Raw genomic sequence first — 144179 nt, forward strand, 5'->3', positions numbered from 1 at the left:
TCAATACATGGTTAAAAGTGAACAACACTAAACAACAACCCCGGCCCAGGCACATTCTGTAAATATAACAACACATGGTTAAAAGTGAACAACACTAAACAACAAAACCACAGCCAAGGCACATTCTGTAAACATAACAATACATGGTTCAAAGTAAACAACACACATAACAATACATGGTTAAAAGTAAACAACACTAAACAACAAAAACCCAGCCGAGGCACATTCTGTAAACATAACAATACATGATTAAAAGTAAACAACACTAAACAACAAAACCCTGGCCCAGGCACATTCTGTAAACATAACAATACATGGTTAAAAGTAAACAACACTAAACGACAAAACCCTAGCCCAGACACATTCTATAAACATAACAATACATGGGTAAAAGTGAACAACACTAAACAACAAAACCCCGGCCCAGGCACATTCTGTAAACATAAACACAATCATAAACAACACCCTTCACCAATAAGACATGATTATAAATAAACAACAGTTAGAAAACAAAAGATTGTGTTCTTGTTTACATAATAACCCAAGCATATTATGTAAACAAAAACACAATCATAAACAACATCCACCACCAACAAGACATGATTATAAATAAACAACAGTTAGAAAACAAAAGATTGTGTTTTTGTTTACATAATAACCCAAGCATATTTTGTACACAAAAACACAACCATAAACAACATCCACCAACCAACAAGACATGATTATAAATAAACAACAGTTAAAAAACAAAAGATTGTGTTTTTGTTTACATAATAACCCAAGAATATTATGTAAACAAAAACACAACCAAACACATATAATGTAAATGAAAACAAGACATGGTTAAAAGTGAACAACACTAAGCAACAACACACCAACACTAGGCACATTCTGTAAATATAACAATACATGGTAATAAGTGAAGGGAACATAATAATAAAAGGTTAAAGGTGAACAACATTAAACAACAAAACCTCGGCCCAGGCACATTCTGTCAATATAACAATACCTGGTTAAAAGTGAACAACCCTAAACAACAAAACCCAAGCCCAGGCACATTCTGTAAACATAACAATACATCGTTAAGAGCAAACAACACTACAGGACAAAACCCTGGCCCAGGCACATTCTGTCAACATAACAATACATGGTTAAAAGTGAACAACACTAAACAACAAAACCCAAGCCCAGGCACATTCTGTAAACCTAACAATACATCGTTAAGAGCAAACAACACTAAACAACAAAACCCTGGCCCAGGCACATTCTGTAAACATAACAATACATGGTTAAAAGTGAACAACACTAAACAACAAATCCCCAGCCCAGGCACATTCTATAAACATAACAATACATGGTTAAAGGTGAACAACACTAAACAACAAAACCCTGGCCCAGGCACATTCTGTCAACATAACAACACATGGTTAAAAGTGAACAACACTAAACAACAAAACCCCAGCCAAGGCACATTCTGTAAACATAACAATACATGGTTAAAAGTGAACAACACAAAACAACAAAACCCAAGCCCAGGCACATTCTATAAACATAACAATACATCGTTAAGAGCAAACAACACTAAACAAAAACCCTGGCCCAGGCACATTCTGTAAACATAACAATACATGGTTAAAAGTGAACAACACTAAACAACAAATCCCCAGCCCAGGCACATTCTATAAACATAACAATACATGATTAAAAGTGAACAAAACTAAACAACAAAACCCTGGCCCAGGCACATTCTGTCAACATATCAATACATGGTTAAAAGTGAACAACACTAAACAACAACCCCGGCCCAGGCACATTCTGTAAATATAACAACACATGGTTAAAAGTGAACAATACTAAACAACAAAACCACAGCCAAGGCACATTCTGTAAACATAACAATACATGGTTAAAAGTGAACAGCACTAAACAACAAAACCCCAGCCAAGGCACATTCTGTAAACATAACAATACATGATTAAAAGTGAACAACACTAAACAACAAAACCCTGGCCCAGGCATATTCTGTAAACATAACAATACATGGTTAAAAGTAAACAACACTAAACAACAAATACCCAGCCCAGGATCATTCTGTAAACATAACAATACATGATTAAAAGTGAACAATACTAAACGAAAAAACCCCGACCCAGGCACATTCTGTAAACATAACAATACATGGTTAAAAGAGAACAATACTATACAACAAAACCCAGGCCCAGGCACATTCTTTAAACATAACAATACATGGTTAAAAGTGAACAACACTAAACAGCAAAAGCACGATACACGCACATTCTGTAAACATAACAATACATTGTTGAAAGTGAACAACACTAAACGACAAAACCCAGGCCCAGGCACTTTCTGTAAACATAAAAACACATGGTTATAAACGAACAACACTAAACAACAAAACCCCAGCTAAGGCATATTCTGCAAACATAACAATACATGGATATAAGGGAATAACATTAAACAACAAAATCCCGGCCCAGGCACATTCTGTAAACATAACAATACATGATTAAAAGTAAACAACAAAACAATACATGGTTAAAAGTTAACAACACTAAACACCAACACCCCAGCCCAGGCACATTCTGTAAAAATAACAATACATGGTTAAAAGTGAACAACACACATAACAATACATGGTTAAAAGTAAACAACACTAAACAACAAATCCCCAGCCCAGGCACATTCTATAAACATAACAATACATGGTTAAAAGTGAACAACACTAAACAACAAAACCCTGGCCCAGGCCCATTCTGTCAACATAACAATACATGGTTAAAAGTGAACAACACTAAACAACAACCCCGGCCCAGGCACATTCTGTTAACATAACAACACATGGTTAAAAGTGAACAACACTAAACAACAAAACCCCAGCCAAGGCACATTCTGTAAACATAACAATACATGGTTAAAAGTGAACAACACTAAACAACAAAACCCAAGCCCAGGCACATTCTATAAACATAACAATACATCGTTAAGAGCAAACAACACTAAACAAAAAACCCTGGCCCAGGCACATTCTGTAAACATAACAATACATGGTTAAAAGTGAACAACACTAAACAACAAATCCCCAGCCCAGGCACATTCTATAAACATAACAATACATGATTAAAAGTGAATAAAACTAAACAACAAAACCCTGGCCCAGGCACATTCTGTCAACATAACAATACATGGTTAAAAGTGAACAACACTAAACAACAAACCCAAGCCCAGGCACATTCTGTCAACATAACAATGCATGATTAAAAGTAAACAACAATAAACGAAAAAACCCCGACCCAGGCACATTCTGTAAACATAACAATACATGGTTAAAAGAGAACAATACTATACAACAAAACCCAGGCCCAGGCACATTCTTTAAACATAACAATACATGGTTAAAAGTGAACAACACCAAACAGCAAAAGCACGAAACACGCACATTCTGTAAACATAACAATACATTGTTAAAAGTGAACAACAATAAACGACAAAACCCAGGCCCAGGCACTTTCTGTAAACATAAAAACACATGGTTATAAACGAACAACACTAAACAACAAAACCCCAGCTAAGGCATATTCTGCAAACATAACAATACATGGATATAAGGGAATAACATTAAACAACAAAATCCCGGCCCAGGCACATTCTGTAAACATAACAATAAATGATTAAAAGTAAACAACAAAACAATACATGGTTAAAAGTTAACAACACTAAACACCAACACCCCAGCCCAGGCACATTCTGTAAACATAACAATACATGGTTAAAAGTAAACAACACACATAACAATACATGGTTAAAAGTAAACAACACTAAACAACAAAAACCCAGCCGAGGCACATTCTGTAAACATAACAATACATGATTAAAAGTAAACAACACTAAACAACAAAACCCTGGCCCAGACACATTCTGTAAACATAACAATACATGGTTAAAAGTAAACAACACTAAACGACAAAACCCTAGCCCAGGCACATTCTATAAACATAACAATACATGGGTAAAAGTGAACAACACTAAACAACAAAACCCCGGCCCAGGCACATTCTGTAAACATAAACACAATCATAAACAACACCCTTCACCAATAAGACATGATTATAAACAAGCAACAGTTAGAAAACAAATGGTTGTGTTCTTGTTTACATAATAACCAAAGCATATTATGTAAACAAAAACACAATCATAAACAACATCCACCACCAACAAGACATGATTATAAATAAACAACAGTTAGAAAACAAAAGATTGTGTTTTTGTTTACATAATAACCCAAGCATATTTTGTACACAAAAACACAACCATAAACAACATCCACCAACCAACAAGACATGATTATAAATAAACAACAGTTAAAAAACAAAAGATTGTGTTTTTGTTTACATAATAACCCAAGAATATTATGTAAACAAAAACACAACCAAACACATATAATGTAAATGAAAACAAGACATGGTTAAAAGTGAACAACACTAAGCAACAACACACCAACACTAGGCACATTCTGTAAATATAACAATACATGGTAATAAGTGAAGGGAACATAATAATAAAAGGATAAAGGTGAACAACATTAAACAACAAAACCTCGGCCCAGGCACATTCTGTCAATATAACAATACCTGGTTAAAAGTGAACAACCCTAAACAACAAAACCCAAGCCCAGGCACATTCTGTAAACATAACAATACATCGTTAAGAGCAAACAACACTACAGGACAAAACCCTGGCCCAGGCACATTCTGTCAACATAACAATACATGGTTAAAAGTGAACAACACTAAACAACAAAACCCAAGCCCAGGCACATTCTGTAAACCTAACAATACATCGTTAAGAGCAAACAACACTAAACAACAAAACCCTGGCACAGGCACATTCTGTAAACATAACAATACATGGTTAAAAGTGAACAACACTAAACAACAAATCCCCAGCCCAGGCACATTCTATAAACATAACAATACATGGTTAAAAGTGAACAACACTAAACAACAAAACCCTGGCCCAGGCACATTCTGTCAACATAACAATACATGGTTAAAAGTGAACAACACTAAACAACAACCCCGGCCCAGGCACATTCTGTAAACATAACAACACATGGTTAAAAGTGAACAACACTAAACAACAAAACCCCAGCCAAGGCACATTCTGTAAACATAACAATACATGGTTAAAAGTGAACAACACTAAACAACAAATCCCCAGCCCAGGCACATTCTATAAACATAACAATACATGGTTAAAAGTGAACAACACTAAACAACAAAACCCTGGCCCAGGAACATTCTGTCAACATAACAATACATGGTTAAAAGTGAACAACACTAAACAATAACTCCGGCCCAGGCACATTCTGTAAACATAACAACACATGGTTGAAAGTGAACATCACTAAACAACAAAACCCCAGCCAAGGCACATTCTGTAAAATAACAATACATGGTTAAAAGTGAACAACACTAAACAACAAAACCCTGGCCCAGGCACATTCTGTAAACATAACAATACATGGTTAAAAGTGAACAACACTAAACAACAAATCCACAGCCCAGGCACATTCTATAAACATAACAATACATGGTTAAAAGTGAACAACACTAAACAACAACCCCGGCCCAGGCACATTCTGTAAACATAATAACACATGGTTAAAAGTGAACAACACTAAACAATAACTCCGGCCCAGGCACATTCTGTAAACATAACAATACATGGTTATAAGGGAACAACACTAAGCAACAACACCCCAGCCAAGGCACATTTTGTAAACATAACAATACATGGATAAATGTGAACAACACTAAACAATAAAACCCCAGCTCAGGCTCATTCTGTAAACATAATAATACATGGCTAAAAGAGAACAACACTCAACAACAACAACACTACCAAGGCACCTTCTGTAAACATAACAATACATGGCTAAAAGGGAACAACACTTAACAACAACACCCTGGCCCAGGCACATTCTGTAAACATAACAATACATGGTTAAAAGAGAACAATACTAAACAACAAAACCCTGGCCCAGGCACATTCTGTAAACATAACAATACATGGTTAAAAGTGAACAAAACTAAACAAAAACCCTGGCCCAGGCACATTCTGTAAACATAACAATACATGGTTAAAAGTCAACAACACTAAACAGCAAAACCCTGGCCCATGCACATTTTGTAAACATAACAATACATGGTTAAAAGTCAACAACACTACAAGACAAAACAGGCTGGCCCAGGCACATTCTGTAAATATAACAATACCTGGTTAAAAACCAAAACACTACACAAAAAAACCCAGGCCTTAAGGCACAATCTCTAAACATAACAATACATGGATAAAAGAGAACAACACTAAAGAAGAAAACCCAGGCCCAGGCACATTCTGTAAACATAACAATACATTATTAAAAGTAAACAACACTAAACAACAACAACCTGGCCCAGGCACATTCTGTAAACATAACAGTACATGGTTAAAAGTAAACAGCACTTAACAACAAAACCCCGGCCCAGGCACATTCTGTAAACATAACAATATGGGGTGAAAAATGAACAACACTACAAGACAAAACCCTGGCCCAGGCACATTCTGTTAACATAACAATATAATTATTGGTTAAAACGGAGCAAAGAAAACCCAGGCACAGGCACATTCTGTAAACATAACAATACATGGTTAAAATTGAACAACACTAAACAACAAAACCCAGCCAAGACACTTTCTGTAAACATAACAATACATTATTAAAAGTAAACATCACTAAATGACAAAACCCCGGCCCAGGCACATTCTGTAAACATAATAATATATGGTTATAAGCGAACAACAAAACAACAAAACCAAGGTCTAGGCACATTCTGTAAACATAACAATACATGGTTTAAAGTGAACAACACTAAACAACAAAACCCCGGCCCAGTTACAATCTGTAAACATAACAATACATGGCTAAAAGCGAACATCACAAAACATGAAAACCCTGGCCCAGGCACATTCTGTAAACATAACAATACATGGTTAAAAGTGAACAACACTAAACAACAAAACCCGGCCCCGGCACTTTCTGTGAACATAACAATACAATGGTTGTAAGCGAACAAAACTAAACAACAAAACCCTGGCCAAGGCACACTCTATAAACATAACTATACATGGTTAAATGTGAACAACACTAAACATCAAAACTGCGGCCCAGGCACATTCTGTAAACATTATAATACATGGTTAAAAGCGCTCACTAATCACTATGTAAATTTCAAACCTCTTATACATCAAGTTGTTTATCAGTATAAGTACCAAAATTCAATTAATAATACACATAACACAAGTATTATGTTCCAATTTGTACTCAATAATGGGGTTTTAACTCAATTAGCTGTAACAATATTTTCAAACTTCCAACTCCCAATATAAGCAGAAACTATTTAAAAACTGCCGTCCACAATCACTAAATCACTATGTTAATTCCAAACCTCTTATATATGATGTAGTTTGTCAGTCTTAGTACCACAATTCAATTTATAATACACATAAAACCAGTATTATGTTCCTATTTGTTCACAATAATGAGGTTTTAACTCAGTTAACAAAAACAAATCAACAACTTCCACTTCATTGATACAGAACAGTTTTTTTTCAACCTTCCAACTTCCAACATCATAAGCAGAAACTATTAAAATTGCCGGCTGCAATCACTTTAAATCACTAAGTAAATTGCAAACCTGACTTATACATCAAGTTGTTTGTCAGTATAAGTATCACAATACAATTTATAATCCAGATAACACAAGTATTGTGTTCCAATTCATACACACTAGTGGGTTTTTAACTCAATTAGCAAAAATATCAACAACTTCCTCTTCATTGATATATAATAGTATTTTTCAAACTTCCAACTCCCAATATAAGCAGAAACTATTAAAACTGCCGTCTGCAATCACTAAATCACTATGTAATTCCAAACCTCTTATACATCATTAGTTGTTTGTCAGTATAAGAACCACAATTCAATTTATAACTCACATACACAATTATTATGTTCCTATTCGTACACACTAATGGAGTTTTACCTCAATAAGCAAAAATATCAACAACTTCCACTTCATTGATACACAACATTTTAAACTTCCAATTCTCAATATAAGCAGAAACTATTAAAACTGCCGCCCGCAATCACTAAATCACTATGTAAATTCCAAACCTCTTATACATCAAGTTGTTTGTCAGTATAAGTACCACAATAAAATTCATAATACGATAACACACGTATTATGTGCCTTTTTGTACACACTAATGGGGTTTGAATTCAGTTAGCAAAAGTAATCAACAACTTCCACTTCATTGATACAGAACAGTTTTTTCATTCTTCCAGTTACTCCCAATATAAGCAGAAACTGTTAAAACTGCCATCTGCAACCACTTAATCACTATGTAAATTCCAAACCTCTTATACATCAAGTTTTCTGTCGGTATAAGTACCACAATTCAATTTATAACTCACATAACACAATTATTATGTTCCTATCCGTACACACTAATGGAGTTTTAACTCAATAAGCAAAATTATCAACAACTTCCACTTTATTGATACAGAACAGTTTTTTTTAAACTTCCAACTCCAAATATAAGCAGAAACTATTAAAACTGCCATCCGCAATCACTAATCACTAATCACTATGTAATTCCAAACCTCTTATACATCAAGTTGTTTGTAGGTATAAGTACCACAAGTCAATTTATAATACACATAACACAAGTATTATATTTCTATTTGTACGCACTTATGGAGTTTTAACTCAATTAGCAAAAGTAATCAACAACTTCCACTTTATTGATACAGAACAGTTTTTTCGGACTTCCAACTCCAAATATAAGCAGAAACTATTAAAACTGCCATTCGCAATCACTAAATCACTAGGTTAATTCCAAACCTCTTATACATCAAGTTGTTTGTCAGTATAAGTACCACAATTCAACTTATATTACACATAACACAAGTATAATGTTCCTTTTTGCACTCAATAATCGGGTTTTAACTCAATTAGCAAAAGTAATCAACAACTTCCACTTCATTGATACAGAACACTTTTTTCAAACTTCCAACTCCCAATATAAGCAGAAACTATTAAAACTGCCGCCCGCAATCACTAAATCGCTATGTAAATTCCAAATCTCTTATATATCATGTTGATTGTAGGTATAAGTACCACAATTCAATTTATGATACACATAACACAAGTATTATGTTTCTATTTTTACGCGCTAATGGGGTTTGAATTCAGTTAGCAAAAGTAATCAACAACTTCCACTTTATTGATACAGAACAGTTTTTTCATTCTTCCAGTTACTCCCAATATAAGCAGAAACTGTTAAAACTGCCGTCTGCAACCACTTAATCACTATGTAAATTCCAAACCTCTTATACATCAAGTTTTCTGTCGGTATAAGTACCACAATTCAATTTATAACTCACATAACACAATTATTATGTTCCTATCCGTACACACTAATGGAGTTTTAACTCAATTAGCAAAAATATCAACAACTTCCACTTCATTGATACAGAACAGTTTTTTTAAACTTCCAACTCCCAATATAAGCAGAAACTATTAAAACTGCCATCTGCAATCACTAATCGCTATGTAAATTCCAAACCTCTTATACATCAAGTTGTTTGTCAGTATAAGTACCACAATTCAATTTATAATACACATTACAAAAGTATAATGTTCCTGTTTGTTCACACTAATGGTGTTTTAACTAAATTAGCAAAAATATCAACAACTTCCACTTCATTGATATATAACAGTTTTTTTAAACTTCCAACTCCCAATATAAGCGGAAACTGTTAAAACTGCCATCTGCAACCACTTAATCACTATGTAATTCCAAACCTCTTATACATCAAGTTTTCTGTTGGTATAAGTACCACAATTCAATTTTTAACTCACATACACAATTATTATGTTCCTATTCGTACGCACTTATGGAGTTTTAACTCAATAAGCAAACATATCAACAACTTCCACTTCATTGATATATAACAGTTTTTTTTCAAACTTTCAACTCCCAATATAAGCAGAAACTATTAAAACTGCCATCCGCAATCACTAAATCACTATGTTAATTCCAAACCACTTATACATCAAGTTGTTTGTCAGTATAAGTACCACAATTCAACTTATATTACACATATCACAAGTATAATGTTCCTTTTTGCACTCAATAATCGGGTTTTAACTCAATTAGCAAAAGTAATCAACAACTTTCACTTCCTTGATACAGAACAGTTTTTTCAGACTTCCAACTCCCAATATAAGCAGAAACTATTAAAACTGCCGTCTGCAACCACTAAATCACTATGTAAATTCCAAACCTGACTTATACATCAAGTTGTTTGTAGGTATAAGTACCACAATTCAATTTATGATACACATAACACAAGTATTATGTTTCTATTTTCACGCACTAATGGGGTTTTAACTCAATTAGCAAAAGTAATCAACAACTTCCACTTTATTGATTGATACAGAACAGTTTTTTCATACTTCCAGTTACTCCCAATATAATCAGAAACTGTTAAAACTGCCGTCTGCAACCACTTAATCACTATGTAAATTCCAAACCTCTTATACATCAAGTTTTCTGTCAGTATAAGTACCACAATTCAATTTATAACTCACATAACACAAGTATTATTTTCCTTTTTGTAGGTGGGTACACTAATGGGGTTTTAACTCAATTAGCAAAAGTAATCAACAACTTCCTCTTCATTGATACAGAACAGTATTTTCAAACTTCCAACTCCCAATATCAGCAGAAACTATTAAAACTGCCGTCTGCAACCACTAAATCACTATGAAAATTCCAAACCTCTTATACAAGGTACATCAAGTTGTTTGTCAGTACCTCAATACAATTTATAATACAGATAACACATGCATTTTGTTCCTATCCATACACACTAATGGGGTTTTAACTCAATTAACAAAAGTAATTAACAACTTCCACTTCACTGATACAGAACAGTTTTTTCCAAACTCAGTATAAGAACCACAATTCAATTTATGATACAAATTAGCAAAAATATCAACAACTTCCACTTCATTGATATATTACAGTTTTTTCAAACTTCCAACTCCCAATATAAGCAGAAACTATTAAAACTGCCTCTCGCAATCACTAACCACTATGTAAAATCGCCTGCAAATGTTATACACTATTTCGTTGCCCCTTCATTAAAGATATCTCTTATATATAATTAAAAAGCTTCCAGTTGATGTTCCAGTGTGTATGTCCCTTGTAGTCATTTGCACCCCACCCCCAACCCCTCACCCCAGATACACACACTGCATCCCTTATAATCAACTGCCCGCTGTAATATGACTTCACCTTTTAGAAGAAGATATATAAAAATGGATCTTTTATACATTGTAGAAGTGTACTTCCAAGAAAAAGCAAGTTAAACAAACGCTGGATCTCTTTAAGTCAACTCTCTGATATTATGACTTATATTTTGGAGACCATGTTTCTTATACTATTGTACGATATATTTTTACCAGAAAATTATTTTAACCAAAATTGAATCCCTGAAATTGAACTGTATATTTCAAGGCATATATATGTCATATGATTCACTTGCGTAAAAAAATATATTGTGAATTCCGGGGGACCAGGAGATGGATAAAAATCCAGGGAATTTTTCTCCCCACCAGGGGATATGGCATGTATGAGTCATAAAATATGGCTCCTATAATTGTTGTGTTCTTTCAAGCAATTAACAAAATTGTATTTCTTAAAATCAACTGGCTGATGTAATAAGACTATATATTTTTTGAGTTATAAAAATTGGTTCCATTTTAATAAATGGAAAATGATATTTTTATCCCGATTGGATCACTTTAAAGGCCTATAGTTAAAAGAATGTTTGGCATGATATCACCTGCTGTGCATCTCCTGCTAGTTGCACTGGTGTCACAGTAGGGGCCAATTTCCTGTGTATTATTTTATTGGCATTGGGCCATTTTTATAACAAGAGGCCCAAAAGGGCCTATGCTCTACTGGCATGGCTTTTGTGGTCATATCAATCCAGAGCATGTATGTATGGGTAAAAGGCAACAGACATATAGTTTATGTTTTGTGTTTGGGTTACCTGAAAACGTAGCACGTTCAACATCTGAGCCCAGAAAGTATTGTAAGCAGATTAGTTGTATGAACTATTTTAATATGTGCCAAGTAAAAGTCATCTGACAAAAAAATGCTTTCAAAACTGTACTCATAGTAAAATTTTCTGTAGTTTTAAAAGTTAAAAAAAGTTGGTCAAAAGGTCAAAGTCAAGGGCATCCTAGGACAACATTGATCAATTTGAACAAACATTCACAATCAATTGTGCTGAGATGGATGCACGAACACACAAAAAGATTCTCAAACCTTTCCAGATTTATGTTTACCAAACCTGTGAACCCTGGGTGTGGCCAGTAATGACACCAGGTGCATAACTTAAACATTTACAATCAATTTTGTTAAGATGAATGCGCAAACTACAGAACTTAAAGCTAAAAAATGGCCTTTGGGCTTTCAACAAGAACAAGGCAGAGTAATTCACAAAATCAACTGCAGAAGCAAAAAGCAAATTGTCTCTCAAAATCCTAGACTTGCAAATTGTCTCCCTTAACTCTAGACTTGAATTAACATATACATGTAAACTTGGCTAAAAATAGAATTCGCTCATGCAGACCTGGCTAAAAATAGAAAGCATTTCTTTAAAACTTTCATGGCCCATAATCTAGGCGGATCTGGCTGGTTTTCGAAAGGAACCAAGCTCTAATGGATATCTAGATACTGTACAAGTTTCATCGAGATATAATCAAAACTGAAGACTGTATCGTGTTAACAACCAATTGTTTACACAATAGCATTTTTTTATACTATCAAGGGCCATAATCTAGGCATGCATGGGCGGATCTGGCTGGTTTTCGAAAGGAACCGAGCTCTAATGGATATCTAGATACTGTACAAGTTTCATCGAGATACAATCAAAACTGAAGACTGTATCGTGTTCACAAGCAATTGTTTACAGACGCACGACCGCACGGATGCACGACCGCACGGACGCACGGATGCACATACTACGTACACATTACCATCGCATAAGCTCTTCTGGCCTTTGGCCAGTAGAGCTAAAAACCCCATTGAAAACTGCACAGAAGGATACGCAGATTGGAGATCTGATAAGCCAATTAGGAAATAAGATTAAAATCAATTAACTGAGGTTGTGGCCAAATACACGTTTTTTTTTGTTGGGGGAGGGGGGGGGGGGTCACTTATAGAAGGCTTAAACTAGGCAATTATTCATTTCAATATGTGCTCACGGCTTTAAGAGATATCAAAACTCGATCCCATATAGAAATGCTTATAGTAATGCTTATAGCCAGTATTTAACAAATTAGTCATTTTCCACATGATCTGATTTTGAATCCCCTCCATCATTTGATAAAGAATAAATATTCCCTTTTAACCTCCAACATGTTCTTAACAGAGTGGTCGGAGCATTTTTGATCGATCAGTAAGTAACTGTAATTCATTGCCTAATTCAAATGGGGCTGTCACGGTGCAAGGACTCTATATTAGGGTCAGTTGTGACCAAAACTAGGTCAAGACCCAAAAACATGTGACCCCCCTTATTATAAGACCCCTTTGGCCTAATTATTATTTTTGGTTAACAACAAAAACAACACCATAAAATATGTTAAAAAGACCACTCTGATAATGGTCCTTTATGTTTGTTTACCAAAATATAATTTTCTATGTGAACTTACCAGTTTATCTTTGTGTTTTGTTTATTATTTTTACACACGTGTCCTTTTTTCCCCAGCCTGATTACAACTTATTAGCTAAGGGGCATAACTGTAAAAGGCTACAGTACACTAAACTCGTGAAATCCATATGACTTAACTGGCGTTGATTACCCGCCATGATCAATGTTCATAAGGTTGACTTAAATGCACAAATGTGTGAAGATATCTACGTGACAAAACTGTATACATACATCTTACATGTATTTAAAAAGAAATTGTGTTTTTACTCACATATCTGTTGAGTACCGTACTGTACAAAAGAAGGAAACTACAGTTTCTTAATAAGTAACAAACAAAGGGTATTTCTACTCACATATCTGTTGAAAATGTACCGTCGTTCTTGTATCTCTTCGGCATGGTTACCATGGTAATGCGTCTTTCGAACATCCGCACAACGAGCCCGGATTCGAATCTGGTGACCACTTTAATTGTGATATGCCCAAACTGGCAGTCTCTGTATTATAGCATAACCAACAGAATGGTTAAAACGAAAGGAATTTATCACCACCTTAAAATCCATTGTCATTTGCCAAGTCCTTACACAATATGTCACTGTGTTTTCTCTGTTTCTGTCACAAATGCATATAAACCCAAAGTCTTGCGAGTGAGTCTCTAATGGAATCCACTTTGGCATCGACACCATGACTACACAAGGTGCATACGTTCGTGCAACGATCCCGAGTGCGAACTGGTTAAAGCAAATAAAATGACCCACATCTTCGAAACTAAACGAAAACTAATGTAGGTATATCAGAGTACCTACACAAGTACGAAACACATACATAATTTCATGTGAATATAGGTCTTCCTGAAATGTATATTACGTGTATTATTAAATAAATAGTCGTATTCGTCTTTCTGAAAAAAGGCCGCCATTTCTCAAATAAGATCAACATCCATGTACAAAAGTGATAAAACAAAACTGCAGGTTCTTCAAGAACAAAATTGACACAAGAAAAAATGAAAGTTGACTGCTGAATCGCGATCAATTACAATAGGCGGTTTTACTCACATATATCTGTTGAAAACTGTATATCTAACACGCAAGAACATTTCACTGGACGCCAGACGTCATTGTGTTTACACTGCTACCGACAACGCGCCCCTTGTGCAGAAATTAACCCAGCTCTTCTGAAAAACATAAAGAATGACAATACTACGAAGTAATTTAAACCAGACCTTCAACATTACAATAAATCACTGATTATACTAATGAACATGTATGTTTAAAATTTGCTAGTAAAACCGTATATCCAATACAGTTAATAAATATATATATATCAACTTTATACAATGTATAAGAGGATAATTTACATACCAGTTTATGGAACTATGTTGCTCCCTTAAAGCATCTCTCGTCCTTCGTATTCCCACTTGTGTCTTGCAGTTCCTATGTCAGACAGTAAAACTCAGTTATTAAAGAAACAATTGCTATTTCATTACTTCAAATCATGGAAAATACACTGAAAAATGTTAAATGCACATCAAATATACATCAATGCGATTAAAAATGATGGCATAAATGATTTAAAAAACCCACTGACTTTCCGAAGATTGAATATAGCAAGTAAGATATTCTTCAATCTGAACATTTGACTTTAAATTTTCCCTCTGAAAATGACCAAACACTTTCAAACACGTGACTGATTTAAAGCTCGCGAAAGCAATTATAAGATTACCAGGTTAACTTTACCAAAAGAAACATATTAGGCAGGCAAAATTAACACCCTTCTACACAAAAATATATACAAATCCGTCGCCAGCGTATGGCCATTTGATTGACTAAGTTAAATAGTGAATATAACCCTTGATTGATAAACTTTGAAAAGGTCATTTTTCACGCAACGAAGGGACATTAATCAACGTCCGTGGGGGGGGGGACTTATTCACCCTCGCCATCGGGTTATACCCATTCGGCGAGCACGTTACGTTTTACAATAATTCTACAGATTAAAAAAAATCTGCTTCCTTGATCGTAGCGTGGGTGCTATGGACTATATGTACATGCTAAATTCTATACAATAAGTAAAAATCTACGGTTAGAAATTCAATATTCAAATAATTCTTAAGATTCTATCACATACATACTAAAATCGAACGCTTCAAATACATAAATAGAAATTCTACTACAGTCAAACCCTGTTGGCTCGAGTTCATCGTTGGCTCGAACTAGATCAAAGTGCCGATTGCTTTATATTAGCATTACCCGCTTGGCTCGAATTTTCTGAGGTTCGAGGTATTTTCACCGGTCACTGGAAGTTCGAGCCAAGGGGGTTCGACTGTAGAAAGAATTATTTTCTGCGAATATTAAAAAATACAAACATTTTAGGCTCAGCTTACATTTACATAAAGATGAGGTCTAAATAATAAAATTATTTATAAGAATAAATGTTTCATAGATAGTTTTAGATCCAACGAATCCTTGGCATTATCAGCTAGTTTGAAACTTTTAAAATGACGGATTTCTTACCAGCTAGTTTCCTAAACCTCCCATTTCAATGATAGGGGCGGCGGTGTGTGCTGGTTTGCACTGAGGACTATGCCTAGGTGCGTTTGCCTGGATTTTATTATAATATTTTTTTTTAATTGATAATTTCTTTTGTTATTAACGGCCGAGGTCAGTTCTATTCGTTAATACTGATCCGTCAACACGTTGAACAGAAAAAAATGATCTGTGGTCAATCTTCGACGCTGTCAAAAATTGAATGTTACACCGGTGTTAACATAAACACACACTTTATAGTTATCATGCATTGCGAAATGTGTTTGATGCTTCTCTTTCTGTTGACGTTTTGACAAATCAATTTCATATGAGTTGCACTAATTATAAATGAAAACATTGAATCATTTCAATAATCTCATATGTCAAGGCTCGTTATAGTTCACACACACGCACACGCGCACACACACATGAACGTACGTTTACGCTCAAACACACGTACGCACATACGCACAAGTACGCATTCACATTAAGATAAATATATATTTCAAATGGTTAGAATGATGATATAAAAGTTTATGATATTAGTGCAGAAAAATGCTGTTTAATTTTGTTTATCAACAACGCATTGTCTTTTGCCCACTGTGTGTATACCACGTGATAAATTGCGTCATAAATGCTACGTCCGAAGGCAATATTTTGCTTCGAATGAAGACCTAAAACAAAGATAACTTCACTATTTGGTCACCATTTTAACTGAAACATAGCGCAGTCTACGCCTCTTACAGAGCCCCGCCTTCGGTATTTTACCAGAGTTTGACTGAGAGTTTAGTTTCTTAAAACACTTCGACAAACATTTTCACGATACGGCCGTCTGACGGAGCACTGTCAAAACATTAATTTGGAAACAAGATTGTCGCAGTGTTTGATGAAACTAATCAAAAAGTAACGAAGGGTACCAGTCTACTAAATGTCGCAACCAACGCTAAATGTCGCAAAATCGACTGACGTTTTATGTCGCACCTGTAACGCTAAATGTCGCAAAAAAACATGCTGCCGCTTATGTGTATGTTGAGGGTATGATGATGTGTTTTGTTGAGGGTATGCCTATGGCATGGGCAGAACTTTATAAACTCAAATTCATTAACAACCAAAACAACAACATCAACAACAACAATGTAAACAGCACTTCAGGCAATACAATACAATGGATGGTCGTTGTTTGCACCAAACGAACGTTGGCGTTCGTTCAGTGGTGCCAATGTTTCTACATGGATTTTAAACTTTTCCCGATATCTTATACGTACATACCTCGTACATTATTTACTGTATATATATATATATGTACATGTCTTAAAGACGCACAACACAGGTTGATGCATTTTTTTCATTTTAATGCATTATCGTTTTTAACTTATTTGACTTTAATGATACAAAATGCATATGATTTAGGAAAAGATAAAAATAATATTAAAAAAATGTTTAGTCGCTTCTTTATCTTGGGAATTCGTGGCCACGTAGCTAATAATTAAAAGAACGTATTTTATCTGTACCTTAATCATAATTATGCTTTTGTTTGCTTGTATTATTTAAGTCAAATGAGTTAAAGATGATACTGCATTAAATTAAAGAGAACTAGTTTTACGTCAGTCTGTATTGTGGGCCTTTAAGATGTAATGTCAAGTTGGCACGTTTGTAAGGTACTAGTATCGAGTATCGTCTATTCGATCTGGTTCATTTCCCCTTTAATAGTTGAAGTTTTAAGTACATAACTATACATTTAAAATAGATTAAAGAAAAGCGGTCGACGTTTTATTACGAACGTGTTATTTCCATCGTTTGAAGTTAATATATTTGCTTTTATCATCATTTTTTCTGCTTGGTAAGTCGAAAAATAAAAGGTCGGTCTTTGGTGTAACATTTTATGCTGCGTTTATATGATGATATTTGACCCAGGGGTAAATTTGCATCCAGGAGCATTAAAATGCATATTAATTCAAATACTTAAGAGGAAAAATTTATACAATTTATTTTTTCTTATATGACTGTTTCACCGTTGAATATGTGTTCATACTCATTTTTAATGCATAAAGGACCGAAAACATGGGTTTCTAGACGAACAACGAACACGATTGTTACAACTATACACGAATAAAGACCCTAGTTTAACATGTTTAATTAAGTAAACAAAATAATAAAAGGCAGCGGAAACAAGAGGGCTCGGGGATGAAAATCTAGCAATCAGTTTAGTCGACCAATGTTTTCTTTTTTTTTCTTTATGCATTGTAAATGTCTGCTTATATTTTAAAACCTTTCTATGACCAATGACCCACTTACAGATGATATGGTTTATTAATTTGCATTCTTATTATAACAGTGTCGTTGTAAATTTAATATTTTTCATGGACACGTTTAATTTAATATAGTGTGCAGGCTCATGTCTCCGTCAATGGGATCGCCGGACAGATTCACATTTGATAATGTAGAGGAGCTCTGTCAACTATTAATCCATAATTAGATTTAAACCGTCGAATTTCCATTTAGTAACAAAACAACCACCAAATTTCCATTAAGTCATTATTCGGTTTTATTCGGTGATTTATCTAGAAGATCGCGCATGCGCTCTGGCTAATATAAAGGCATTGGCGGGGCATTTCCCGTTAAACACTAAGAAAGTTAGCACTTATTTTTGGTCTTGTAATTAAGCTTAGGAGACCAAAAAGAAACACTAACTGAATCATAATAAATAAGAACACTGCAGATATATCACAATTACTCTTTAAAGCAAAAAACACAAGTGTTCATACAAGTATTTTTCTATACAAACTATGGAAAATGTTGTCTCATTTATTTTTTGACATACAAAGGAAACTTATTTGTTTTGGTGTAAGATCGCAATTGAAAAAGCACCTACATTTCGGTAAAAAAGTTCATAAGAACACAAGAAAATATTTTTTTATAAATGCCTCGTGAAGCTAAGATAATAAAAAATCCGAATTATAAAGCAAAGCAACATTTACTGGAAACATTCTTATAGTGATAGTGGTAGTAATAAATAGAAAGAGGTTGAATATTCTGTAAGGGATTTTTAAGGGGTCCTTCCATTCAGGTAGTGCTACATCAGAATAAGAAGGATTTTTTTCCTAAGGGACTCTTTCACTCAGGTAGTAATGAATCGAAAAAGGTGGAGGACTATTTTCGTAAGGGACTCTTTCACTCAGGTAGTAATAAATCGAAAAAGGTAGAGGACTATTTTCGTAAGGGACTCTTTCACTCTGGTCGTAATGAGTCGAAAAAGGTAGAGGACTATTTTCGTAAGGGACGCTTTCACTCTGGTCGTAATGAATCGAAAAAGGTAGAGGACTATTTTCGTAAGGGACTCTTTCACTCAGGTAGTAATGAATCGAAAAAGGTAGAGGACTATTTTCGTAAGGGACTCTTTCACTCTGGTCGTAATGAGTCGAAAAAGGTAGAGGACTATTTTCGTAAGGGACGCTTTCACTCTGGTCGTAATGAATCGAAAAAGGTACAGGACTATTTTCGTAAGGGACTCTTTCACTCAGGTAGTAATGAATCGAAAAAGGTAGAGGACTATTTTCGTAAGGGACTCTTTCACTCTGGTCGTAATGAATTAAAAAAGGTAGGGTTTTATTTGGAACTGTTCTGTAAGGGACTCGTTCAGCCAGGTAGTAATTAATAAAAAGAGGTACGGGACGTATTTTATGAGAGGAACCTTTCACCTAGGGACATGTAGTAATAAATAAAAAAAAGATAGGTGACTATTTTGTAAGGGACCCTTTCATTCAGGCAATTATAAATAAACATAGAAAGGGACAGTTTTAAAGGTACCATTCCACTCAGGAGATGATATTATTTATTAAAATCAAAAGAAGTAGGGGACTGTTTTGTAAAGGACCCTTTGATTCAGGGAGTAATACATCAAGAGATAGGGGATCCTTTCACCCAGGTGGTTATAAATTAAAAGAAGTACGAGTTTTCATTAAAGTAGTTATAAATGAAAAGAAGTAGGGGACTTTTTAATTAGAGACTCTTTCACTGAAGTTGTAATAAAATCAAAATATAAACGGTACAATTTTGTAAGGAACCTTTTCACAATATTCCTGCCAATAGCGTCCATACTTCCGGCGGCATTTATTCTCGTCACGAAAGCTCCTGTGCACGAGAAGAATGATAAGATAAATGACATAGCTATACGGAAGAAGATTCACGAAACCCACGGGCGCCGTCCAGGAAAATGAGAGCAGGATTTCCGGCATATAGTGGAAATGGCGGGAAACTCCCCACCAGCCGGAAGCCAGTAGAATACTCTCATTTTCTTGGCCTCCGTCATTCATATATTTCGCACGGATGATTTCCGGTTTCAAACCCCATACGAGGCACTGGCCGTCGGCGCTTCGCACCTGCTGCCTCTGAAGGTCCGCTTGGTAGTTTATCAGGATGAATGCTAAGCCTAATACGAGAATGGTGAATGCCAGCGGCCACCCCAGGCGGACGGGATTGGCCTTGAGGTACTGACTGACCAGCGGATAGATTTCCGGAAGCCAGGATAGACAACCCCAGCAAATATACCAGCCGGCCCTGTCAACGATGATATCCATTGTGTGCATGTAACCGGCTTCCCATGAGAAAAACTTCGTGATATAAATCAGCTGCAGTACTGTGGTAACAAACATGCTGTCGACAAATCCATGTAGCTCGTAACTTTTCAGTGCATATGTACAGACTAACAGGGGCCATATGGTCATTCCAAAACGACAGTTTGTCAGTACTTTTATGTCGATGCCCAAGATGCGAGGATAAAGTTCGGTACCCCAGTAATAGTCAAATATAAAACCATGCCCGGTTTTGCCGCTGTCGCTTGACGACGGAAAGTAGAGTCCTTTCAAACAGAGAAACAATACAAACACGAGGGCAAAGACGTTTATAAATACAAGCAATTCACCAAATCTGTCGTAGACAATTGTAGGTGACAATCCGTACTGTTTAAGCACTAAGGTAAGAATCGCGAACCCCACCATGGTAACGCCGTAGTGCAAGAACCCGTTGTTTTTATACACTGGTATGTTTCCCATTGCCGTCATTGGTCCGTTCACAGTTTTCCCTGGAAGAACTTTCATCCAAAATAATGCCCATGCGAAGTAACCGAACACAACAGAGCATGTAAACTTGTTGAAGATGCTCATGTTTCCAAGTATCTGCGCAAGAAGTCCAAAGCTCGAGCCGTCCTGGACACGAGAGTAGAGAATTTTAAAACTTCCCTCACAATGGGTGTTCGTGTACCACAAGAAAATGGAGATTATAGGTAGGAAAATTATCATACATATTGGAAGCACAAACTTGTTTAGAAGAAAATCTATCATATGGACGATTCCTGTTGTTTCATCAGTCTTGGTGGCTTCTTTGTTGTTGTCATGGAAACCGTTGCTAAGTAATGAAGTGTCATTCGCTTTTTGCGCATGCGCGTCACCGTTGTTGTCATAGAAACCATTGCTATGTGATAAAGCGCCATTCGCTTGTTGCACATGCGCAATATCGTTTCTCTGCTTCCGTAACCTTGACATTGTGACGACCTGATGATAAAGTCAAAATATGAAATAGTAATACAGCCTGCCAATTTAATACCATGTTTAGCGTCAACTGGCTGCTCGGTTTTGGGTCTTCGAAACCGGAAGAAGTTGGAAATTCGAATATTTAACTACCTGCTATTTGCTAGTTAGGAATTCGAATAATCAACTAAAATGTAGTTAGATTGTTTTTAAATCACCATCTCTTGACTGAATCTGCCACCCCTTTAATTATATGACCCGATATATCGTACGTACTACATTCCTGTACTGTAACTTTTATGTCAACAAATAATAAATATTACAATGTATGTACAGAACTTCAGAATCTTGAGTAGATCACCTGTTAGTCGCATCAAAAAAGAAATAAAAATATAACTGGGTGTTTTTGTGAGTTTTCATTCCGAGTGATATTAGATAAATATCAAAAACAATATTACCCTTTGTAGTCCGAATATTGTCACAATTTATCTAAGCATTGCATATTGAAGACAATATATGAGATGAAAAAAATACGAAAACGTAGTATTTATATAACCTCCATCTTTTATAAAATACGTGCTTAAACCATATGGACCAATGCACATGTACGTATTTGAACCGTGAATAGTGAGCGAGTCATTCATTTAGGCTAAATAAATGTTACGTTTACATGCCGAATAGTTGCCCATGTGGTGTTTTTGGACGCGTGTATATGGCCAGTGAGAAAATTAAATATTTTTTTTATAAAATGCCACTATATTTGTTTCTGCAATATTTACATCCGAAAGAGTTTTGTGACATCAAAAAGGAATTTATCTTTATCATGATAATCACAATTAACGTTTTAGTAAAAGCTTGTTATGCTAAAGTGTGGCCCCGATTGCTCTTTATAGTCACTAATTTAAAATGACATTTTTGGGGTCCTTCAAGGCCAAAATAATCACTGGTGTCTTTGATATTTTAAATTATTTTTGTTTTATACATCTAACCTGTATATTATAAATCTTCCTCAAGAAGTAAAATACGTTCAAATGATTCAATTTTAGATAAGGTTTTGGATCAGGCAATTTACCGTAATGGATATGGAATACCTTAAAACTAATGCTCCTTCCCTCTTGTGGTATGAAAAATATGTATGTTTTCAAATCAAAACGTTACAAATTTCATAGTTTATTAAAATAAATGCTTTAATAAGTACATTTCAAAGTAGATTTTATTTCCATTGTTTAATTAATGCATTTTTCAACAAAGAATTCTTATATCAATTATTCAATAAATGCATTTTTTAACAAACAATTCTTATATTTCCATTATTTAATAAATGCATTTTCAACAAGCATTTTTTACATGTAATATATAACTCTTTTTTTTTATTCCGTGTAACAAGTATGACTCATTGACTGACAAAAAACAGGTGCCCAGGGGGACCTTCAGGGGTTCGTTCATATGCCATAAAGTAAAAATTACAGTGTCATGGAGTCCAAAACATATTCAGTTTTTGTCATCCTTGCTAACCAGGAGGCCCTTTGGGGGTTCTAATTTCATTTCCATAAAGTCCAAAACATATTCAGTATGTCATCCCTTGCTGCCCAGGAGGCCCTTTGGGGGTTCTAATTTCATTTCCATAAAGTCCAAAACATATTCAGTTTTTGTCATCCTTGCTGCCCAGGAGGCCCTTTGGGGGTTCTAATTCCATTTCCATAAAGTCCAAAACATATTCAGTATGTCATCCCTTGCTGCCCAGGAGGCCCTTTGGGGGTTCAAATGTCATTGTCATAAAGTCCAAAACATACTCAGTTTATCATCCTTCGCACACAAAGGCCCTTCGGGGGTTAAAATTAGTCTGTAATAAAGTCCAAAACATATTCAGTTCGTCATCCTTGTTGCCCAGGAGGCCCTTCAGAGTTCCAAATTTCATTGTCATAAAGTCCAAAACATATTCAGTTTGTCATCCTTGCCACCGAGGAGGCCCTTGGGGGGTTCAAATGTAACTGCTACAGTCTTTTGTTTCTTCTGAACTTCTTTCTCAAACAGCTGAAAAAAAAGGTACAATAAAAATTTACATTCAAAGCCATGACTTGGGAGGTTAGATGTAGTAACTAAATCAAAACACACCAGTTAATAATTCCTTTCATATCTGCTAAATTAAGGATTCTATCAAATTCTTCCAGCTTTTATTAGTGATTGAAAATCAGACTCTATTTGCTATCGATTATCAAATCAAATCAGACCAAGCATTTCGATTTACTATCAGACAATAATCGAAAGTTCATAATATAATAACCTAATAAAATCTTTATACACAGTATCATCATGATCATCTAAATGGTTAAACCTGGAATTAGTACGTGTGATGCTATATATTCATGCTTTTAGCAACAGTAAGTATATTTTCATTCTTTTTTTTTTGGTGTCGCTAGTTATTAACAAATTTACTGTTTTTGTGAAAGTTTTATGAAGTTAAGATAATTAAATGGAATCTTAAATATTACAGGCTATTGAATGTTAAGCTGGTTAACATATGTTTAAATTTTCTTTTACGTGGATAAAATGCTAAGTTAACTTACTTGATGAGGTGTTCATCATTTTGCAATTGATGACTGTGCAATTTTTAGTATGTGTTTTATTGTTTTTATGTTTTTTTCAATGTTAAGTCATTGAAGACTGAAAAAGGTTATAGAATTTTACTTACTGTTTCAAAAAGCATAACTATTGCATCAAACATTCGGATCCCAGGTTAAACCATTTAAATGATCATGATGATACTATGTATAAAGAATGTATTCCTTAATGAAATGTTATTATGGCCTTTCTATTATTGTCCGATAGTAATTCGAAATGCTTGGCACGATTCGATTCGATTATCGACAGCAAATGGAGTCAGATTTTCAAACACTAACAGGAAGTAACATTAGCGACATCGATTTTGGACAAGTACTATCAATTGTTGCCAACATAGCATTGTCAGCGACGATTTATCGATTGTACTCGATAATCGTTTCATCACTAGCTTTTATACAGTATAAACACTTAGGCACAATTTTCAAATTCACTCTCCTTAGAAAATTTGAAAAAAAATCCTTCAAGCATACTGCATGTTTGCACCATATATATAAATCAATCCTAATATTTTGATTTTTAAAATCAAAAACTTTATTATTCGGGTCAAATCAAGGGGAAAAAAAAAATCCAAATATTACAGGCATTAAACGTCTGTGAAAAGGAATGGCTGATATTTGACACGTCATTAACCATTGGTCAAATGGCATCATGCTTGTCCAATCAGAGTGCAGTAATGAAATAAACTGATGTTATAATGCTGAGAGGTTCATGAGTATAGATTGAGATTTTGTTAAGTGGTTTTGTGATATAGAGGCCAAGGCTATGACCATCGCTCCACCTTTTTTTCAGAAAAACAGGAAAGTCTACAATCATAGCTACTCACATCATTTGCAGTGAGGTCAAATTTCTCTGCAAGGTCAATCTCCATGTCGGGAATACCCACGTCCATTTTCTTAGCAATCTTGAACACGTCAGGATGGTAGTGGTATTGTAAAGACTGGAATGAGAAATTTGTAAATCATACAATATGATACAAGTTTGATGCCTTTGGATGTCAAATGGTCAAGTTTGAGAGCAGAAAAGGTCAGTTTGTTGAAATGGTTATATAAAGAGCTATATTTTAAGTGTTACAAGTTTTTGAAATAATCTGGCTAGCTGGTTATCAAATTTGTCTGAGATATCATACCCATAAACATTTTGACCAAATTTGGTAGAGATTGGTCGAAAAATGGTTATGTTTGGAAGCAGACATCTTCAGTCAATGTCTTACAATCTGTATACCCACCCACACTAACTACCAGGGATAATCCCTTAATACATTTTTCTAATGGGTTTGGAAAAACTTCACCTCAAAATTTAAATAAATTTCCAAAATAATTCTGCTCTACCGCAGTTGTGCAATATTACAATGCAATTGTGATCGTTGATGCTCCACACCCATTATATATCTACAGTGTAGATGTAATAATAAATCAGGGCCCGTATTCATAAAACATCCTAACTCTTTTCATAACTTAGGTTATTTTCTCAAGTTAAGTATATCACTGCTCATTCCATATAAACACTTAATACTGTCTGAAATACATTATTTTCATTGATGTTATAAAATTTCCATATTTTTGTTCAAAAACCACCTTTAATAAACTTTTCTTTTTTTTTGGCTTTGAAAATTTTAAGAAATCAACTTAAGGTTTAAAGAATACAGGCTCAGACATTAACTAACCTTGAGTTCCCAGAGACAGGAGTTCATGGCCCCACATTTCTCTGGATCCTCCTCTTCAGGATCATATGGGTCTGTATCAAAACCTGAAAGAAAAGCGATGACATGAACTGAAGGTTAAACGTAATTTTGGCATTCTACAGAAAATGGAATGAGTTTGCTTGGCTGGCCACGATTTGTTCCATGTTCTGTAAAGCGCCAACCTAGGTGAAAGTTTCTCTGATTTTGTGCCCGATGAAACAGTTAGTTGGTAAAACCAGTATTTATTTTGATAATATAATAAGTTCAAAATACATGTAATAGCAAGAAGACAGATACTCACAAAGTAATATTTACACCTCAACTTCCATTCCTTAAATGAACTGCCTTTCGGCAATTGCGTTCATCAATCGATGAACGCAACATCTTCGGATATATTCGGATCGTAACTTATTACATGACAATATACATGAAAACTATTGATCTTGTTATTGTTTGTATTGTGTTTGCAGGTCCCTTAAAACATAAAAAAACATTTTTAAAAGTGTTAATTTATTATATTTTAAATGTATTGTTGCCATAAGTGTTTCAATTTTACGTTTTCAAGTCATTTCAAGTGGTTGATCTTTTCCCGCGTTATTGTGACGTCATTTGAAAAAATGTTTCCGGTTACAGTCGGGTCGTCTATTTACAGAATGGGTAAGAACGGATTACTGAAAGGTTTTCCTAAAATGAAATATAGTATTTAAAAAAAAAAATTGATTGAAATAATGAACTTTTGGTGTAAATATAAGGAATGAATTGCGGGGTTGATGTCATTATCGGGGATATGAACGCAATTGGGTTGGTCAAAGTACGCGTGGAGTCCTTCGGACTCCACACACATTGACCAACCCAATTGCGTTCATACCCCGATAATGACATCAACCCCGCAATTCATTCCTTAAATAAAGTACACATTCGCAGAATTGAGAAGTAAGCATGAATGCTTTTTCTAAGTCTCCCTTCTGAGCTAGTTGTCATGCATTACTTAAATCTTAGGCTTTGTGCCTTAAGTTTAATAGAAAGCAATTGTTTTATCCTACCATGTGCCATTACCTATGCACAAATCAAGGTTTTTTATTTTAGCCATCGGTACATTTAAATTAAGACACAACAATATTCCGTAATTCAACAAATTGGAAAACCATCATGGAACTATCTTGTTTATCATGCGTTGTACACTAGTATCAAGTACATGTGTAGATACAACCATATTAAAGGTTAAATTCATAGAAAGGAATATACATACTCATGTCAGAGTCCGGTCTGTGAATGAGCTTTTTGCATGCTGGGTGTCGAATAATCATGTTGTATATGAATGGTACAGCAACCAGGAGGCCAGCAGGGGGTGCTGACAATGATATTCTTGCAAGACGCTTGGCAAACGCTGCTACCAGGTGGGCAGGTAGATGTCTGAAATAAGAGATTTTAAATATGTTTGGAAAATATAAATGCTATAAATCTTCAAGCAGAACAAAGTGATTACTTTAATTTGTACCTGACAATGCGCATGACAAGAGCATGAAATAAAGAGGCCTACATTTGTTCATATTTCTCTCTTTATCAGTAGGTGGCATTACTCCTGATCCCCATCTTTTTGTTCAATATACAGTAGAAACCTGTTGGTTAGGTATCCCAGGGACCGGCAATAAACTCTGAGCCTTGCAAATATTGAGCCAAGCAGAAATGCTTACAAAGAAAAAAGAAATCGGTCCTTTACATCATGTTTGAGCCTATAAGGAAATTGAGCCAAGATATATATTAAATCCATCCAACAATCATGTAAAGCTTTTGTGAATTTTATGGATGAGTATGATACAACTACTGCCGATGAGCCACCACTGTGGAGACATCATTTATGTGGATGAGGTATGACTTACATGGATAACAAACAACTTACATGGATGACACACTACTTACTCGAATGATGTATTACTTACGTGGATGAGGCAAACCTACATGTATGAGGCCTTACTTACGTGGATGAGAGGAAGAGATCACAGAGGTGGAAGAATCGGGCCTTGTACTTGACGTGGAAGATAGATGGCTCAAACAGACTGTATAACTTCTTGTAGAAGTCTGGATAGTGGCTGCAATAGGGAGAATACAAAGGTTATTCAGAGGAAAAAACAACATACTTTTTGGCAAATATCCCTCAGATGGGTTTTCTTTTATGTATAATGAAAACAGTGTATACATGGTTTTCACTGTTAGTTGCAAAAGTTCCATAATCAAATTGTAGAACACCTCGTGAGGCCCTGAAAATTATATTTATTTGAATGTCATTGGCAATAAGATATTCATTGATCGATAAAAAAACCTATCTAGATAAATCAATTATGAAGGCCTCAAATATTTGTATCAATAAAATATTGCCAGGTAAAATACCGGTACAGCTAATCCACGAGGCTGTCCTAATTCTTTTGTAACAAGACAGATATTTGTCTTTAAACAACATAGGTTGGTCTTGTAAACTATTTTTTGAACACTTTGCTTTTTATAACAGATGATATTAAATACATGTAATGACCTAACACATGAAATATATTTTTTTCTTTATTACTATTCATCTTCACTAGTACCCAATATGTAGGTTTTCAGCTGAACAGTTAAGAGAGGGTGCATGCATATTGTCATCATGGGTTAGATGGTTACTTAAATCATCATGACCACTAAGACCATTCATAAATCTAAAACAAATCTTACAGGTTGTATTTTGTGATGAGTATAAAAAGTCCATTGGAGGCTAGCAGACTAATAACTCCACCTGAAAGAGAAAAAAATATTTTTAACAAGGATTTCACAAATGTCTTTCAAAAATCAAAACTGAAGAGTAATATTCAAATACACATGTATTTCATAATAACGCCATCAAACTCTACTGACACTTGTCATGTTATGATGTGCAAATACTACTTATTAAAATATATATCTGAAATACTCAAGCATTGGAGAAATACATAGTCACATACAGTTTTAATATGCAAATTCTACATGTACTTTAAAATCTGTGTACATGACAAGAATTTATTTGGATCAATCACTTTTTTGACAAGAACCTTCATGTACACTGTAAAGTGTCTCACTTACTAACATTGAAAGCCTGTGAGAGGAAGTCACACAGTGACAGTGGGGAAGTCATATTGGCCATAACTTTGCCTGGGAGAATTACTAGAACCTTCCAGTACCCTGGAAACATTCCTCACTTACCAACATTGAAAGCCTGTGAGAGGAAGTCACACAGTGACAGAGGGGAAGTCATATTGGACATAACTTTGTCTGGGAGAATAACCAGGACTTTCCTGTAGAGGGTTGCAGACAACTGGAAAAAAAGAGGTCAAAGGCATATATTTTACTAGTAAACTAATTTGTCTGTGACTCCTGAGTAATGTATTGTACTTAGTATCAGAGCTTTGTCTTTCAAATGTGTCACTGGCAAATCAATCAATTAAATAAGATTTTATTATACAGTCAAGCCCCGTTAGCTTGAATTCCCAGGGACCGGCTAAATACCTCAAGCTTCGGGGTGTTCGAACCAAGCAGGAATGCTTACATTCAGTATAACAAGAGCTGTCACAGAGACAGCGCACTCCCCTATTCTGCCACTTTTCAGTGTAAGGATTGAAAAGTTTTGGCAAAACATGCATGGATCACTGTTAGATTAGATTTCAATGCAATAAATGATGTGCGGAGATATTAACATTAATGTGGTTACATGCAAAATTTTAACCAGAATTTTTAAGTGTTATAATAAAGGGCCATTATTTGCAAAACACAGTTATCTAACTTGATTATTCAATTAGGTTGGGTGGTTGACTATCATTGTATAAAGTCTCAATGCAATACATCAAGTAGTTGCTGAGATATTATCCTATGTGTGCTAACATGCAAGACCTTAACCAGAATTTCTAAGTCGCATAATAAAGGAGCAAAAATTATGTAATATGAAAGATAGAGTTATCTTACTTGATTAAATAAGAAGGTTAAATGGTTGGGCGCCTGTGTGTAAAGTTTCAATGCAATACATGATGTATTTGCTGAAGCATTGACTTAAAAGTGGTTACATGCAAAACCTTAACCAGAATTTCTATGTTGAATAAAAAAGGGGTCATTATTTGAATATAATGCAAACTAGAGTTATCTTACTTGGTTATTAAAGTAGATTGGATGGTTGAGTACCATTTTTTAAAGTCTCAATGCAATTCATCCAGTAGTTGCTGAGATATTAACCAATGTGTGCTTACATGCAAAACCTTAACCAGAATTTCTGAGTCGAATAATAAAGGGCAATTATATGCATTAAAAGCAAACTAGAGTTATCAAACTTGGTAAATTAAGTAGGTTGGATGGTTGAGTACCATTGTATCAAGTCTCAATGCAATACCTTAAGCAGTTGCTGAGATATTAACTTATGTGTGCTTGCACGCAAAACCTTAACCAGAATTTCTAAGTCAAATAATAAAGGGCAATTATTTGCATTAAATACAAACTAGAGTTATCTCACTTGGTTAATTAAGTAGATTGGATGGTTGAGTACCATTGTATCAAGTCTCAATGCAATTCCTCAAGTAGTTGCTGAGATATTAACCTATGTGTGCTTGCACGCAAAACCTTAACCAGAATTTCTAAGTCAAATAATAAAGGCCTATTATTGGCATTAAATGCAAAGTAGAGTTATCAAACTTGGTTAATTAAGTAGGTTTGATGGTTGAGTACCATTGTATCAAGTCTCAATGCAATACCTCAAGTAGTTGCTGAGATATTAACCTATGTGTGCTTGCACGCAAAACCTTAACCAGAATTTCGAAGTCAAATAATAAAGGCCTATTATTGGCATTAAATGCAAAGTAGAGTTATCAAACTTGGTTAATTAAGTAGGTTGTATGGTTGAGTACCATTGTATAACGTCTCAATGCAATACCTCAAGTAGTTGCTGAGATATTAACCTATGTGTGCTTGCACGCAAAACCTTAACCAAGGGTTGACGCCGACGCCGACACTTGGGTGAGTAGTATAGCTCTCCTTATTCTTCGAATAGTCGAGCTAAAAAATCGGTCCTTTATATCCACTTTGAGCCAACGAAAAAATTGAGCCAAGCAAGTTCGAGCCATTGGGGTTCGACTGTACTTCTCTAAAAGCTTTCTCTGATCTGCACAAGTCCTAACAGTGGATAATTATCAATCCTGTAAAATAGCCCAGGTCTGTTTGAGTATGAAGGATTCATACCCAAAGCAGACTTAGACCCCTTCAGGAATGGTCTTCAAAGTCATTGAATTCATTTCAAGGTACTTTTCTGTTTTTTGTTTGTCTAATCTTTTTCAAACAGACTGCACAAAAGTCTGAAGTTCAAAGCCCTTATTTCTAATTGCAGGATTAATCTTCAAATTTAGAAAACCCCTGTTGAGGAGATATAAATAAGCACTGACAATAACCAGCCCACTGCGGAGACTACGCCAATGATCATCTGTCTTATTCCACTTCCACAATGAGCATAACTGTACATTCATTAAAGCCATGGCAAAACACCTTACCCTACATGTGCATATGTATTACAAGTCTCCTTGGAATATCTTGAATATTTTTTTAAAATGATGTCTTAGGTAAACGTTTCTGCATGTCAACAAAGATGCCAAAAAGACAATGCTATCAAAATACTCAAATATTTCTTTGACCAAAAACAGACTTGCTAAAAAAGTTTCCAATTAACAGCATCTGACATATTCCTACCTTCATTTTGAGAAAGTGTATCCATGCACTGCTGTAGAGATGGCGGTGCCGCTGGAGGGTTCGAATATCTTTCTCCGCATCTGGGGTCAAATAGATGTTAGCATGAAGATTTTAATACTGATGTCATACTGTACATGTTAAGTTTTATTTTTGCAGGGTTACAAAACATAGTTTTATAACTACCCTTTTTTACACTCTGCTAATAATGTACACTTGTAAGTAAATGTTGACAACATCTTAACAATATATGAACTGACATGCAATTTATGTGTATTCAATTTTTAATCACACTCTTAAATTCAGTTGAGGATTTATATCCTTATTGTCATACAACAAGTGTTTTTGTAAGCCCAGCCAATCTATAAATATGCTGTATTAAGCTTTTTTCATTTTTCAATGATTCTGACATTATTTCATACTCAAGAACATCTATTTATAAGCGTTCTCATGGTTGATAAGTGTTCTCAAAGACTTTTAGCATTCTCATGAAAATATATGAGATAAGACTCATGTTCATACCTCCGATTGAGCAGAGGAAGTTTGAGAGGGTGTTATCCTGCCCTTTAGGGGGTAGTGAAATATTCTCCAGTACAGTATAAAGGTTTCCCTGAAGGGTCTCCTGCAATACAAGTCATTGAATAGCAGTTAATACAAGTATACTTCAAAGCTTAAGCTCAATTTGATTAACATATGGTGGTTTTATCATTTTAACTTACAAACTACAATAGAATCTATCACCATAATTCATATTCTTCTTTTAGGTATCTCAAACAGCACTTTTTGTTTGTCAGCAAAACCTTAAGCGACCACACCGCGGAAAAAGAAAAAGTAGTCTCTTAAGACAAGTGGCCTCTTAAGACAGGTATAAGCATTAAAGATATGGTGATATAAAGACAAATGTGAAACATGATTTTTCTTCCAGCCCTTACCTGTGCATGGGTGTTTCTGCATGCGGAGAACACATTTCTCAGGGTGTAATATCGTACATCATCATAGGCCAGATACTCCTCAAACCTACCCAGAAGGGCTGTGTTGTTCACCGTGTCCGACAGCAATGTTTCCATTATCCTCTGTTAAAAAAAAACAAAACATTCTGAGGCAAATACATAAGCTTTAAGTATAATCATCTATTCTTAAGGTTCAAATGATCCACAATGGAGAAGAATAGTATTAGTTTTTGTGTACAATGAACCATTCAAGAACATAGTTTTATATACGCTGCGAAAAACAGCTAAAATAAACTGGTTTGATTCCAGGCCTGGGCGGATGTGAGTTTGGCTGGTGGTCCATTTTAAAGAAGGTGCCATGAGATGGTACCCCTGGTGGGGATCCGACGAACAACCTCTTGGGTGAGAGGGGGACACCTTTACCACTAGACCACTCTCACCATCCCTGAAAAACTACTGTCAGATCACAAATATGCAAAATAAAGGAACGGAAATAAAAATTTATCACAGTTTGTATTGTTATTTTTGTATTTCAACTAATATTGTTATTGCGTCTAGGCTAGTTAGAAAATACCATACGATCAGAAAAACAATTAACAATATTTTTGTCTAGAAACCTTCAAATCATGGCCGAAATGTTTGATTACACTGCAAATATGAATGAACCTTTGGGTCTATGAAAATAAATTATTTTTGAAAATAATTATGAATGTCACAATGATAAGTGACCAAACTATTTTTTGTTTTTTGGTGTATGTGTACATAGGATACCTTAAATTATCCTCAATGAAAAAAACACTTTCAGTCTTCATCTTCTTTCCAGAAATATACATCTTTGAAGACATTGACAACTACGGTAACCCAATGAACCAGTCCAGTATAAAACAATTAAAAACATTACATCATTTCGTGACAAGAAACACATTCGGGCACTCTGGAGAGCGTAAAAGCTGCTGAGGTGGACAATGTTATTATATTATGTTAAATTCTTCTTCAGTATTCGGAAATCAAAAGCCCATTAAAGACATGTAAACATATTTGTTAACAAAGTGAAATCTTACCTTGAACAACTTAGCAGGGAAGGTGGTCGGAGAATCATCTGACATTTCTATTGGACATTTTGATTCCTTCACAACCAGTTTCATTAACACTGACAGGGACATCTCCTGCAAATGCAAATACTTACATAGTAATATTTATCACCTTAGTCAGCCCCATCATTTGCACGCTCAGTACACATTCCATTAACACTAACCAAGTACAAAATGTAGTATAATTGACAGCCAATGTTTTGGTTTGAAATATATTTATGTTGATGATTTTGACAAGGGTTTTAGAGTTTTGTGAGACTTCAACCTACAATGCAACGATCTTTTTTTAACCAACAGTAAGGTACACACATTCTCAACATTATTTTTTTAAAGTTTAATAAACCCCTTAAGCTAAAATCTCTGTGAGAACTGCCTGTGGTTTCAAACAAGATTTTAAATGTCCCAAGGTACACTTATGAGATAAAGGACAAAGCATATAATAATATCTCAGGCATATTCCAAGATGTGGAAAGGTTGTTTTCATTCTGAGGGCTATTCCAGTTAAACATATAACCCCCGGGGGGAAGGCACTTTTCAAATATACCACCCCCCTACAAATGCAAATTTACACTTTCAGGGTCTAAATTAGTGAAAAAAGACACCCAACTATATACTATTTAAATAATTGCCTTCCCCCCGTGGGTTGTATGTTTTACTGGAATAGCCCTGATACTCTCCATTGATTGTTTGCTAAAAATACTGTAAACTATAATTTGAGAATTAATTTTAAGTTAGCATCCATGTATAAACAAATTTTTAATTGCTATTTACATGGTTGAAGTGTACTATTTAGTGAAGGCTTTCACATAAATTTACTTCAAGTAAAACTGTCTTCAAGTAGTCTTATAATATTTTTTATTTTCTACTTAATATAAGTACTGTGCAAATGGCTGGCACTGAATTAAATACTTATACACAGAAAAAAATGTCCATCCTTCTATAGAATGAAATGTTGTCAATCAAACTTAAAAAACCCTGGGTTTAGTAGCATTGAACCCACTGTTTGTTACTTGAAGTCTTTACCTGTATATCTGTTGAAGAATGGATTAGACATTCCGTGAGGCCATCGACTGCATCCTTGTAGCGCTCCCTTAACCACACACGATATTTCCCCTCTCCACTCTCCTCTGTAAGAGAACATTTCTATATCAAACTGCATGTGTTAATGTTTAGTTACTAATTTAATAGTAGTTGTTATTGTATGGATGGGCCCATGCCCTTGCCAGTGGGATTCTGATTAAATCACTTCAAGACTCATCCGAAAACAACCCAAAGAGTTCAATTTAGTCATTAAGAGGTTTTATAACATTGGTTATTTTGCAGTTTATGCATGTGCACTGGCTACTCTAGAGACATTAACACTTTACTGAGAAAAAAATTATAAAATGACTTTTTTAAAGGGCGTAGACTAAATGCAGCAAAGTTATATTCAGCAAATCAAACCTTGTGCTACTATACTGGATCATAGTATTTGGCTGCTCAGTTTGTCTTTGTAGTTTTCAATGCATCATCAGCTACCATTGCCAATTTAAGTCCGTGATATGATAAAAAGCTACATTGTATTTAAACATCTTCTTTTCGTTCGCTTTGGGAAGTCACACTTTCATTAATAAATTTATGTACCTGTAGTTGACCAGATTAAAAGTGCAATAAATAATACTTTTTAAATTTTCATACCAACAACGTTTTTAAGGGAGAGTTCCTCAACATCTATGAAGTGAGTGAAGAGCTTGTGGACACTGCGTATACACTGCAGCACAGTGCCTTCATCATCATCCTGCAATAGAAGTGGGTTTGTCATCATTTCCGACTGTCAATTGAAACACGGGTTTACACATGACAGGTACATGTAGTATGCCATTAATCCAGAGTGGTCAGCACCTGGGATCTGCTTCATTAAAGATTAATTAAAACGTGCTCCTGTCTTTCAATAACATAGGATCCCTTCACAGGAGACAAAAGTGTAAAAAATACTGCTTCAGTCCTCTGTGGATCCCTTGGTTGATCCAAATACTGAGTGCAATATATTGACTCAAAATCATTTCTCCAAAAACAGACAAGAAGCAATAGCTAACAAGTCAGTCAGTCTTGATGTTTATTATGGTCTTTCCATAACCCTGTCAAATATCCTGTGCAACTTAGCTGAATTGGTATCCTGAAAGAGGGAATTGATTTTCACTGTTTTGTCGGGTACACACCAATGACCGTGATCAATGAGATCTGGACAGATGTATGGTTCCTCAGTGCTGGCATATAATATAAGGCGATAAAGCCATTCTCAGTCGAGGATCCCAAGCTCCGCCGACTAAATAGTTAATTCGACTTTCTAGGAAGAATGATTAACTGACAATAAATGCACATTTCAATGTTACTAAATGGGGGCCATATGTTAAATATATACCATTGATGCTATTATTAGTAAAACAGTAGTTACAATAATCAAGTTAATTGCAGAAAAAGTATAGGGAACAATATGCGTATAGTGTGGTGTGTAGCCTTATCCGAAAGAAATACTGTCCGAACCTGTCAACACTGACCAAAACAATCATACTTTAAGGAATTTCTTGAGCTTAATAGGACAAGTTTACCTGAAAATAAGAAATGATATCGATTATATCATTCGCATTTTTTCTACTTTTAAGACAGTTATTCGTCTTTTCCTTCAAATCATTTAAAACGTTTTTCTTTTCTTTGCTCCGCATGTTGACTTTCTTTTTTTGTAAACGAAATTATTTATATAACTCTATCATTCGAGAATTACACATATATTTTAACTATCACACCAAAAACAGCTTGATTATTTTTTGTATTATTTAGTAGTGTAATTGATGAAATATTTTGCCATTGAATAAACATTTTCGTTTGCTCCAGATTTTATTGATTTACTGAATGAGTCCTTGGATTCAGAATTTGGGTCCCAAAATTCCAAATAATCAAGGTATTTTTTCCTGTTTGCTGTTGCATTCATGAGACTTCTAAACTATATTATAATTGCAAAAATTTCGCCTATATGATACAATGAATGGTTTTGTTTCTCGTTTTCATTTTTCAGGTTCATTTTTCAGTTGCTGGAAGTTTATTTTTTCACCTTTTCATGCTGTTGTTTTGTTAACAGTTACCTCTTTGATCTGTTGGCCATCTGTAATTGTTTGGATGTGCCTAGCATGACATTCATAAAGTGATCATGTAGTCTGGCATCATCATCAACAGCAGCGTTAATTTTATCTGTTTATGCCATCCGTTTAAGAATGTTTGTAATCCATTATCTATACCAATATCTCGAAACAAGCTATTTTAGTTTGCAATGTGTTGAAGTTGTTACACTACAGGATATAATGTAATTGTTTGCCATGAAGTCATTGCAGAGCATGAATGATGAACATGATGAAGTGTCATTGACAAGCAAATAAATTGAAATAAACCCATGAGAAATAATTCAGTTCAGTTGTGAAGCTTGTTCTAGTTACGTCAGTTCTACCCATAATAAAAAATTTATTAACCATTTCCCTTTTGAAAATAAGTGCTCACTTAGCATGTCATATTCGTCAAATTCGAGTGTACTTTTAAGATGATATTGTGGGTGGTATTTACTTTAAAAAATTACTGATTGTCAGCTGAATGGCATTAGAAATTTTCAAATTATGTAAAACATTGATTTTTCAGATCACATCTATTAATCATGGGGTCGGTTGAGCCGATGTCGCGGGCAGGTGTGGCCCTGGATCTGATATTAAAGACTCTGATTGCCTCACAAGACTTCAACAACATACAGAGCAAGAATTGGGAGGCAATCTCAAAACTTGTGCCTGGAACCACTGCTGGCATGGTAAAACATATTTAAAAAAGATGAAATATTAACATTGCATTGGAGTTGTCTTTGTCACATTAAAACTTTGACTTCGGCCATAACTCACATACAAAAGATGGTATTTACATAAAACCTTGTTTACATCTCTTTAATGACTTTGCATATATGTCGCAAACATGTATTCCTACTGAAATTATTCAGAACAGTTATACAGATATAAATTCATCTATTGGATCTTATGTGTACAGTTTATTTGTCAGATTGTTTGTTCACTAATTGTACTTAGCAACAAAATTGTACATGAGTATTGGTGTATGTCAACAATTTCAATCAGGGCATTTATTAATAGTATACTAGTACATATATATTATAATAATAATTAATTAACAACAATGTTACCTGTTATCATATTCTTGCCCTAGGTTGCCAGGAGATATGAGGAGCTACTGTACAGTGGGGACATTCTGCCTTTTGAGCAGTTTGAGAAAACCATCAATGGCCAGGGAGGTTCCTTGCCTTCAACTATGTCAGACTCAGACCTAGCTAAAAACAGACCCAACTCTTCAAAGCCTAAAGGTTTGTTTCAAAGTTCAAAAACTTGGGGGAACATTCATTACATTGAATAGGATTTTGTCAAATCTTGATTGATTTTCAAACATATACCGGGTACAGCGGGTAGCTACATGTACTGGTACATACACATGTATATCTTTGAACTAACTACATACATAATGCTATCAAGTTATGTTAAAGCTGCACTCTCAGAGATTGACAGTTTTGACATTTTTGTGACAGTTTTGACATTTTTGTCTCATAAATGTCTTTAATTCAGTCATATAAGATAAATGACAATAGAACAAATCTCAGTCAATTTCTTATAAAAAAAACTGCCGAAAATTTCATTTTTCTAAAGTATTAGTATTGCTTTTAGCCATAAAACATCATTTTTTTAGTATAAATACTGTATTTAAAATTGCAATCTAATTTTTGGTCAGCTGTCTTATACCACTGGTTTCCAGACATATACACAAAAATTGGCTCATTCCAAAACAAAGAAATAAAAGAAGTTGCCAAAATGGTCAATCTGTGATAGTGCAGGTTTAAGTCTGGATAATAATGATTGAGTGAGGAAGCATTCAAGCAGTCTTCAAAAATGGACTTTTGAATGGACAAGCCCGAATTCATACATTAGTGCTTGGTATAAAGTTTCAACCAGCCTTTCTACATAAAATACTGAAGCTGGAAAAGCATTTAACAAGGTCATTGTGGGATTGTGCTAATTTTGATCACTGTATTAGAGCAATCTGGTTGTTGATAAAACTAAGAATTATCAATTATCAAGTAAAATGTGTTTGAGTCTAAATTGCAGCCAGTGATATAATGAAGTCAAATTGATTTACAGAACTAAGCATGAATTTTCAGGTCTGAAGGATGACAAAGACGCTGGGGGTAAAGACAGTAACAGTGACAGCAAAAGTGGTGATAAGGGGTAAGAATAGTTGTTGGATTTTCATGTAATATCACCTAGGCCTTAAAAATACCTGAGATTTGGGCAACCTGACTCGAGAACCCCTCAATTCTAAAGTGTTTTTTTTCACCAAAGATAAAGAACATTATTTTCTGAGTTTTAGTTATGTTGACCATTTGTGTTGATTACAATTAAACACACAAGGTATTAATTGTTGAATACACAATAATCTGAAAAGTCATCATTGAAAGCATTCACAACTTGCTTTCCGGTTTTGACTGGGCTTAAAAACAAAACAAAAAACTTTGTCACTTCTCTATCGAGCATTTGTGGGACCGTTGCCTTAAACTCAGATATTTGTTTATGAACTCAATAAGTTTAGTACAAACTAGTTTTTATTTGTTTGTAGCCTTACTCAGACATGTATTTACAATAGTCTGCATGTTTCATGGTAAAATAAAAAGTGTTTTCCTTTCTGAATTACATTGCCAAAACATGACGATATGGTGACATATTTTCTCAGCTCTTTTTTATTTCTCAGCTAAAATTTGTTTGGATAGCTTTCTGATAAAAGTAATGTAGAATGTGGTATGTTAAACTCTTGTTAAAAAATAATTCAGCATCAAATTCACATATATATTAACAGTTTAAATGGATAACATTTTGTTGTCATGTTTCAGTCCAGTGATGGTTATACATGTGTGTGATGAAGCAAAGAGCTGTAAGTAGTTTTATACATTGCCTTCTTGTGAGAGGAGCTGTTGTTGTTACAATGTAACTTGAAAAACATAACAGCGTTGTTTACTTTGACAATATGTACCTGATACAAAATTTGAATTTTCTTTAGATTTAAGCAAAAGTACATAAACAATGAATTGTGTTGAATAGGCAAATATATTTCAAAAAAATTGAATAGAATGGGCCAATTGTTCTGAACTTGTTAATTATGTAATTAACGACATTCTTGTTAAATTTTTAAACGTGGAAATTTGATGAAGTGCTCATATTATTTGAATTACACAAGTACTGCTGAAACAGTTATTATAACCTATTGCTATAAATACATCAGATCACAAGTGTATTTATCAAACTACCACAGATACAGTTAACTATAACAAAATTCTGAACAATTGGCCTATTGTCTTCATCTTTGAGAAAAAAAGTCAATTTAGTGATGACTTTATCCATTTCATCTACACTAAAGAAAGATTTACTTTGTCCATGTGACCTACTTATCCAAGGGTTGTTTGGGAAGATCCTGGAATTCTGACATAAAATAAAAAAAATGTTGTTGAAAGTGTTTTGTAAATTGGTTCAAATTAAGTTCAATGAAATCTACATTGATGGGAGAAAATTGGCATATTTCTCTAAGCACCTGTTGATTGACACCATAAGATATTTCAAAATTGAAATAGATGTGATCTTTTACATCATCCACAGTGAAGAAAGATTTCCAGTGTCCGCGCGACCAGCTGGTTCAGGAAATGAAGTATTTCGCAGAGTACCTGTCCACTGACGCCCAACGATGGGAGGAGGTCGATATCTCAGTGCATTGTGACGTGCAGATATTCGAGTGGCTTATGCACTACGTTAAACGAAGTGACCATGGTGATAAACCTAAACTTGGTAAGATGGTTGGATTTTTTTATTACTTGATAACTGTAAAATAAAAAGCTGAAAGTATTCAGAGCTTGGAGTTAGCTTGTCTATTTTTCAAAGACAATAAAAAGGGATATTGTGACAGCCTTGGTGTCATTATTGACGTTTCATAGTGCAAAGCGAACCTTTGCCATAGCTGAAAAAACATTCAAGATATTTAAATGAAACTTGGTATATATATCACCAGAGGCAATATACACATGCAAGCCAAACCCATAACTATGGCTTTAGTAATGTTTCATGTATGCTCCTTGTGCCTATATAGTTTCAACTTGAAATCTTTGTTGCTGTTCACATATACCTATTTCCACTTTTTCAGAGCCAAACAATGTGATATCAATCCTGATATCTTCCGACTTCTTGAAAATGGATGCACTGGTATGCTATCTTTTGAAGGTTTTAAAAATTGACTAAGATCTTGAGATATTTTAATGATTTTTTTGGTTGTCTGGTTAGCACACTGGCCTCTCACCTAGGCCGGGGTATGATTCCCATCCTGGACCCATTTGAGTTTGATTTGTGGTTTCAAAGGCTGAAGTGGGTTTTGTCTTGGAACTCTGGTTTCCCCAACAACTCAAGCCCTCATTTTCACGTAGGAATATAATGTTGTTATTACTTGTTCACAAGCGTTTACTATATTCGTTTTATGTTTTGCAGGTTCAGGAGTGTATAGAATATTGCCATGGCAACATGACAGCGATTGTGGGCACCCCGTGTAACATGAACTGTATCAATGATAAACTGGTGGCCAGGTATGCTTCATGTGTATCTATTATTACATGCAAACTTCAACTTCATGATCTTGAAATCAACAAAAATGTATCTTTCTGTAAGGTAAGTTCTGAAAAAAGGTTACATTCATTTCTGCTTTTGACTGTTTATGTATTTAGATTATAGAATTGTAGCTGATAAAAAATGAAAATATTAGAAATAATGTTGGTTGAAGGTTTGTTTTTGTGTCCAACTGCTCTGATTCCGTATTCACTAATGTCTTGAGGCTGAGTTTTAGACAGAAGCTCAGAAAACTGGCCTCAATTTCTTGAAACTTCTTAAGCTGAACATGCTTAAGTAGGTTATTTTAATAAGCCAAAATACATAGCTGAACTGAATTTTGATAAATAAAAAATTGTTTATTGTGATTATCATAAAGATAGTTCCTTTCTAAATTATAAAAACTCTTAAATAAAGTAAATATTACACAAATTATTGAAAATCAAAAATAGTGAGCTTAGCTTAATCCTGTTATAAGGGACTTAAGAAGTTTCAAGAAATCGGGTCCTGAATTCTTAACTGTTTCAAAATTTCCATAATATAACTGATGTTAACAAAAGATCGGTGTCTGATTGTAAAACAGATTTTTGGAAACACATACATAACTTTTTACCATCTGCTACTTTAACAGCGATTTTACAACAAAATTTAGCTCTTCTGATTCTGAGTATCAAACTCAGGATGTAAGTTAATTCAGACTTAGATAATGGTTATTATATTTTAGCTTACTCTATAAGACATTCATATATTTTTTTATGGTTTCCAGTCTTTTATAGAATTTTATCAGTGAAATATAATTGATATCTTGCTGTTTTGAAACTGAAATAACATTTTGATATCACTCACTGTTTGACTGTGGCCAGTTTTGCTGTCTTAACCTAGAGCACAATGCTTGAATGAAATATTGATGAAGTCAAGAATTGCATGATGGAATAAAAAATTTAGCGAGCGTTTGTAATTAGACACCAATTAACGTCATTTTTAAGCTTAAAATAAAAATAGTTTCTTTCGGTTAAATATCAATTTTATTTCATCGTGTGAACGCTGAAAATTCACTATGTGAGCCAATTGATGAAATTATATTGATATCTCAATGAAACAAATAATTATCGTCTGTCTATAAATATGTGCAAGTGTTAATTTTTCCCGATCATTTGACATAAAGTTTAATTATGTTCCATTCAGAATCGCTGATCTTTTTACCCACAATGAGGCTGATGAAATCAAAGACAGAAAAGACAAATTTAAAAGGTAAGATTAATTAATTTTAAAATGCAAGTACACTTGTAAAGTCGTAAATTGTTATCATTTTATTATTATTTTGCTATATATGAGCCAACATTGAAAAGGATAACAAAGTTGAGGAAATAAAAAAAATGATGTGTCACCGTTTAAACAGATTTATGTTTTCTATTTCATTTCATTTTATGCCAAACATAAAATATTTATTATCTTAACCTTAAGTAAAGACAAACAAAGGAACACAATATAGGTGTGCCAACAAGCGGGGTATTTTATTTTGTATATTCTGACAATTCAATAACATTCACACAGGCACTGATTCCCTGAATAGCCATAACATGGTGAATGGCTCAATGTTCCTATACACAGTGATGAATGCTTCTGCATTGTAGTAATGTCCGGAATCAATGCCACTCACAGCCCTCTACACGAATAAACTCCCATTCGTACGTTGGTAACACAAACAATACCAAACTGAAAAATAAATATGCGTTAATAACACAGAAACAATCATCTATTTGTATATCATTTTTTGTAATCAATAAGACACGCTACTAGTGTACAATGACACGATCCTCTCCATACCCCACTTGCTTATCGAATGATTTCCCAAATCAGTACATAACCCGATACTTGTAATTTCCTCGAGGAAAATGTAAAACTTATATAAACTACAGTACCCTACAAAATCTACCTCACAACCGAATTTTACATTATCAATTCCGATAATAAATACATTTAACATAAATTGAAGTTATGACTAAAAACCCTCTATTGAAACGCCCCTTCCCTGGATTGAAACTACCATTATTGGTATCATAATGGTAAATGAGACTAACAAGACAATCACGCACCTCAATTTTATCACCTTAACTTCAGCATGCAGGAAATATTTGTTTGACTATTGCAGCAAACTGTTTGCCAAGAAGCTGGAACGACTGTTTGAAGCTGACTTTACAAACCAGGACTGCCCTGAGAATGCTTCTACACTCTTTAGGTAGTTTATCGACTTCATTTAAGACTTTAAGCCTTTTACAATAGAAAAGGCATGACTATAGAATTTTTGCCAAATGGTAAGATCACAATGTCTGATCCATGTACATTAAAAAACAAAATATGCTGCTGAAAGGTTGGATTACAATTAAAATTACGGTAATAGAAAAGGAAATTGATAATATGAATCATTATACCCCCACAAACGAAGTTTGAGGGGGTATATAGGAGTGAGCTTGTCGTGGGCAGGTGTGCTTTTGGGCGGCGTCAAACTCACCTATGAAACTGAATAACTTTAGTAAGGGTTGACATATCTTGACCAAACTTGGTCTATAGAAAGAGGTTATGGGTACCTTTCATGGGATTGCGTTTGGGGTCCCTAGGGTCAAGGTCAAGGTCACTGTTACTAAAAATAGAAAAACGGTTCAAACTGAATAACTTTAGTTAGGGATGACATATCTTGACTAAACTTGGTCTATAGGAAGAGTTTATGGAGACATTTCATGGGATTGCCTTTGGGGTCCATAGGGTCAAGGTCAAGGTCACTGTTTCTAAAAATAGAAAAAACGGTTGAAACTGAACAACTTTAGTTAGGGATGACATATCTTGACTAAACTTGGTCAATAGGAAGAGTTTATGGAGACCTTTCATGGGATTGCATTAAGAGTCCCTAGGGTCAAGGTCAAGGTCACTGTAACTAAAAATAGAAATAGAGTTGAAACTGAATAACTTAAGTTTGGGTTGACATATCTTGACCAAACTTGGTCTATAGGAAGAGTTTATGGATACCTTCCATGGGATTGCATTTAAGGGCCTCTATGGTCAAGGTCAAGGTCACTGTTACTAAAAATAGAAAAATGGTTGAAACTGAATAACTTTAGTTAGGGATGACATATCTTGACTAAGCTTGGTCTATAGGAAGAGTTTATGGAGACCTTTCATGGGATTGCGTTTGGGGTCCCTAGGTTCAAGGTCAAGGTCACCGTTACTAAAAATAGAAAAACGGTTGAAACTAAATAACTTTAGTTAGGGATGACATATCTTGACTAAACTTGTGTACAGGAAGAGTTTGTAGATACCTTTCATGGGATTACGTTTGGGTCCCTAGGTTCAAGGTCACTGTTACTAAAAATAGAAAAACAGTTGAAACTGAATAACCTTAGGTAGGGTTGACATATCTTGACCTAACTTGGTCTATAGGAAGAGTTTATGGAGACCTTTCATGGGATTGCGTTTGGGGTCCCTAGGGTCAAGGTCACTGTTACTAAAAATAGAAAAATGGTTCAAACTGAATATCTTTAGTTAGGGTTGACATTTCTTGACCAAACTTGGTCTATAGGAAGAGTTTATGGATACTTTTATGGGATTGCGTTTTGGGGTCCCTAGATTCAAGGTCAAGGTCACTGTTACTAAAAATAGAAAAACAGTTGAAACTGAATTATTTTAGTCAGGGTCTACATATCTTAACCAAACCAGGTATAAAGGAAGAGTTTATGGATACCTTTCATGGGATTGTGTTTGGGGTCCCTAGATTCAAGGTCAAGGTCACTGTTAATAAAAATAGAAAAATGGTTGAAACTGAATAACTTAAGTTAGGGTTGACATATCCTGACACAACTTGGTATAAAGGAAGAGTTTATGGATACCTTTCAATGGATTGCATTTGGGGTCCCTAGGTTCAAGGTCACTGTTACTAAAAATAGAAAAACAGACACCGGCTGAAGTCCTTCTGTCAATCATTAAAAACCTGGTTTCGTTGCATTGCGGCGTTTCTTGTTACTTTATCAATTGAAAAACGAACTTTCGCATGAGTCATACGGTATATGATTAATTTATGACTTAAGTCAATGCTCTGTACCTATTTATTTCATAGGTGTTCTGTGTGTAAGAAGATGCTAACAAGGACCTTGGAATCCAAAGTCAAATGTATGCCAAGCAGGTATGGAAGGTTTTTGTGAAATAACAGTCATAAAATCATGACCTTTTAGCTCTACTATTTTAAGAATAGGTGGGCTATACTACTCGCCCCATACTTCACACAGTTGTTCAGGGCCATCACATGATGAGGTTAGATAACTCCATATTATTCTTTACACAGGTTATGGCCCCTGATTGACTATGAAACTTTTTACGACAGCTCTTGTTGTTATACTCATTAGGGTCTAGGCTACATATTTAGCAAAAGAGTTATAGGAGGGTGCTGGATCCTGTCATTTTTGGTAGCTCTTCTGTGCCCTCTTGGAGACCAGCATAGGCATCCTCCTGCCTTCAAAAGAATTGAGTGCTTCAGATAATCAAATTTGCTTAGAGGTCTAAGTATGGATTTAGGTGAAGAGTTAAAGGAGGGTGCTGGATCCTGTCCTTTTTTGAAGCAACCTTCTGCCCTCATGGAGACCAACATACATGTAGGCACCCTTCTGCCTTCATATAATTATGTGCTTTATGTAATCAATATTTTCTTTGTTTTGTTTGAGAGTTTATTATGTGATTTTAGATATATACAAACTTTAATATATTTGGCAGTTTAAAAGCTAAAACTACCTCTATTAAACAAATTTCTTAAATGGCAGAAATTACTATATCGTAATTTTTCAACATTTAACTATTTATGCTGGTCTGCTGCTTTTAGGATGACGATAGACAAGCGAGGTCAGCTGACATTCTGCCATGTGCGAGATACAACATTTGATGTGAATGCATATCTGATTGATCTGAAGACGCAGCTGAAGTCATGGAGGGAGGTTAGTATAATCTATGGGAATGAGTTTGAATTCATTACCTTCACCAGTTTGTCTGAAAGACGAGATGTAAACCGACCAAAGTGTCTGAATATATCAGTTGTTTTGTGATTCTATATTAAATAAGAAGCTGGCAGTTTTCTGGATCTGCTTAAAAATTGCATTACAAAATAAAAAAATCGACTTACAAATGACAACATGGATTCTGTTGTTTTTATAAATTTCATGAGTGTTAAGGAAGAAGTAAATTTGTAGGTATAAAGATTAAAACAAAGATTATTTCACCCTCAAATGTTTTAAATTGGTTACATTGTGATTTCCTGCCCAGGTATTGTTAAATGCAAATACCACTTTTGGAGAAAAACGTTATTCAAAATCATCATCCATGTCCAAATTATTTCAAAGGGCGAGGTTCTCATAAAAACTTATGAAACAAAATCAAAGCACTGAAAGCACTTACCAGTACAGTACTAACATCAATGCTGTGAAATATTTATAAGAACTTGGGTGCAATGGATAAGCCCAGCTAGTCAACAAATAAACAATTACCCTGTTTTTAGACGCACAAGGTAAAGGCCGAACTGACTTTAACTAAACAAGAGAGATGAAATGCCACAAAACAATGCAGACCGACAACACTTGCAACAAACTACACATGCACCTTTATTTAAGAACTGTTGGCCTTAACGCCTGGGAAAGGTCGGAAAATTTGAGTTCTCGCCCAGGTATTGTGTTATGCAAACACAACTTTTAGAGAAACACTTTATTCAACATCATCATCCATGTACAAATTAATTCTTATGAAAACTTTTGAAACAAAATCAAAGCATTGAAAGCACTTAAAAGTTCAACATTAACAGGTATACTGGCGAGTCTGGGGCACAATTCACTACCAGACATGTAGCAGATGTGGAGAGGTGTTCACGTGCACAGACTACGGACACTGCAAGTACCATCCCGAGGCTCCGCGCTACGATAATGAAATGAGTGATACGTCGTTTGTCGGCACATACCCTTGCTGTCACCAGAAGAGCCTGCGGTTTGATCCAACCCAACAAAATAAGGTAAAAGTGTGATTAAAGATATATGGAAAAGGGTTAATACACCCCAAGTTGTGCATTTAAAGTATCAAAATGGAATCTTATTATGGTGCCTGCATAGCATGGCAGACATATAGGGATCTTACTGTCCGGCGACATAGCACTGCAGATATAGAGGGATCATGTTGTGATTGTGCAGATGTTGACACGGACAACAACTACACACATGTCACCCTGTGCACCATCACCCATTCCTTTCAACTCTCTTATTTTTAAAATTTCTCGAAAAAATAATCTCGTATTTCATTTGAGCAATGTATTATCTATCTCTATATTACATGTCTACAAATGTACAGACTGTACCAGTTAAACAACAACCGTTATTTTAGATACAATAAGTTACACAGCAGGCCCCAATTTCTTAAAACTTCTTAAGCTTATTAAGTAACTTAATTAAATTAGCCAAAAAACATACTTATATATGATTTTAATAAATGGAAAATGGTTTATTGTGATAAGCATAAATATCATTTAAATTTAAAGACAAATAATCATAAAGAATTTTTACGCAAATTATAGAAAAACAAAAAGTGAGCTTAGCTCAATCTTGTTATAATGGACTTAAGAAGTTTCAAGCTTAAAACCTAAATGTTATTCCTCTCACATTATCAACAATAATCATAAAATTGTACAAGATGTAAGCCACATTGCAGGGCTGCAGAGTACGCGATCATATCGTAAACACAGCTCAGAATCTCGACAGCGACACAGACCTTCAACGTCAGCTTAACAAAGTTTACGACGATCTTCTAGCGCACAGGGACGCTATCAGTGTCCCATATCAAAGACTGACAGATGCCAGGTACCCCACTAATAGTGGCCCTTCTCTAGATTTGGCATTGGGTTCCTATGGTTTTCTTTGGGTTCATTTAATGATTTTTTTGGTTGGTTTGTCATGTGTGCAATTTTGATATTTTTTTGGTTGATATTTTTTTTAAAGTTATGTTTGGCTTTTTGAGGTGACTTTGCACATTCATTTCTTAATTATAAGTTATTTTCATGATTTTAATTGTCTGTCTTTTACTAAGCTAAATTCTAATAACTTTTAAATTAATCCTTGACATTGATATAACATAATAATTTTCTTTTTATTCATTATATATTTTTTAACTCATTAACAGTAAAACATGTAACATCTACAAGTATTAAATTTTGATAATTAGTAAGTAAAGATTTGTTATCAATTTTATATTTTTAATTCCATAACTGACAACTGAAAAATAAAATATTGACTCTTATAAAAGTACCGGTAAAACCATCTCTCATCTCAATAATTCCCCCTGGCTGTTAGTTCTGGGTTAAGGGCATGCTATGCATGGTAGCCATGGTAGCCATTCTATATACATGTACGTCGTATAACACTTGTGTGGAATTGTCACTATATAGGTTTATTGCACTTAACAATTAAAGATGTTGAGAAATAATTTGGTTTAAACTTATTTAAGGCACTGCTTAAGAAACTAGATTAAAAGATAGCAATATTCAGGCCATTTTCGGTTCTCATCATTTTCAGGTTAAAAATTAAGCTTATTGACCAAAAATGTGTGAATATTTTTTGATGCATTTTGGTAATGTATACATCCTGGGAGAGTTTGCCAAAGTTCTATTTGTTTTTTGCATAGTTTGTAATTCCATGATGAAAAAAATGTTCATATTCTTTTGTAAATTTGGCTTGGAATCTTATTCTGCTGCCATACTTATTTTAATCCATTGTCAGAATTTAATAAGTAATTTATTGAACTTTCCCTAAATTGCTTAAAGCTGTACTCTCACAGATTGACAGTTTTGACCATTTTCTTCGTTTCTGTCTCAGAATCAGCTGATTTTGGTATCAATGCCTTTAATGCAGTCATATAAGATAACTCACTATGAAACAGACCTCAGATGTTTGAAATACTGTCAAAAATTTCATTTCTTTTAAAGCGTAAGCCATAAAACATTAATTTTCAAACGTAAATATGAAAATTATGATATGCTCTTTTGTTAGTAGTCTTATGTCACTGGTTTCCAGATTTTAACGCAAATATTGGCTCATGCCGAGACAAGAAATAAAAAAATGTGGCAAAACTAATAATCTGTTAGAGTGTAGCTTTAAACAATTTCAACAAATCTATTTAACACATACTTGTTTTTACAGTAGGAAGTATTGGGATTGGATGGCTCGGTAAAAGTTTATTTAGACAAATATCGTAGACACATCGTTACACAGAAAACAATTAACTTTTATCTTATGTACAATTTTTATAAAGCATATTCACTCTCACAGCTTAGAGTTGGTTACATCTTTTATTCGTATATTCTTAGATTACCTTGATTTCACGTTTTTGATATCTTTGCATGCTTTTAATTGATAGTATTTAAACTTTCACAATTTCACAATTATATATTTCTTATAATTTATTAAGCAATGCCCCTTCGTAAATCAAACATTCCTAATCATATATATTTCTTTGTGAGCTAAGTATATTCAAACACTCCTAATTATATAAATTTCTTATAATGTTGTTAGTAAATCACATATGTAAATTAAAAAAATATAATGAAATATATTTTTATAATTTTGTGGATTATCCTCCCAAGCAAATTAAAACTTTCAAAGTAACATGCCTCTTAGTATTTTATGAGTTAAACTTTGAAAAATAGTTGAGCATTCGTATCCTCGTGATTTTCTTGTTTATACCATATTTTGAATTTTGCGAATCAAAAGCAATAACTCAATTGTGCATCATGTTAGTTGACCAATTTGTAACAATTTTTTTTTGTCTTTAATATGAATTCCCAGTATTCACTAAATATATAACTAATTAAATTTTATTTTGTTACACTTTCTTGCATTCTTTATCACTGCACAACCACAGTGGTTCAAGAAGCGAGTACTCTGCGCCACTATTTGCCTCTCTGATAAACCTTTACGGAATTGTCCTTCCGTGAGTCAACAAGTGTCCGTTTAAATGTCAGTAATTTTGTTGAACGCCATTCACTCTTGTTAGGTTTTAATCACGTGAAAGATCGTATTCAGTTTGTTTGCTGTGTGAATTTGGCTTATGACCAATACAATCTTTCAAAGGTATGACTTATTCACTAGTCATTCATGAGTTTTTATTTTTTGCTAGAAATTTAAACCTTACCAACTTTATCAAGATTCAAAGAAGATAACTTGACATTTTGATGTGTTATGAAATGTTAATGCACAAGTATTATTACATATGACGTTTTCCTAACTATATAAAATATTTATGGCCTGTGAAATATGTAGTTCATCATTCACAGAATATCAAAAACATAGCTTAAAATTTACTACCCTAAAATGTAATTTTAGTACCTTTATTTTGATGTTGTTGATTTTTTGGCATTTTTTTTATTGGATAAGTCCACACTAGTGTCTTGTGTAGATAGAATGTTTACATTACTCTGTTTCCATAGTTACCTGACACTTCAGTCTTTATATGGACACATTCTAGTTGCTATAGAGATTGGCTTGAGATATCTTTTAATATTCTTTTATATCAATTAATATCTAAGAATAAATATTTTACTTTGATATACATGTGTATGTTATTGATTGAATTCTACATTTTCTCAATAATCTGGGGGTATTTATCACTTAGGTGATAGCTCTAGTTACAGCACTAATTTTCTAAGTCATCTTGGGGATGTTTATCACAGCTGTGAAAGTTTTAGTTTCAATTCTTACTTTCTCAGTCATCTTGGGGAATTTATCTCTAAGGTGATAGCTGTAGTTTCAACTCCTATTTTTAAGTGTTCTTGGTGTATTGATCACTGCTATGATAGCTCTAGTTTTAAATATTACTATCTGGGGGTATTGATCACTGCTGTGATAGCTCTAGTTATAAATATAACTATATGAGGGTATTGATCACTGCTGTGATAGCTCTAGTTTTAAATATTACAATCTGGGGGTATTGATCACTGCTGTGATAGCTCAGCCATCTCTGTATCAACTTAAGCAATGAGAAACAAAACCTTTTGCTTTAACATTTCAAACTTTTTTATTTTGTTTCAAAGAAATCCGAAGCTTTGGTATCTGCCTCTCGAACTCTTGTTTTACATTCCCTGAATGGGCAGTGTATTTCACAGAAACAGAGAGACATGAGTAAAAAGTTTGAAAAAAAAGTTTTTGTTTCTCATTTTGAATAGTGTCAAATCTGTGTAGCATTAATGAGATTTAAAAGATTGGTCAATATCGGAATGGGTAAGTATAAAAAACTTTTTAGATATTTTTCTTTCTAATTTAAAGCATGTTTTAGATTATAAATATTTGTGAAGTTAAAAATCTTTCAATGGTATCATGATGTTTTAAACATATTATTACTAGATTATTGTTACTATTTATTTAGTGGTAAATTGTAGAAGCATGTTTTTTATATTGTATACGGTAGTAGACTAAGTTCAATCTATACACTAATTAGAATAGATTATATAGTAAAACCCCCCATTAATTTTTATCATTTAAACTGATGAAAGAATAAAAATTATTGTTATTCAACATTTACATTTTTTATTACAACTGTTGAATTTTGATTGTTAAATTTACAAATCTGAAAATATCCTTTAAATTGTTTTTACATCCTATAGCGAGATGGAGCTGAATGTCTTCGGAAATGAAGAGTTTGCCTCAAGGTCAAGGTCAGGGGGTGTGGCCATTTCGTCTATTATATCTGGCATCGAGGATGACAACAAGGCCACAGATGTGAGTATCTAACATTCTATAATAGCGAGATGGAGCTTAATGTCTTCAGAAATGAAGAATTTGCCTCAGAGAGTGTGGCCATCTTGTCTATTATATCTGGTATTGAAGAAGGCATCAAAGCTTTGGACATGGAAGTTTCTGGAAAGAGGAGTTTGCCTCAATGTCAAGGTCAGAGATAGTAGCGATCCCCTCAAATACATTAGGCTTAGAGTATGACAATAGAGCTTGGGACATTCTGTAATTTCCTTTTATAAAGGAAGACGGAGCCGAATATCTTAGGAAATAAGGAGTTTACCTGAATGTCAAGGTCAGAGAGTGTTGCCATCTCATCTATAATATCTGGCATTGATGATGACATCAATGCTTGTTACTTGAGTATCTGACAGGCTTTAACTTCCCTTTATTAAAGCAAGATGGAGCTTAAAATCCTTGGAAATAAGGAGTTTGCCTCAAGGTCAAGGTCAGAGAGCTTGGCCATCTTGTCTATTATATCTGGCATTGATGATGACAACATTCTGCAAGCTTGCTTTATGATAGCAAGATAGAACTGAATGTTCTCTGGAAAGATGTTTTTTGCCTCAAGGATAAGATCAGTGACAGTGGCTATCCCCTCTGACAGTCGAAGATAGCAGTAATGCTTGGGACATGAGTATCGGCATTCTGTAAAGATCTTCACCAGTGAAGAGGGGCATTTCATCAAAAATCCTATCTCCTAGGTTCTTGATGAGACCCCCTCCCTGTTCTATGAAAACATTCCTAGTTTTCTTAATGATATGGTCCAAATAGATAAGCAATAATTGCTTAAGACCAAGGATTTGCACAAAGCACAGAGATAAGAACTTTTTGTCTCAAATGAAAGATTATTATTCCTTTTATATCTCCTACAAAAAACACATTATATTTCACTGAAAATTATCTCTTAACTGATGATAAACTTTCCTATCTCAGTCTGCTAGGCCTGTGCCCAGATTACAAGCTCTTACTGTGGACCGTGAAGTCTCATTTGAGTTCAATGATGTCGGGCTAGGTGAGAGCGATGACGAGGTTGGGGATGATGAGCAGCCCCGTGGGACAGCACGCAAGGGGCGGGGCTTCCGGAAGTCTCGCATAACCATTGAACCGCAGGCAATCCTTATGGATGCCCCAGGATTTGAGTAAGGGATTTAGGTTTATTTACTTAAAATGGACGATTTATGACCAAGCTTGATGAAGGATAATTCATGAAATATCTTGTGCTTAACATGGATTTAAAGACTATGAAATGAAACATTCTGTTGAGAGGAAACTTTCATGCGGAACTATCAAAGAGATAAGTTTGATGATGCATAAATGTGTCATTATTCATTTACTGGGCTGATATTAAGTAGTATACCTCTTCTTGAATAATTCAGTGTTTTAAAATCATTTGAATATGCTGTGAAGTTTATGATGCTCATATGACAATTTCACTGCCGTTGGAGCAAATACAATCCATTTTTGCAGGTTATAGATAGTACATGTATTTTTATAACCTTTTCAGGCAAACTAAGAAATCCAATTGGGATATTTCACGATCAATGAGGTACAACCAGGATGCCCAGAGGACGGAAGGTACCAGATTATATACTATTCAGATTGATTATATTTCAAAAACGAAGACTAATGTTTCAGGACCCTTATTCACTAAAGTCTTTAGTTTAAATATTTTAACAGCAAGTCATTTTTACCCTTTCTATACCAATCCCAACCAACCTCTGAAATATGTTTGAGTATGGCCACTGAAATAAGTCAGAGTATAGCCACTGAAATAAGTCTGAATATGTCCACTGAAATATTAATATGTCTGAGTATGGCCACTGATTTAAGTCTGGGTTTGGCAACTAAAATAAATCTGAGTATGGCCACTGAAAAAAGTCTGAATATGGCCACTGAAATAAGTCTGAGTATGGCCACTGAAATAAGTCTGAATATGGCCACTGAAATAAGTCTGAGTATGGCCACTGAAATAAGTATGAGTATGGCCACTGAAGTAAGTCTGAATATGGCCACTGAAATAAGTATGAGTATGGCCACTGAAATAAGTCTGAGTTGGGCAACTAAAATAAGTCTGAATATGGCCACTGAAATAAGTATGAGTATGGTCACTGAAATATTAATAAGTCTGAGTATGGCCACTGATTTAAGTCTGAGTATGGCACCGAAATATGTCTGAGTATCGCCACTGAAATAAGTCTGAGTATGGCCACTGAAACAAGTCTGAGTATGGCCACTGATTTAAGTCAGAGTATTTCCACTGAAATGGGGGGAGCACTAAAATAAGTCTGAGTATGGCTACTTAAATAAGTCTGAATGGAGGGGGCAGTGAAATATGTCTGAATGGTGGCCACTGAAATATGTCTGAGTGGGGTTACTGAAATTGTCATGAGTGGGGCCACTGAAATATGTCTGAGTGGGGTCACTGAAATTGTCATGATTGGGGCCACTGAAATATGCCTGAGTGGGATTACTGAAATTGTCATGATTGGGGGCACTGAAATATGTCTGAGTGGGGTATTGAAATAGTCATGAGTGGGGCCACTGAAATATGTCTGAGTGGGGTTACTGAAATTGTCATGAGTTGGACCACTGAAATATGTCTGAGTGGGGTTACTGAAATTGTCATGAGTGGGGCCACTGAATTAAGTATAAATGGGGCCGATGAAATAAGTGTGAATGGGGCCGACAACATTTAAGTGTGAATGGGGCTGATGAAATTTAAGTGTAAATGGGGCCGATGAAATTTAAGTGTGAATGGGGGCGATGAAATTTAAGTGTGAATAGGGTCTACTAGAATAAGTCTGAGGTTTTACCAGTCATGTTTTAAATGTCCAATTTTTAGTAGTGTGTTGTTACATTCGTAAAATATGAAAGTCTTTGATTTATGTTACTCCTCTTGATTATTTAAGGAATGAAATGCGAGATTGATGTCATTATCTGGATATGAACGCAGATGGGGTGGTTAAAGTGTGTGCTGTCTGAAGGACCAGCCCAATTGTGGTCATATCCCCGATAATGACATCAATCGCACAATTCATTACATATATTTACACCAATAGTTCATTCTTTCATTCAAGAATTGTTAAAAAATACTATTTCATTTATGAAAACCTCTCAGTAAACCTTTCTCACCCATTCTGTAAATAGAACAACCCGACTGTTACCGTAAACAGTTTATCAAATGACGTCACAATAATGTGGGAAAAGATCACCCACTTGAAATCACTTTTAAACTTAAAATTGAAATACTTATGAAATAAAACATTTAACATATCATCAAATAACACTTTCTTAATGTTGATTTATTTTTTATGGAACCTGCTGACACAATACAAACAAGAACAAGATAAACAATTTCTATGTATAGTGTTATGCGATGATTTGTGATACGAACATGTCCGAAGATGTTGCATTCTTGGGATGATAACTGCAATTGCCGACAGGCTGTTCATTTAAGGAATGGAAGTTGAGGTGTAAATATACAGTGAGTATTACCCTTTAAATAACTCAAGAAATGTTTCATGAGGTTGTATTCTTAGACTAGCTATTTGTCAGGTTAAGATATTTGCACAATTACATTTCTTTTCAGATTTAAGACGGATGAAAGAGATAAGGGTATACCTTACAAAACTGAGGCTGAATCAGGAGAAGATTGAAAGACCAAGACAGAGAGAGGTATGCAAACAAACAACCCTCCAAGCTCCACCTAGGAAACATTTCTATCAATCTTTCAGACAAGCCAGCTAAAATAAGTCATTATTATAAACTTTATTTCATTATGTATGTGCATTTCTATACCCTAATTTATTTATAAAACAGATTGGATTGTATATGACAGGTGAAAATACAAAGGGCTTTAGCCAGGTTTTTAAAAGGACAAGGTGCTGCAGAAAAGGGACACCGTGCTAAGAGAGAAAATGGCACTTTGTAGCAGTCTGTTAATATCTTGAAAAGTATGAATTTGACAGAAAATGTTAGGAATTGTGTTTAATGGAAGACCCAATATCTTCTGCAGCAGGCCAAATTGACTAGTTTTAAACTGACCTTGGTTGGTGTTCGTAGTATGCGGGTGGGATATTCTGTAAACTAGAAGCCCAAAGGAAGACCCAATATCTTCAGCTGGAGGCAAAACTGACTAAGCTAACCTTGGTTGGAGTTCGTAGTATGCGGGTGGGGTATTCTGTAAACTAGAAGCCCAAAGGAAGACCCAATATCTTCAGCTGCAGACAAAACTGACTAAGCTAACCTTGGTTGGAGTTCGTAGTATGCGGGTGGGGTATTCTGTAAACTAGAAGCCCAAAGGAAGACCCAATATCTTCAGCTGCAGACAAAACTGACTAAACTAACCTTGGTTGGAGTTCGTAGTATGCGGGTGGGATATTCTGTAAACTAGAAGCCCAAAGGAAGACCCAATATCTTCAGCTGCAGACAAAACTGACTAAGCTAACCTTGGTTGGAGTTCGTAGTATGCGGGTGGGGTATTCTGTAAACTAGAAGCCCAAAGGAAGACCCAATATCTTCAGCTGCAGACAAAACTGACTAAACTAATCTTGGTTGGAGTTCGTAGTATGTGGGTGGGGTATTCTGTAAACCAGAAGCCCAAAGGAAGACACAATATCTTCAGCTGCAGGCAAAACTGACTAAATTAACCTTGGTTGGAGTTCCTAGTATGTGGGTGGGGTATTCTGTAAACCAGAAGCCCAAAGGAAGACCCAATATCTTCAGCTGCAGACAAAACTGACTAAACTAACCTTGGTTGGAGTTCGTAGTATGCGGGTGGGGTATTCTGTAAACTAGAAGCCCAAAGGAAGACCCAATATCTTCAGCTGCAGACAAAACTGACTAAACTAACCTTGGTTGGAGTTCGTAGTATGTGGGTGGGGTATTCTGTAAACTAGAAGCCCAAAGGAAGACCCAATATCTTCAGCTGCAGACAAAACTGACTAAACTAACCTTGGTTGGAGTTCGTAGTATGTGAGTGGGGTATTCTGTAAACTAGAAGCCCAAAGGAAGACCCAATATCTTCAGCTGCAGACAAAACTGACTAAACTAACCTTGGTTGGAGTTCCTAGTATGTGGGTGGGGTATTCTGTAAACTAGAACCCCAAAGGAAGACCCGATATCTTTGGCTGCTGGAATAACAGACTAAACTAACCTTGATTGTTGTTTGCAGTATGCTGGTGGTGTATTCTGTAAACTGGAAGCCCAATGGAAGACCCAGTATATGCAACAGCAGGCAGCCAAGCAGCAAGCCCAGGCTCAGCTCAGGTGGGTGGTCAGGGTTTAAGGCTTTAATGTGTTGCCTAGGAAATCATTCCAGTTTAGTTTTCCTCAAATATCCAAGAAATAGGATGGGCTACTGTAGCCTGCTGTAATGAAGATTTTTGCCATGCTTGTATGAAATTTTACAGTTTTAAAAAGTGGAAAGTGTTGTTGTATTTTAATAGCTTCTTAGAGCTTATGGCGATGTTTTAAAATAACTAAGAGATTGGAAGGGTCTTCATAGATGAATGTCAGGTAGGTCTCTGAAGCCATGCATCTGATTGCCAGTAGGCACGACTTTTAAGAGACACCATTGCAATTCAAGATCTTGTTTTATCAATTAATGAACAATAGTTAAAGATCAAATAGACTGTCATGGTACTATCAAAAATATAACTGTTTCCACATTGTATGATTTTATAAAGAAAAGTGTAACAATTGCGTAAAAAAATGCTTTTCGTGCAGATTTGTTTGTTTGTAGTGATTTTGTTATTTAAAGGGGCTCGCTCACAGTTTTTATGTTGGTAATACTTTTTTAAAACTTTGTTGGAATTGAATTATTTACTTACTTTTATGAATAAACATTGAACATAATAAAAAACTTTTTTTTAATAACTATGAAAATAGGGCTCTCATTTTAGAGCTCTGATGTTTTATCATTAGAACAAGTCCCTTTAATTGCTTTCAGTAATGATTTTTTTTCAGTCAAGTATGAAGTTTTTGCTTATATTAGTTAACATATATTTACCATTTGGATCAGATACGAACAGTTATCATTTTTAAATTGCCGTGTTTTATAGATCAGGGTCAAGGAAAAAATTACCCCTGTATTGAATAAAGGTATTTGATATATATAGCTTTATATATCAATATTGTAGTTTTGCCCATGTAAAGGTTTAAAGATGTAAAGCTGAAACAATTACATCTAATTTTGATTGATTTTTTTCTAATCAAATAAGAACATTCTGAGTTTCAAAAAAGGGCTTCAAAAATTTGTTTGGACATACAGAATTGATTTGTTATTGAAAAGTAAAATATTCAGTGATCCATTTAATCAAATATAGTCAGTGAAGTGTGTACAAGTACCTATTTATTTGTTTTTTTTTTCAAGACTATAATTTAGTATTCCATTTTGGATATAAACTGCAAAAAGCAATTGAAAGATGTAATTGTCAGCATACAAAAAAAGACTAACACCAGCACTTTTTGGAAGAGAATGTTTACTCACACAAAAATGTTATAGAATTGACTTTGCATTGAAATTAATATCAGAATAGAATTAGTCATTGTATATATATATACCACAAAATATTATCCCATATGAAGGTGTACATGGCGGGCACTCTATGGAACCAAAGCACTTTGTTATGCCTTGAAAATGTTCCAAAGCGTCTCCCGATGTAGTGCCAATGAGTTGAAAATGTTCCAAAGCATCTCCCGATGTATTGCCAATTAGTTGAAAATATTCCAACGCATCTTCCGTTGTTAAATCAAAGAGTTGAAAATGTTCCAACTTGTCTACATTTGAAATGCTAATTATTTGAAAATGCTCCAACGCATCTTCCCCTTTAGTACTAATTTGTTGAACACGGACATCAGTGGTGGGTTTGGTCTCTTTTTTTTTTCCTTTTCAGAGGTTAATATTTACACCTAAACTTCCATTCCTTAAATGAACTGCCTTTCGGCAATTGGATTTATCAATAGATGAACGCAACATTTTCTGATATGTTCGGATCACAATTCATCGCATAACAATATACATGAAAAATATTGATCTTGTTATTGTTCGTATTGTGTCAGCTGGTCCCATAAAATATAAATCAACATTTTTAGAAAGATATATTTTTTTTAATTTTAAATGTATTGTTGCTATAAGTGTTTACATTTTACGTTTAAAAGTGATTTCAAGTGGATGATCTTTTCCCGCGTTATTGTGACGTCATTTGAAAAAATGCTTCCGGTTACAGTCAGTTCGTTCTATTTACAGAATGGTTGAGAAAGGGTTACTGAAAGGTTTTCTTAGATGAAATGAAGTATTTTTAGCTCGACTAGAATAGGTGGGCTATACTACTCGCCCCAGCGTTGGCGTCAGCGTCCGGTTATAGTTTTAGGGCAAGTATGGATTTTCACAAGTCCAATACCCTACATTCAATTGACTTAATACTTCACGCAGTTGTTCAGGGCCATCACATGATGAGGTTAGATAACTCCATATTATTCTTTACATAGATTATGGCCCCTGATTGACTATGGAACTTAGGTTAAAGTTTACGGGCAAGTTGGAATATTTATTAATAACTTCTATATCCTTTGTTCAATTGACTTAATACTTCACACAGTTGTTCAGGACTATCACACAATGAGGATACATAACTCCATATTATCCTAAATACAAGTAATGGCCCCTGATTGACTTAGGTTTAAGTTTTAGGGCAGGTTAAAGTTTTAGGGCAAGTTGGGATTTTCACTTAAAACTCCAATACCATTCATTCAATTGACTTAATACTTCACACAGATGTTCAGAGCCATCACATAATGAGGTTAGATAACTCCATATTATCTTTTATACAAATTATGGCTCCTGATTGACTATGGAACTTAGGTTAAAGTTTTAGGGCAGGTTGGGATATTGTTTAATAACTTCTATACCCTTCATTCAATTGACTTAATACTTTACACAATTGTTCAGGACCATCACCCAATGAGGTTACATAACTCCATATCCTTAATACAAGTTATGGCCCCTGATTGACTTAGGTTAAAGTTTTAGGCAAGTAAAGGATGGGATTTTAATAAAAAAACTTCTATACTGTTCATTAAATGCACTTAATAAAATTCAAAATTATTTACGACCATCTTACAACAAGAAACATAACTCCGTTTTAAGCCTAAATACAAATTATGGCCCTTGAATTTTTATTTTTTTTTAATTTCCTTTGAAAGGCATATTTGTATATTCTTAACCACATTTTCATAATGGGAAATCAAGTTATTTGAATGACTTGCATCATTGTTTGGGCGGGCTGGTGGGAGGGCAGCATCAAAGTCACCTTATGTATTGAATAATTTTAGTTAGGTTTGACATAAAAAGACCAAACTTGGTATAATTACATCGTTATTGTATTCTAAGTCAAAGCAGCATAGTCGAGCGCGCTGTCTTACGACGGCTCTTGTTTTAACAATTATTGAATGAAATAATGAACTGTAGGTGTAAATATAAGTAATGAATTGTGGGGTTGATGTCATTATCGGGGATATGAACGCAATTCGGACTCCACACACTTACCAGCCCAATTGAGTTCATACCCTGATAATGACATCAACCCCGCAATTCATTCCTTAAATGTGAGTAAAATGAAACATAGGCTCTACAAGGGAAGACGCTTTAAAGGTATTTTCAATGCATGACAAAGTGTTGCGTCTCCAATGATTTTCCGCCGTGCTGTATAATCACATAATCTATGATTTTTATACATTGGTAATTATCAACAGGTACTTCAACATTCAGAACATCATTAATTATTAGTCACTATGAATTAAAGATTTAAATAAGTTATAGTGACTTCACCTTCTATCCTCAATATTGAAAGTTTACCCAACAATTGGCAGTTAGTGCATTCAAATAATATATTATAAAATTGAAAGGAAATAGAAAATAGAGTAAAGAAAATAATATTTTATACCATTAGAAATGTTTGGAAGTTTTAGTATGGTATGTATTTTACACAAAGACACAAAAAATAAAATATTTTCAGTATTTCAGCACTTACTGCACTGTAACATCAGCTCAATGGGAACAATTCTATATTAAAAATGCAATCTTGTCTTTGACACGTGTGTTTTTTTACAATGCAGAGAAAAAAATTAATATATATGATAGATTATAGAATTTCAAGCAAGAATTGACATGAACACAAAATTCCAAAATGATGTGATATTATGTTTCAAATTTTTTACTCATGAATTCCATAAACTTTGCTTTTGATGTTGGTGCCCTCATATTTTAAGCGATCGATCATTCCATTTTCTTACCATGTAAACACTCAATCTATTGTACCCCTCTTAAACACCAGAGATTTCGGTAGTGGGAAACAAGTGTTTTCTCAGGGGATCAGTAGAATTTCCGACTATTTTATAAATACTTACGTTCATAAACTTGAAAAATCGCATGAGATATATCTGTGTAAAATATCATATGGCTGTTTTCTTCACTCAATCTATTGTACCCTTCCTTAAACACCAGAGATTTCGGTAGTGGGAAACAAGTGTTTTCTCAGGGGATCAGTAGAATTTCCGACTATTTTATAAATACTTACGTTCATAAACTTGAAAAATCGCATGAGATATATCTGTGTAAAATATCATATGGCTGTTTCTTTTTTTTGTTCATGAATTTACAATGTGAAAATATCACATTATTATTTCATTTCTTATGTTCTTGAAATTATATGGCAAAAATATCACATTGCTATTTAATAACTGAAGTGTATGAATTTTCATGGTGAAAATATCCCATGGCTATTTCATAACTTATGTTCGTGAACTTACATATAGAAAATATCCCATGGATTATTTATTACTTATGTTTATGAGGGGAAAATTACATACGTCCGGTTATAGTTTTAGGGCAAGTATGGATTTTCACAAGTCCAATACCCTACATTCAATTGACTTAATACTTCACGCAGTTGTTCAGGGCCATCACATGATGAGGTTAGATAACTCCATATTATTCTTTACATAGATTATGGCCCCTGATTGACTATGGAACTTAGGTTAAAGTTTACGGGCAAGTTGGAATATTTATTAATAACTTCTATATCCTTTGTTCAATTGACTTAATACTTCACACAGTTGTTCAGGACCATCACACAATGAGGATACATAACTCCATATTATCCTAAATACAAGTAATGGCCCCTGATTGACTTAGGTTTAAGTTTTAGGGCAGGTTAAAGTTTTAGGGCAAGTTGGGATTTTCACTTAAAACTCCAATACCATTCATTCAATTGACTTAATACTTCACACAGATGTTCAGAGCCATCACATAATGAGGTTAGAAAACTCCATATTATCTTTTATACAAATTATGGCTCCTGATTGACTATGGAACTTAGGTTAAAGTTTTAGGGCAGGTTGGGATATTGTTTAATAACTTCTATACCCTTCATTCAATTGACTTAATACTTTACACAATTGTTCAGGACCATCACCCAATGAGGTTACATAACTCCATATCCTTAATACAAGTTATGGCCCCTGATTGACTTAGGTTAAAGTTTTAGGCAAGTAAAGGATGGGATTTTAATAAAAAAACTTCTATACTGTTCATTAAATGCACTTAATAAAATTCAAAATTATTTACGACCATCTTACAACAAGAAACATAACTCCGTTTTAAGCCTAAATACAAATTATGGCCCTTGAATTTTTATTTTTTTATTTTTTTTTAATTTCCTTTGAAAGGCATATTTGTATATTCTTAACCACATTTTCATAATGGGAAATCAAGTTATTTGAATGACTTGCATCATTGTTTGGGCGGGCTGGTGGGAGGGCAGCATCAAAGTCACCTTATGTATTGAATAATTTTAGTTAGGTTTGACATAAAAAGACCAAACTTGGTATAATTACATCGTTATTGTATTCTAAGTCAAAGCAGCATAGTCGAGCGCGCTGTCTTACGACGGCTCTTGTTTTAACAATTATTGAATGAAATAATGAACTGTAGGTGTAAATATAAGTAATGAATTGTGGGGTTGATGTCATTATCGGGGATATGAACGCAATTCGGACTCCACACACTTACCAGCCCAATTGAGTTCATACCCTGATAATGACATCAACCCCGCAATTCATTCCTTAAATGTGAGTAAAATGAAACATAGGCTCTACAAGGGAAGACGCTTTAAAGGTATTTTCAATGCATGACAAAGTGTTGCGTCTCCAATGATTTTCCGCCGTGCTGTATAATCACATAATCTATGATTTTTATACATTGGTAATTATCAACAGGTACTTCAACATTCAGAACATCATTAATTATTAGTCACTATGAATTAAAGATTTAAATAAGTTATAGTGACTTCACCTTCTATCCTCAATATTGAAAGTTTACCCAACAATTGGCAGTTAGTGCATTCAAATAATATATTATAAAATTGAAAGGAAATAGAAAATAGAGTAAAGAAAATAATATTTTATACCATTAGAAATGTTTGGAAGTTTTAGTATGGTATGTATTTTACACAAAGACACAAAAAATAAAATATTTTCAGTATTTCAGCACTTACTGCACTGTAACATCAGCTCAATGGGAACAATTCTATATTAAAAATGCAATCTTGTCTTTGACACGTGTGTTTTTTTACAATGCAGAGAAAAAAATTAATATATATGATAGATTATAGAATTTCAAGCAAGAATTGACATGAACACAAAATTCCAAAATGATATGATATTATGTTTCAAATTTTTTACTCATGAATTCCATAAACTTTGCTTTTGATGTTGGTGCCCTCATATTTTAAGCGATCGATCATTCCATTTTCTTACCATGTAAACACTCAATCTATTGTACCCTTCTTAAACACCAGAGATTTCGGTAGTGGGAAACAAGTGTTTTCTCAGGGGATCAGTAGAATTTCCGACTATTTTATAAATACTTACGTTCATAAACTTGAAAAATCGCATGAGATATATCTGTGTAAAATATCATATGGCTGTTTTCTTCACTCAATCTATTGTACCCTTCCTTAAACACCAGAGATTTCGGTAGTGGGAAACAAGTGTTTTCTCAGGGGATCAGTAGAATTTCCGACTATTTTATAAATACTTACGTTCATAAACTTGAAAAAATCGCATGAGATATATCTGTGTAAAATATCATATGGCTGTTTCTTTTTTTTGTTCATGAATTTACAATGTGAAAATATCACATTATTATTTCATTTCTTATGTTCTTGAAATTATATGGCAAAAATATCACATTGCTATTTAATAACTGAAGTGTATGAATTTTCATGGTGAAAATATCCCATGGCTATTTCATAACTTATGTTCGTGAACTTACATATAGAAAATATCCCATGGATTATTTATTACTTATGTTTATGAGGGGAAAATTACATATGGCTATCACTACTTAGTTCATGAATTCATGAGAACAAAATGCCACATTGCTTATTAAAGGGGAAATAATTATTAACACTGAACAACATGTGTTTAAAAAGAATAAGATCCCATGCTATTTCATTAGGTTATTATGTTCATGAACTTTTCAAATTTTCAACACAGGATGCATACAATGTAAAATATCATATCTAGTTCATTATCTGATAGCTATTTCATAACTTGTGTTCATGAGCTCATGGATTATATCATCACAGAAATCATCCATGTGCAATAGAACCTGACTATTTCAATACCATACTGATGTTCATGAACTTCGGAAGGACACAGCGCACCATTTTTATGACTATTTCAGTACCATACTGATGTTCATGAACTTCAGAAGGACACAGCGCACCATTTTTATGACTATTTCATTACTTACTTTTATTACCTTTTTTATTCTTATGCAAACCATACGCACAATTGCTTTCCGCTGTTGTACATTGTCTTTGTTGTGTTTTCCTGCCACAGACTCAGTCGCAGCAATACGTACCACACTCAGTCATCGCGTCGCGAGAGGCGCGCCGTGTCAGGCGTGTAGCGACCCAGGTTTACTCCAAAGTTCTGAACTCTCTTAGTTTCAGTTATATCTTTTACATCGTTGGAAACCACTTTGCAAACTTTGTTATCACTTCATTATAAAAAAGTGTAACATTACGCATGTATCGTGGGTTCCAACGATGCATCTTTACTGCTTTGCTGTTTTAGATATCCATCTTTAGATATTTTTTTAATTTTTTATAAATAATAAATCCACCTGGATCATTATGATTCTTGGTGATTTATGCTTAATTATTATGTGTTTTGATTTTATGTTACAACCATTTATTTTTTGTGTCGCCTGCAAAGCATGGTTGACACTGAGTCATAGGCATACAGGGATTTATTTGTCTGGCGTCATCCGCGGCATTGCTGTCACATTTTTATTTCGTTTTAATTACTTTTGAATAACTTGTTTAAGCGTCTTCAAACTTGGTATGCATGTTGTTTGTGGTTAGTTTATGAAGAATATTGAGTTTGGTCAGTATGTCAAAGGTCATTGTGACCTTTGATAGTCAAATGATGGACACTTATGACATATCTGATCTGATTTGCGTAAATTTAGTTAAAGTACATAGATAATTTTTATTATTCTTGATACAAAATCTTTGCTAGAAAAAAGTTACATTATTAAAATTGTTGAATGTTGTTCTTCTAATTGTTTTGTGTTGAAATTGAGGAATGAAATGAAAGCTTTATTTTTATAAGTGTTTTTATAAGATGGGATACGGTAGCAGCAAAGCTTTGCATGCCATCTGTTTAATCCTTTATTGTTAATTTATTATTGTTATCTAGATGCATGTTGTTCTGTTCCCATGGTGAAGAAATAATTTTCATGCCTTTAGGGAATGGTTAGAATTCTAATATGGTTAGTTAGGTTATTTATGAATTAGTTTACTTACTGATATTGTCAGAATTTTTTAAGGCATGTTTAAATATAGAGTTTAAGGGTACATGTATATCATCTTGGTCTTTCATTAGCTTCAGCTTTTTCAATGTTGAAAATTCAATGTCTCATTATAAGTATTGTCATAACCATTGAAATCATTGTCATCATAATCATCATTGTCAGCAGCAGCAGCAGTGTCATCGTTGACATGCGAAAACTTAAACCTAAGCCATAACTCAATTTTCTTTTTGAGATATTTGAATGAAAGTTGGTACAATTGTTCGTCAGAGACGATGCATACGTGTAAAGCATGAGTCATAGCACTAGCTTTGACAGTTGTTAGTTATGCCCCTTTATGACTGAAAAGAACAGACGAGTGGTGGCTTCAGGTTTACTGTGCTCTTGTCATGTAGATGCATTCTTAGTTTTCCTTGATTGTTCATTGTTTTCATCTTTCGTAGAATATCTGAAAAATAGCATTAATCATAATCTTAAACTAAGCCCTACAAGTGCTTTGTAATAAGTTAAATAAAAATGATTGCACATAACATATATACGGTAGACAGAATAAGCTGGTCACTATTCACAGCTAAACATATTTTTCACTCATTGTTTTTTTTTTTTTTTTTTTTTAAAAATCCCCCAAGGTATTTTGATAGCATTGGTGCCCTTGCTGTCATGTAAAAAACCTTAAAACTGTAAAAGACATTCAAATTAAACTTGGCATTTGTTCTGCCCGAGACAATACTCATGTGTACATGAAGAGATATAACTCTGGATTTATTAATTGTTGAGTTATGCGGACTGAAAAACAACTGACAAGTTAAAGGGTTTGCATTCACTATGAGGCTATGTGGTCCCCTTTTTTTTATTCAGTTTCATTTTTTTCCATTGCTGTCTGTTCATCTTTCATTTCAATGCCTAGACATCACTTTCTAAAACCAAGGCCCTAGAGTACACTGTAATTCATGTATAAAAATAACAGAACATGGATGCCACTTAGTCTATTAAGAGCAGTTTATTATCAATATAATCCTTTTTGCGGATAACTTATGTCACCTTTTACAATCAAAGTAGTTTAGCCTGGATAGTTCAGCTCCTGTTTCAAGACGAAAAAATCTTGATACAAACTATCGGAGATGTAGGGTCATTTTAGCATTTTGTTGCAAAATCCGGATAAAGTGTTATCCACGAAAAGGGCTGCAGCGTGTACTTGTGATATGCAGAAATGGCTTTTCACTTTTCACAGCGAGTCCTATATTTATCTATCTGTACAAAGAATGCATGCATCAGCACTTGCTTATATATAGTGGAAACATTTCATTGCACGTTCATAAGTGGACTTATATATATATTATATATTTTGAGATGTATTTGGTGGTAGTTATAAATGATCAATTAAGAGTAAAACGAGAAAAAAGTAGTTCAACAAATATTTGAATTGATTCCAATTTTAAATAATAAAAATAATGTCACACAAATGTTTCAAGAAATAATAGATTTTTATGATGAATGATGAAGTTGCTATGTTCAATCTTTTACAAATATACTGTACATAAAATGTTATTAATACTCTTTGAATAGTTATAATACCTTAATTTGGGAATAGTAGAAGGTTACATAGTAAAGCATGCCTAATAAATGTTACTAATTATAGAACTCCTTTTACTTAAATCTTACAATTCATAAGATTGTTTTTTCGAATGAGTTTTTTGCGCTGGCAGTTTTTTGCGCTGGCAGTTTTTTGCTCTACTTTTTCCATTGAATACGTATTTCAGAAAATGACAATAAAATATTATGTAAATTTATTTTTGTATTTATTCAAACATGATCCATCTTTTGTGTGAAAAGGATTATTTTGTAAACGATATATATATTTAATAACACGCGTTTAATATACATTGTGTTTTTTTTTTTCAGAAACCGTTCAAGGCTGACGCAACTTCGAACATCGTTGGCTTGATGCGACAATGGCTTGATTCGACATTCAAATTTGGCTTGATTTGATATTAGCTTTGTTCAACAGTGGCTTTATGAGACATATACTCAATATATTGGCTTGATTCAACATTATCTTGATTTGACATTGGCTTGATTTGATATAAACTTGATGTGTTGGCTTGATGCCACATTTGCTTGAAATGTTGTTGCAACAAAGAGCTTGAAGTCATATATTTTTGGCTGAACTTTGGCATGAACGGGTGTTGGGATTTTTCCGAAACATTATTCTGATTGCATTTTGTGATAAAATTATATTCTTAACACTATTCAATTTTTTAAATGCATGCATTAAATAATAGCATTTAGTGATTAAAGTTTTTACTGAATGCTGTTCAATTTACAAAAACATGTCGTTTTTCAAAAAGGGGAAAACTAAACAAAAAATTCAAATGAATTTTGTCCTTTTATAAAAAAATTGTTCTTTAGTATTGCTGTTTTTTAATCAACACAAAGTATTTTTTATGAATTTTCATGTGTTATTTATAATGAATTTGTTTATGTATATGCTTCAATGTTTTAAACAATGCACACACTTCAAAAAAGTACAAAGATAACCAAATATTGAATGTTTGTACAAATGTATGCATATGAGCTAATATTTCATTTGAGCAGATGACGTCACTAATCATCTCAGTTTCCTTTTTATTTCAATATATGGGAAAAAAGTAATAAATAAAATGCACCATTTTGGACTAGAAATTGTGAATTTTTTCTTTGAGGAAAACCCCCAACCCCCCATACCAATATTGTAAACAATAACATTTTTGTTCTGGGGGAGATGCGCAAGCTAAAAGGTTAAGCCCCTTAAGTTATGCCCCGTCTAAGGTCAAATCCTGGAAATGCACCTGGAAGTAAATGAAAAATATGAACTACTGTTGTTGTTTTGTTTGATATTCTGCATTTAGCCTGATGTACTCTTCATTGATAAAAAGGTCACGTTCAGCTAAAACATTGTTCAAAATAGTTTTGTTACTTAAATGTCATATCATTAAATGCTATTGCTGTAACAAAAATGAAAGTGTGGAATAATTCATAGATTTCAACAACTATATTTAAGTAATAGGAAACATATATAGCATTTAGGTAAGTTTATTTAATATATTCTTTCTTCTATGATTGCTTTTGAAACTTGCCTATACATTTAATCTCCTGTGTTAGATATATTTATGTATTTATAAAACAAATAAAACATATGCCCAAATTGAATATTAGGTTATAATTTATATGGTATACATTTGTTTTGCATAATGGAAGCACATTTGTACTATGATTGTTTTTAAACCTTCCTGAATATTTCATCCACTGTGTTACATGAAGGACATAATTATATATTTTACACTATATTTTAAAAAAACCCTCATATCTGCCCATACAAAATATTAGCTCATATTCGGTAGACAGATATGTTGCATAACAGAGCCTAGTCCTTACAAATTATTACCAGACATGAATTTTATTGTTCTGTAAAGCAATTTGTATATGTTTTAGTATTTATTATGCTATTATATCTCTAAATATTAATTTTATACATTTAGGATGTACAGGTTTCTGAATTGCTTGTAAAATCTGATTTACTTCTGTTAGAAAAAACAACCCCATCCTTACAAATTATTACCAGTCATGATTTTAGTGTTCTGTTAAGCATGTTATATGAGTTTTAGTATTTTGAATTGCTATTTTATCACCAATTATTAATATTATATATTTAAAGCTGCACTCTCACAAATTGACCGATTTGACTACTTTTTCATTGTTTGTCTCAGAATCAGCTGATGTTGTCATCAGTGTTTTCCCATCAATCAAATAGGATAACACACAATAGAACAGATCTCAATTGATTGGAAAACTGCCAAAATTTTCATTTTTCTTAAAGCATAAGTAACGCTTTTAGCCGTAAAACATCAATTTTCAAGCGTAAATATTAAAAATACCGATCTGATCTATTATCAGCAGTGTTATGTTGACGGTTTTTAGACAATTACCCAAAATTTGGGTCATTCCAAGACAAAAAAATAAAAAGTTGTAAAAACGGTCAATCTGTGAGAGTGCAGCTTTAAGATGAATTACATAATTTTGACTTACATTTGTAGGAGAGGAGTTCATTGATAATGGCCATGGTTTTATAGGACACTTAATAAGTGTATAATGAGGTCATATTATCATCAATCATGAATTTCAGTTTAAAGCTGCCCTCTCACAGATTGACAGTTTTGACAACTTTTTTTATTTTTTTGTCTTAAAAAAATGTCTTTGAATGAGCCAATTTTTGTGTTAATACTGGAAACCAGTGATATAGGATTGCAGACAAAAGATCAGTTCACAGTTTTTTTTAATATTTACTCTCGAAATTTAATGTTTTATGGCTAAAAGCATTACTTACCCTTTAATGAAAATGAGTCGTTTGGCATAAAACCTTAATAATTGAACATAAATGTGAAAACCTGCATTCTGAACAGTTGGCCCATTGTTGATTAAAAGTTTTAATGCATGATATTTCATTTTATTGCTGTGTTTAATTATAATTTTAGTGTTTAAAACAAAACAAGAAAGATTATAACATTTTGTAAGTGGACCCCTGTATTAAGCAGCAACTTCTCCTTGAGGTGTCCGTCTAATACGGGCTTGACTGTACTTTGTTTTGATGACTATTCACTGTGATATGACATTTGTGATACAGATTTTAAATACATCTAAACAGTACTGCTTGTTGTTTCTTCTTAGCTCTAATGATTAATTATTATGCCCCCCCCCCCCCCCCCCCCCCGAAGATGAGCGGCTATATTGATTTGCACATGTTGGTCACAAAGCTTGTCTGAGTGATAATTATCACTTGACAATGCCTGAACCAATGGTCCTCAAACTTCACCTTGAGGTTGGAAGTGACCAGTAGATTACCAGTATTGATGTTGTGGTCAATATCACAGGATGCTTGAGTGCAAAAAGCTTGTCCATGTGATAACTTAATAATGCCTGGACCTATGCTCTTCAAACTTGACTTGGAGGTTGGGCATGACCATTAGATGACCCATATTGAGGTAATCAAGTCACAAGATAAAGGTCACAGAGACCTTGAATGCAAAAAGCTTGTCCGAGTCAGAACTAAAAATGCCCGGACCTCAAACTAAATATGGAGGCTTGGCTTGAACAGTAAATGGTACCTATTGATTTTGAGACGAAAGGTCAAGGCTACAGTGACCTTCAATGTGAAAAGATTGTCCAAGTGATAAATTGACCATTCTTTCATTGATTCTGAGGTCATCAGGTAAAAGGTCAATGTTACAGTGACCTTGTACGCGAAAAGTTTGTTGGAGTGATACATTACAATGCCTGAATCCATGGTCCTCAAAAATGACATGAAGGTTGTTATTGATTTTGAGGTCGAAGGTGAAGGTTACAGTGACCTTGAAAGTGAGAAGCTTGTCCGAGTGAAAACAAGACAATGCATAGACAATGCATAGAACTAGGCTCATCAAACTTAACATGGAGGATTAAAGGATGGGTGTGTCCAATAAATGACTCGTATTGATTTTGGGATCCGAAGGTCAAGGTCATAATGAACTTGAACGCGAAAATCTTGTCCGAGTGATAACGTGACAATGTCTGCCCCGACGGTACTCAAACTTGACTTGGTGTTTGAGCGTGACCAGTAGATGACCCCTATTGATTTTGAGGTCATCAGGTCAAATCAGCCGGCTTTTCGGTATTTGCATAATGTATGCTATTATCCAATTATTCCTAACAACATGGTGCCCAGGGGGCATAATGTTTGACGAACATCTCTTGTTCTTATCAGGTGGTTTTAGTGACTTGTAAAAATGAGTTGTATACATGAAGACCTCTAGCACATGTCGTACACTAGCCTAGTAACTGCAAATAAAACCTTCAAATTTAAGTTTAAACGGAGCTTTACTAAAGAAATAGGTTAATGATATGTTCATTACAATCAGAAAATGGTGTAAGACAAATGACACGAAACCATGCATTTGTTTCTGCAAGCAAAGCATTTGAAAACAAGTTTCCAAGCTGCCGAAAACCTTGAAACCAATACTGAAACTAGTTTGGTATCAACAAAAATCGCCGTAAGATAATTTCAACTAAAAACGAATGCAATCGACTAAGATCTCTTTTGAAACGACCCCTGTACAGCAAGGCTCTTAACTCTACCTCTATGATTTTTGAGCTTCGTCCATAAACAACAGACGAGCTTCGGCGTTCGTTTTGTGACTCTTGTTTCTGCATAGTGTTTACAATCAGGACCCATTTTCTCAAATATCTTAAAGTCCATTATAACAGAATAAAGCTAAGTTTATTATTTATGTTTCAATGTTATTTGTATAGTACATTCTTAAGAGCGTTTGACTTTCAAAGGAAATAATCTTTATGTGGTAATCACGAAAAACATTTTTTTTTATTTCGTAAAATGTAGATTTTAGGCCTAGTTTAAGCATTCATAAGTGCCCCCAACCCCAAACCGTGTATTTGTACACAACCTCTGTTAATTGATCTTAACTTTATTCCCTAATTGTCTTATCAGATCTCATTCTGAGTATCCTGCTGTGCAGTTTTGCATATTTTATTATAAAAATGGACCCGAAATGGCCCCGAGCCAATAAACGAATATACAGGAAGTTGGCCCCTACTGTGACACCAGTGCGATTAGCAGGATATGCACAGCAGGGGATTATCATGCCAAACATTCCTTAAACTAGGCCTTTAAGTTAGAAAATTGGCTTAATGGAATAAGCTACTTAAGCTTGTAACGCTTAAAAACTTTCGAGAAATCAGGGCCAGATGTTTAATTAAACCATATTGTTAAGCTTAGAGCTTTTGTTATCAAGGAAATAAGAAATTACACGACTTCTCGGCTTGACCTTCAACTATCATGCACATATAGATTTATATAAGCAATACGCACTTAGATTGACCGTTAAAGGCGGACACTATAGATGGATGTAAGAAACATATTTTTAATTTTAATGCATTATCATGTTTAACACATTGGTCTTTTATGATTAAAACGAAAAAAAATAAATAAAAAAATGCATATGATTTAGTTACAGATAAAAAATATAAGCCTTTATAAATAGATTTTTGGAATTTATAGCTTAGTGGCAACAAATTTCAAAGTTAAAAAAGCAACGCAATATCGCCAGTAGTTTTTATCTGTACATAAATTATAAGATTTTTTGTTTTGAACATTAAAGTCAAATGAGTTAAAACAATAATGCATTAAAATAGTAATAATAAAAATATTTGGAAACTACCTATATTGTGCGCCTTTAATAGACAAATTTTGAAATCGTGTGACGATGTAAGATAATACATTTAGAATGATAAGAGTCATCAGTTAGGAACAAGTGCCGTCCACAGAAGTCACGATGTTATGTCTGCTGGTGATTACAGTGCTTTTAGGTAGGTTTCCGTATAGGAGTATACGTTAAAACTTCTAATGATGATTGTGATGCTGATGTGCTGCTGCTGATGATGACGACGACGACGACGACGACGACTGCGGTTTGCAGATGATGATGACGACGACGACGACCGCGGTTTGCAGATTGAGATTACAAAATAAATACAATTCATGTTGATTTTTAAATAATTAATTTTATTCTATATTGCAACCTAAATGAACGCGATTTGGTTGTGGGCGTAAAGGGTGTGTTGTAAGCTCTTGACATGATTTCCTATTGTTACTTCTCCAAAATATTATTTGAAACACATATTCAATAGGGGTCACTGGTTCAAAACTTTTTTCATATATTGGTCAAATGCCTTATTATGACAATAGAAATACATCTCCGTTCACTTGCAAACTAAAGGCTTCCTGCACGCGGCGCATATCGAGCGGAAGGCGTGTCACGGTCCCCACTGCTCGGGTCCCGGCACCGGGGAAGTAAATTCTGCCATCGTGAACTTGGCCCTGCACTATAATGATGACCTCTGTCTAGAGATTCTGCTCACTGACTGTAGTAAACACGTGACCCAGGGGGATGAGATCGTCTGCGGTTCCAATGGACACACCTATGAAAACCAGTAGGTGTTTTACAGACCTTTGAAGGAAGTTGGTGTTAAAAATTTAAGAAATTTTGCCTTTTCTCTTATAACTTATTAGCCGCATTAAATATACGTGTTGTTGAAACTTTTTCGAATTTCATTATAAGAAATGTCTCGATTGAAACGGACACAATATAACGAGGTCACATTCTTGCAGCTGTCATTTTGCGCATGCGCGATGTGAATACTTTTTCAACCAAGAACACAACAAAGATGTGCAGTTGTCTGTGGCATACAGAGGCGCATGTGCTGCCACCACGGTGGCCCTTGCCGCCATGACAACCACTTCCGGTGCTGCTACAACCGCGGGCGGAGGTATGTAACGTTGATCTTCTTTCTTCTTTTTATACAGTGCAACCGTTCTAGTTCATACTTATTTATTTTTACTTTCTACTGGATAAAGTTTTCTAGGTAGAAAACCAGTTAAGGTGTCCTGTTTAAGACACAAAGAGGACGCACACAAGTTTTGGTTGGAGTTCGAATGCACGACGTATTGGATGATTATCGCAGATAAAATACAAATATACCACATTCATTTAAGTCTACCTAAATGCATAATCCCCTATCTCTATTGCTGTCTGTGATTAAACGCTAATTCGACTGTGAGATCTGAAATTTAATCGTTCGTTAAATATTAATAATAAATAAACATTCATCATTTCCTTTTCCCACCCATCCACAGTGACATCAGGCGTGCCCGCTTCCTCCTCCATGATGACGACAACGTCAATAATGGCCTCGACAACAATGATGGACTCGACAACAATGATGCCGACGTCTACGACGATGGTGATGGCGACCACGGATCCGGTGAACTCTATTATTGCCAATGTGTTTTGTCAACAGATGGACTCTATCAACTGTTCCGGAGGATTTAATGTCGTCTGCGCATCGGACGGGAAGTTCTACCCGAATGAGTACGTACTTATTTCTTAGGAATCGGTGGGGTAATTAATTAGTTTGAAGTATATCCATCTGACTTGAACGTCAACACCATATTTTAGGTCTTATATATTGGTATACATATTTTGTAAACATATTATTTCTTTTAGATGGACTGACCCTTATTATGTCATATCAATTTTAATACTTACAAAATCCGGGTATCGATTTGATATCGTAAATGTTTTGAGAAAATCGTGAGTTCATTTGTTTGGACTGATTTTTATGCATTCATTATCTACCTTGAAACTATATACTCCTAAAGCAATATTACTTTGAAGCATGTAGTTATACGATTTTAATGATATATTAAATGCCGATTTAATAATGACATTCCGAGGACGTCTGCTTTATTATCCTGCTCTTTCAGTACTTCTGGTGCTTTGATTTTTTTTATAGGTTTTGTGATCAGTTGGTGTTTATTCCAGCAACAGTTTCAGCAAGGGGCTAACCAAATATGTTTAGGCTTTGTATTGGTATAGATTATTTTTGTAAAATTAAAGGGACTAGACACAAGATGGTCCCAAAATTGGCAAATTCAGTATTTCCTCAAAACAAGCCTAGAATTGTCAATATGAGCGAGAATGATGGCGATAATATATCATTTCACCTGATTAAATAGTACTTTGTACACAACGATATCAATTTTATGTAAGTTTTTGACTATTTTATTCTTCCTTGCAATGATATCATTTAATGTATAGTCCCTTTGAGAACACAATTATATTCATTTCCTTGTTTCCAGCTGCGAGCTGTCCAAAGCTAAATGCCACGACTCCACCATAACGCTGGAACCCGACGTGTCCAGATGCTCCGCGCCTTAAGAAGTTTTGTTTTGTGAAATGTTATTTTCTTCACAATATTTTCCTGAATTATTAAATAGCCCAAGCTAAATCTATTTTGGTCCTTAGTGTGATCATAAAAACGTGTTGTGCCACAGGTGTCCGTCATACTAAAGTATGGCCCTTCAGTCATTATAATAAAAATAAATGCGTTAAACTTTTAGAATTTAATAGAAATGTCACATATTTTAAAAAAAATATCAAAGGACTGAAGAGTCATACATGAGTGTCCAAGCTATGTTACGGATACCTGTGGTTTCGCCCCTAGAGGAGGACACTACAAATAACAATATTCTTCACACTTACATCTATATGCATATCGTCCAAGATACCAGTATCCTCGTGTTAGTTCCTGATTTACCTGTGTATCATTTTTCCGCACCTTGAGATATACCTTAATTCACAATCGTAACAACTCGGCCATCTCCGGCAAGTTTCGAGATAAAATGTTGGATAATGGCCGATGTGTTCTGATTGCTTTCTGCAGAAAAACATATGTAGTAATACCGTCCGAGATACAACTAAAACATGTTATTTCTTTGTTCTCATAGAAATGTTTTGGAAATGAAAGACACATTAACATGTCATTTTAGGTAAGCGATTTATGGCCTTAATGGTACTCTTGGAAAAACGTAAAGTCACATGTTATATTCCTTTACTAGATATGAATGACCATTGGCAAAACATGCAATTTCAGTCAGTCTCAAATCGCTCGAAACTGCAATATGTGTATGTATTAGGGTAGATAAAGTAAATTTAAGAATAAGGCCCTAATTCGCCCACCTATCCTGAAACCACTGTGTACCAGTCAGCGAAAGATTTAGGTCCTAAATCGCTCACCTATCCTCAAACCACTGTGTACCAGTTAGGAAAAGATTAAGGTCCTAAATCGCTCACCTATCCTCAAACCACTGTGTACCAGTCAGGAAAAGATTAAGGTCCTAGATCGCTCACCTATCCCCAAACCACTGTGTACCAGTCAGGAAAATATTAAGGTCCTAGATCGCTCACCTATCCTCAAACCACTGTGTACCAGTCAGGAAAAGATTAAGGTCCTAGATCGCTCACCTATCCCCAAACCACTGTGTACTAGTCAGGAAAAGATTAAGGTCCTAGATCGCTCACCTATACTCAAACCACTGTGTACCAGTTAGGGAAAAAAACATAAATTAAAGTCAGGGCAAACATATTGAATTAACCTCCTTAAATATGCATGTATGCAGCAGGCGCTGTGAAGAATAATTTAGTTATGTCAAACTTTATAACACAATTATACATCCAGTTTCATATCTTACTTAGGATCAACCTTTTATTCAAATACCGACTGGCGTTGTGATGGAAAATATATGTTACGGGGTAAGTAGGTGACCCGACATGGGATATACCAAGCTAAGGAAACAATATCGGGCGAGAGTGAAGTTCGAACCCGAATTTGGTTTTCTGCGGCCAGTTTATCCCATATCGGGTCTAGCACTCGGTGTTTAAAGGGCAGTACTGTGAAATAGTGAACTGGTTTAACCCCAAAAAGTTGTATCCCGTGTATCGGCGCTAGACACTGAGTATATATGTTAGAGATCATTTTGGGGATCAACAGAAAATGGAGCGATCACAGCGAGACCGCATGTGTTCGAACTAAGTTGACCCACTGGCTCCGCCCTTTTCATAGTCAAGTGTTATTTAAGGCGCGAAAGTTAAGCCGTCCAGGCGGATCCGTGATCTAGTGGTAACACACTTGACTATCAATCCAGGGGTCGCAGGTTCGATATGTCGCATCACTAAAAATCATACTAATCGTCTTCCGGGAGGGACGTTAAATGTGGGTCCCGTGTGACAGTGCTGTACACTGGTTAGTTTCATATAATGAATGTCGGGCGATGGTAAATTGTACTTGTTACTTAACTCGATACCGTGCTACGAGGGAACCCGTGCTTCAAAAAAATGAGAGAGAGGGTACCTGTGATATAAAAAAAACAATAGCAAAGAGGTATCACGTGCCGCTGCAAAACCGAAAGTAGGGTGTTTTTATGAATCTACCACATATTTTAGACTATTAATTGCCATTTGTATGAATATGTTATATAAATGAATACATGAAATATGTATTTGGGTGTACACAATCAAACCAGTGGTTCATTTAAGCCCGCAGAACATGCAGAGGCTGTGGGCGAGGCAAGACATATCGATATTGTGAAGCTTATTGTGGAGTTGCTGTAATTGAAAAATGGGCACATTACTAAAAAGACATAGATATCACATATTCTAGTGTTCCGTGGTATACTTCTTTTGCACATGACATACCTCCGTTCATCAGTTGAATGAACATGTTCTGGTGGCTTGTTGTCCATCGTCAATTTGTTTTCAGCAGAGAATGACCGGTGCATGTGCAAAGAGGGTACCGTTTCAGTAGAGTTCGCAAAGAGGGTACCGATATGGATACGCACCGTGAAATGGATTGATGTTTGTACAAAACACAGAAAGCAGCGAAACATGAACGTTATAAAACTTTTCGTTTAAAAATCAACGCAATGTTGATTTAAGGTTATTAGAATTACATAAGTATGTTTGCATTGTATTGGGATGACCTCGTTAAGTTTTTTTATTCATAATGATCAACAAAAGATTGCACATCTTGGCACTGACTTTGCTTGATTAGTTGTATATCATAAAACATATTAAAGGAAGAAACGTAAAATGAGATATTGTCACAGAAAATATTTGAATTGTGCTCTGAATAAATGTCAAAACGATTTGATAGCTGATTACACGTCTATTTCAAATTCGGATTCATGACGTAAGCTTCAACTGCCTCCAGAAAACGGCACCCTTAACTGTCAATCATAGTTACTTCGCGCATGCGCAGAGGCTAAAGTGATATATGAAAAATATACGACTTTTCCGAATTATGTAGTTCGATTAAGCTACCGAAATAAATGTTTAAGTTTAACGTCAAATCTACTCTACATGATATGGAGCTGCAGTAGATAGGGTAAATCCTCGATTGTCATTGACCCACAAATATGTGCGAACACCAAATCCGGTTTTACTGCGAATTGCAGTCACTTCTATCTCATGTCACTTATGGCATTTAAATAAAATTAAACTCGTGATGGTGCCACGGCATGGTCAAGCCACTACTCAGCCAATAGGAGCGGGTAGACCTTAATAAACTCGCATATGCAAACAACTGTCATTCACGGCATTACTAGTTCAAAAGTCATAGAGTAAAGATCGTTAGAGCACGTAACGTACTTCGTTCAAAGAAACCCCATACGTCCACCATAAAATAATAGCGTAATGCTCAGTTCATGAAATAGGCACAGGCATTAGGCGCATTCGGAAAACCTCGGCCATTTTCCACCGAAAACAACTCCGGACGTATATGGACGGTTTACAATGTCAGAATTCTTTACATTTAACTACGCTGCAAGTAGATCGCGTAGTAACCTCACTTTAGCATTTAAACTGAATAACTTTTTTCGTGAGAATCTTAATAATTTAAACAATAAAACACTGGCAACCAGTTTAAATTTAGCAATGCAAAAAAACTCGTTAAAATAGTACAATTAATAAATACTTTTATGTTATTTTATACGAACTACTTCTACTGATGAACCCGCATACATCCTAGGTTGTTTTCGATGGAAAATGGCCGAGGTGTTACGAATGCTTACGAATGGTTCGTTTGTTATCTTTAAACGTGCTAACAAGAACGACACACATTTATTTTCTTTATTTACAATGCTGTTGTCGTGTCTCATCATTTATAAACTTTAACAAAAACAATGAACGCTTGATTAAAGGAATTTTATAATAATTATTTACTTGGCCACCTACGTCCAACCAGAATAGGCGTTTCATAACGCTCGCCCCCTCAAAAGAGTGCCAATAAATACTTGTCACTGGATGAATAATACTTACTAAATACCACTCACTAGATGAATATTATTCTCACTAACTTAAATTTAATCGTATAATTATGTTAAGGTTTCTTAATGTCGAATAAATAAGAACTGCATGGCGCTTGACTTCTCCACATGACCTTCAAATATTTTACACACATAAGTCATTTAGTAAAGCGACATGACCATTACGTGGACGAATTTGGAAATCGTGTATATTGTGTAAGAGATGATAAAGAACAAGTGCAGTCCGCAGAAGTAACCATGTTATGTTTGGTGTTGTTTACATTTCTTTTAGGTAAGTTACTTTTGATGATGATGATGATGATGATGATGATGATGATGATGATGATGACGACGACGACGACGACGACGACGATGCCGATGCCGATGCCGCTGCCGCTGATGATGATGATGATGATGATGATGAGGACGACGACGACGATGATGCACTTGATAGTATTACATATATCATTAATCTGTTTGAATTTGATGCTTCGTGTCCCCATTATTTTTACCTATTGAAAAAGTGTGGATGCAATAATCACGGTTGTCCGGTTAGCGCCTAGACTAGCGCACTCGTTTCTCACCAAGAGGACCTGGGTTTTATTACTGGCATAGGCTCATGTGAGTTTGGTTAGTGGTCACCAAGCCGGACAAGTGGGTATTCTCGTGGTACTCCGGTTTCCCCCACGCCACAAGACCACAACATCGTGCTTAATGTGTTTGGATAAGTTAAGATAACTTTTTTTCACACTCGTTGCGAAATAAACAAAGTTTAAATTAAGCTTTAATAGATAATTCATGTAGATTTTTGAATAAAGAATGTAATTATATCCTTCAACTGAATTATGATAAAAAATGAAACAAAAAATCAAAAGGGGTCGTCAGTTCAAAAAAAAATCATATACTATGGATCGAATAACCTTAAATGAGAACTATTCTGAATATCAGCAAAATAAGTTTATATTTACATCTCAATGCACGTGCAAACTTACGGCAACCTTAAAGGGGCGGAGATCAGCCGGGCTAATACGCATGGTGGCCGCTACATGATTCCCGGCACCGGGGAAGTGAATTCTGCGATTGTGAACTTGAACCTGCACTATAATGATAACATCTGTCTCGAGATTCTGCTCGTCGACTGTAGTAAACACGTGACCCAGGGAGATGAGATCGTCTGCGGTTCGAATGGGCTCACTTATGATAACCAGTAGGTCTATGTTTTATAAATTGGATTAAAATACTATATTTCTGTCAACGTAAAATGTTTTTTCTCTCTATTTGAATTATTAACACATTATATATAGCTGTGTTGGTTTAACTATTTTCGAGTTTCATTCTAAGAAATTGTTTGTTTGAAATGGACACATTTTCAATATTGATAGAACAAAGAAATTTGCTTACAGTTGCCATTTAGCGCATGTGGTATGTGAATACCTTCACAGCCACCAGCCCTTGAGTTTGAAACACAGTGGCGCGTGTGTTGCCGCCTCTTCCACGGCGGTTCCTGCCGCAATGACAATCACTTCCGGTGTCACTATGACCACGGGCGTAAATAACGGAGGTCTGTAGTGCGTGTCTTCTTTTTATAAAGTACACCGTTCTAATTTAGTTTTTTTTTTCTACTGGATGTATTTTTATATGAATTCGCGTTTTCTATTTAGAAAACCAGTTATGGTGTCCTGTTTGAGTCACAAAGAGGACCCCCCTCCCCAAATTACGGGTTGGAGTTCGGGTCCACGGCCTGTTGGATGAATTGCGGCCGTCTTTGCCAATAAACCCCACTCATTAAAGTATTGATGTCATTCCTTGATTGAATGCTACCTCGACTGTAAAATCTGAAAATTAGTCGTTTAAAAAAATAATCAAACATCAACCATTCCTTTCACCCAACCATAGTGACATCAGGCGTGTCCGCTTCCTCTTCGAAGAAGACTACGGTGGATTCGACAACAATGATGGATTCGACAACAATGATGCAGACGACTACGACGTTGAAGATGACGACAACGAATCCGGTGAACTCTATCATTGCCAACGTGTTCTGTCAACAGATGGACTCTATCGACTGTTCACGGGGATTTAATGTCGTCTGCGCATCGGACAGAAATTTCTACCCGAACGAGTTTGTATTTGCACTCAGCGTTATTTTTATATGTAGTGGTGGGGTAATTTATTACTTTTATGTCGACGAAATTTGAAGAATAACCATCTAACGTGATCGTAGACGCCATAGTTTTGGTCTGATAATCATATACCATATAAACGTCAGATGGTAATATATGTGTATATTTCTATTTTTTTGGTTATAATGCACCAGTCATTTGTAACCACGCCCCCTCCCCAGGTCCGGGGGTATGCCGGGGATAGCCGGGGAAATGGGCCGTGTTTTAACCTTTCAGCTGGCCCAGCAGTGCAGGATGAGTGCGGTGGTTTTGTCTTCGCTTTAAATATAGCGGGGAATGGGCCTTACCTAGGGTCCCTGGGGAGCGGGGGCATTTGGCGGGGATTTTACCATCTGTTCGTTCCCGCAGGGCGGGGATTTTAGCTGGGGTTGGCTGGACCGAAAGTCAAAGTCCCCGCTATTCCCCGGACCTGGGAGGGGGCGTGATTACAATTGACTGGTGGATAAAGAATACGTGTTTTCCTATTATATTGACCAACTCTTATTAAGACGCATCATTTTTCGTTCAAACGAATTTCGTATTGTTTTAAAATACAATATTTTAGTTTTAAATAAATTCATTTCATAAAATTGAAAATAAAATATGAACATATATGCTAAGATCGACGATATGAGTTCCTGAATGCTTTGTGAATGTTTATTTTCATTGTTGTTGTTTTTCAGTTGCGAGTTTTCAAAAGCCAAATGCCGCGACTCCTCCATAACTATGGAACCCGACGTGTCCCGATGTTACGGGCCATAAGAAGTATTTCTAAGAAATGAGTCTTTCGTCAAAATCTTTTCTCAATAAACATCTCCATCTAAAACTAATTTTGGTCCTTAGTTTGGCTACATAATGTTGTGAATTTTCTTCACAATGACGTCTTTGATTGTCTGGTTAGCGCAGTGGTTAATCTACTCGCTTCTCAAAAGGCGACGCCGGCTCGATTCCCAGTCTGGGCACATGTGAGTTTGGTTGGTGGTAATCAAGCATGACAAGTGTGTTTCTATGGTTTCATTCACAACACAAGACCATAATTTTTACTAATAGAAAATGTTCGGACGTTCGGAGAAAGACGCACGTGTCATAAGGCCTTGCAGTTACTGTGCGCCCCTTTCGTGTGCTTTTTTGTACGTGAACATGACTACCAGGCCACAGTGGTTTGAACATAGGTGAGCGATTTAGGACCTCTTGGAAAAATCTGAACTCACATTTGATTAACCTTTACTGATAAATTAGAACTAGAAATGCTTTACAATTGGCAAAACATGAAAATTTGATTGATACCAAAATCGGCTTAAACAGCATTACATGTCTAAGGGCCTTTATGCTGATACCAACCTAGTTCCAATTTAAAAGGTCTAGGCGGTTCGGAAACCGTATAATATAAATATATAAAACCTCAACACCAGTATTAATTAATCGCATGTTTTGGAACATATTTTTGGTTAACAATTACCTTTTTAGGGTTAGGGTTTATATTGCAGTAAACATTTTACAGGTTTACACATACATCTGCGAAGTTTACACGCTTTGCCAATGGCAAAACAGTTATACGTAAAACAATTAAAAAAATCAATCTCAATTTTAACTTAATGAACTATATAACTACTTAGCATGATTAAAAGTATATATGATTTTCATTTTAAAAGCGCATTCTCTAAAAAATGACGTGATTTAAATAGACTTTAAAAAATATTCAGCAAAAATGTGTTTGAGTACAACTTATTATTTTTGTATTATTACTCACATTTTTGCGCTAGATACCACCCTTAAGATGAATACCAATCACTAGATGAATACTACTCACTTGATGAATACTGCTCACTTGATAAATACTACTCACTAGATAAACACCACACACTGGATTAATACCAATAACTAGATGATTTCTTCTCACTAGATTAATATTACTCACTAGATGAATAACACTCACAAATGGATACTACTCACAAATGGATACTACTTACTAGATTCAATACCACTCACTAAATGAATAGTACTCACAAATGGATACTACTCACAAATGGATACTACTTACTAGATTTAATACCACTCACTAAATGAATAGTACTCACAAATGGATACTACTCACAATTGGATACTACTTACTAGATTTAATACCACTCACTAAATGAATAGTACTCACAAATGGATACTACTCACAAATGGATACTACTTACTAGATTTAATTCCAGACACTAAATGAATAGTACTCACAAATGGATACTACTCACAAATGGATACTACTTACTAGATTTAATACCACTCACTAGATGAATACCACTCACAAGATGAATAGCACTCACAAATGGATACTACATACTAGATTTAATACCACTTACTAGATGAATACCACTCACAAGATAAATAGTACTCACAAATGGATACTACTTACTAGATTTAATACCACTCACTAGATGAATACCACTCACAAGATGAATAGTACTCACTAGATGAATACTACTCACTCGATGAATACTATTCACCAGATGAATACCACTCACTAGATGAATACCACTTACTAGATGAATACCACTTACTAGATGCATACCACTTACTAGATGAATACCACTCACTAGATGAATACCACTTACTAGATGAATGCCACTTACTAGATGAATACCACTCACTAGATGAATACCACTTACTAGATGAATACCACTCACTAGATGAATACCACTTACTAGATGCATACCACTTACTAGATGAATACCACTCTCTAGATGAATACCACTCACTAGATGAATACCACTTACTGGATGCATACCACTCACTATAAGAATACCACTTACTAGATGAATACCACTCAGTAGATGAATACCACTCACTAGATGAGTACCACTCACTAGATGAATACCACTCACTAGATGAATACCACTCAGTAGATGAATACCACTCACTAGATGAACACCGCTCACTAGAAAATACTTCTCACTAGATATATACCACTCACAAGATGAATACGACTCATACCACTCACTAGATGAACACCGCTCACTAGAAAATACTTCTCACTAGATATATACCACTCACAAGATGAATACGACTCACTAGATTAATACTACTCACTAGATGAATACTACTCACTAGATGAATACGACTCACTAGATGAATACCACTCACTAGATGAATACGACTCACTAGATGAATACTACTCACTAGATGAATACCACTCACTAGATGAACACCGCTCACTAGAAAATACTTCTCACTAGATATATACCACTCACAAGATGAATACGACTCACTAGATGAATACGACTAACTAGATGAATACCACTCACTAGATGAATACGACTCACTAGATGAAGACTACTCACTAAATGAATACCACTCTCTAGATGAATACCACTCACTAGATGAATACCACTCACTAGATGAATACTACTCACTATATGAATATTACCCACTAGATGATTACTTCTCACTTGATCAATACTATTCACTAAATGAATACCACTCACTTGATGAATACCACTCACTTAATAAACACCATAGAATAGATGAATACCACTGACTAGATTAAAACAACACTTAAGATAAAGACCACTCACTAGATGGACACTACTCACTTGATGAATACCACTGACTAGATTAATACCACTTACTAGATGAATACCACTCAACTGATGAATACTCATATCTAGATGAATACTACTCACTAGATGAATATTACTCACTGGATAAATACTACTCACTAGATGATTACCACCATCTTGATGAATACCACTTACTGGATTATTATTTATCACCAGATGCATACTACTCACTAGATGAATTCTACTCGCTCGATGAATACTACTCACTAGATGAATACCACTCACTAGATGAATACCACTCACCAGATGAATACCACTCACTAGACGAATACCACTCATTAGATGAATACCATTTACTAGATGAATACCACTCTTTAGATGTATATTACTCACTAGATGAATACTGCTCACTAGTTTAATATAACTTACTAGATGAATACCACTCACTAGATGATTACCACTCACGAGATGAATACCACTCACTAGATGAATACCACTCACTAGATGAATACTACTCACTAGATGATTACCACTTACTTGATGAATACCACTCACTAGATAAACACCATACAATAGATGAATACCACTCACTAGATGATTTCTTCTCACTAGATTAATACCACTCATTAGATAAATACCACTCACTAGATGAACACTACTCACCAGATGAATACCACTGACAAGATTAATACCACTTACTAGATGAAGACCACTCAATAGATGAATACTCCTCTCTAGATGAATACTACTCACTAGATAAATATTACTCACTAGATGAATACTAATCACTAGATGAATACCACTTACTTGATGAATACCACTTGCTAGATAAATACTTCTCACTAGATGCATACTACTCACTAGATGAAAACTACTCACTCGATGAATACTACTCACTAGGTAAATACAACTCACTAGATGAATACCACGCAGCATGCCCGAGGGTCGGATTTTTTTTATCCGGACCGGAAATACATGATTGATTTTTTTTCTTGCATATCTAAATTTATCAATTTGTGGAAAAAAATGACGTAGAAAACGAACTTTTGTACAATGACATAGAAACTCACGTCCGGTATGCAAGAATTATTAATCTCAAATCTGTTCTTTTGCCTCTTCCAGGTGAAACTTAAAATAACTTAAAATAAAACCATTGATGTATAGGTTTCTAAATGTTAAAGATTGGCGCTTGACATCTCCGCATTACCTACAAATATCTTACACATATTTAGTAAAGCGACATGACCATAACGTAGGCGAAATTTGAAATCGTGTGTAATGTGTAAAAGATGATAAGAGATATAAATGTAGAGCAAGTGACGTCCACAGAAGTAGCCATGTTATGTATGGTGGTGCTTACAGTTCTTTTAGGTAAACTTCTTCATATGCTAGTACGTTGGTTACTGCTGCTGCCACTGTTGCCTCTGCGAATGATGATGATGATGATGATGATGATGATGATGATGATGATGATGATGATGGTGGTGGTGGTGGTGGTGGTGGTGGTGGTGGTGGTGGTGGTGATGATGATGATGATGATGATGATGATGATGATGATGATGATGATGATGATGATAAAGACGACGACGACGCTGCTGTCGATGCCGCTGATGATGCTGCTGCCGCTGCTGCTACTGCTGCTGCTGCTAATGATGATGCTGTAAGATAACCTGTAAACGTTCGCGAATTGTTTCGTGTTAACCACTTAAATTTCGGTAATATCATAAGACTTAAAACAGGTTATCTAGTTATGGTTTACGAATTCCACGCCTGGTTATCTTGCGGCAGTAATATGCCACCATAGAGTCTAAGTTTAAATTCATATTTACACAATTCATGTTGATTTTTAGATAAATGTTTTTTCAACCAAAATGAACGCGATTTGGATGTGGCTAAAAAGGTGTGATGTAAACTCTTGACATAATTGTCTATTGTTTCTCCTCCAAAATATTATTTAAAAAGAAAACAACAACAAAACAAAAGGGGTCATCAGTCCTAAACTTTTTAATATAATACGGGTCGATTCCCTTTTAATGAGAACTGTAATGATTATCAGCGAAATAAGTTAATACTTACATCACCATGTACGTGCAAACTTAAGGCAGCCTTAACGGGGCGGATATCAGCCGGAGGGCCTGTCACGGTCCCCACTGCCCGACTCCCGGCACCGGGGAAGTAAATTCTGCCATCGTGAACTTGGCCCTGCACTATAATGATGACCTCTGTCTAGAGATTCTGCTCACTGACTGTAGTAAACACGTGACCCAGGGGGATGAGATCGTCTGCGGTTCGAATGGACACACCTATGAAAACCAGTAGGTGTTTGTCTTTGATTAATTAAGTGAATTAAAATAATATACTTTGGGCAAAATGAAGTTTCATGTAATCTTATTTAACGCATTATATATTCTCCCGAGTTTCATACTAAGAAATGTTTTGATTGAAAAGGACACACAATATCAAGATTGATACAACATAAGCATTTTCTTGCAGCTGTCATTTTGCGCATGCGCGATGTGAATACTTTTTCAACCAAGAACACAACACAGATGTGCAGTTGTCTGTGGCACACAGAGGCGCATGTGCTGCCACCACAGTGGCCCTTGCCGCCATGACAACCACTTCCGGTGCTGCTACAACCGCGGGCGGAGGTATGTAACGTTGATCTTCTTTCTTCTTTTTATACAGTGCAACCGTTCTAGGTCATGCTAATTCATTTTTAATTTCTACTGGATACAGTTTATATGAATTCGTTTTCTCGGTAGAAAACCAGTTTGAGATACAAAGAGGACACACTCCCCTTTTGCGGGTTGGAGTTCGAATCCACGACTTGTTGGATGAATTGAGGACATCTTTACCACTAGACCACAATTCTACATGTTGTTCTTTAATTAAATGCTTACTCGACTGTGATATCTGAAATTTATTCGTTATTAAAAAAATAATTATACCATTCCATTCACCCGACCACAGTACTAGTGACATCAGGCGTGCCCGCTTCCGCTATGATGACGACTACGGTGGATTCGACAACAATGATGCCGACGACTACGACGTTGATGATGACGACAGCGGATCCGGTGAACTCCATTATTGCCAGCGTGTTTTGTCAACATATGGACTCTATCGACTGTTCAGGGGGATTCAATGTCGTCTGCGCATCGAGCGGGAATTTCTATCCGAATAAGTATATATTTTCTCTCAGATATATTTTGATATTTAGTGGTGGGGTAATTTATTATTTCGTCGACGAAATTTGAAGAATAACCACCTCACGTGATCGTCGACGCCATAGTTTTGGTCTGATATTCATACACTATATATATACGGTTATATATATACATTGTATGTATGTATATTTCTATTTTTTGTTTAGCTAAGAATACGTGTTTTCCTATTAGATGGACTAACCATTATTACGTCACATCATTTTTCGTTCAAACGAATTCCTATTGTTGTGAAATACAATGTTTTGTTTTTAAGAATTTTATAAAAAATAAAAACAAAACATGAAAAGATATGGTTAAGTCGACGTTGTGATTTCCTGAATGGTTTGAGAATCTCGTGTACTCATTTTTCAACTGATATTTTTTGCTGTCGTCTATTTCGACTGACATTTATTTGATGTCATTTAATTAGCCTGGCATTTATTACGAGACGTGAAAGTATATTACCCCAAATAAACGGTCTTTCATACATGTATTTATAATATGTTTACGTCAAACAATTTTAATTTTATCAACCGCGGTTTATACAATGAAAGCCGAGAACCGCTGCTTGATTAACGCGTACTTTCAATACCTCAGGTGCTTTAATTTTTGCAAAGTTTATGAGTTTTGTTTTGTGATGGTTTCACATTGTTTCAGCATAAACCTGTCCAAATATATTTAGGTTTTGTATTGATATCAATATTTGCTTTGCAACAATAACAAAAAAACCCACTATATATGTTAATGTTCATTGTTTTTTTTTCAGTTGCGAGTTCTCGAAAGCCAAATGCCGCGACTCCTCCATAACTTTGGAACCCGACGTGTCCCGATGTTACGGGAGTACTTTTAAGAAATGAGATTTCGTCAAAATCTTTTCTCAATAAACATCTCCAGTGACATTTATTTTGGTCCTTGGTTTGCTTACATTATGTTTGTAAATTTTCTTCACAATGACAACTTTGTTTGTCCGGTTAGCCGCAGTGGTTATCGCACTCGGTCCTTACCAAGCCGGCTCAAGTTCGATACCCAGCCCTGGCACAAGTGAGTTTAGTTGGTACTAACCGAGCCGGACAAGTGGGCTTTCCCTGAGTTCTCCGGTTTCCTCCACAAGACAAGACCGCCATCTCGCACCAGTATTTATTAATCGTATTTTTTGAAGATTTTTTAGCCAAAAGATTACCTTTTTTCAGCAATTGTAATGCAGAAAACAGTTCACAGGTTTACACATACATCTGCACACTTTTTGTAGACTTGGACCAAATATCACAAAAATACCTAAGCCATATAAATCTCATCTCAACTAATTTAACCATAAAACTACAAAGCATATGATTTCAAAGTTAATATGATTCTTCTCCTTTTAAAAGCACATTCTCTCATAAATTATGTTGATAAAGATATTTGGCAATATTTTATTTAAGAAAAAAAATATAGCAAAAAACTTGTACTAGAGTACAATTTATTATTCTTGAGTTGTTACGCACACACACACACACGCACGCACGCACGCACGCACGCACGCACACACACAAACACACACACACACATTATTGCGTTATAAATATTATTCTTTAGAAAATGAAGCAACGGTGTTTATCAACATAAAGCACAAGACAATACGCACTTTAAAAAATATAAACATAAGTAATTTTGAATTATCCCTGCAGAAATGTGGAAAAATGGATTGTGCTTAAGATTGAGAAATGACTGAGTATTTTTGTAAAATTTGGGCCAGGCTCTCAACCAATCAGATTCGCTGAAACGCATCATGTATACGATATTATAAATTATAGATCCTATAAAACGCTAAGAGCAAAATATTAATCACCGAATTATACCGGTTAATAGTTTGTTAATGAGAAATGTTTGTCTTTAATACCGCAATTTATGAGATTTACAGCTGTCAATGAATAAAGCCATGAGAGCAAGATTATGAAATTAAGGTACGTTCAATCATGAATGCATTCAAACCGCAGATCATAAAGAAATACTAATTATTTCCATACTTCAAAAAAAAACTGTTCAGTGTTTTTTTGTGTTTTTTTTCAAAGACTTTATCGAAAATTTCTCATGCATCTCACAAACATATGTTGATACAAAATCATTGTTGTTGTCGTTGTTGATGATGATGATTGTGATGATGATGATGATGATTATGATAATGGTTGTGGTGGTGGTAGTGGTGGTGGTGATGATAATGATGATGATGATGATGATGGTGATGATGATGATGGTGTTGGTGCTTCTGCTACTTCTGATGCTAATGCTTGCTGTTTTGCTGATAATAGTGATACTGTTGCTGCTACTAATGAAAACATAATAAATGATAGAATCGAACAAAGACGTTTACGCGTTTAATGATGATGATGCTGATGATGCTGATGATGATGGTGCTTATGGTGGTGGTGGTGGTGGTGGTGATGATGATGATGATGATGATGATGATGATGGTGCTTCTGCTGATGTTTTGTTGATAAAGATGATAATGTTGCTGTTGCAGATGAAAACATATTAAATGATAAAAATCCAAGAAAGAAGTGTACACGTTTACTGACAGAGTACACTTTTTTAATGCAAATGATGATGATGATGATGATGATGATGATGATGATGATGATTTTGATGATGTAGGTGATGCTGCTTCTGATGCTAATGCTTGCTGTTTTGCCGATAATAGTGATAATGTTGCTGCTGCTGATGAAAACATAATAAATAATAAAATCGAACAAAGAAGTTGACACGTTTAATGATGATGATGATGATGATGATTACGACGACGACGACGATGATGATGATGATAATGATGATGGTGGTGGTTGTGGTGGTGGTGGTAGTGGTGATGATGATGATGATGATGATGATGATGGTGCTTATGCTGCTGTTTTGTTGATAAAGATGATTATGTTGCTGTTGCAGATGAAAACATAATAAATGATAAAAATCCAACAAGAATTTTACACGTTTACTGACAGATAACACATTCTGTAATGCAAATGTTAGATTCGTTTCGATGGAAGTATCATCTGATAATCTTATGATATATTTCCCTCACTTCTTGAAGTATAAAACACAGAATTGGTAAAATCATGTAAAACAATAACTTCAAAATCACGCTCATGAAATAAATAGGGTGAAAATTAATTTTCAGCCCCATCACAAAAATGACTAAAATTTCGGGTATTTGGAAGACGAAAAAGGGTAACATTAGTAGAAATCCTGTGGTTGTTGTAATAAACAAAAATATGGCAGCGAATTTCTTGGCACGGCTTTCGTCATTAACATCTGGGGAAGCCCGCGCTAATCTCGTCTGCTGAATGAATAAACAGACGAGAGTTGTCAGCGCCACTATGAGAACTATTCCATATGGCACGTAGAACGTTGTAATCGACGTCAGCTGAATGTCACGTGACGAGAGCAATAGAGTGGTGTCTATCACGCACGAGCGCTCGCCGTCGTGGAATCGCGCGGAATCGAGTTTGATCGTATACAGCGCCATCACAGCGAGATTTGCACAAACCATGACGAAGAGAATGAAAACTATCCAGAAAAGTATGTTTCTCTTTCCACAAGGCGAACTCGGTCGAACAACGCAGCATAAAATGTTTATCGCGATAACGAGCAAGTACAAAATCATAACGAATTCAATTGTTTTCTCCGTATGCTGCAATACAATACACGGTCGGTCTTCCTCGGAAAAGGCGGGACCAAACTCACGAAGATATATTCCAATTCCCAAATAGGCTACTGTTGTCAATGACATATTCAAGAGCAACCAATGCCGTGTTAGCACCAGACGCGATTTGTCCACGATAAAGTCAACGATGATTAGTAGCGTAAACAACGTATTCGTGAGAACGCCACATCCAGATACAACGTTCAACGCAAACAGCCACGCATGGACGTCAACGTTGCTTGTGTCCTTGGGAACTGATCCTCCATCGTCGACTTTTGACCCGTTTTCACTGAGGATTGTATCGATGTCAGATTTAGATAGGTTTAGCAGAACGCTGATGTCAAAAACTTGGTCTTCATTATTGTTGAAGAGGTAGTCTTCAGTTGTCGCCATGGTAGCACTTTTGGAAATACTTTGAGTACTGGATATAGGTCTGAAAATAGCAGATATAAATATAAATGAAATACAAATGTAGGCGTCTTATCAACCAACATTGTTTCACGTTGAAACGCGAGGGTGTGGTCTTCCACGTGGGGAAGACAGATAACGTGGAGAAAACCCTATTTGTCCGAGTTAGGTTTGTGGTCACCAAATCGGACATCTGGGGAAACCCCACATGTCCGAGCTTGGTTTGTGGTCACCAAGCCGGACATCTGGGGAAATCCCACTTGTCTGAGTTTAGTGGCCACCAAGCCGGACATCTGGGGAAACCCCACTTGTCCGAGCTTGGTTTGTGCTCACCAAGCCAGACATCTGGGGAAACCCCATTTGTCCTAGTTTAGTGGTCACCAAGCCGGACATCTGGGGGAAAACTCACTTGTCCGATTTTGGTATGTGCTCACCAAGCCGGACATCTGGGGAAATCCCACTTGTCCGAGTTTTGTTTGTGGCCACCAAGCAGGACATCTGGGGGGAAACCCACTTGTCCGATTTTGGTTTGTGGCCACCAAGCAGGACATCTGGGGGAAAACCCACTTGTCCGATTTTGGTTTGTGCTCACCAAGCCGGACATTTGGGGAAATCCCACTTGTCCGAGTTTGGTTTGTGGCCACCAAGCAGGACTTCTGGGGAAATGCTATTTGTCCGAGTTGAGTGGCCACCAAGCAGGACATCTGGGGAAATCCCTCTTGTCCGAGTTTAGTGGCCAGCAAGCCGGACATCTGGGGAAAACCCACCTGTCCGAGTTTGGTTTGTGGTCACCAAGCCGGACATCTGGGGAAACCCCACATGTCCGAGCTTGGTTTTTGGTCACCAAGCCGGACATCTGGGGAAATCCCACTTGTCCGAGTTTAGTGGCCACCAAGCCGGACATCTGGGGGAAAACCCACTTTTCCGATTTTGGTTTGCGCTCACCAAGCCAGACATCTGGGGAAACCCCATTTGTCCGAGTTTAGTGGTCACCAAGCTGGACATCTGGGGAAACCCCACATATCCGAGCTTCGTTTGTGGTCACCAAGCCGGACATCTGGGGAAATCCAACTTGTCCGAGTTTAGTGGCCACCAAGACGGACATCTGGGGAAACCCCACTTGTCCGAGTTTGGTTTGTGCTCACCAAGCCAGACATCTGGGGAAACCCCATTTGTCCGAATTTAGTGGTCACCAAGCCGGACATCGGGGGGAAAACTCACTTGTCCGATTTTGGTATGTGCTCACCAAGCCGGACATCTGGGGAAATCCCACTTGTCCGAGTTTTGTTTGTGGCCACCAGGCAGGACATCTGGGGAAATCCCACTTGTCCGAGTTTTGTTTGTGGCCACCAAGCCGGACATCTGGGGGAAAACCCACTTGTCCGATTTTGGTTTGTGCTCACCAAGCAGGACATCTGGGGAAACCCCATTTGTCCGAGTTTTATTTGTGGCACCAAGCCGGACATCTGGGGAAATCCCACTTGTCCGAGTTTTTTTGTGGCCACCAAGCAGGACATCTGGGGAAATTCTACTTGTCCGAGTTTTGTTTGTGGCCACCAAGCAGGACATCTGGGGAAACCCCACTTGTCCGAGTTTTGTTTGTGGCCACCAAACCGGACGTCTGATGACACCCACTTGTACGAGATTGCATTGGGGCCAACAGGCCCGTACATCTGAGGAAACCCCACTTGTCCGAATTGGTTTGTGGCCACCAAGCCGGACATCTGGGGATATTCTACTTGTCCGAGTTTGGTTTGTGGCCACCAAGCCAGACATCCGAGGAAACCCCAACTGTCCGAGTTTTGTTTGTGGCCACCAAACCGGACATCTGGGGGAAAACCCACTTGTCCGATTTTGGTTTGTGCTCACCAAGCCGGACGTCTGGGGAAATTCTACTTGTCTGAGTTTTGTTTGTGGCCACCAAGCCGGACATCTGGGGGGAAACCCACTTGTCCGATTTTGGTTTGTGGCCACCAAGCAGGACATCTGGGGGAAAACCCACTTGTCCGATTTTGGTTTGTGCTCACCAAGCCGGACATTTGGGGAAATCCCACTTGTCCGAGTTTGGTTTGTGGCCACCAAGCAGGACTTCTGGGGAAATGCTATTTGTCCGAGTTGAGTGGCCACCAAGCCGGACATCTGGGGAAATCCCACTTGTCCGAGTTTAGTGGCCAGCAAGCCGGACATCTGGGGAAAACCCACCTGTCCGAGTTTGGTTTGTGGTCACCAAGCCGGACATCTGGGGAAACCCCACATGTCCGAGTTTAGTGGCCACCAAGCCGGACATCTGGGGGAAAACCCACTTTTCCGATTTTGGTTTGCGCTCACCAAGCCAGACATCTGGGGAAACCCCATTTGTCCGAGTTTAGTGGTCACCAAGCTGGACATCTGGGGAAACCCCACATATCCGAGCTTCGTTTGTGGTCACCAAGCCGGACATCTGGGGAAATCCCACTTGTCCGAGTTTAGTGGCCACCAAGACGGACATCTGGGGAAACCCCACTTGTCCGAGTTTGGTTTGTGCTCACCAAGCCAGACATCTGGGGAAACCCCATTTGTCCGAATTTAGTGGTCACCAAGCCGGACATCGGGGGGAAAACTCACTTGTCTGATTTTGGTATGTGCTCACCAAGCCGGACATCTGGGGAAATCCCACTTGTCCGAGTTTTGTTTGTGGCCACCAGGCAGGACATCTGGGGAAATCCCACTTGTCCGAGTTTTGTTTGTGGCCACCAAGCCGGACATCTGGGGGAAAACCCACTTGTCCGATTTTGGTTTGTGCTCACCAAGCAGGACATCTGGGGAAACCCCATTTGTCCGAGTTTTATTTGTGGCACCAAGCCGGACATCTGGGGAAATCCCACTTGTCCGAGTTTTTTTTGTGGCCACCAAGCAGGACATCTGGGGAAATTCTACTTGTCCGAGTTTTGTTTGTGGCCACCAAGCAGGACATTTGGGAAACCCCACTTGTCCGAGTTTTGTTTGTGGCCACCAAACCGGACGTCTGATGACACCCACTTGTACGAGATTGCATTGGGGCCAACAGGCCGTACATCTGAGGAAACCCCACTTGTCCGAATTGGTTTGTGGCCACCAAGCCGGACATCTGGGGATATTCTACTTGTCCGAGTTTGGTTTGTGGCCACCAAGCCAGACATCTGAGGAAACCCCAACTGTCCGAGTTTTGTTTGTGGCCACAAAACCGGACATCTGGGGGAAAACCCACTTGTCCGATTTTGGTTTGTGCTCACCAAGCCGGACGTCTGGGGAAATTCTACTTGTCTGAGTTTTGTTTGTGGCCACCAATCCGGACATCTGGGGAAATTTTACTTGTCCGAGTTTTTGTGTGGCCACCAAGCCGGACATCTGGGGAAATCCCACTTGTCCGAGTTTTGTTTGTGGCCACCAAACCGGACGTCTGATGACATCCATTTGTACATGATTGCTTTTGGGCCAACAGGCTGTATATCTGAGGAAACCCCACTTGTCCGAGTTTGGTTTGTGGCCACCAAGCCGGACATCTGGGGATATTCTACTTGTCCGAGTTTGGTTTGTGGCCACCAAGCCAGACATCTGAGGAAACCTCACCTGTCAGAGTTTGGTTTGGGGTCACCAAACCTAACATCTGGGGAAAACCCATTTGTCCGAGTTTGGTTTGTGGTAACCAAGCCGGACAAGTTGTTTTCCTCCGGATCCTCTAATAACACATGATCCCACCCTTGAGTAACAATGTGCCAATTAGAGTAATAACTATAATGTTATAATAACTGAAAAAAAGTTTAACTAAAAGTTTAACTAAATGACTTTTCAAATTACACAAATAACACATATGTACGTACTGTATATTGTAAGAGAACTTCGTATCATCTAAGACAACATTTAACGCATTTTGGCTCATCTCCTCATACACAAAATACCTGTCATTTATAGTTTGCTCCAATAGATCAATATACTATAAAAACTTAAAATGTAAAATTACTTGAACGTACATTTCTGTCCGTTTTTAATCATTTAATCACGCGCATGTCTCTTCCTTTGGAATCACAGAATGGTTTTCATTTTAGTAATTTTGAAAGCTTTTGACGAAAACGAACGCCAAAGTTTTATTAAGTCATAATTCATTTTTTCAAGACTGTTGGCCAGCAGTTCGCGCATGCGCTCTTACTTTTATAGAGAAATTTGCGCGAACACTAAACATATGCCAATTTCACGAACGGCTTAGTAAAGCAATACATTGTCAAATAAAATAAACGATCATTATTACCAAGATGCCTTTCTAACGTTACAAGAACAGTATTTCATTCATGAACTTAAGTTGCTTATTAAAAAAATCGCTTTTTATCGCCGTATTACGGAAGCAATTAACTTAAGATTTTTTTTTATTTAAAAGTGATATTTTTTACATTTATATCTTGGAGAAACTTAGGCTCTGAAAATGTTATATAATTTGAAAAAAAACAACAAAGTTGAGTAAATAATCAATGTCTCGTTAGTTATTACGTTTATACAGATTAAAGACTATTCAAGTTTCGACCAAATTTATTTAATAAAACGGCACCCAGTTTCATACTAAAGTAGTGTAAACGGAATAAACTGGAACCGGGGTTGACGATCACGCTGCCTTCCAAGCAAGAGATCGATTGAGATTTGTTATGCAATAATTTGTCTCCAGGACCACGCCATAAGAAGCGGTAACAGAACTCTCTGGAAGTCGTAACTTTTCATTCGGCCATTTACCATCGAACACAATCTCGAATGTATATGGACGGTTTACGATGTCATAATTACATCTTAACATTTAACATTAAGTAAATCGCGTAGTAATTTCAATTTAGCAGTTAAATTGCATGGCTTTACTCTTGGGAATCCCATTCATGTATGCAATAATACACTTGGCAACAAATTTAAACTCAGATATACAAAAAACACATTAAAACACTTCACTTTTAATAAATGATTTTCAAAATTTTACGAACTACTTCGCTGATGTCCCCGCATACTTTCGAGGTTGTTTACGACGGAAAATAGCCGAGGAGATCCGAATTGCTACAGTTTACTCAAAGTCAGTACAAAACATGAGCAAAAGCTTTCTGATGCATCAAATCTTCATTAAATAAATCAATGAAGGAAGCTCGTTTCTGTCTTATAAAAGAGATTATTCTCCCCGATAAAATAAGGTGACTCTCTTCCATCATCCTAGATGCCTTGTGACTGGGAAGCTAATTTCGCCCCCGGAGATATCTGCGTGAATTAGGACTAAATTACAGAGTACAGTTTCATTATTTCTTATGATTGTTATTCTATTTTGTCTGTGACAGCATTTATCGAAAGCACTTACCACAAACTCTATATAACGAATGTCAACCAAATTCATCATGCACTGGTTGAGAACGGAAGAAAATTATATATCCACAAATGTTTTTGACACCCACGAGACATTGAATTACGCAAATTCTTTTTTTGATGTCTTGGATGCTGTCGACGATCCGATTTAACAGCTTGCTTCAGTTTTATAACTCTTTATTTATATTAGTTCAAGATATATCTCCACATGAATATTTCCACTTAAACTTTTAGTTTCACTGCCAAGAAACGTTCATTCGCACATCTTTTGAGAAATTCGTGGATATTTCATACACTTCTGACATCAAAGTTTCTGTTATTTTGTTTTGTATATACCTGTGTAAGTATTAAACAGCAAATCCCTTTTATTTCAATATAAATCAACAAAAACAAATTACATTTAAGTCTCTGCTTATTCCAGTTTTACATAGGTAAGCACTAATTGCATTTTTCCGTACATCAAACGCCCATATCAAGGACGGGAGGAGTGTTATCACTCTCTAAATCTTCAAATGAAGAGTATTCACGCGTCACTGTCCGTCAAGCCTCGCAATGATCTATACGATTTTTTTGTAGAAACATGCTCTCTGACTGAACCGCTACCTCATCATACATCCAGATAAGAAATGGAGATACTTTGTGAAGATCATATGTTCTTACAAAGAATATATGTTTCCTAGGAACGAAAACATAACAAACAAACCTATCTACAATGAAGTTTTGATCACCGATTCTGGCATGTAATTTGTCTCAGCTGTGAGTATGTGTTTTTCTTGCATTCACATGTCATGATCTTGAAGTTGTTCATCCCGCGGGTTCAGTAAGGGGATCCCTAATCGAATATCCATATTTTTCTTGAAATCACTTAATTACATTTTAATTGCATCCATTCCGACGCAACACATCCACATCCACAAAAATGCGCACACATTTGACGAACAGACCATATAGGCACCTGGTATATCCAGTTAGTTTGTTAACTTTAACTTGTTCAAAATAAATTGCATTAGAGTTTTTATTGCAAAACTTTCATTACATTTTAATCTTCATACGCAGCATAACAGAATATTTGCACAATTCTTGAAGATTTCAGTTGGTTCTGCATCTGTAAAATACATTACTTGTATTCGTTTAATTATCCACACTCTCGAGAACGATTTCAAAGAAAGCTTAATTACCTCGAAGAGCTTTTAATACCCTTGATGAAAGGTTTCATTGTATATTTATTTCGGAATTTATCCGCAGGAGTGTATATAACAGAAAAGTTAACCTCCATGGTATTTCGGCTTTTAATACACATACTACACATTGCTTTACATCTTTGCATAAACATGTTAGTAATTTGCATTTGCCGCATAACTTTAGCAGAACAGAGCAGAATATAAAATAGCAGAATACAACGCAACAGAACAGAACACAACAGCACAGACATTATATTTAAACCGCTACGTTTTCTCGTAATATACATGAATACAAAAGTAAACATTCATTCGTTCAGATCTAAAGGAAATCATACAAAATAAATAACAAAACTGAGTATGAGGTGATAAATATGACATAACAACAACCTTATAGTTTCATAACAAGCAATTAATGAGCATGAGTTGATAGATATGACATAACACTAACCCAATATCCAACAATTACGTAATTAGCAATAAATGAGCATCAGTCGATATATATGACATAACACAAACCTTATAATTTCATATCAAGAAAGTATTGAGCATGAGTCGAGAAATGTGAGATAAAACTACCTAATAATTTCATCACAAGAAATTATTGAACATGAATCGATACATATGACATAACAACAACCTTATAATGTCATAATATGCAATTATTGAGCATGAGTCGAGAAATGTGACATAAAACAACCTAATAATTTCATAACAAGCAATTATTGAACATGAATCGATAAATATGACATAACAACATGTTTAGCAATAAATGAGCATTAATGAGTTTCAACTAATATGAAAAAGAACAAAACATGAAAACATGGACATTAATTTGTTGAACGATAACAATCACATACGGTTGTTTAATAATTCGTTTCTTATATAATAAGCATATTTTTTTCATATTTTTCAAGCTTTTTAAAAATGTTAATATTTTTAGAATTTAGAAATTTAAGCTATTCGATTTAAAAAAATCATATTCGATTTTATCAAAAGACGGGAAAATAAGATAAATCTGTTGAAGAAAGTTCATGTACGGAACGGCTCTATGCCAGACAGTACTTCACAGCAAGCCATAAAAAAGTGGAATTTATTCATGATGAGAGATTATTCGAAACCACAAACTATTAAAAATTGTGAATCTAGAGTAAAACCATGGTTGGACGTGTTTTTGGGACTTATGCCCATCGACTTTGTGACATTTTAATACTATGCGTGTGAATGTAAACTTATTTATACTCACACACGGGCCTTGCCCATTCGCCGAGTGCTCCGTTCAGATTGTTAGTCATTTTAGGTTTTTGGAGCAAAGTGCACAGACAGAATACAACCCTGGTTAGAGCTACCCTGGTTCTTTAAGGTGCACCAGTGTATAGCACTGTCACACGGGACCCCCATTTAACGTCCCTCACGGAAGACGATTAGTATTTTTAGTGATGCGACGGGGAATCGAACCTGCGACCCCTGGATTGATAGTCAAGTGTGTTACCACTAGACCACGTATCCGCCACTATGCAATATGTTTTCGAGTTTATACATAAATCTGTCTGGCAACACTTATCTGCCATACGTTTTCGTTCAGTTTGGAGAAAATCTGTTCATAGTCTTCTCTGATTAAAGTGTAAAAAATGAAATGCGGAGGCTTGAAAATATAAAACAATTCTTTATAAGATGAATAAACTCGTTTTGGTCACGCTCTGCAACAATTTCAACAAACAAACCTACCTAGTGATCATTCGGACTAGATTTTTGTGTTCAAAGTCACCACAACCGAGATCTTTGAACTTCTGACCTCAAAATCAATAGAGTTCATCTGTTGACCATGACCAACTTCCTCATCAAGTTTTAAAGACCGTAGGCCCAATAATATTTTAACTGTCTATCAGACAAAGTATTTGTGTTCAAGGTCAACGCGTACGTGACCTTTGACCTACTGACCTCAAAATGAATAAGGACAATCTGCTGGTCAAATTCAACCTCCTTGCCATGTTTGAGGACCAACAAACTTATGCCTTATGCCTAACTCTTTGACAAATTAACACTTTTATTCGAATCGATTTTTCTTTATAAATAAATCCGTCCATTTGCACTTATCTGCCGGACATTTTCATTCGCCTTGGCGCTAATCTTTGATTTCTCTCTGATCATATTATTATAAGTACTAAAGAACGACCAATTGCGTCTATGTTTAATTTTTTGCTTTATTGGTAAATGTGGATGAGAACATAATAAAAGTATCAAATAATTATTTGTATACATGAAACGAATGAATCTCAAGGGAGGCTCCGAGCTTCTATTAGATGTTAGAATACAAACCATATTTTAGCCAATGACATTGCAAATCATTAAGGGCTAGGCTTACTCATAAAGAATTTTTACTCTCGCGGGTGTTTGGAGGTCCGTCGTCTACCACTCACCCGAAACACACTCAATCTGTCAGATGTTGCGCTGACAATTTTGTATCCAATGATGTTGTTTTCGAAGTCTGTTCGATGGCCTGAAGTAAACTCTTAAGTATTAACGCTCATCATGCACATTCTTAATCATCTAGATTGTGCTTTATGTTATCTAACTATTACATAATCTAGATGTGAGATATTGTCTACTAATATTAGAAAATGCTTTTCATGTAAAATCAGGTATAACGTTTTTCTGACTTCACATTAGCGTCAGAAATTTGGGTAAAGTTTGGAACACTGAGACCTACCAAAATCTTCCTACAATTGCATAAGTGTTTGAAAATCACATGGCAAATCTTCTGAGAATTTTTCTAGACAAGCATAAATTTCTTCTTAGTTTTCAATCAGGTTTTCGACAGTATTATTTATGTCCGTCAACACTAATACGATAAGTAGATTCTTGGTTGAAAGGCATTGACTGTGGTAATTTTTCTTTCAAGATCTCCGTAAAGCTTTTGACATTGTTGATCACGATATTCTTCTTCAAGTTTTTCAAATGTATCACTTTTCTGAATCAAGCCTTTAGCTTATGACTTCATATTTACTTCAGCGAAGACAATGCGTAAAACTTCATACAAAGAAATCTATATTTTGAAATGGTAAAAGTGGTGTTCAACTAGGATCCATTTCGGTCCTCTTCTCTTCTTGATTCATATCAATGATATAACTCTTTATCTGAACCAATTTTGAAATATGGCCTATTTGCTGATGATTTAATTTTTCATACATCTGGATATAATGTGACCAAATACTTGGTGCTATAAATGGTGTATGGTAATCCATCCTGGTAAATCTAAATGCATGTTGATTTGTAGTTGTTACACATCCAAACAAATTACATTTTTTTTCGTTGGTTATGAATAATTTAACGCTTGAAAAACTCTTAAGGAATATCTGGTTCTGAGTGTTATCATTGATGATCAATTAAACTGGAAATACCACATTAACAAACTATGTCGTATATTGAAATTGCACTTCTGAAAAGAAACAGTTAATCATTAAACTAGGACATGAACAAGCTTTTTTTACAACGCTTTAATTTTATCTACGGTGGATTATTGCTGTACAGTATGGAGCAGATGTATAAAATACATTAAATGTTAACAAATCAGAAAAAAGTTGTTAAAATAATTTTACAAAACCGTCTTTTTACCACTTTTAGTCCTTTATTTGTAGAATTTACTTTGTTATGTTTTAAAAACTGATGAAACATTAATGTTGTTGTTACTATCTTTAAAAATCAGTGTTGAATTTTTTGTCTATAATTGTTAAATTGCTGTATTTGGATGAAGAATATTTTGTCGTAGTTGAAGACCACATTGTAAACAAGATACTGATTAAAGATGTGCATTAATGTGTCATTATCATAAAATAAGGTTGTACTTTTGTAACGGAGAATATACGTCATATATACCATTTTCCTTACCGGGTTCGAATATTTGTTATGGTTTTTTTTATTTCTCTCTATACTTTTGATAGTATTATATTCGACGAGTTTTCCTAAAAACATACTGATTATATCATTATGGGCGTTTACTGACTTATAGACTTTAACATGAACCACGGTAAGACCGTAATTTCGGTCTAATTTTCCAGTAAAACCCACAATATTATAATTACAAGCCTGAGGATTATTTCCATGTGGTGTAAGCAAAGATTAGATCTTCGGATACGTTGTTCCAAAACATTCTGCTGCAACAATACTACGTGCGCGGAGGCAAAATTCAATTTTCCGATCAAGCATTGATTGAGCTTATTGGTTACGTCCGTATGGTATTAAACTTGCAGATAATATTGTTAGCTTTGATCTTTTAACTGGCTGGGAATTAAACACGATTTTTTTAAAAAACACATTTTATTGCATTCCCTAGTACTTTCTTCCTTTAATTTATAATAAATTTATATATGTTTACCTCTATTGGTCTAACTTGAGAAAGTCATTTGTATGAAGTGGTGAAAAGTAAGCCAGTTAAAATATATTAGATGAAAAAGTTAGTATAGTCGTATACATCGTGTATCAGTCATATATATGATAGATCAACAGCGACAGCAACGACGAAGTCGCGGGACACTTCTTAAAAAGCTGTAAGTATACGAATCATTTCGTGAAAAAGGGCAGTGAACACATACTATTATTTTCGGAAAGGTACAATAAACGCATATTTTTGAAGCGACGCTGCGTTTTTTGTATAGGACCGACGAAGATGCTTTATTTCCTGAAATGAACCGATTAGAAAGATACGTTATATTGAATAGGCCAATGAAAAAAACTCAACATTTTTTATTTGCTTTTATTTCTCGAAAGCACCGATGAGAACGCTATTATTTCTCGAAAGCACCGATACGAATGCTATTATTTATCGAAAACATCGATAAAGATGCTATTATTTCTCGAAAGTACTGATGAGAACGCGATAAGAACGCTATTATTTCTGGAAAGAACAAATGAGAATGCTTTGAAATCGGCAAAGGGCCGACGAGAACGTTACTATTTCTGGAAAGGGCCGAGAAGACGCTATTATTTCTTAAAAAAGGCCAACGATTAGAACGCTATTTTTTCTCGAAAAGCACCGATAAGAACGCTATTATTTATTGAAAGTATCGATAAGAACGCTATTATTTATCAAAAGCACCGATAAGAACGCTATTATTTCTCGAAAGCACCAATAAGAAAGTTTTTATTTCTTGAAAGCATCGATAAGAACGCTTTTATTTCTCAAAAGCAGCGATAAGAACGCTATTATTTCTCGAAAGCACCAATAAGAAAGTTTTTATTTCTTGAAAGCATCGATAAGAACGCTTTTATTTCTCAAAAGCAGCGATAAGAACGCTATTATTTCTCAAAAGCACCGATAAGAACGCTATTATTTCTCGAAAGCACCAATAAGAAAGTTTTTATTTCTTGAAAGCATCGATAAGAACGCTTTTATTTCTCAAAAGCAGCGATAAGAACGCTATTATTTCTCAAAAGCACCGATAAGAACGCTATTATTTCTCAAAAGCACCGATAAGAACGCTATTATTTCTTGAAAGCATCGATAAGAACGCTATTATGTCTCAAAAGCACCGATTAAGAACGGTATTATTTCTCGAAAGCACCGATAAGAACGCTTTTATTTCTCGAAAGCATCGATAAGAACGCTTTTATTTCTCAAAGCATCTATAAGAACGCTATTATTACTGGGAAACACCGATAAGAACGTTATTATTTCTCGAAATCACCAATGAGAACTCCTTATTTCTCGAGAGCAACGAATAGAACGGTATTATTTCTCAAAAGTACCGATAAGAACGCTAGTATTTCTCGAAAAGTACCGATGAGAACGCTATTATTTCTGAAAAGAACAAATGAGAATGCTTTGAAATCAGCAAAGGGCCGACGAGAACGTTACTATTTCTGGAAAGGGCCGAGAAAACCATATTATGTCTTAAATCTTTATTATTTCTTGAACGCATCGCTGATAATGCTTTTATTTCTGTAAAGGGCCGGCGTAGAATACTATTATTTCTTGAAAGAGGCGATGAGAGCGCTTTTATTTTTGAAAGGGCCAATAAGAACGCTATCATTACTGAAATGGCCGACGAGAACGCTTTTATATTTTGGAAAGGATCGACGACAACGCTTTTTGGAAAGGACCGATGAGAAAGCTATTAGTCCTGAAAGGGATGGCGAGAATTCTATTTTTTCTTGAGAAGGCCGATGAAAAAGTTAATTTGTGAAAAACATCAATATTATTGGGACAGTTTTAAAAAAGCCGCTGAGAAACGCTTCATTTTCTAAAGGAAAAAAGCAATTAATATGAACACTTTACTCATTAGGACCTATGCGAACGCTACATTTTCTGGGAAGAAATAGTGAGCATGTTTTTTTTCCATACTTTTCGGCGAAATATGGGGTTTAGTAGTGAAATAACATCAGTGAACATTGATCTTAGAAGTGCATATATAAAATTTAAAAACAACTTGTAGTTTAATTCTTGGTTAATCCTTTGATCACATTTTATACGAGTTAAATATCTAAAAATAAAAATTTCATCTACAAAAAGATTGCATATGTTAGAAAAAAAATATACTTAAAGACAACTTGTTCCCACAACAAAGGGAAATGGCCACGTCCCGTTTTCACAATTGTTTTCAAGCTGAATGCTCGAACATTTGCTTCCGTACAAAACATAAGAGGAAAATAAATGATCTAAAACAAATTCGATGTTATATCATCTTATGAATATACTTTCAAACTGTCTGACTTTGTAATACGAACGTACATGAAAAGTCACAAAACACTTAACTGATAACCCACACGCGTCTTGTCAACAACGAAGCATGGTCTTCCACCGAGCTTTGTTTTGTTTAGTTTTAGTTGTTTTGTTTAGACTTTCAAACTTTCAAATACTCAATGAATTCATGCCCTGTTTAAAAAATATGATTGTGCTTTATATTTTATAATTAGGAACATAAATACATCAATAAAAGAGTATTGATGAATGTTTATAAAACGTTTGCCCTGAAGTACGTGAAAAAATAAGACTTTAAAAAAGGTATTGGAAAATTATTTCTCTACAAGCCGGAGTAGGATTGATAGTCTACGCCATCGGCGATTAAAACTGTGAGGGGCGTCCCACGGGTGGTCGGGTAGCAAAGAGGTAATCTAAAAAGGGGGTATTTAGACTAAGATTTAGATTAACAGAATTCAATTAAAATACATCTTCGAAAATAAGCATAGAAGAAACAGACAGTTTGGTGGATTACAAAGTACGTGTAAATATTTATATGAAAAACTACAGAAACAAGCCCAGTAGCCGAAAGTTTAAACATAAACCCCGTTTAAGGGCACAGGGTAAACGTCAAAGACAAAGAACTCAAAAACAAACAATCACAAACCAGAAACTTGAAATAACAGCACAAAACTCCACAAACCGTAAGATCGTGTTTTAATTCAAGATATTGATAGGAAAAGATATGAAAATGTAGTTTTTCTATGATCACGAACTGAACAAATATTCTCAAGAACTATGCGAACGGTACATTTTCACGAAAGGCCCCCAAAAATGCTACAATTTCTGGAAAGGGCTGAAAGAACGCTATATTTCTGTATTGTATCAATGAGAGTGCTACATTTTACAATAAAAAATAACTTGTTGTGATTTTTTCTTGATAAGGCATTTGTGTAGGCTACATTTTCTTGAAAACCCAGTTACTTCAAGTTCTAAGAGTTTGCTTCACTAATGGAACTACCAATATCGCACAAACAGTCAAACATCGACCTACTTCAATGCCTTTTAAATGATATTTGTATATCAATTTATATAAAAGTACATTTAATTCCTAAAGTATTGAGATCTTTTCCGAAAAACAAATTTCCCTCCCTAATTACAATCAATACATCTTGATTCTTATACGTCTCCTTGCTTTTTATCCCAGTTGTTAATATGTCTTAGATTGCACTTTCAGCAAATGGGAATGATTACATTGTATCGACATTTGAATTTCTCTTTCCTAAAAAAACATAATATGTTTAATAGCGATTAGAGGAAGACATTGAAAATTGCTTTTCACACTGATATAGCACTTGATCGTAAGCCATCGATGTCAAGTCCCCTTGTATGCTGACAAACAACATCCGATTTTCTATAAATAAACATATTCCTTCATAACGCAATTTGAAGCGCCAACTTGTATGGCTTCTGTCAATGGGAAATGACATAAAAGCCACGTAAAAGCACGACACAACCTTTTTTAAATGATGGAAACCTCAAACATGCTGAAATTGAACAAAAAAGAGTCGAAAGGATATTTTATATTTGAAAAACAACAACAACAATCAGATTAAACGTTTGGTCGTAATGCCATTTTCAAACAAGATAATATGCTGATGTATTCTTATATACTATATATATATTTATATATATTGATTGTGACGCTAATTCAGCCAAGATTCCGGAAACACTAAAAAATAGTGCCCATGAGAGTTACAATATCATATATGACATGAATCATTATGACACAAAGAGAAAAAACTTCGTTTTTCACTAAGTGAATACGTAGCCTTCGGACAGACACCTGCTTCAGGCATCTCTTATAAATCAAATCTTGTTAGTGAATTATCGTTAGGATTTTAAACTTTTTTAGGGATTATGGTCTCGTTAATTGAAATTTTCTGGTTGTAATTATTTGAAGTAACATTACAAAATGCCTCTAATTTACTCTTTAGAAAACGGTGCGACAAAACCATTTAAACGTTTCTACAATTTGATTCAGACTCGTTTATCCCAAAATAGAAATTTTTATTTAGGTTTTATACCGTAATTTGACCGAGTTGAAATGAATTGGGTTGGAAGATACATATATAAAGAATCTGCAAATTAACTCAGGAAAGAGCGCTAGGGTTTTAGATGAGATTTGGTTTCATGTAATAAGACACACGGAATTCTAACCCCGGCAGCGATGGTATCGCAACTAATTGTATACTGATTAATACTAGACTTGGAAATACAATTCAAAAGAGAGAATATACCACCCTTGTATTTACCACAAAATCTCAATAGTTTTAACTTAATGCCAAAATATACCTCGCGTGTAAAAACGATTGTTTCTGAAGCATGCATTGTCTAGCTAAGTTGAACAAAGCTTTTAGATTTTCGAAAGATACTTCAGAATTGGCACTTGGACTTAATGTGTGATTGGAAATATAAACGTAAGATGTGGAGTTTTCATTTCAGCTAAAACCGAACAAACTGTTTTTGAATATAATACGAGTATATAGGTGGATATGTGTTCTTGTGAAAAAGACCATTTTTATTGTTATTATGTAGTAAAAGAATATAAACATATTTTAGCCTTTATCACGAGCAACCGTGTTCCATGCAAACGTGTGTCTCAAAACAAGTTACCTAAGGTACACTTTGTGTGATATAACAAATATGTGTTGCATACATTTCAGATTGCTGTACATAAGTGGGCTGCTTTCAAGTGCATCACTGTCTTATGCGAGCTATGTGACGGCGGGATATGGATTTGTTACAGTTTGTCAGATATACGGTACAAATGCCATAAACTTTTCAGTAACATAAAGCCGTCTTGTTCTAAAATTTATGTCTCATAAATCGAATAAGTGGCTTTATCTTACGAATTAACACGAACGTTTGCCAAACAATGTTCTACATTCTAGTGCTGTTTGATTTTTTCAATGGATGACCACTTTCTAACCTCTCTAATCTAGGGAAAATAGCTAATGCCACATATTAAATTACATTGTTGAGGACAGCAGCCTTACGCTTCATTTCTCTGGAAAGAACCGATAACAACGCCACGTTTTGAATGAACTGATAAAAATCCTACATATTCTGAAACGCTTGAAATGGCTTATGATTACGCTATAGTTTCATTAGAGTACCGATTATAACGCATTTTTTAATGATCTGACATTTTCTGGAAATGGCAAATGATAACACTACATTTCTTGGAATGACCGATGAGAACGCCATATTTCTGGAAATAGCTGATGATAAAACTAAATGTTATGGTATGACAGATGATTACGCTATATTTTTAACATTTATTTTCTGGAATGGGTCGATGAGAAGAATATATTATCTGGAATCTGCTAATGAGAATGCTATATCTTATAGAAAAAGTCCGAATAGATTGCTGAAAAAGTAAATAAATACATTTAAATAGGAAAGAACAACATCCTGGCTCATGACTGCTCAATATTTTTCGATTTTTTTAAATAATTTGTCTTGGAAAAGGTTCACCATCTTTTCGAGAAAATCCAAGGTATACATCTTGTTTTAAAAGGATTTTAGACGTCAGCCATCGAACTTGCCAACATTGCATATAACCCACCTTATACAGCCAGTCAAAGACTACCCACATTAATTCACATTATAAAACATACATTGTCAATATATGAGTAAATAAACTTAAAATAAATTTCGCTTCATCATGCTGAATTCTTCAGAAATAAAATCAGAAAAGATGTCATGTAAGAGCAATGTTCAGCATTTTTCTTAATTATGGAAACTGAATTTCTAGAAGTAAAAAGATAAGAAAGGATATTTTAGGGTGGGCGATACAGCAAACATCATATGTGATTATAAATCTTATGTAATTATAAGCCAAAACGTCAAAAGCAATGCTTCAAAGAAGAAAACATGCTGAAATATGCAATACTCACTAACTTGCTACGGGGTTTAAAAAAAATATTTGGTAGTAATTTATAATATTGTGCTCAAGAAAAATGCAATAGTATATTATTATTATTATTATTATTATTATTATTATTATTATTATTATTATTATAACACCTTCTACCCCCTCTCTCCCCTAATACATGAAGTAATTACGAAGTTTCCTGAACACACTCGGCATATCTTACAAATGGAGTAAGGCTTGGACACTGTCAGGACAATTTCTTGTTATTGTTACAAAGAGGTCAATAGAAGCACGTTTCTTTATAGATAACATGTTTATATAAAGGAATAATTTACAACCACATGAAAAGATCGGTTTGTATTGAGAAAACAACACGGCAAAATAATCCAATAGTCTGGACAATTTGCATAAGACTTATGTGTCCAAACAGAGAAATCCTATTTGTTGTTTTTTCCTCTATTTGTATCAATTCCAAAGGCAGTTGGTATACATAAACATAAAGGATCGGCAAAAAAACAACAACCACATAATGATCTAGGCTTTTATATTAGATTTTGATTCCTGTAATAAGACAGACCGAATTCAAACTCAGGCAACGATGGAATCGCAACTAATTTTACACTAGTTAATACTGGCCCTGAATAATGCAATTTAAAAGATAGCTTCTCTTTTGCTGGAGATCTAACGGCAATACCTTAATTTTTGTCATCAATGCGTTCAAGAACATAAAGGTATTGCCTAGTAGAAATTTATGCATCAACACAAATATGAAACATGAAAATAATATGCAAGATTTTCAACGGCAACAAAAGCCACTCAATGACAATATATATTTTTTATGATTGTTTGTTAATATTCATAGGAAGTTCATTAGTTTCGTCGGGAGATTCATGGAATTCATCAAACATATTCTTCTGATCCATTCGAATATAAGGAGCAACTGCAATTTACAAATATTTCAGAAGTAACAAAAGCGATTTTTAAATACCGTATGTCTTTAATCGAACGGACTGTTATGGGTTAAAAACGCCGTGAATAAATACAAGATAAATTAAGAAACAATCGGAAGCCTGCTAATATGACAACAGGTTGAACCTCAAAGTTACACAAACTTGTTTAAAATGACAGTGTTCCATTTGAAAAAGTGATGTGATGTTATTCATTTGGTTACAGAGGAAACATGTTATACAAATGTAACGCTTAGCTAAGCTATATCCTAAACAACTCAGAACATCCGTCAACCAAACTGATTCAGGTACTTTCCGTTACACATTGATTTAGTTATCATTTATCTGTAATGCCTTTTAAATATAAATGGGAATGCCATGTCAGTTATAATGAGAAAGCAGTGTGTGGGTTTTGGAGCGTTACAGATTTTGACTATTGATTTTGTTAGCAGTAGCGTATTGGTGGAATTGGTCTGGCGACAAAGATTACTTTCGTTCGGGCCACTGGCTCTATTAAGGTGTCATGAATATCCTATCACGCGATTCCATGGGTTTTAACAATGAATGTTTTACGGTCCTCTTGCCAACGACATTTACAAATGCAAAAGAATAAGCTTGAACATTGTTATTCATGCATCGTTGATATACGGGTAACATTAAACACGTTCCTTTGAGGTTTCTCAAATATAATTGATGTACCTTTTATGCGTGAACCAACTTACCAAGCAATCTGCATATGCATCTTAATTAACAAAGCATGAACATTCATACACGATTTCTCAATTAAAAATCACAACCTCCTGTTTTACCATGCTGCTAGTTTCTGCTTCTTTATCCTTAGTAGATATCACATCGCGATACATGATCGGTAACCAACACCGCGCTTCTTTGAGGAAGGTCATCACTGTCTGCTATGTTGCAAAGACAGAGATTATTTGTGTATTTTTTATCAACGTTTCTTCTTTCTGGTATATGTCATTTGCAGATAAATAAAACTTTGGTGACAGTCCGTACAACAAAGTACCAACATAAATATAACTTTATTGCATCAAGGCAATCAACACCTGTTATGAAATCGTAAATAAACGTATATCATTCCGATTTACGCAACCCATTCTAAACATCTGACACTACAGAAACTAAGCTTAGTATACGTCAAATGTCACTTGTGCATCAATATGAATATGTTGTTGATGAAACAAGAAATGTTATTGATGCCCCGCTGTTAAAAATCTGCCTTTAACGTCAGCTGACAGTCTTTGAAGTGTAAATACATTCTATAATAAGGGCTGCGTCTTTGAAATTTACAAACCGTGCACTGGGAAAATGATGTTACACACCGATAACCCTTTATAGTTACTTGAAATGGAAATACCACACTCGTGCAGCTAACGTTCTATGGTTAATATAAAGTTTCAACCTTGTATACGTTGTTTAATGTCGCTAGGGGCTTAAAAGAGCTTTTATGGAAATTAACATTACACCTCATTTCATTCAGTGCGTTAAAGAGTCCTTAAATGCTCGTAATAAGGGAAATGAGGTTAACGGTAGGTCATAATGCTTAGTTATGCAAATATGGTCCCATTGATAAATGCAATCATATCAAGTTGCAAATTCTATAACCCTCAGTTTGTAGGGTGTTGCATATCAGATTCAAACATTTGACGAACGGACAATGTCTTTTGCTAAAGCTTTATTACTTTAAAAGAACCGGTAATAACGCTTCATTTTTCGAAAATTTTGAATGATATAAAGGGAAAAGTCGATTAGAAAGCAACATTATTTACATTTAAGGATTGGTCGATTGGAACTGTACATATTTAGGAAAGGGTTGATTCGAACGACAAATCTTTTGGAAAGAGCCAATAAGAACTAATACTAATCTTGAAATGAAACAACGTTTGAGTAAGGTTGATAACAACGGTTCCTTTTCTGGAAGGAACCAATATGAATGTTATCTGTTCGGGAAAATCTTACGAGAACGCTATTCTGAATTAAAAGGGTCTATGAGAACGCTTCTTCACCTGGAAAAGGGGCTGATGAGAATGCGTTATATCCTTGACGGAGATTTGTTATTGAAAATAATATTTCTAGAAAAATACCAGTAAGAGAACTACATTTTATGAAAAGGACAGATGCGTCTGCAACATTATTCGAGAAATAACCGAGGTCATTGCTTAAAAAAATCAGATTTCTACAATTAAATTTGTAATGGTCAGTAACCGTATACATGATCCGATTCCTGGCAATCATCGTATGCTAAATGTGAAGGGCATTCAAGAACGTAATACATCCGGGAGAGGGCCTATTGGTACTTTAAATGTTGAATATGGATGATACCAATGAATACATGATTAGTTCCGGAAAAGCCATTTTATTATACGATCTTGAAATAAAAAGTCGCAAAACATTTATAATATTTCATGAGTTTGGGTTGTTCACTACTCATATACATGGCCCATTGTTGAAATACGTTTTTCGTCTAAAGTGACTTTAATTAGGTAATACGTTATTTAAAGAAGGGTATATTTGACGCGGTTGTTTTATAACAAGAGACCAATTGAAAACATTGGAATTGCTTTAGTTTGACAAACCTCTATCTTTGTTATTGAATTTCACCTTTCAGGAAAAATATATCCATCTTCGTTATTAATTCGAGCTTCGCTTGTTCAATTTGTATGACTTCGGCACTTGGCATCAACGGAAAGTAGACATGTAAATCAAAACACACCAGTGCAAAACAATTGCAAAGCCTTACAAGCTAAAACATTTGCAAGAAAAAATGCAAAGGGATTGTTATTGATGACATTAAATTAATTAAATCTGACATTATTGTCGAACTCAATGTTTCAAAGAAGAAGACATGCTAAAATATGCATTAATCCGGATTTATACGACGCACTTGAGACAAAGTTTTATAGTACTTTATATTTTAGTACTCACGCGAATGGCAGTGTGCCACCCCCACGCGCATACACAGTAAAACTCGCCTTTAAGATTCCGAAAGCTGTTATTTCTGAAAGGGCCAATAAGAACGCTATTATTTTTGAAAGGGTCAATAAGAACGCTTTTGTTTCTGAAAGGGCCAATAAGAACGCTATTATTTCTGAAAGGGTCAATATGAACGCTGTTATTTCTGAAAGGGCCAATAAGAACGCTATTATGTCATAAAACATATGAAAATGTAACATTTCCATGATCACGAAATGAACAAATATCTTCTGTACTTTTTCTATAGAGTAACTGTAAGTAAGGTACATTTTATTAAAATGACCAATGGAATGCTACAATTTCTTGAAAGGGTGGATGAGAACGCTTTATTTCTTTATACAAGCATACCAATGAGAATGCTACATTTTAAAGAAACGACCGACGATCACGCTACATTCAAAAGTTATTAATGGAAACTACCAATATCGCACAGACAGTCAAACCTCTACTCATTTCAATGCCTTTTATATCAAACTCCAAATGATATGAGAAAATCAATTTATATAAAAGTATATCTAGTTCCGAAAGAATTGACGATCCTTACAAAAAACAAATTTTCCTCCCTAACTACAAACCATACAACTTCATGCCTTCGTCGCTTTGTTTTTATCCCCGTTGTTAATTTGTTTTTTGACTGCTCTTTCAGCAAATAGGACTGATTACATTGCATCGATATTTGAATTCATCTTTCCTAAAAACATAATATGTTTAATAAAGATCAGTGGAAGACATTGAAAATTGCTTTCACACTGGTATAGCAATTTATCGTAAGCCAGCGATGTCAAGTCCCCTTGTATGCTACTGACAAACAACATCCGATTTTCTATAAATAAAACATATTCCTTCATCATGAAATCTGTAGCTCCAACTTGTATAACATTTGTCTTGCGAAATGACGAAAAAGCCACGTAAAAGCACGGCACAGCCTTTTAAAACGATAGAAACCTCTAACATGCTGTAAATTGAACAAAAAAGAGTCAAAAGGATGTTTGATATTCGAAAAAACAACAGCAACAATCAGATAAAAATATTTGGCCATAATGCCATTTTTAAACAAGATGATATGCTGATGTATGCATATAAAATCTTATATACTCTCTATATTTATATGTATTGATTGTGATGCTGTAAATCTGCCAAGATTCCGTAGACACTAAAGAATAGTACCCATGAGAGTATCAATATAATATATTACATGCATCATTATGACACAGAGAGAAAAAAACTTTGTTTTTTACCAAGTGAACACTAAGCTAAGGTACTAAGCTACCTCCGGAGAAACACCTGCTTCATGTATCTCATATAAATTAAATATTGTTTGTTTATTATCATTAGGATATTAAATCTCTTTTATGGAATATGGTGTCGTTAATTGTCATTTTTGTTCCTATTTTGAGAATGATTTAACGTTTAAAATGCCTCTAATTTAATCTTTAGAAAATGGTGCGATAAAACGTTTCGACAATTCTGTTCAGACTCATTTAGCTAAAATGAAAATTCCTATTTCGCGTTTTATTCCGTAATTTGACCGAGTTGAAATCAATTGGATTGGAAGATACATAAATAAAGAATCTGCAAATTAACCCAGGAAAGAGCGCTAGGGTTTTAGATGAGATTTGGTTTCGTGTAATAAGACACACGGAATTCTAACCCCGGCAGAGATGGTATCGCAACTAATTGTATACTGTATAATACTGTCTTGAAAAATACAAGTCATAATATAGGCTATAACGCTCTTGTATTTACCGTAGAACCTTAACAGTTTCCACTTTTAACTGATTTTATGCCGAAATAATCCTAATTCTGCCCTTGCGTTTAAAAACAAATATTTATGAACCATGCATTGTCTAAGATGAACAAAACATTGGATTTTAGAAATATATTTTGGAATTGGCACTTAAGGACTTAATGTGTGATTTGAAATATAAACTTAAGGTGTGCAGTTTTCATTTCAGCTAAAACAGAACAAAATGCGTTGAATATTACACGAGTATATAGGTTGATTATAGTTCGTGTATTTTGAAAACCCCCCATTTATTATAGCTATTATATAAGGGAAGATAATTAAAATGTGTTACCATTTCTCTGGAGTAACCGTGTTCCAAGCAAACGTGTGTCGTAAAACAAGAAATCTAAAGTATGCATTTAGTGTGAACGTTTGCCAAACAATGTTTTACATTCTAGTGCTGTTTGCTTTTTTCAATGGATGACCCCTTTCTAACCTTTCTAACACAGGGAAAATAAATAATGCCACTTATTAAATTACATTGTTGAGGACAGCACTCTTACGCTTCATTTTTTTTCTGGAAAGAACCAATAACAACGCTTTATGTTTTGAATGGACTGATGAAAACCCTACATTTTCTGAAACGCTTGAAATGGCTTATGCTTACGCTATAGTTTTTAAAGTATCGTCTTTTTTAATGTGCTGACATTTTCTAGAAATGACAAAAAAAACACTACATTTCCAGGTCGATTAGAACCCCATATTACTGGACATGGCTGATAAAAAAGCTAATGACCGATGAAACGCTAGATATTTATTTAAACATTTATTTTCTGGAATGTTTCGATGAGAATGATATATATTATCTCATATCTGCTTATGAGAACGCTATATTTTTTTAGAAAAAGGCCATACATTATTCTTAAAAGCTAAATTAATACATTAAATTAGGAATAAACAGCACTCTGGGAAGTACAAATTTGTACTCCTTTATGACTGCGCAGTATTTTCTCGACCCCCCCCCCCCCCACCACACAAAAAATTAAAATTCGTCCTGGATAAAGTCATTCTGTTGACTAACATTTCGTGAAAACCCAAGGTTTACATCGTACTGTAAAAAGATTTAAGACTTTGCGTCAGTAACCTAACATGCCAACATTGCATACAACCAACCTTATACAGCCAGTCAAAGACTACCCACATCAATTAACATACATTGGCAATAAATGAGTAAATATACTTGAAATAAATAACATCACGCTTCTCCTTTATCGCAATCAATATAACTTTATGCTCACGCTTCTCTCCCTTCTTGATAAAACCCAGTGGCCAGTATGTTTTTGATGGCGCTTCTAGCTGATAGTACTGGTTTAATTTAAAGACGTTTTAGTCTTTCATCAATCAAAGACATGGCACTTTCTTATTACAATTTAATTGTAATGACAAGTTATTATATGCCAAGTCTCTCTCCCTTTCTCTGTCTCTATGTATGTTTGTTACTGAAATACGGCTTCCTTTGTTTCTGACAATGAAATATCCACTTTCGTCACGGAAATTTAGCCTCATCTTGCTTAATTCTTAAAAAATCAGAAAATATCCCATGTAAGAGCATGGTTCAGCATTTTCTAAATTATGGAAACCATGCTGAATTTCTAGAAGTATTTATATAAGAAAGGGTACTTTAGGGTGGACGATACAGCAATAATCATATGTCTTTATGAGCCAAAATGTCAAAAGCATTGCTTCAAAGAAGAAAACATGCTGAAATATGCAATAGTCATTAAATTGCTACGGGGTATAAAAACAGCATTTGGCAGTCATTTAAAAAAAACTGCAATAGTATATTATTATAGCACCTCCTACCACCTCTCTCCTCTTATACACGAAGAAATCACGAAGTTCCCAGAAGACACTCGATATTTCTTACAAGTGGAGTAAGGCTTGGAAAATGTCAGGACAAGTTCATGTTATTGTTACAATGAGATCCATAGAAGTACGTTTCGTTATAGATAACATGTTTATATAAGGAAATAATTTGCAACCACATAAAAAGATCGGTTTGTATTGAGAAAACAACGCGGCAAAATAATCCAAGTCTGGACAATTTGCATAAGACTTATGTGTCCAAAAGAGAAATCCTATGTGTTTTCTTTTTCTCTAGTTGTATAAAGCCAGTTGGTATACATAAACATAAACGAAGGATCTGCGAATAAACCCCATATAGTGCTCTAGGCCTCTACATTAGATTTTGATTCCTGTAAAAAGATAGACCGAGTTTAAACTCAAGCAACGATGGAATCACAACTAATTTTGCACTGGTTATTTCTGAACCTGATAAATGCAATTTAAAAGAAAGTTTCTCTATGGAGATCCTTAATGTAATACCTTAACTTTTGTTCAAGCAAATAACAGTATTGCCAAGTGAAAAATTTATTCCAATTTTTTCCCCAAGTTTCAAACACCCATAATTTATTGATTATAGACTCACTATTAAAAAAAGAAATCCGACTGGTTTAACTTTCAAAACCAAAGGCAATATTCACACTACAAATACTTCTGACACAATAGTCAGACATAAACAAACTTATATCTGACTGACTCGAACTGCGACCGTTGTAAAACATACACACACACGAATGACACACTTGAATAAACTTGTGCGAAATGTCTTGATGATCAAATTAATACCAATTTTCTGCACCATCTTCTCACGGTTCTGAACGCGTTCGTTTTATCCATTATACGTCGCGAGTGACTTACAATTGGCGTTATATGTGCTTTTGGCGTCTGTCTATGGACCTCGCAACATTTCGTCTGTCAACTTTACCTTCTGCAGATGTATTAGTTGTTTTGCATGCAACAGCATAAAAGTCAGAAGGTTTTATATTTTCAAATTTATGTTATAGGCTGTTGATCTAAATAGTAATACACATATTTACTTGCAAAAAAACTTTTTTTATAACTATCCCATTAACACATATAACTAATTATAATGTCACTAATGTGCCTTCTAAAGATAAAAAAATGAGAAACCATTGGAGACATGGTAACGCAAGATTATTTTCAAATTAGATACTTCTATTCCATATGCACGTGCTAGTGAAGATATAAAAATACCAATATGACATACATTATCTGGTTGCCGTTGTCGTTTGTAATATTTTCAATGTTTTCGTCGCGAGATTGAATTCATGGGCAATTTCAATGGAATTAATCAAACAAATTCTCATCCTTTCGAATATGAAGAGCAACTGCTTTTTTTAGAAATGTTTCGGAAGTAACAGTGGCGATTTGTAAATACCCTACGTCGTTTAAAGGAACAGACTGTTATGGGTTGAAAACGCCGTTTATCAATACAAGATAAATAAAGAAAAAACCGGAAGCCTGCTCATATGACAACGAGGTGAACCTCAAAGTTACATCAACTTATTTAAAATGTCGGTGTTCCATTTGTACAATTGCAGCGATGTTATTCACTTGGTGACAGAGGAAACAAGGTACGCAAGTGTACCACTTAGCTAAGCGTTACTGATATATCCGAGACTCTGAACATCCGTCAACCAAACCGATACAGATACTTTCCGTTGCACATTGATTTAGTTATCATTAATCTTTAATGCCTTTAAAATATAAATGAGTATATCATGTCGGTTTTAATGTGTGTGGGGTTTGGAGCGTTACAAATTTTGACTATTGATTTTGTTAGCAGTAGCGTATTGGTGGAATTGGTCTGGCGACAAAGATTGCTTTCGTTCGGGCCACTGGCTCTATTAAGGTGTCATGAATATCCTATCACGCGATTCCATGGGTTTTAACAATGATTGTTTTAAGGTTTTCTTGCCAATGACATTTCTCCCATCTATCACAGTCTAGGATTTACGACAAGGAATCAGACCTTAATGCATTAACTTTGTCCGAAGAGCTAAGGTCGACAACTCAATTTTTAATCTCAATTTTAAACGGTGTCCACTCGTGGAGTCACATTCATGTTTATACGTGTATGGCAAGAACTGGAGAAAACAAAGACAATTTGATATAATTTTGTATTGTTCTGGTATTGCCCTTTGAAAATACAAATGCCAAAGGGGTAGCATGTACATTGTGCGTCATGCATCTTTGATATTAGGGCTACACTGAATACGTTTGAAGTTACTCATATATAAATTATGTCCACTTTATGCGTGAACCAACTTACCAAGCAATCTGCATCTTTATGATCAAAGCATGAATATTCATACACGATTTCGCAATAAACAAACACAGCCGTTTTTTTGCTTCTTTATCCTTAGTAGGTATGACAGCGCGCTCCACGATCAGTAACCAACACCGCGCTTCTTTGAGGCAGGCCATTACTCTCTGCTATGTTGCAACAGACAGAGATTATTTATGTATTTTTATCAACGTTTCTTCTTTCTGATATATGTCATTTGCAGATAAATAAAACTTTAGTGACAGTCCGCACAGCAAAGTACCAACATAAATAATATTCTATGGCAGCAAGGCAATCAACTCCTGCTGAGAAATCGTAAATAAACGTAAATCATCAGGATTTACGCAACCTATTCGGAACATCTGATACTACAGAATCTAAGCTTACGATAAAGTCAAATGGCACTTGTGCATCAATATGAATATGTTGTTGATGAAACAAGGGATGTTATTGATGCGACGCTGTTAAAAAAATCTACATTTAACGTCAGCTGACTGTCTTCGAAGTGTAAATACACTTTACAATAAGGGCTTCGGAATTTACAAACGTGTACTGGGAAAATGATGTTGCACACCGATAACCCTTTAAAGTTACTTGAAATGGAAACAACACACTCGCGCAGCTAACGTTCCATGCTTAATACAAAGTTTCAACCTTGTGTACGTTGTTTGATGTCGCTTGGGGGTTAAAACAGCTTTTATGGAAATTAACATGACACCTCATTCCATTCAGTGCGGTAAAGAGTCCTAAATGCCCGTAATAAGGGAAATGAAGTACAAGTTAACGGTACGTCATAATGCTTGATGATGCAACTATGGTCCCATCGATAAATGCAATCATATCAAGTTGCAAATTCTTTAACCCTCAGTTTCTAGGGTGTTGTATATGTGTTCATGCATTTTACGAATGGGCAAACGCTATTGAGAACGCTTTATAATTTTAAACGATTCTAACGACAAATCTTTGGGAAAAGGCCAATAAAAACAAATAATTATCTTGAGATGAATCAACGTTCTGGAAAGGTTTATAACAACGGTTATTTTTCTGGAAGGAACCAATGAGAACGTTATCTATTCTGGAAAAATCATACGAGAACGCTATTCTGACTTGAAAGGGCCGATGAAAACTCTTCATTTCCCGGTAAAGGGGCTGATGAGAATGCTTTACATCCTTGACGGAGCTGATGATAATTGTTTTGAAAATATAATAAGATCTTTATATTTCTAGAAAAATACCAGTAAGAAAACTACATATAATGAAAAGGACGGATGCGTCCGCACATTATTCTAGAAATAACCGATGTCATTGCTTAAAAATGATTTCTACCATTAAATTGGTATTGGTCAATAACTGTTTACATGATCCGATTCTATGCAATCATATGCTAAAAGTGAATGGCTAGTGAAAAGGCATTACTTCAGGCTGAGGGCATATTGGTACTTTAAATTATTGTTGTTGAATATGGATGATACCCATGAATATATGGTTAGTTCCAGAAAAGCCATTTTATTACACGACATATAAATAAATAAATAAATAGTCGCAAAACATTTATGATATTTCATGAGTTTGGGTTGTTAAATATTCATAAACATGGCCCATTGTTGAAATACGTTTTCCGTCGAAAGTGACTTTATTTTGGAAATAACGTTATTTAAAGGATATTTTCGACGCACTTGTAAGCTTTATCTTATATATTCATTACTTATGTTTTTCTTGCGTGTTCATAATGAATTTGCATTTGAAAATATCATTGCAATATAATAAAACAGTTGTCCAAGGAGCAATAGAATATGATCTGATATTCTGTTTACTGGCAGAATCTACAACAACAATAACAACAACAACAACAACAACAACAACATTTTAACTTTCTCCCAAACCATATTCATGCCACCATTGTCAATATTGTAAAATGTTTTCTAAGCGTTCGTGGTAACACCCGGGAAGTAGTATGTTTTCTAATGGAATTTAGAGTTTGCATCAAGTATCGAACAAGCCAACTGCAAATACACCAAATGGTAAGGCCAGTCAAACGACTTCCCACATCAATGCAAATTACATCTAGAAATCATATACAATCATATTCAATAGACTTCAGAAATAAACTTATATGAAATAAAAGTTTTAAATTGATTGCCGATCAATTCTGGAAACGGACAGAAACAAATTTGTCCCTCTAATACTTATCAATACTGATTAGGCACGTGGGTCTCCTTACTTCATATCCCAGTTGTAAATATGTTTTAGATTGCTGTTTAAGCAGATAGGGATGGTTATATTCTTTCGACTTTTAATTAATTTTGTCCTTCATTACCTTATATAGAGAACAATTGAAAACATTGGAATCGCTTTCATTTGAAAAGCCTCTATGTTTTTCTATCGACTTTTAATTCCTCCAAACGTTAAAATAGAGACCAACTGAATAAATTGGAAATACAGCTATTTGACAAGCCTGTATTGACTTTCACCTTTCAGATAAAATTATATCCACCTTCGTTATTCGCTTTGCCTTGTTCAATTTGTATGACTTCTGCACTTGGCATAAATGGAAAGAAGCCATCTACACCAAGGCTCAACAGTGCAAAACAATTGCACCTCTCAACAAGTTCAAACATTTGCAAGAAAAATTGCAAAGGGATTGTTATTGCTGACATCAAATTAATTAAATCTTTCATTATTGTCGAACCCAATGTTTCAAACAAAAAGACATGCATAATCCTGAAATTATTACGACGCATTTGAGACAAAGTTTTATAGTACTTTATATTTTAGTGCTCACGCGAATCGCAGTGTGCCATCCCCCACGCGCATACGGAAAATCTTGTTTTATTCTATTATTATGAGAAAAACAACATTCACTTTCCATGGAAACTATTCTCACAAATTGACAAAGTCTAGTTTAAAACCAATGTGTTTAAACGTTACACAGTAATTGTTGAATCTCAACCAACTTGCTTATGAGGACAATATTTTGAATATGTTAAATAGGTCAAAGAAAGTGCTTTTTTTATTAATAACTTGTTTAGAGAATAAGTGTAAGCCATATACAAACAAAAGCTAGACGAGGCTCATTAGCCTTAAATGGAAATCCTATATCGTGTCCTATTTCATAATTTTGTCAATTTGAAACAAATAATATTAAAAGCAACATACAAGTAGGGTCTGCAAATTAACTCCATACAGTGCGTACGATGAGAATAAGACACATGGCAGCGATTGAATAGTAAGTTAATTGTACTGATTAATATAGACTCGATCGCTGGGGTACGATAACACCTTATATGTTTTTATGCTTGTAAGAAAATAACAGTATTGTCTAGTAAGAACGTTTTTTACTTTAATATGCATATACATAAATAAGAAACAGTTTACTATTATGCAAAAATTCTAACTTTGCCTAAGGCTACAAGGACACTTCGTTACTGGCTAAGGTCACAAATCCGAACACTTTTTGAGGTTTTGCACAATTATTTTGGATAATAAGTAGTTGTAGTAAGTTTAAATTGTTTATAAAACATCTTTGGTTAATGTGACAACATCTGTCAAAGTACAGATTCACGATCTCATCAATGTTATGTAGGAAATCATTCTTTTTATGGACAGTTAATCACCCTTAAATTAATGCTATGGAGGGCACACATACCGAACACTTGCAAAGCGAAAATACATGGTCATACAATTATAATTAATAAGTATGCTATATTAAATATACACTTAGCTGCAAAGTTATTTATTGTTTCCGATGTTTTTTCAAAACATGCAATTCAAATGAAAAGCGTGATTTGTATTTATAAATATCTTGAATGTAGGTCAACATAATTGCAAAACCTAACGATGCGCGTGCGCCCTCTGACGTCATTCCCCCATGTGCTACATTTCGATCTGTAAGCGTATAAACATTGAATGGAAATTTTTAGAAAAATACTTAACAAAACAAGATGAAACTTCGCAAGTGTGACCAAGGCAAGCCTCTGTATGGATCTAGCTCATCGAATAATCGATCACGGTAAACAAATGCGTGTTTTAGCCGGTGTTCTGGATTTGTGGCCTGTTCGGAAATGTACCGTCAACCAGTAAGTATATATTATCACAGTCACATTTAATGATTTTATAACAACCTAGTTATATCTATTTAATTAACATTTTGTTCAAGAATCATATTGCATCAAGTCTGTCACGTTTCAACGATTACATATAATGCCACAATATCTATCCTATCCACCTTTGCACGTAGAATCAAATAGAAACCATTTTGAATCATGCATTTTGCAAGGTCATCAAATCATTCAGATTCAAGAATTCACATTTAGTCTTAATGTGGGATTCGATATATAAACGTAAGGTGTATTATGACATTATATATACATAAAATAAAGAGTTCACTCATCAGAATTTAAATGTTTTATAAAAAGAAACCAAAAAAACGTTAACTATTTAAATATTCCATATCGGTAGCTCATATAGTCATTGACTGAAGTGGATTATTTAGTAATTTTAGTAATTTAATTAAAAAAAACAACTAACTTTTATGGCGTAATGTAGTGAAGCAAGATGATGCATGCTAAGAAATACAAGTGGAATGCTAATGTTTGTAATGTGTTATTAATAAAATGTTTTGCTTGATAATGCAAACATTTACTGCATACATTTCACATTACTTTAAAAAATAGCATTCTGGAATCTCTTGATCAACCATAATCCGTCTAATGTCATCGCTAAGCGAGCTTTTTCACGGCTGGTATATGTCTTTTGTGACGTCTTGTCACAGGGACTGTACTAATGACATACACTATTGATTAACTTGAAGCCGATTTACGAGAATTTATGTTCCATTATTCGAGTAACAAGCTTTATTTAATGAACTAAAACGAACGTGGAAGTTCGTCGTATTTTTGTTACAGTTCTTAATTTCCTTCGTAGATGGCAATTTGCTAAGTAAACAATGAAAAAAGAACGTGCTATAATTGTGGATGAAAATCCGAAAAACTAATCCTTTTACGAATGGCATAGGTGCATTACAATTACAATTGTGAACGTTGACCAATATTGGAAATCGAAAATACTCTATATTCGTTATCCTTTCTACGTTTCGAATCCGTTTAAGCGACGACCTTCGGAGAGTGTAGAGACTCAGCCCTAACCGTTCCAAATATGTTGAAACATACAATAGAAAAGATAGCGTGACATTTGATCTTTGTAAGAAAGGCCAATTCTAATTAATGGTCAAGCATAATAATACAATACAAAATCCGTATATAGTTAACCATGGTGGCTTATTTGTACAAAATTGAGCCGTTACTTTTTTATCTTTCGTATTGCAATAAAGTCAAGTAATACTGTTTAATTGTCTTCTATTTCATTGTATCGAAATTAGAAAATAGACACCAAACCCCATGATCATAAACTTTGATTAAAAACCCACCTGGACAGACAGAAATCCAGTTGGCTTAAACTTAATTAACCTAGGGTTACATTGATCTTCATATTACTTCTGAAACAAAATTTTTGCATGAACAAACTTATATGTGATTGGCTCGAAGTGCGACATTTCAGAAGTATTAGTTGTTTTACATCAAACAGTATGCAAGTTGGACAATTGCTATCTTCGAATATAGGTTAGAGACAGTAGTTTTAAATTATTGTTCTTAAATTTACCTGCAAAACGTCTTACAACTATCCCATTAATCCCCACGAAATCCCAAATACTAGTTTTTGAATATCACACAATGTCGCAAAAATGTCTTCTCAAGTTAAAAACTAAATGAGTGACAAATTGCGAAGTGATAACGCATTGGATATTTTATTTCGATGTGCATTAAATATATTAGTTTATACATATTTACTGACTAGGGATGCAAACGAATGGCAAAACTAATATCCGAATTTCTGTAATACTTTCGATCGAATATTCGATTACCAAAATTCATATTTTAGAAGATGTAGTTAACTACTATAATAATTTACTTAAGTAATAGCCGGGGCCTTTTTACCCTACTTCGTCGTAGCCAGTACGCGCGGCGGATTACGATTTTCCCAAATGAGCCTTTTTTTTTTATCATTTTCAGGAAGGAAAAACAATACATTATGAACAAACAAACAACAAAATCGAATTATTTTAATTTTGAAGCCTTTAGATTTCTAAACAATGTGAAATTAGATGGATTCCTATTCAAATAGCGTTTTGTACCAATGGAGGGCCTTTCCATAGGACGAGCAGCCTAGTTCTGAGATTGACCTCTAAATTAACTAAATATAACAATGGAAAACCCAAACAAAATCGGGAACTACTATAAAATAAAACAAAAAACAAATGTAGATTTGACTCATCTATTGTACAACAATAACGGAAATGTATCCAAAAACGCGATATTATACATTTACATTTCATAGCACGAACATTGTAACGAAACATGGAAGACCGTTTTAAATAAAGCACATATATGTCACAGCAATTTTGTAGCACATGGCATTGATATCATCACGGAGATTTGAGCTATGTTACACAACTTAATTTGCAGCCAAGACAATACATTGGTGTTAAAGTCGATTCCTAGCCAGTTAGTGTAACATTGGGAGGACTCTTTATAATACCCGACGATATGTCCCTAATGTCATATGACGCGTGTTTAGCGTATTGTCATCACTTTCACACCTCTGGCATTAGGAGTCAATCGTTGTAAAAACAAGACAAACGAACTTTATAAACAAAAACAGTGTTGTAGGCAAAAGGTTTTTTATTCTCTTTTTTTACACTCTTTTTTTTCGAATATTCGAATACCTTTTTCGGTTATTCGTTTGCATCCCTATTATTTACCAAAATTGCTGATATAATCTAGATGACATTATCGTTTGTAATTTTGATATCATAACTTCACGTTTTTTAGTCGGGAGATTGAGTTATTGAACAAAACCAATGGAATGTTATCTCGAAAACATTTTATTAACTATTCGTATATATATATATATATATATATTTTTTTTTTTTTAATATTTCAGAATTTACAGTGGCGACTTGTAAATACCCTATGTTTTTGATCGAAGAAACTGTTATAGGTTGAAAAAGCCATTAATAAATACAAGATAAATAAAAAAGATCGGAAGCGTGTTAATATGACACCGGTGTGAATTTCACAGTAACACAAACTTGTTTAAAATGGCGTGTATCACTTGAAAAGGTACAGCCACAGGGACAAAAGCAAACTTTTTTATATTTTACATACACATATTTATGCGCTTCGTCGTTTCCGTTAACCAAACTGATACAGACACTTGCCGTTGTCGGTTAGTTTTTAGTTTAGATATCATTTATCTTTAATGCCTATGGAATTTCAACGGGCATGCGTGTGATGTCGATTCTAGTGCGGCAATATACTGTGAATATCAAAGCTTTTATGTTTAGACGTTTGAATCTGTAAGCAGTAGCGTGTTGTTGAAATTGGTCTGGCGACAAAGATTGCTTTTGCTCGGGCCACTGGTGTCTATTGGGTGTCATGAATATCCTATCACGCGAATCCATGGGTTTTTACAATGAATGTTTTACGGTTTTCTTGCCAATGAATTTTCTCCCATTTATCACAGTTGCAGATTTTCGAAAAGGAATCAGACTTTCCTTTGTCCGTCGAGCTGGGGTCGACATGGCACTGTTTAATCTTAAGCTCAAACGGTGTCGGCTTGTTGAGTAACGTACTACTATACGAGTATAAAAGATCATGTATACCATCAGTCATGTATTACTACAGAAGATTATAAAAGGAGTTCATTGTTCGTACTGTTATTATTAAATAACTGAATATAATCATATATCGCCGAACTTGTCGCGAAAGTGACCAATAATGCACGGAAAGCCCATGCAAACTGATTTCTTCTCCGTGATCACCGTAGAATACATTCAGGCATATAGGTCAGGATCAGGTTAATATTGTCATACAATACTATTGTAAGTAACAGGGTAAGTAGGTGACTCGATATACAGGATATACGGGGCAAAGGAAACCATATCAGTTGAGAGCAAAGTTTCGAACCCGAAAAATAATGGTTTCCTGTGCCCCGTATATCCCATATCTATTGACAACCTTTTTACATTGATCAATATATTGGAGATGTTCCATTTATTCATCGGAATCGAACAAAAGACACCATTTTGGATATATAGTGCTCCAATATGGAAAATATTGAGTCACCACGTGACAAGTCCTTGACCAATGACGTTGATTTATTCATGTTCGAGGCGTGATATATGTATCCATACTATCCTTAAATAAGTAATGTTCACTGAATGCATTGACAAACTAACCTAGCAATGTGCATATGTAATTTTATTATCAAAATATGAACATTCATACCCTCACGAATTTAAAATTAACACACACAACCATCTAGTAGATGTAACATCGAGACCCACATTCAATAAATAACACCGCGTTTCTTTGAATAACATCGAACTGTTGACTATGTCGCCACAGACAGTGAATACCCAAATAAACGTAAATTAAAATAATATTTGTTGTTAGGGTTAGCAATAAATAAGCATGAGTTGATTAATATGACATAACATCGACCTAATAGTTTCACAATTAGCAATAAATGTGGAGGAGTTGATAAATATGACATACCAACAAGAATTATATTCGATGCTTCTCTAAAGATTGGAAATAAATAAATCTGATGAAGAAAGTTCATGTCCGGAACGACTCTATACGGCCGCCAGACAGCACTTCACAGTCAGCCGTAATAAAAGTGAAATTTATTCCTGATGAGAGATTATCCGAAAACCCAAACTTTTAAAATTGTGAAAATAGCGTAAAACAATGGTTTGACGTGTTTTTACTTATGCAGTCCGACTTTGTGACAATTTAACACAATAAATGCGATATATTTTCGGGTTTAGAGATAAATCCGTCTGGCAACACGTATCTGCCATACGTTTCCGTTCACTTTGGAGAATATTTTAATAGTCCCCTCTGATTAAAGTGTAAATAATGAAGTACGGAAACTTGCAAATATAAAACAAATGTTTATAAGACGGTATTAAATTGTTTATGTGTGCAGTGCATGGTATCTTGTTATATTTTTATTTTGTCTTTGGAAGGCGAAGTGACTTTATTCAAAAAACATCACCGTAAATCTATTAGTACAATGCAACCCTTGGGTATTTAGAATAACCTCGTTTTGGTCCTTCTCTGCAATAATTTAAAGAAACATACTCTAGCTAGATACCAATAAGACGTTGTTTTTGTGTTTAAATCACCACGACCGAGACCTTTGAACTTCTGACCTCAACGTCAATTGGGATTATCTGTTGGTCATGACCATCTTCCTTATCAAGTGTTGAAGACCGTAAGCCCAGGAATATATTAATCAGGCAACGTATAAGTGTTCAAGGTCACCGCGTCCGTGACCTTTGACCTTCTGACCTCAAAATCAATAGAGTCCATATGTTGGTCATGACCATCTTCCTCATCAAGTGTTGAAGGCCGTAGGGCCAATAATATATAAGTTATCAATCAGACAAGATTTTTGTGTTCAAGGTTACCGCGTCCGTGACCTTTTACCTATTGACCTCAATAATAAGGTTAATCTGCTGGTCATATCCAACCTCCTTACCAAGTTTGAGGACCATAGGACCAACCTTCCCTCCGCCCTCCGTTGGGCTTATGCGAGACATTTTTATTCGCTTTGGGGATAATGTTTGATTTCTCTGTGATAAACGTTTTAACAATAAACTGCGGTAGCTTGGCTGTGCAAATACAAAGATGGTTTGATGGAGAATGTCTTCTTACCCCTTTTAGTCCTTTATAGAATTAGGTTTGTTATGTTTTAAAAACAGATGAAAATTTAATTTAGTTGTTACTATCTTTGAAAATGAGTGATGATGTGTTTATATTTAATTGTTAAATTGCTGTATTTTGTATGTGTTTATTTTGTTGAAGTTTAAGACCACATTGTAAACAAGATACTGATATGCATTAATGTGTTATTTTCATAAAATAAGGCTAAACTTTTATTACGGAGAATATATATAATTTTTGTTACCGGATACGAATATTTGTAATGGTGTTTCTTCCTGTCCTAACTTTTGTCAGTATTATATTCGACAAGTGTTCCTGAAAACATACTGATAATATCATTATGGGCTTTTACAGACTTATGGACTTAGACATGAACCACGCTAAGACCGTAATTTTGGTCTAAATTTCCAGTAAAACCCACAATATTATAATTACAAGCCTGAGGATTATTTCCATGTGGCGTAAGTAAAGATAACATCTTTTGATACATTGTTCCAAAACATTCTGCTGCAACAATACTACGTGCGCAGAGGCAATATTCAATTTTCTGATCAAGCATTGATTGAGCTTATTGGTTACGTTTGTATGGACTGAAACTTGCAGTTACTAGTGTTACCTTATATCATTTAACCGGCTTGAAATTAAACACGAATTACTAAAAAAACATTTTAATGCATTTCCTTGTATTTCCTACTTTAATTTATAATAAATTTATGTATGTTTACTGCATGAAGACAGTCCCCTGGTTTTACTTTAGAAAGACGTATGTATGAAGTATGAAGTGTAAAGGAAGCCAGTCAACATATGTTAGACGAATAAGTTAGTATAGTCGTATATATCGTATATCAATGACAGCAACGACAAGGTCGCGGAAACATATTTCTTAAAAAGCTGTATGTAAACGAATCATTGCATTAAAGGTCAGTAAAGACCAATGAGAACGCTTCATTTTCGAAAAGGAACAATGAACGAAACATTTATGAAATGATCAATGAGAACGCTTCGTTTTTTGGAAAGGACCAATGGAAAACGCTTTATTTTCCAAAAATAACCGATTAAAAAGATACGTTATTTGGAAAGAGCCAATACAAACTCAACATTTTCTTGAAAGGATTGATGGGAAACGCTTAAAAAAAGTCTAAAATAACGCTACATGTTTGGAAAAATCCGATAAGAACGCTATTATTTCTTGAAAGGACCGATGAAAACGCTATTATTTCTTGAAAGCATCGATGAAAACACTATTATTTCTATAAAGGGCCAATGAAAACGCTATTATTTCTAGAAAGGGCCGATGAAAACGCTTTATTTCTTGAAAGCACCAATGAAAGCGCTATTATTTCTAGAAAGGGCCGATGAAAACGCTTTATTTCTTGAAAGCACCAATGAAAACGCTATTATTTCTAGAAAGGGCCGATGAAAATGCTATAATTTCTTGAAAGCGCCGATGAAAACGCTTTATTTCTTGAAAGCACCGATGAAAACGCTATTATTACTTGAAAGCGCCGATGAAAACGCTTTATCTCTTGGAATCACCAATGAAAACGCTATTATTTCTTGGAAGCACCGATGAAAACGCTTTATTTCTTGAAAGCACCGATATAAAACGCTATTATTTCTGGAAAGGGCCGAAAAGAACGCTATTATTGCTTGAAAAAGGCCAACAAAATCTTTATTATTTCTTGAACGCATTGAACTATTATTTCTGGAAAGGGGCGATGAGAACGCTTTTATTTATGATAGGGCCAAAAAGAACGTTATTATTTATTGAAAGGGCTAATAAGAACGCTATCAATCCAGAAAGGGACAATGAGAACGCTATTATTTATGAAAGGGGCAATAAGAACACTATTATTTCTGGAAAGGGCCGACGAGAACGCTATACTATTTGGAAAGGGCCGACGGGAACGCTATTATATTTGGAAAGGGTAGACGGGAACGCTATTATATTTGGAAAGGGTCGACGAGAACGCTTTTTGGAAGGGGCCGATGAGAAAGCTATTATTTAAGGGATGGTGAGAATTCTATTTTTTCTTGAAAGGGCTGGTGACAAAGTTAATTGTCTGAATAACATCAATATTATTGGAACAGTTTTAAAAAAGCCGATGAGAAACGCTTCATTTTCTGGAGAAAAAAACAAACTGATATGAACTTATCAGAACTTATGAGAACCGTACTTTTTCTGAGAAGAAAAAGTGAGAATGTTTTCTTTCATGCTTTTCGGTGAAATATGGAGTTTTATCAGTGAAATAACAGCAGTGAAAACTGATCTTAGAAGTGCAGATATGAACTTTACGAACAACTTGTAATTAAATTCTTGATACTTCCTTTGATCACATTTTATACGAGAAAAATATCTAAAAAAAAATCATCTACAAAAAGATTGCATATGTTTGATAAAAAGATATTTGAACACAACTAAACGTTTATAAGGGAAATGCCAACATCCCGTTTTCAATTTTGTTCTTCAGCTGAATGCTCGAACATTTGCTTCCGTACAAAACATAAGAGGAAAATAGATGATCTCACACAAATTCGATGTTATATCATCTAATGAATATACTTTCAAACTGTCAGACTTTGTAATACGAACGTACAGGAAAAGTATAGTACCAATGAAAATGCTACATTTTACAATCAAAAATTAACTAAGTGTGATTTTTTCGTGATAAGGCATTTGTGTAGGCTACATTTTCTTGAAAACCCAGATATGCTTCATGTTCTAAAAATGATTCAAGAGTTTGCTTTATTAATGGAAACTACCGATATCGCACAAACAGTCAAACATCTACTCATTTCAATGCCTTTTAAATGATATTAAATTCCAAATAATGAGTGAATCAATTTATATAAAAGTATATCTAGTTCCTAAAGAATTGACATCTCTTCCGAAAAACAAAATTGCCTCCCTAATTACAATCAATACTTCATGCTTATACGTCTCGTTAAATTGTTTTTATCCCAGTTGTTAATTTGTTTTAGAATGCTCTTTCAGCAAATAGGACTGATTACATTGTATCGACATTTGCTAAAAAAACATAATATGTTTAATAGTGATCAGTGGAAGACATTGAAAATAGCTTTTCACACTGGTATATCAATTCATCGTAAGCCAGCAATGACAAGTCCCTTGCATGCTACTGACAAACAACATCCGATTTTCTATAAATAAAACATATTCTTTCATCACGCAACTTGTATGTCTTCTATCCATGGGAAATGACATAAAAGCCCCGTAAAAGCACGACACAGCCTTTTGTAAACGATGGAAACCTTTAAAATGCTAAGAATTGAACATAAAATATGCAAAGGGATGTTTTATGTTTGAAAAACAACAAACATGAGATTTAAGTATTTGGCCATGAATGTCATTTTCAAACAATATAATATGCTGATCTATGCGTATAAAATCTTTATATGATTGATTGTGTCGCTGTAATTGAGCCAAAATTCCGTAGACACTAAAGAAAAGTGCCCATGAGAGATACAATATAATATATAATATGCATCATTATGACACACAGAGAAATAACTTCGTTTTTCACTAAGTTAACACGTAGCCTCCGGACAAACACCTGCTTCAGGAATATCTTATAAATCAAATCTTGTTTGTTAATTATCATAAGGATTTTAAACTGTTTTATGGAATATGGTCTCGTTAATGGACATTTTCTGGTTTTAACCATTTTGTTCCTATTTTGAGAATGATTTGAAGTCTTATTAAAAAATGCCTCCAATTCACCATTTAGAAAACGGTGCGACAAAACCATTTTAACGTTTCGACAATTTGATTCAGACTCGTTTATCCCATAATAGAAATTCCTATTTCGTGTTTTATTCCGTAATTTGACCGAGCTGAAATCAATTGGATTGGAAGATACATAAATAAAGAATCTGCAAATTAACTCAGGAAAGAGCGCTAGGGTTTAAGCTGAGATTTAGTTTCGTGTAATTAGACACACGGAATTTTATCCCCGGCAGCGATGGTATCGCAACTAATTGTATACTGATTAATACTGGACTTGAAAAATACAAGTCATAATATAGGCTATAACGCTCTTGTACTTACCGTAGAACCTTAACAGTTTCCAATTTTAACTGATTTTATGTCAAGATAACCCTTATGCTTCCCTTGTGTGTAAAAACGAATGTTTATGAACCATACATTGTCTAAGATGAACAAAACATTTAGATTTTAAAAAGATAGTTCGGAATTAGCACTAGGTCTTAAAGAGTGATTTGAAATATAAACGTGTGACGGCGGGATATGAATTTGTTACAGTTTGTCAGAGATACGGTACAAATGACATACACTTATCAGTAACTTAAAGCCGACTTGTTCTGAAGAAAATTTATGTCCCATTGAAAAAGTGGCTTTATCTTACAAATTAACACGAACGTTTGCCAAACAATGGTCTACATTCTAAAGCTGTTTGCTTTTGTTCAATGAATGACCACTTTCTAACCTCTCTAACACATGGAGAATAACTAATGCCACGTATTAAATTACATTGTTGAGGACAAAACCCTAACGCTCCATTTTTCTGGAAAGAACCGATAACAACGCTTCATGTTTTGAATGGACTGATGAAAACACTACATTTTCTAAAACGCTTGAAATGGCTTATGATTACGCTATAGTTTCTTTAAAGTACCGACTATAACGCCTTTTTAATGGGCTGACATTTTCTGGAAATGGCAAATGATAACACTACATTTCTAGGAATGGCAGATGAGAACGCCATATTTCTTGAAATGGCTGATGATAAAGATTAATTTAAGGAACATGATAACGCTTATTTTTTTCTGGAATGGGTCGATGAGAAGAATATATGATCTGAAATCTGCTAATAAGAACGCTATATTTTATAGAAAAAAAGCCAAAAAGATTGCTGAAAAAGTAAATAAATATATTTAATTAGGAAAAACCAACTCCCTGGAAAGTACATTATTACTGTCAACGAATCATGACTGCGTAGTATTTTTCGAAAAATAAAATGAATAATTTGTCCTGGATAAGGTTCACTATCTTTTCGTGAAAATCCAAGGTATACATCTTGTTCTAAAAGGATTTTTGACTTTGCGTTAGCAATCGAACATGCCATCATTGCATAAAATCCACCTTATACAGCCAGCCAAAGACTACCCACATTAATTCAAATGATAAAACATACATTGTCAATATATAAGTAAATCACATTGTAATAAATTACATCACGCTTCTCCCTTATCGCAATCAATATAACTTGCTCACGAGTCTCTCCCTTCTTGATAAAATCCAGTTATCAATATGTTTTTGATGGCACTTCCAGTTGATAGGACTGGTTGAATTCATACACGTTTTAGTTTTTTTATTAATTAAAGACATGGCACATTCTTATTACAATTTAATTGTTATGACAAGTTATTACATGTATATGACAAGTCTTTCTCCCTCATTCTGTCTCTATGTATGTTTGTTACTGAAATACAGCTTCCTTTGTTTCTGACAATGAACTATCCACTTCCGTCACGGAAATTAAGCTTCATCATGCTTAATTCTTAGAAAAGCAGAAAATAAGCCATGTAAGAGCATGGTTCAGCATTTCTAAATTATGGAAACCATGCTGATTTTCTAGAAGTATATATATAAGAAAGGGTACTTTAAGGTGGACGATACAGCAATAATCATATGTCATTATAAGCCAAATTGTCAAAAGCAATGCTTCAAAGAAGAAAACATGCTGAAATATGCAATAGTCATTAAATTGCTACGGGTATAAAAACAGTATTTGGTAGTCATTTTAAAGAAAGCTACACTAGTATATTATTATAACACCTCCTACCCCCTCTCTCCTCTAATACACGAAGAAATCACGAAGTTTCCAGAAGACACTCGGCATTTCTTACAAGTGGAGTAAGGCTTGGACAATGTCAGGACATTTTCTTGTTATTGTTACAAAGAGGTCAATAGAAGTACGTTTCGTTATAGATAGCATGTTTATATAAAGGAAGTTTATATAAAGGAATAATTTGAAACCACATGAAAAGATCGGTTTGTATTGAGAAAACAACGCGGCAAAACAATCCAATAGTCTGGACAATTTGCATAAGACTTATGTGTCCAAAAGAGAAATCCTATTTGTTGTCTTTTCCTCTATTTGTATCAATTCCGAAGCCAGTTGGTATACATAAACATAAAAGAAGGATCTGTGAATTAACCCCATATAGTGATCTAGGCCTTTACATTAGATTTTATTTCTGTAATAAGACAGACCGAATTCAAACTCAGGCAGCGATGGAATCGTAACTAATTTTACACTGGTTATTATTGGACCTAGAAAATGCAATTTAAAAGATAGCTTGTCTATCGCTGGAGATCTAACTGTAATACCTTAACTTTTGTCATCAGTGCGTTCAAGCAAAAAAACACGGTATTGCCAAGTTAGAAATATTTGCTAAACAAAATGCATAAACACAAATATGAAACATAAAAATAATATGCAAGATTTTCAACTGCAACAAAGACACTCAATATATATTTTGTCACAGTCACACTTGATAACTTTTTCAACATATGTTGCTTTCTTTTACGTTGTTTGAGGAATCGTTCCAACATTTTAAAATTAATTTTAACATTTCTAACGCTACCATTGCGTGTAAAAACAAACAGAGACATTTAGGAACTATATTTTTTCTTTTCCATTTCACATTGCTATACACAAATGCCTTCCCACAATCCCTTCTATCAAGTTCTTTTTGTCAAATGTCATCGCTGAGCGAGCTTTTTCACGGCGGTTATAATGCTTTTGTGACGGTTTTTCATATGTCTGTTGTAATGGCATACACTTTTGATTAATTTGAAGCCGATTTGTTAAAAGAATATATGTCCCATAATTCGCGAAGCTGACAAAAACAATAAGTATGTCGTATTTTGTTTTAGATCTTGACTATAACGATAATAGCCCATTGCTAACTAATAAATAATGAATATATATTGTGATATGCTACATTTTTGAGGATGAGTCTCTTACAATACACTGTTACCACCAGTAATAGTGAATATATTCGCTACACATTCTTTAACGTTTTAAACCCGTTTTATCGTTACCCTTCTGTATACGTAGATACATAGTCCCCCCCATTTTCAATGATACTCTGTTGAACAATACAAACAGAACGAACAATCTGCAATTTGCTTTCTGTAAGGTTACAGTCTTCGTATAATTTTCAAGCATAATGACACAAAATCATAAATTGATTATAAAGTTGATTGTGTTGGCTAATTTGTATAAAATGCACAGGTCAAAATTAATTATTTTTTGTATTGCAGTATATTCCCGACAATATCTATTTGTCTTGTATTTATTATCATTATAAATTATCCCCAAAACACCCATAATTCGATGATTATAGACTCACTATGATTAACAGAAATCTGACTGGCTTTAACTTTCATAACCAAAGGCGACGCCACAAATACTTCTAACACAATAGTCAGACACGAACAAACTTATATCTGATTTACTCGAACTGCGACCAAAAATGATTGTAGAAAATACACCCACACGAATGACACACTTGAATAAACTTGTGCAAAAGGTCTTGATAATCAAATTAATACCCATTTTCCTGCACCATCTCCTCTCCGTTTTGAACATAGTCATCTTATCCGTTCTACGTCTGAGTATCTACATTGGGCGCTATATTTGCGTTTGGCATCAGTCTATGGACCTCGCAACATTTCGTCCATCACCTTTCCCATTTGCAGATGTATTAGTTGTTTTACATGCAACAACATAAAAGTCAGAAAGTTTTTGTATTTTCAAATTTAAGTTATAGACTGTTGATCTAAATATTTATACACATATTTACTTGCAAAAAACTTTCTAGAACTGTCCTATTAACACATATAACTAACATTATAACGTCGCTAAAGAGCCTTCAAAAGATAAAAAAAATGAGCAACCAATGGAGATATGCTAACGCAAGATTATTTTCATATTCGATGCTTCTTTTCCATATGCACTTGCTAGTGAAGTTATAAAAATACCAACATACATTATCTAGTTGACATTGTCGTTTGTAATATTTTCAATATTTTTGTCGTGTGAATGAATTCATGAACAATTTCAATGGAATTTATCAAACACATTTTTATCCATTCGAATATGAGGAGTAACTGTTTTTAAGAACTATTTCAGAAGTAACAGTGGCGATTTGTAAATACATTTTGTCTTTTAATGGAACGAACTGTTATGGGTTGAAAACGCCTTGAAAAAATACAAGATAAATAAAGAAACAATCGGAAGCCTGCTCATATGACAACGAGGTGAACCTCAAAGTGACACCAACATGTTTAAAATATCGGTGTTCCATTTGTACAAATGCAGCGATGTTATCCACTGGGTTACAGAGGAAACATGCTACGCAAGTGTACCGCTTAGCTAAGCGTTACAGCTATATCCTAAACTCAGAACATCCGTCAATCAAACCGATACAGCTACTTTCCGTTGCACATTGATTTAGTTATCATTTATCTTTAATGCCTGTAAACTATAAAAGGGCATGTCATGTCAGTTTTAATGCGACAGCAGTGTGTGGGTTTTGGAGCATTACAAATTTTGATTATTGATTCTGTTAGCAGTAGCGTATTGGTGAAATTGTTCTGGCGACAAAGACTGCTTTCGTTCGGGCCACTGGTCTCTATTTAAGTGCCATGAATATCCTATCACGCGATTCCATGGGTATTAACAATGAATGTTTTACGGTCCTCGTGCCAATGACATTTCTCCCATCTATCAAAGTCAATGATTTACGACAAGAAATCAAACCTTAATGCATCACTTTTGTCTGAAGAGCTGGGGTCGACAACTCAATTTTGAATCTCAATTTTAAACGGTATCCACTCATGGAGTATGGTTCATGTATACGAGTGAATGGTAAGAACTGCAGCAAAGGGAAAATTTGATATCATTTTGCATTGTTCTAATATTGCCATTCGCAAGTACAAATGCAAAAGGAGAAGCATTAAAATGGTTAGTCATGCATCTTTGTGATAAGGGTAACACTGAATACGTGCATTTGAAGTTACTCATATAAAAATTGTGTCCCTTTTATGCGTCAACCAACTAACCAAACAAACTGCATATGTATCTTAATTAACAAAGCATGAACATTTATACACGATTTCTCAATTAACAAACACAACCTCCTAGTTTATAACACCGCGATACATGATCGGTAGCCAACACCTAGCTTCCTCGAGGCAGGCATCACTGTCTGCTTTGTTGCAAAAGACAGTGATAATTTATGTATATCTATAAATTTTACTTCTTTCTAATAGATATCATTTTCAGATAAATAAAACTTTTGTGACAGACCGTATAGCGATGTACCAACATAAATTTAACTTTATGGAAGCGAGGCAATCAACTCCTGCTGTGAAATCGTAAATACACGTATATCATTTCAACGCTTTCGTATTCCTATTTACGCAACCTATTTGGAACATCTGACACTACAGAAACTAAACTTACGATAAGTCAAATGGCACTTTTTGCATCAATATAAATATGTTGTTGATGAAACAAGGATCGTTATTGATGCGCCGCTGTTAAAAAATCTGCATTTAACGTCAGCTGACTGTCTTTGAAGTATTAATACATTTTACAATAAGGGCTTGCGTTTTTGGAATTTACAAACCGTGCACTAGGAAAATGGTATTGCAAACCGATAACCCTTTACAGTTACTTGAAATGGAAATACCAAACTAGTGCAGCTAACGTTCCGCGCCTTATATAAAGATTCAACCTTGTGTACGTTGTTTGATGTCACTTGGGGATTAAAACAGCTTTAATGGAAATTAACAGGACGCCTGATTTTATTAAATGCGGTAAAGAGTCCTTAATGCTCGTAATAAAGGAAATGAAATTAACGGAAGGTCATAATGCTTGATAATGCATATATGGTCCCATCGATAAATGCAATCATATCAAGTTGCAAATTCTATAACCCTCAGTTTCTAGGGTGTTGTATATCAGATTCATACATTTTACGAATGGGCAATTTTCGCAATGGGCAAGGACCGGTAATAACGCTTCATTTTCCGAAAAAGATCGATGATATGAATGGAAAAGGTCGATTAGAAAGCAACATTATCTGGAAAGAGACGCCGAGAACGCATCATATTATGAAAATAAGCATTGCGAAAGTTACATTGTATTGAAATGCCCAATAAGAAGATGATTAGAACGCTTAATTTTCAGGAACAGACGATAGGAACGCTATGTTTTTGGGAATGTTTACATTTTAGGATTTGACGATGGGAACTTTATATAATTAGGAAAGGGCCGATTCGAACCACAAATCTTCGGGAAAAACCCAATAAAAACTTATAATTATCTTGAGATGAATCAACGTTCGGGTAAGGTTGATAACAACGGTTATTTTTCTTGAAATAACCAATTAGAACGTTTTCTGTTCGGGAAAATCATACGAGAACACTATTCTGACTTGAAAGGGCCGATGAGAACGCTTCATCTCCTGGAAAAGGGGCTGATGAGAATGCTTTACATCCTTGACGGAGCTGATGATAATTGTTTTGAAAATATAATAAGATCTTTATATTTCTAGAAAAAATCCAGTAAGAAAACTACATTTAATGAAAAGGATGGATGCGTCGCATCATTATTCTATAAATAACCGATGTCATTGCATAAAAAAGTTTTCTACAATTAAATTGTTAATGGTCAATAACTGTTTACAAGATCCGATTCTATGCAATCATATGCTAAATGTGAATGGCTAGTTAGAATGCAATACTTCAGGGAGAGGGCATATTGGTACTTTAAATTGTTGTTGAATATGGATGATACCAATGAATACATTATTAGTTCCGGAAAAGCCATTTTATAATACGACCTTTAAATAAAAAGTCACAAAACATTTATAATATTTCATGAGTTTGGGTTGTTCACTACTCATACACATGGTCCATTGTTGAAATTCTTTTTTCCGTCTGAAGTGACTTTATTTAGGAAATACGTTATTTAAAGAAGGGTACATTTGACGCGCTTGTTTAATGAATAGTTTTATCTTAAATACTTATTGCTTATGTTTTTCTTTCCATGTTCATATTGAATTTGGATTTGAACATGTCATTGCCATATAAGAAAACAGTTGACTAACGAGATAAAGAATATGATCTGATATTCTGAATACTGGCAGAAACTACTACAACAACAACAACAACAACACCATTTTAACTTTCTCCCAGACCATATTCAAGCCACCATTGTCAATATTGTAAAATGTTATCTAATCGTTCGTGGTAACACCTGGGAAGTAGTATGTTTTTAATGGAATTTAGAGTTTGCATCAAGTATCGAACACGCCAACTTCATATGCACCAAATGGTAGGGCCAGTCAAACGACTACACACATCAATGCAAATTACATCTTAAAATCGTATTCATATTCAATAGACTTCAGAAATAAACTTATATGAAATAAAAGTTTTAAATTGATTGCCGATCAATTCTGGAAACCGACAGAAGCAAATTTGTCTCTCTTAACGTTATGAATACTGATTTTACATTAGGCACGTGGGTCTCCTTACTTCATATCCCAGTTGTAAATATGTTTTAGATTGCTGTTTAAGCAGATAGGGATGGTTATATTCTTTCGACTTTTAATTAATTTTGTCCTTCATAACCTTATATAGAGAACAATTGAAAACATTGGAATTGCTTTCATTTGAAAAGCCTCTATGTTATTCATTTCGTCCTCCAAACGTTAATATAGAGACCAACTGAAGAAATTGCAAATACAGCTATTTGACAAGCCTGTATTGACTTTCACCTTTCAGATAAAATTATATCCACCTTCGTCATTCGCTTTGCCTTGTTCAATTTGTATGACTTCTGCACTTGGCATAAAAGGAAAGAAGCCATCTACACCAAGGCTCAACAGTGCAAAACAATTGAACCTCTCAACACGTTCAAACATTTGCAAGAAAAAATGCAAAGGGATTGTTATTGCTGACATCAAATTAATTAAATCTTTCATTATTGTCGAACCCAATGTTTCAAACAAGAAGACATGCAATAATCCTGAAATTATTACGACGCACTTGAGACAAAGTTTTATAGTACTTTATATTTTAGTGCTCACGCGAATCGCAGTGTGCCATCCCCCACGCGCATACGGAAAATCTTGTTTTATTCTATTATTATGAGAAAAACAACATTCACTTTCCATGGAAACTATTCTCACAAATTGACAAAGTCTAGTTTAAAACCAATGTGTTTAAACGTTACACAGTAATTGTTGAATCTCAACCAACTTGCTTCTGAGGACAATATTTTGAATATGTTAAATAGGTCAAAGAAAGTGCTTTTTTATTAATAACTTGTTTAGAGAATAAGTGTAAGCCATATACAAACAAAAGCTATGTAGGTCAACATAATTGCAAAACCTAACGATGCGCGTGCGCCCTCTGACGTCATTCCCCCATGTGCTACATTTCGATCTTTAAGCGTATAAACATTGAATGGATTTTTTTAGAAAAATACTTAACAAAACAAGATGAAACTTCGCAAGTGTGACCAAGGCAAGCCTCTGTATTGCTCTAGCTCATCGAATATTCGATCACGGTAAACAAACGCGTGTTTTAGCCGGTGTTCTGGATTTGTGGCCTGTTCGGAAATGTACCGTCAACCAGTAAGTATATATTATCACAGTCACATTTAATGATTTTATAACAACCCAGATATATCTATTTAAGTAACATTATGTTCAAGAATCATATTGCATCAAGTCTGTCACGTTTCAACGATTACATATAATGCCACAATATCTATCCTATCCACCTTTGCACGTAGAATCAAATAGGAACCATTTTGAATCATGCATTTTGCAAGGTCATCAAAGCATTCAGATTCAAGAATTCACATTTAGTCTTAATGTGGGATTCGATATATAAACGTAAGGTGTATTATGACATTATATATACATAAAATAAAGAGTTCACTCATCAGAATTTGAATGTTTTATAAAAATAATTAGGGTTGGATGTGCTTTTATGCTCGCATTTTTTTAAAAATTAATAAAAAACTGGAGGTTAGTGGGGTTTGGTTTTTTTTGGGGGGTTAAGTCAAGTAGGAGTATCAACTGGGGGGAGGCACACATTTTTTTACCCCCCCCCCTCCATTATCTAGGTCACAGGGGCCGTCAACTTCAGAGCGCAAAAAGGAACACTTAGGGTTAGCCCCCAGTCAAATGTGGGCCACCAAAACCCTTATAATTGGGTGCCAAATCATTGGTTGTAATATAACTAAAACCCAATACCAGGAAACCCCACTAAAATATCGAGTTGGACAAACTGGGCACCCGGGGTGTATACCTGCCACGACTTTCGCCAGCTGAAGCCAACTGACCTGCAGAAAGTTTATCTTAAGCTGGGGTAAACACTTTAACCCCCTAAAAGTTTGGTTTATTTTGTGCAGAAGGCCTTCTAAATTAATATAACACCAAATCCAGGGGCGTGAAGGGGCATTTCTACCGATTTCGGAGTGCGGGACCTAACCCTAGCTAACCCTAGCGCAAAAAGGCATAGGGTGCATCTTGTTTACATGTCTAGGAGCGCCGGAAGTTCCGCGAAACTTGCTAAAATCGTGGCGGCAACATACCGCTTCTGGTCAGTGGCGGTCAGGAACCTTTAACATGGCATCTGTAACCACAATAGACCATGAACGGCCATGACCCCTTTTTGGCCGTTGGCAGAGGAATGGTTCTTGATTTTTTAAAAATAATTTCTTTTTAATTAATCGTATTTGGACACCTTCTAACAATTAAAGTCGCGGAATGGGTGGTTAGAAGCAAAAAAATAACAGTTTTAAGTGCTCAGGACAAAAAAGCACAGCCTCAAAAACAGCCCCCACAACCCAAGTTCAGAGAGTTAGGATTCAGATATCGTAAAACGGATTTCGGATTCTTATTCAGCGTCAAATATAACCACTAGAGACAATGTAATACTAGTATCATATTATTTTTTTGGCTAACCCCAGAAATTTTGCCAGGCCCTTGGTGAAATTCTGGGGTTAATTTTTTGGATATTTAAATCGACTAATACTTTGATATATAGGGTAAATTGCTGCGCAAATCACGAATCTGAAGCCCTTTTTTCATTTCTCAAAAAATAAAAAAAGTTATTAAGATCAAGAGCAAAAAGACACACATTTCTGGCAGCCCCTACCCCTCTAGTTCTGATAGAAGGGATAAATATATCTGAAAACGGTTTTCAGATTTCAGTTTAGCGT

The 144179-nt window shown here is 35.0% G+C and overlaps 7 protein-coding genes across 12 annotated transcripts; 4 read left to right on the forward strand and 3 right to left on the reverse strand.

Moving 5' to 3' along the window:
- Positions 1 to 20405: 20405 nt before the first annotated feature.
- On the reverse strand, positions 20406 to 21914 carry LOC128230743 (uncharacterized). The gene has a single exon (XM_052943186.1). It carries the CDS (start codon positions 21912 to 21914, stop codon positions 20406 to 20408), a length of 1509 nt encoding a protein of 502 aa, XP_052799146.1.
- Positions 21915 to 23085: 1171 nt separating this feature from the next.
- Positions 23086 to 36679, reverse strand: LOC128231752 (nucleolar complex protein 4 homolog B-like). The gene is made up of 14 exons (XM_052944928.1): positions 36556 to 36679; positions 35645 to 35744; positions 34991 to 35094; positions 33938 to 34042; positions 32859 to 32999; positions 32449 to 32548; positions 31930 to 32009; positions 29413 to 29524; positions 28909 to 28969; positions 28182 to 28292; positions 27452 to 27615; positions 26185 to 26267; positions 25345 to 25458; positions 23086 to 23933 (listed from the first exon to the last, which is right to left on the reverse strand). The coding sequence occupies exons 1-14, from the start codon at positions 36667 to 36669 to the stop codon at positions 23820 to 23822; spliced, it is 1503 nt and encodes a 500-aa protein (XP_052800888.1). The 5' UTR covers positions 36670 to 36679; the 3' UTR covers positions 23086 to 23819.
- Positions 36680 to 36860: 181 nt separating this feature from the next.
- LOC128231646 (SANT and BTB domain regulator of class switch recombination-like) lies at positions 36861 to 70559 on the forward strand. 6 transcript variants are annotated; one of them, XR_008260409.1, is made up of 23 exons: positions 36861 to 36905; positions 37631 to 37793; positions 38198 to 38351; positions 39198 to 39264; positions 39924 to 39964; positions 40684 to 40869; positions 41222 to 41280; positions 41560 to 41654; positions 42859 to 42924; positions 43826 to 43912; positions 45782 to 45847; positions 46538 to 46649; positions 47507 to 47710; positions 48400 to 48548; positions 49884 to 49910; positions 52343 to 52457; positions 53406 to 53611; positions 53977 to 54047; positions 56062 to 56147; positions 57646 to 57740; positions 58535 to 58574; positions 65379 to 65456; positions 68257 to 68310. XR_008260409.1 is itself a non-coding variant. In XM_052944692.1 (22 exons), exons 2-21 carry the CDS (start codon positions 37647 to 37649, stop codon positions 58566 to 58568), a joined length of 2067 nt encoding a protein of 688 aa, XP_052800652.1. In that variant the 5' UTR covers positions 36861 to 36905; positions 37631 to 37646; the 3' UTR covers positions 58569 to 58574; positions 68257 to 70559. The 6 variants fall into 6 exon arrangements, 5 of the variants coding, with proteins under 5 accessions (XP_052800652.1, XP_052800653.1, XP_052800649.1 ...); XM_052944692.1 differs by lacking the exon at positions 65379 to 65456 and having other exon boundaries at positions 68257 to 70559; XM_052944693.1 differs by lacking the exons at positions 58535 to 58574; positions 65379 to 65456 and adding an exon at positions 63947 to 63969 and having other exon boundaries at positions 68257 to 70559.
- A 1101-nt stretch (positions 70560 to 71660) lies between these two features.
- LOC128230744 (tomoregulin-2-like) lies at positions 71661 to 76230 on the forward strand. Its single transcript, XM_052943187.1, has 5 exons — positions 71661 to 71745; positions 74160 to 74373; positions 74552 to 74709; positions 75077 to 75311; positions 76082 to 76230. Exons 1-5 carry the CDS (start codon positions 71661 to 71663, stop codon positions 76158 to 76160), a joined length of 771 nt encoding a protein of 256 aa, XP_052799147.1. The 3' UTR covers positions 76161 to 76230.
- Positions 76231 to 80317: 4087 nt separating this feature from the next.
- LOC128232602 (uncharacterized) lies at positions 80318 to 83057 on the forward strand. The gene is made up of 4 exons (XM_052946263.1): positions 80318 to 80375; positions 81089 to 81644; positions 81980 to 82205; positions 82929 to 83057. The coding sequence occupies exons 2-4, from the start codon at positions 81596 to 81598 to the stop codon at positions 83005 to 83007; spliced, it is 354 nt and encodes a 117-aa protein (XP_052802223.1). The 5' UTR covers positions 80318 to 80375; positions 81089 to 81595; the 3' UTR covers positions 83008 to 83057.
- Positions 83058 to 87076: 4019 nt separating this feature from the next.
- Positions 87077 to 89899, forward strand: LOC128230745 (tomoregulin-2-like). The gene is made up of 5 exons (XM_052943188.1): positions 87077 to 87131; positions 87889 to 88102; positions 88281 to 88438; positions 88767 to 88974; positions 89763 to 89899. Exons 1-5 carry the CDS (start codon positions 87077 to 87079, stop codon positions 89851 to 89853), a joined length of 726 nt encoding a protein of 241 aa, XP_052799148.1. The 3' UTR covers positions 89854 to 89899.
- Positions 89900 to 90563: 664 nt separating this feature from the next.
- On the reverse strand, positions 90564 to 99700 carry LOC128232215 (uncharacterized). Its single transcript, XM_052945645.1, has 2 exons — positions 98416 to 99700; positions 90564 to 93102 (listed from the first exon to the last, which is right to left on the reverse strand). The coding sequence occupies exon 2, from the start codon at positions 93060 to 93062 to the stop codon at positions 92016 to 92018; it is 1047 nt and encodes a 348-aa protein (XP_052801605.1). The 5' UTR covers positions 93063 to 93102; positions 98416 to 99700; the 3' UTR covers positions 90564 to 92015.
- Positions 99701 to 144179: the final 44479 nt, after the last annotated feature.

The sequence above is a fragment of the Mya arenaria genome, chromosome 4 (genome assembly GCF_026914265.1).
Source record: "Mya arenaria isolate MELC-2E11 chromosome 4, ASM2691426v1".
Classification (NCBI taxonomy): domain Eukaryota; kingdom Metazoa; phylum Mollusca; class Bivalvia; order Myida; family Myidae; genus Mya; species Mya arenaria.

Coding starts and splice junctions, on each gene's coding strand:
- LOC128230743 (XM_052943186.1), bottom strand. CDS start 21,914: ATGTCAAGGTTACGGAAGCAGAGAAACGATATTGCGCATGTGCAACAA.
- LOC128231752 (XM_052944928.1), bottom strand. CDS start 36,669: ATGCGGAGCAAAGAAAAGAAAAACGTTTTAAATGATTTGAAGGAAAAG. Junction 35,095..35,644: donor CTCCCTTAAAAACGTTGTTG/GTATGAAAATTT, acceptor GTTCTCTTACAG/AGGAGAGTGGAGAGGGGAAA. Junction 33,000..33,937: donor TCCCTGCTAAGTTGTTCAAG/GTAAGATTTCAC, acceptor TTTTTTTAACAG/AGGATAATGGAAACATTGCT.
- LOC128231646 (XM_052944689.1), top strand. CDS start 37,647: ATGGGGTCGGTTGAGCCGATGTCGCGGGCAGGTGTGGCCCTGGATCTG. Junction 47,711..48,399: donor ATCCAACCCAACAAAATAAG/GTAAAAGTGTGA, acceptor GCCACATTGCAG/GGCTGCAGAGTACGCGATCA. Junction 56,148..57,645: donor AAAGACCAAGACAGAGAGAG/GTATGCAAACAA, acceptor TGTTGTTTGCAG/TATGCTGGTGGTGTATTCTG.
- LOC128230744 (XM_052943187.1), top strand. CDS start 71,661: ATGCCTGAATCCATGGTCCTCAAAAATGACATGAAGGTTGTTATTGAT. Junction 74,374..74,551: donor GGACACACCTATGAAAACCA/GTAGGTGTTTTA, acceptor ACATTCTTGCAG/CTGTCATTTTGCGCATGCGC. Junction 75,312..76,081: donor GGGAAGTTCTACCCGAATGA/GTACGTACTTAT, acceptor CCTTGTTTCCAG/CTGCGAGCTGTCCAAAGCTA.
- LOC128232602 (XM_052946263.1), top strand. CDS start 81,596: ATGACAATCACTTCCGGTGTCACTATGACCACGGGCGTAAATAACGGA. Junction 81,645..81,979: donor CACGGGCGTAAATAACGGAG/GTCTGTAGTGCG, acceptor ACCCAACCATAG/TGACATCAGGCGTGTCCGCT. Junction 82,206..82,928: donor AGAAATTTCTACCCGAACGA/GTTTGTATTTGC, acceptor GTTGTTTTTCAG/TTGCGAGTTTTCAAAAGCCA.
- LOC128230745 (XM_052943188.1), top strand. CDS start 87,077: ATGATAAGAGATATAAATGTAGAGCAAGTGACGTCCACAGAAGTAGCC. Junction 88,103..88,280: donor GGACACACCTATGAAAACCA/GTAGGTGTTTGT, acceptor ATTTTCTTGCAG/CTGTCATTTTGCGCATGCGC. Junction 88,975..89,762: donor GGGAATTTCTATCCGAATAA/GTATATATTTTC, acceptor TTTTTTTTTCAG/TTGCGAGTTCTCGAAAGCCA.
- LOC128232215 (XM_052945645.1), bottom strand. CDS start 93,062: ATGGCGACAACTGAAGACTACCTCTTCAACAATAATGAAGACCAAGTT.